Source organism: Haliotis asinina, chromosome 2 (assembly GCF_037392515.1).
Source record: "Haliotis asinina isolate JCU_RB_2024 chromosome 2, JCU_Hal_asi_v2, whole genome shotgun sequence".
NCBI lineage: Eukaryota > Metazoa > Mollusca > Gastropoda > Lepetellida > Haliotidae > Haliotis > Haliotis asinina.
The window spans coordinates 8874397-8985794 of NC_090281.1; the positions used below are offsets into that span (position 1 = coordinate 8874397).

At 38.9% G+C, this 111398-nt stretch overlaps 5 protein-coding genes across 5 annotated transcripts; 2 read left to right on the plus strand and 3 right to left on the minus strand.

The window, feature by feature from the left end:
* The first annotated feature begins 4508 nt into the window (after positions 1-4508).
* LOC137272248 (tubulin polyglutamylase TTLL11-like) lies at positions 4509-39914 on the plus strand. Its single transcript, XM_067804608.1, has 7 exons — positions 4509-5310; positions 13326-13425; positions 17242-17942; positions 37081-37292; positions 37873-38358; positions 38640-38743; positions 39452-39914. The coding sequence occupies exons 1-7, from the start codon at positions 4690-4692 to the stop codon at positions 39832-39834; spliced, it is 2607 nt and encodes an 868-aa protein (XP_067660709.1). The 5' UTR covers positions 4509-4689; the 3' UTR covers positions 39835-39914.
* Positions 21755-28652, minus strand: LOC137272247 (uncharacterized). Its single transcript, XM_067804607.1, has 2 exons — positions 28226-28652; positions 21755-25408 (listed from the first exon to the last, which is right to left on the minus strand). Exons 1-2 carry the CDS (start codon positions 28332-28334, stop codon positions 23040-23042), a joined length of 2478 nt encoding a protein of 825 aa, XP_067660708.1. The 5' UTR covers positions 28335-28652; the 3' UTR covers positions 21755-23039.
* Positions 39915-46279: 6365 nt separating the features above from the next.
* On the minus strand, positions 46280-70526 carry LOC137273200 (integrator complex subunit 5-like). Its single transcript, XM_067805698.1, has 22 exons — positions 70465-70526; positions 68186-68390; positions 67785-67888; positions 66872-67026; positions 66360-66452; positions 64759-64960; positions 64159-64276; positions 63388-63463; positions 60856-60956; positions 60046-60104; positions 58136-58275; positions 57568-57676; positions 56926-57116; positions 55971-56167; positions 55394-55512; positions 55082-55282; positions 52533-52780; positions 52116-52186; positions 51039-51187; positions 48842-48946; positions 48552-48594; positions 46280-47647 (listed from the first exon to the last, which is right to left on the minus strand). The coding sequence occupies exons 1-22, from the start codon at positions 70507-70509 to the stop codon at positions 47538-47540; spliced, it is 2841 nt and encodes a 946-aa protein (XP_067661799.1). The 5' UTR covers positions 70510-70526; the 3' UTR covers positions 46280-47537.
* Positions 70527-70705: 179 nt separating this feature from the next.
* On the plus strand, positions 70706-91680 carry LOC137273202 (mitoguardin-like). The gene is made up of 13 exons (XM_067805699.1): positions 70706-70915; positions 71290-71576; positions 73867-74040; positions 74963-75054; positions 76111-76329; positions 76897-77009; positions 78393-78465; positions 79516-79602; positions 80231-80329; positions 80955-81089; positions 81605-81658; positions 82157-82273; positions 84305-91680. Exons 2-13 carry the CDS (start codon positions 71327-71329, stop codon positions 84443-84445), a joined length of 1554 nt encoding a protein of 517 aa, XP_067661800.1. The 5' UTR covers positions 70706-70915; positions 71290-71326; the 3' UTR covers positions 84446-91680.
* Positions 91681-92613: 933 nt separating this feature from the next.
* LOC137273216 (uncharacterized) lies at positions 92614-103749 on the minus strand. Its single transcript, XM_067805719.1, has 7 exons — positions 103622-103749; positions 102129-102261; positions 100469-100737; positions 99633-99783; positions 99011-99249; positions 98538-98682; positions 92614-96709 (listed from the first exon to the last, which is right to left on the minus strand). The coding sequence occupies exons 2-7, from the start codon at positions 102211-102213 to the stop codon at positions 96537-96539; spliced, it is 1062 nt and encodes a 353-aa protein (XP_067661820.1). The 5' UTR covers positions 102214-102261; positions 103622-103749; the 3' UTR covers positions 92614-96536.
* Between the last annotated feature and the right edge of the window lie 7649 nt (positions 103750-111398).

A 111398-nucleotide genomic window follows, 5' to 3' on the forward strand; every position in this document is an offset into this window, starting at 1 on the left:
GGAATTTCATCTTCTCAGTAATTAAGGTACACGTTATAGTAGTTTTCTGAGTTGAGTCTCATCTGACATTCATACCCAAACTTTCAGGGTAGGGCTCCTAGCACGCCAGCACACAAAGTCGGTGATCTAACCCTCTGAGCCACCTCGGTTTCCACTAAAAATGGAAGTATGACAAGTGGTAATTTACATAACGAAGCACACAACTTTCTGGACAACAATCTTTTCAGCCGAAAATACAATAATTAAGAACGTGTTATCAGTAGAGTTGTATGTTTAATAATTGGCCAACCAGCCTCTAGAATGTCGATCAAGAAAATGGTAGTCCAGATGGCGTGTGGTCCTGTGCATAGAGCTCATGTCACTATCTGGTGAAGTTGAGCAACGATGGGCGCGGGCAGTTCTCTGATGGGTGACCAGCAGCTTGACTCCCGAGAGTTTCAAGGACTTACGTCCTGCCCCACAACGAAGCACAACTTTCGCATGTGGTCTCGCCTTAGGCAAGCGAGTTTGTTGCCCTTGTTCACCCAGTAGAAAACGGGTACCCGGTGAGATAAGTCATGTGACTATTAACCTTCTAGAACCCCACAGGCAGCATGGGATATCCGGGGTAACAATAATCAGATTGTACGCTGAGAGCATACCACGCTGTGATGTGGAATTCAGCGCATTACAAATGCCGTATTATCATTATCATTATTATTAGATTACTAATTTGTGTACCCTCCCGACATTCATTTGTCCCTACAGAAACCAAACGTATAACTCAATGCTCCATGTAATTGTTAAGTCGGTTTTATAATGCTGACAAACTGAGATAGCATGTGGCAATTCAACATGGATGTTCCATTCAGATACATATACATTGTATGACTTGGAATCATCCAGTCCTTGTTTATTGTCCCCTTTGTCCAGCTAGCCCTCGCAACAACAAAGACCAAATTTCCAAGCAATTTGGTGTGACACGTTCAGGGATCTTGCGTTCTCGGGACAAACGCTCTAAAATTGGAACAAGGCGGTAATAATTAATAACAAGGCTGACGTTTGTCTCTGGATCGCTAAACCCAGTCGCCCTCAAGTCGAGTCATGTTTCCTGTTGGTTGATGGCAATCCTATTACACATATTACGAGCGCTTCTAGGTAATGACGGTTTAGTCACGTTCGTGGGATGACGCTACGGTGCTACGGTTACCCTGGGAACCAGGCTGTGGATGACAATCTGTGAGAATGAACTTCTTTAAGACGCCAGTCTATACTATATACTTGCTAATGGATTTTGTATTGTTATTGTCGTAGTGAGATCTCAGCATTCTACACTGCGTAAAATATCTCAGCGTAGCGTAATATTTGTGAATGAGTGAGTTGGGTTTTACGCCGCACGATATTCCAGCTATATGGCGGCGGTCTGTAAATAATTGAGTCTGGACCAGACAATCCAGTGATCAACAGCATGAGCAACGATCTGCGCAATCGGGAACCGACGACATGTGTTACCTAAGTCAGCGAGCCTGACCACCCGATCCCTTTAGTCGCCTCTTACGACAAGCATAGAGGCCTTTTATGGCAAGCATGGGTTGCTGAACGCCTATTCTACCCCGGACCTTCACGGGTCGTAATATCATGTTGTGTTTAAACGCGGCTTGGGGCGTTATTCCAGTAATATGACAGCGTCCCAGAGAAGGGAAGTGATTGTTTTTTTTGTTTAACGCCGCCCAGATAACACACCACGTTTTCGCAACGTTTCGGGAAGGTTGTAGATTGGTAACGTCACCATACAACGTTAGTGTTATGTCATTTCATAACGCTATGTGACAGCGTACTAGCAACGTTGCAAATTTACGTTGTGGAAAAGTTACGCTTTGGGCTCCTCACAACGTTCTAACAACGTTTCTTATAATGTGGTGTCACGGAGTTTTCAGTAAAATATTTCAGAGATTCTTTCTTTACTTTTCAGCTACAGTTTTAGAAAACACGACCAAAACAGCATGCTAATTGACGAATATACATTGGAGTGAATTTCTGCTTTGTTTTATATGTTATTTTCACAACATTGAAAACTTCAACTATTGACATTAAATAGAACGTTAAGACAATGTATAAATTGTTCACATCAAATAACTTTAATCTTGTGCAACGTAAAAATGACGCATCACAACGTCAGGCGAAAACGTTGTGACAACGCAAATATGAGTCCACTGAATAACGTTGTAACAAGGAAAGCATAACGTCGAGACAACGTGACATAGTTAGCTGGGCAACTAGCTATGTCGTCAATCTGAAAATGATCGAGTCCTGATCAGGAGGATCGACGTGACGCAGGTCCCAGACCTGTACCACGTTGTTTTGACGACTAGAGACAGGCATGCAGACAGGCACAATATATTCCATATTTTAGAACCTTGGCTTGTGATACATATGCACCATGGAAAATGGGTTAAGCCACATACATGGTGAATACCGTATTTCCTCTAATAAGCACCCTGCGTTTATTTTTTTCAACGGACTTCCAGACCCGGTGCTTATTAGAATCCCGGTGCTTATTGGAATCCCTGTAATCCCTACTTACTTGGGGTAACTACCGTAAGTGTTGTTGAGCCCGTTTATCCCGGCGCTTATTTGAGGAAATTCGATAAGTAAGCAGGAGCACAATTCTCTGTATGTTACAGCGATAATGTGTTACTTCCCATTATGGACGATGGTTACCAAACGAATTTAGGTACAATGTATTCCTGGAGGAGTTGTCAACGGACATTAGTCAAACATTTTGTAATGGCTCTTGCCGACCGACCTTAGGCTTACAAAGGTGCCCGTTGTTGGATTGGTGAGCGATGGGAAACATTCTCTCCTCGGGTGGAAAACTTGTGGGTAACACCCGTCGTTCATCCTTGTCGATATAGGCATCCAGCATGGCAGAATAAACAGGGGCGTTCCTATATCGGGGTCTTTGTATGGCGGCCCTAATCAACAGCCAGTCGCAATTACTCTTAAGAAATTGGTTATTGTTATCTCTTTATGAAAGGGAGAAGGTCATACATGTATTTTGATTGGGCATCCACAACTAATTAAGATTGAAACCAAGAATAGTTATACATACGCGAATCGCCGATGGATTAACGCCAATTTCGACCTTAGCCAACATTGTTATTAATGTACCTTTTAACGATACACAACTGACCATAAAGAAGTGTAAGGTTGTGAGGATTTATTCAGTATAATATGGTCTATCCTACATAATGCTGGGCACCTTTCCAAAAACAGCAGCTAGTGCTATAGACGATATACTACTTTTAAGAAGGAATATGAGAATGAACACTGCCTCAACGAGACTATAACCAGAACACAGCGAACAGTTCGCACTATGTTCAGAGCTGCCTTGCACGCAGTCAGGTCGTTTTTGAACAATGTTCAGTTAGAGAAAGTGTTTGTTTTAACTGTAACAGCGTTATAGAGGATAAAGCGCATCCAATAACTGTCCCTTATCGACCAGTGTAAGTTCTTTAAACCGGTTCTAATCGTAAATCATCTGTTGACAAATTTGCTGTCAAACCCAGATATTTCAAAACCTAGTGCCAAAACCTGCATGGATGTTTTTAGAGATGAGATCGTTTATATCACAATTTAGGCTGTGGCCTTTCTGGACCATCTTTGTAAGCATGTTTTAACTGATATATGTAATTTATTTCTTAAAATAGCTAGTCGTAATTCCATAAGGGATAGCTAATCAAACGTATAATTTGTAGGAGTACGTATCTTAGAAATGCTGTACTTGGATACGGTGAGACTTCAACAAAACACCAGCTGCAGCTACCACTGTCGTAGATGAGTTACGATCACTTTGGGGAGACAATGGGTTATCGAGGTTGGTTTAGTTAACGGTTCCAGTCAAGGATAAAGACCTCTTATAAACTTTTATTATGTTCATAACATATTATTATCTTTATCTTTATATTATAATACACAATTGCACAATAAAACAAGAATGAGATTTAGAAGCTGTCATGACGTTTATTTTAAATGAAACTTGTCCTCCTTAGAATGGTTATGTAATAATTTTCAAATGTTACCGTTAGTCTTATATCATAACTTTAAACTTATGTTAGAAAGATAGAAGCAAAGAGTACGATCATTAAGTGCCCATAAAACACCCCATGAGGTTCAAATTGGATAAATCAGTCGAGCGAATCAAGCACCTTTTACGTGCGGCTCAAACAACTTTTCAAACTCTTTTAGAAACTTTTAATCACTGAAGCCGAGAAGAATATTTACATCGACAAAGACTGTTTATATCTGTTTAGATGCAGTAGTTACAATAGCGGCTATCGACCAGTGCTGGCCGCGACTCAACGTATTCCAATCAAGCACGGCCGAGCGGGAGGGGCTGTTGCCATGGGTGCAAGTACACAAAATGTCGAGAGCTTCCCCTATGTGAATGATTAATGAATAACAATGGATTCTATGGCGCGGCCGTCAAAAGCTATTTCGGGTGGAGGGGTATGATCCAGTACGGCATAGTGACATGATATATACAAACACATAGATTACGCAAACAATTTCTCTGTGTACTGGACTTGAATTCGCAGGAGTGATTTTTCTGTGTCGCTATCGCCAATATCGAGACCTTGACAGGTGCCCGTTTATCTGAAACAAAATGTGCCTCTTAACAATGTAATCAGATATGGCGTAAATTGAAACATGAGTGCCCCGTTGGAAAATAGGCTGGAAAACAGCCCATATAGCAAGCCCCAAGATCACAGTCGACGGGACTTGGCTTTGAAGAGAGCGGCACTGCTGCGACGGGAGAGGTTAGCGAATGAAGCGAAACAGCGAGACGAGAAGAAGTTCCGCGAAGATTCTGATATGAGACATCGCGAGGACAGAGAGAAGAGATACAGAGAGGACGTCGAAATGAGACATCGAGAAGAGAGAGAACTGAGACGACGAGAGGCACTGTACAGAGAAGAGAGTCAAAAGAATGAGAGAGACACGAGGGTGAGACAAGATAAAAGTTCAGGGGATCAAAAAGTTGATAGTCATGACGGCCGCCACCCCCGGGATGACAGTCGCCACCGTAAAGATGATACGCGCGTACCCCGAGACGACAGTCGCCACCGTAAGGATGACAGTCGACAGCCCAGGGAGGACCGACGTAATCCTACCGGTAATACATCAGCCACGGTAGTGGTACCCCCAGCCGTCCGTCCTCCCCCGGTGTTGAAGCCGATATACCGGGGACATGTGACAGTGGATACTTCAAAGGCACGGTCTAATATTGATGTGGTGCGAAGATGCATTCATGATCTTGGATGGAGAGAGGTAAGTTATTTTAAATCATATTGTAAAAATGTTAAATGAACAATGAAAGTTATTCTTAAGCAGTGATAATGTACACTGTTTGAAAGATGGTAGCAAATTAAATGTTTTTAATTATGTATCACACATATTCTATTTAATAAGTGTAAACAGTCAAGTAAATTAGGAACAGTTACAAACATTGTTTCATTAATTTCATGGTCATGTTGTTTTATACAAAATTGAATTCAAGGGTATTCTAAACTTCTTGAAGGTGGATATATTATGTGTATTATAAACACAAAAATATATTGAAAACATGTAAACCATATGTTTGTTGTGTGTATTATGTATAGTGAACAGATTGTTCTGACAGATGTGTTATGTAATGTTCATACCATAACTCAATATGCTACATTAAATTCCAAAGCAAATGTAAATGATCGTTTAACAGTCCAAATGTTGGGAAATATATTGATGATTTTGGGATTATATGATGAAATTAGTCTTTTTCTTGTAAGAGAGTTATTAAAAGAAATTTTGAAATATATAATATATATGTAACCCAAAAATTTATTACTTTTCATCACTGTCATTCTTAATAAGTAAATGCAACCTAAAACTGCTTAAATTTTATTATTGTTTACAACGAAAATGACACAATTATTAAGATGTATGAAATGATAAATATAATGAAATAAGTAATAATGAAATAATTTCAAGCTTCAAAATGGGTGTGATTGTAAATATAATGAGATGATTGCATCAATTACCCAGTGGCCTAATATATTTTTTCACATCATGAAATGAAAGCAGCATTTTTTTTTTTCATATTTCAAACAAAATATGATAAAATGATACAGGACCCTTTGTGGTCGACCATTTGAGCGCTGTTGCTGTGGCATGTTGAAGGTTGACTACCACCGCCTATATCAGTCAGTCCATTTCTACAGAAAACTGCATCATGTGCTGTCGTGATGGATCTGTCATGTACGTTAACTGCCACAACATTCCCTTAATTACACAACCCTGAAAGTTCAGGAGTCCACTTTGCTTGGAAACATGCACAAAACAGTATTAAGGAGATTGGCTGATCAAACTGCGTCCAAATTATACCTTGGTTACTGGATGCAAAAGGTCATCATGGATCATTTGATGTAATGAACCTTTTGGTGTGAAACAATGACTCAGCCACATGCTCACTCACTCACTGACTCAAACACTAACTCAAGCACCTACTGAACCACTCACTCAACCACTCACTGATTAAGTTAATGTTGATACACCTGTTTCTTTTCCTGACCACATGTCTAAAAGTCTTTGTTCATATTCACCTGTGATCAGAAGAAATATCTAAGCTTTCTAGACCAACATGAATGATCTGATATCTGAAATCCTGCATTGGTTCACTGTTACAAGGGTACAGAGATAATGTCATCACAGAGGAGTGGTGTACTCTGCTGTAAAAGCAATAATGATTACAAAACAGTGATGATGTCCTCTGTACCTTACTTCCCAATACCTCAGCTGCCAAACCATGCCCTTTGATTCTCTGATCAGTGTTCAGTAAGGTTGGAGAGTCAATAATAAAGCAAGCAAATTTGAGCATATAACTTTATGCAATAGACAACTGAGTAAGTTTAGGTTTACGTCACACTCAGCAATATTCCAACTATCTGATGGTGGTCTGTCAGTAATCAAGTCTGGGCCAGACAATCCAGCGATCAACAGCATAAGCATTCATCTGCACAACTGGAAACCAATGACACGTGTCAAACAAGTCAGCAAGCCTGTTCAGCCAATCGCATTAGTTGCCTCATAGGAGAGGACATGTGTCAAACAAGTCAGCAAGCCTGTTCACCCAATTGCATTAGTTGCCTCATAGGAGAGGCATAGTTGCCCTTTGTGGAAAGCATGGGTTGCTGAAGACCTGTTCTACCCTGGATCTTCACGTGTTGCAGCAAACAAGTTTTTATACATGAAGTTGTATGCTTTATCATGCCTTTTGAGCTCAACATCCAAAGACAAATTGTATATAGCATAGTGTTCATCCCTTTCTGTCTCCATATGTCAACAGTAAGATTCTGGGAAAGGTGCAAGATTACAGGTGTAAATCTGAAAAACAAACAAAACACCCTCTTTTTTCTACCAGTCTTCCACAACAAGATTAGTTTTGGGCCGTAGAATAATCTTGTCATACAGACCCTGAGACCATGACATGCAAGTCTAGATTAGTTAGCAAGTCTTGATTTCCAGTTTCTGAAAATGAAGAAAGTCTCAGGGGACCTTTGCATTACATATATTTATGTATTATGAACTATATTTCTGCAAAATATGTTTCAGAGACTAGTGAGTCTAACCAAAGAATGTGATGTTTCTGTATCTCAAATTGATAGCTGGATTTTGTTGAAAGGTGTAAAACTGTACTCACTCACTCACTCAGGACTGTGACATGTGAATTAACAACAATTCATGTGTAACTATGGAGATAATTATGTTTAGTGCCATACGGATGGCCAACATTTAAAAAATAATTGTTTTTCCTCTAGTATTAATGAAGTTTGTTCTTTTCCTTCTTGTTCTGAAAACATTCTCATTTCATTGTGTGTGTGTTCTAATACAAAAATAATAAGATACAACATATAATTTACATTTTAAAGTTTCTATTTTATAGAAATTACCCTATGAGAAATTATAAGCCTGTAATCTAAATATAATTTCTTTAAACCTATTAATCATGTAGATTTGGCAAGCTGCACACATCATATTTTGTTTTTCATACACCAGTATTTTGTTTTCTTTGTGTGTCTATTTTTAATATCATATTAACTGATATCACATAGTGAAAAAGTGTTTCTTAAAAAGAATATTACTGTTATGTTAAACAGCTGTAAAAAGATTTTTCATTAACTATACACAATTCTAGTGTGTGCGTCATCTAATTTATGTACTTGTACTTGTAGAAGTAGAGCTAGTTAATGTTTATTGAGGAATATAATAAATATAATGGAAGTGGTGATTGTCAAATAAATAAGTTGGACAAGCCACACCTAGTATATATGACTGTTAACATCATGCAGTGCTGTCAGATACTCACAGTAATTGACAAGTCAGTATATCAATGTTCCACAACTGTGCAAACATATTCATGAGATCAGTACAAATACATAACAATAGTCAAGCCACTCAAATATTTTTTTTTATCCCCAATCAATAATTACCCAGAATCACGTACATTAAACTTGCAAATATTCTGTCCTATGATTGTCTTGTCAGCAGCAGTGTCTTGTGATAATCCATACAGCTGGTCGATCAAGAATATAGATAGCGGGGTGTGCATTTCATATCGACACAAAGCATCGATCCATGGAATGGGGCTATTATTTGGTTGCTGCATTCGACAAGTGATTAAACTGATTGCTACTAACAGAGTTACTGTACAGTGTCTTGAGCGTTCTTATATATGTATTTGGAGAGTAGCTTAGTGGTTAGAGCAGTCGCTTATCAATCTAAAGTCCTGGGTTTCATTTCCCAGCTGAGGACAGTGTGTGAAGCTTATTTCTGTTATGTTCACTTTGATATTAAAAAAGCAGTCTATTCCCAAGCAGTTGATCAGCTAACATAGCAATATTGTTCTTGTTTATAACTCATAAACTATACAGAAATTAGGTCAAACTGTTTCCGTGTTTTGTTTTTCAAATTAACAATGTCTCATCAGTATAATTGTTTTCAGTTTTTTGGTGAGTCAGTGATTAGGAAGCCCTCTGTCAAATTATTATTGTTTACTTGTTCACTTCAATATATTTTTGCATTTAAGGAAAACTGTGAAGAATGTGTGTCCATATTGCTTTTAATCTACTTCATGAAGTCATCATGAATTGCTAGATGACACACTGTGCCCTCTGTTAACATTCAGCTGTTTTCCTACATGAAGCTAATTAATGTTGCATAGGAATAAAAATGAAATGATATGACTTTTCTGCTGTTAAAACCAGTATTGTGCAGGTTTATCATTTGTGCATGGTTGGATAAAAATCTGAAACAAACATATGATGAATTATTTTCAATCCATCAGCAATGTGTGATAAAACCCACCTGGCAGTTAGTAACAATGTTGATGCATGAGAAACTGGTGACTACATAATAGTTGGTATGTTCTATAGAGACCCTGACTGCTCATCCATGTGCAATTATGCCTACCAATCCTTAAGTTTTATATATCCCCAGAGATCGATGAAGCTTGATTCTTTGTGTTGTTTAATTCCACACCTGGCTTGCTGTGACCAGCCCTACATCAATAATAGAGGACAGCATACACAGGAGGAGTTAAACTGTGACAGCTCAGCGTGAGATAGGGGGCAACGGACATGAATGGTTAGACAGCATATCAGGCCATACTGGTTCATGTTTTCGATTTAGGAATCAATTGACCACAATTCTTTATTCAGTTTGGATTATGGATAGTCAGAGTAGAATAAAGAAGCAAGTATGTTTAGAAGACTCGAATTGAATTAATTTGCATGTCTGCTCATATTTTATGGATTGGATGAACAAAATGATGAAACTACTGACAGTAATTTGATAGTCTTAAGTGTAGTCTCACAGTCCCTGAACCAAAGTATTTTCCTTTCCAACCATCCCTTTCTGTAATACAAAAGCCCTGGATGAAGCATTCGTCTAGATTTTCCTCAGCCTCCGGCTCAGTGAAAGTAATATATGTTGAGTATTAACTTAGGGCATTTTTAAGATACTAATCATGAAAGAAATTATTTTAGAGATGATGATCATCAAAACCTACTCCATTAGACTGAAGTATCCCATGTTTAAAAACTGCATCTCACCTTGTCGGCAATGGTTCCAGCCAGGGACAACTTGCCCAGCCTATTCTTCAATGTCTTCTCCCCATCAATGTCTTGTGCTAAATCACCAGAACCATTCAGAAAATTGTCTGTGATTCATAGATCATGAGAACCACTTGTCCGATGTGTCCTGAATGTTTTAAGTAGTAAGATAATTTTTGTTTAAACAGAGGTACAGATAGGCTGTTTATCTGTCCAAATTATGCATACATTTATATGAAAACATGATTCATATTAAATCTGTTGTGTACTTGTATGCTTTAATTTTTCTTAAAAAATGTCAAATCTAAATGTGTCTAAAGGTTTATGTTTTAGAACCACCAGATATTACATTCTGTTTGACTTGTATATGATGCCTTAACACACAGCTTACAATTCACAATGACCATATACGAGTAGGACATTTTCCATGCCTTGAGTGATACAAACTTGACCAAATCTAATTTACAGATTAGCCTATATAATTTGGTCATCTTGAATGAAAGAATATGTAGTAAAAACTAGAACAAGACAATACTGAGTTTTAACTTCAAGTTTGTTTTTGTCTTGCATAGCCTAGTCAGGTTCATTTAACGCTTACATGTAACGCCAAACACAATTTTGCCTAGTCACAATTTTGCCATAGCCTAGTCAGGTTCATTTAACGCTTACATGTAATGCCGAACACAGTTTTTGCAGATTCTGATACCTTTCGTTGAGGACTTACAGCAACAAATTATATAAAATGTAAATTCAGCTCATAAAGTTGAAAAATAGCATGATAAACACTCACCCCATGTTGCAACATCAGAGTTCAAATGATTCACTAATTTCACCTGCTCTGACCAGGTTCTGTTCCCTAAATATAATTTTGTTGATTTGATTTTTCAAATTAGTAAAATGTGATTAGTAACTGTGTTGTAATTATGTGAATATGTTTGGTTACATCTAAACTTTAAACCATTTAATAGAAAGTTTGATTGTATTTAAAAGTCTGACCACACATTCTCAATTATATGAATAAATATATAATTGACGCTTGTTCCAACAAATTGCTTCAGAGTTGCTCAGCAAAGATGAGTTCACTGATATAGAGTCATTTGTGCAGGGACATTAACACGAAGTCAAGGGCCTTGAATATAATTCTTTGTCAAGGCAATAACCGTTTCTGTGGTTTCACCCTCCTGCGACAACTTAACACCTTTTTCGTTTTCAGTGATGACAGTTTCTTAAACAACTATTTTGGTGGAGTCCAGAAAGCTTTTGGGTATTAGTAAATGATAAACGTGTGTCCTGTTTATATTTATGTGGCAATTTTGTACAATGATAAAATTTGCAATTCATTGGTCCATTTCTGCCTCAAACAGACTGTAGCAGACTGTTACAGTAGTCAACATGAAAGGTGACAAAGTTATTAACAATAGTCTCTAGAGCTGATATGGGTGCCTTGATAGAGTTGCTTGAAACGAGTTGTGACCTGGATCTCCTCAGGTTTTATGTCTATACATGACTTTGTATGTTAGATGAGAGCCTCGCAGCAGCATATAGCATCTATTCACCATTTCTCTCACACTTTGATACTCATCATCTGATTTTACTGAGAACATGTCTGTCAACATTTCTTGTTTATGACTCCTACCTCTGAACACTCAACACCCCAGACTAATATGTTTGATCCAATCTACATAATGCAGTCACTGAATATTCACTGTGTTGACAAGCACTTAGTTGAATCAGTATGAAATCTGTGCTACAATTATATACACTTTCATAAAATACATTCATGTAATTCAATCTAACACTTTTAAGGGCCAGTGAAGGTCCAGGGTAGAACAGGCCTTCAGCAACCAATGCTTGCCATAAAAGGCGACTCTGCTTGTTGTAAGAGGCGACTAACAGGATTGGGTGGTCAGACTTGCTGACTTCATTGACACGTCATCGGTTCCCAGTTGCGCAGTCGATTCTCATGCTGTTGATCACTGGATTGTCTGGTCCAAACTCGATTATTTACAGACCTCTGCCATATAACTGAAATATTGCTGAGTGTGGCATAAAACTAAACTCACTTTCTCATTAAAACTGTTGAGATCCATTTAGAAATGTTAAACTTATAAAAGTTATTTTGACAGAAACCCCAAATGAAATGGAATGATGTTGTTTCATTATGTATAGCTAGTTGTGTCTGAGAGAAGCTATAAAGTCTGGGTGTGCTATTGATTAATGCTATATAAAGCCTGGATTAAGTGAGAGCACATGAACAACCTGTGACTATCAGCAGCACGCCCATGTGTGCAGGTGATTGTGGACTGCAGTAATGTAAACAATCTTGTAAATGTAAATTAAATCTAAATTCCAGGCTTTGGATAATGCTGTATTGAAATCTCCCAAAGGGTTTATTAGTATTCTTGAGTGGTTTGGGTATTTTGAAAAATGACAATGACTGGTTGATTGGGTAGATTGCCAGTTAATACAGGGAACATGCAACTCAAATTCTATGAGATATCCTTTTACCAAATTTGTCTCTTATTTTAATGATATTTGCATTAATGCGTACTTGTCAGAGAATTTTAAGAACATCCAGTTTCTTCATGTGAGTTTGACAGATAATCTGTAGTCAGCAAATGCTATGCGTATTAATTTGTCTGGAGTATTATATATTACAGGGTCAAATTTAATAGGTTTTAGTGAAGGAATCATTAAAACTGAGTTGAAGTAATTATTACTTCGTCATGTGAAAAGGGATACTTAAATTATTCCTCAAAAAGCCTTGATTTACAATATTATGAAACTTTTAATAATAAGCACGGAAAATTTTTAGCTTATTTTCAAAATATAGTTTGTTTGCTTGTTCTCAACTTATGAGAAATTTTAGGTTAGAGGACCATTGTGAAGGCTCTTGAAATGTGATGAATTAATTCTAGAAGCTTTGGGACCTGCCTCTGAAACATCAAATAATAAGCTTCTCAAATTGATACTTATATCATGGAGATAATGGACAAAATATGTCCAGTGAACACAATGCTCACATCATAGTCCACCATCCTTGGTCACTATGTTCATGTGGGAGACTGGACATTGTCATTATCTGTACATGTTCCACGAACCATTAATATGTATGAAACAGAATCTGTGAGTGCAAGACTCCCATGATACAGAAGGCTATGGAGTAGATCAATATTCACTCACTAACTCTACTTTCAGGTGATCGTGCCCCGCAGAGAACCATGTGACTTCTACTGGCACGCGATTGGCTTCCAAGACCACAGCGACCTCATATCAGGCAGAGTCAACAAGTTTCCAGGTCTGTTATTCTGCTGGCAATTATCTGATCTTAGATCAGAATTCAGTTTGAAATGGGAAAAAGAGAGAAAAAATATAGCTTCAGCTTTTAATGGTCCCTGATCTAGAATATCAGCATAAATAATAACACAGGCTGTACATGGTTATTGAATAAAAATGGAAGTATAATGGTCATAGACAATGCTCATAGAGCATTATCACTCATATTTCATGGTTTGGCCTAGTGGTTATGTTCTAACTCATCACACAGCAGACCCAGGTTTGATTCCATCAATGAGTGAAGCTCGTCATAGTTAGTATTAATACTGGTTTAAAAACTAAGTTGCCTGATGTTTTTGTTGTTTGTTTGGCCATATCATACTAAATGTGTAAAGCGTAGAGTTGCATTTCTTTGGTGTACAAGGATCCTCTTAAGGTTGGTTGAATCATGCTTATCTTCTTTGGTTTGTCTGCATGATATTCAGAAGTTTCACAAACGTCTATCTGACATCCCACAATTAGCTTGCAGGCTGGGATATTACTAAAATATGTCCACCATTAACACAGATGAATGTCAGAGATCTGAAAAATGGGACACATACCATGCCTTCTTAATAAACCTAACCAAAAGTCATCCCTCTGATCCTGTACATACCCAGTGTCCAGTTCCCGACACCCACATCCCACCCTACACTCGACCCTACACCCAGCAGCAGACTCCACATCCCACCCACACACCCCACCCTACACCCCACCCTACACCCAGCAACAGACTCCACATCCCACCCACACACCCCACCCTACACCCCACCCTACACCCAGCAACAGACTCCACATCCCACCCACACACCACACCCAACACGCAGCAACAGACTCCACATCCCACCCACACACCCTACCCAACACCCAGCAACAGACTCCACATCCCACTTCCCACATCAACCACACTTAATGGATTAATGCTGTCTCACCGACAGCGTGAAAGGGGAAATACCTGCGACAGCCTGGTAACTGAAGTAGTGAGTGTGGGTGTGTCATGTTATGTAACTGTATACACAATCAGGAAAACATATTTCTTCCCTTACCCCATGGAAACTAATGGAAACTTGTATGACATGTATTGATTCCTATCATAGAAATAGAGAATCATTTCTATGTTTCTATGTACATTGTAAAATGTGTGTTAACACAGACAAGTAATAATGGTATTTGCCATCACTACGTAACTGGCGTTTGAGTGTTGTTCCCGCAAGCCATTCCTACATATGTATTAAGATGTGTATTAAGTTAGATGGGTAATACAAATATTTACTCTAATTATGTACCGAGCATTATAGTGTTGTTCCAGTTGGCCATTTCACATGTTCATTCGAAGCCACTATATCTTCTTACATCATACGGACTATCGTTGTCTAACTTTACATAAAGGCTCATACTACTTACTGCCTTATCAGTTTCAATGTTTGTTTTTTAATTTCTAACACTTGAGTCTGTTTGACAGAAGTCATTGAATAATTGTCTCTCCATGATGTTAATGTGTGTTTGCTATATCTCCTTGACATTTTGGCTGAAGGTGTGTTTACATGTGCTGAAAAAATATGCGGTGCAAAGAATGACTGGCGTGTGCTATTATCAATTAGACATTGATAAGTACATTAAATATTAACTATCAACAATGGTGCCATGCTGGGTTGTGAATAGTACTGAGAGATGTGATAAAATGAAATATTTATGTTGTTAGCCTTTTCCAGACAGATTGATATATGGTCTCTGTTTAAACCAGGTGTGTCAATATTCCTGTAGAAAATGTTGAAGATAGTGACACAAAAACAGTATTCCTAGTTACACAACCAGGGTGTGCTGTATCCATTTAATCAGCAGGTTGTATTTTTGTTACTACCCTGCATCGGCACGTGAGGAAGTTGGATGATTTGATTTAGATAAGAGGGGAGTTTGATTTGCATCAGGTTTTGTCATTATAGTGTGAAGTGTTTTATGTTTGTACCCCATGTGGTATAATTAGTTTATATCCTCTACTCTCCACATGATATGAATTCACACTCAGAGCAGTTGCAAATGTATGCAATATTTGTTGAAGTTACCAACAACTTTGTGGATGTGATGCATGTTTGAAGTACCCATCATATTCAAATTATGATGTTTGAAAACAAATAATGTCAGAATATGTATGAATCAGTTTATACTAATTTGGACATAGCTAAGGACAAAATAAAGTATTTCATTTTTTAATTCATTTTTGCATGATCAGTGTTTAATTTATGCCTAGTTCACATGAACATGTAAACTGTTGAAAATAACACTTGGACAAATTCATGCAGGCAGAATATTATTAGACTTTGTATGCTGTCAGTTTGAAGATGATTAGAACAATGTTTGACTCAAGCATGAAAATATAGAATAGATTTGTATCATATACACCCTGGTACTACCTGAACAAAGTTAAAGATCACCCAATTACTTCATATTACTCCAGTTAATCAGTCAGACCAGAGGATCCTGCCTCCTCAAAGGGAAGCAATCTGACACTTGACTCATCAAGTGCCAGTGGTATTTGGTCTTTTATGTTATCTGTCAGGCAAGGCAAACTACACTAGTGTGAGAAAATCAGTGATGTTATATTTATTTTGAGTGTTATATATCTGTGTGGCTAATATCAGGATGGACTTAACACAGTGATGATTATTTTCAACCTGACAACTAACATGCAGCAGAAGAATGCCTCAGTCTTGAATGTCATGACTATCTGAAAACAAAGCTTTCATCATAAGTCTTTCTGTTGTTTTGTTGGTCAAGTTTTTAAATTGAAGACATTAACATGAATGCTTGAATTTAACATGAATTAATGAGATTTATTTTTTTCAAAACTTGTGTTTCTCTCGCTGTTCAGTACATGTATAATTTTTTTCATGTACTTATTTTCTTTAGATAAGCATATGAAAAATTTTTTGCATTTCTTTTGCGGTTCAGTATACTTGTAAGTCACACATTCACATTTTTCAGATTATGAATTGGGCAAATTAGGTCATAGATCTTACTTGCTTGAACAAAGAGTTAAGAAGATATTCATTCCAGGCGATACTCTGAAATATGTTTTGACAAAACTCTTGATATAAATCTGAAAACTGTGAGAAGATTCTGGAATGTCTAGTACATGACAGGGCTTGTCTAGCAGCACTTCCAAGGGCTATATATTTTTTCTTTATTTTTCAGATGTTTTCTTCTGATGGATAAATGATCATTTTGAAAAAATATGTTGTTACAATGTGTAACCGGTCCCTGAAATATCTCATGTTAATATTTTCAAAGTTGCATAATTAGAAAACATGTTCATGTTTTCAGTGTTCTGATCTGGTAAGTAAAGTGATTGGTTGGGTGAAAGATCTGATATAATGGAATGTCATTAGGCCTCTGTTTGGCAGCACTGAGCGTCATTATCTGACTTTTATGAGATAGTCCCTACAGTACTACGCAGACGTCTTCTGAATTGGGGCAAGCAGGTAGCCCAGTTGTTAAGGCATTTTCTCATCACACCAAAGACCTGGGTTCAATTCCCCACATGGGGAATCTTGTGTCCCCTGTCATGATATTCCTGGAATATTGTTAAAACCGCAGCAAAACAAAAACTCATTCACTCACGCTTGCTGAATAATCAGAATGAGCCATTTGGTGAAGAACATTTACTGATGAGCTATTTTTCTGCTTTCGAATTCCAGTTCTTGATTATGCAGAATGGCAGATTAGTAATCAAGCAATATTGGTTGCACTATGTTCCAAACCAGAAGGTCTTCCACAAAGATATTGCCTCTTTATGTTGTAGGTATACAAGAAATGTTAAGTAAAATAAATCTGTGCCGGACGCTGGACTTCATGAGGAATCTGTTCCCCAGTGATTATGACTTCTATCCCAGATCCTGGTTTTTACCCTACCAGTTTCACGAGTTCAGCAACGAAGTCCGACAGCTGCTGGAGAAAAAAGTGAAGCCAAAACCCACGTATATTGTCAAACCAAGTGAGGGCTCCCAGGGTGAGGGTATCTACCTCCTCCGAGAACCCACCCAGTACAACAGCCATAATGGCCGCTGTCATATAGTGCAGGAATATTTGTCCAATGTGTTTTTGTTGGAAAAATTTAAATTTGACCTCCGAGTGTATGTGACGGTGACAAATGTGGAGCCACTGGAGTTTTATATATGTAAAGAGGGCCTGGCCAGATTTTCTACCATTCCTTACGAAAATCCAACCAATAAAAACTTGCAAGAGGTGTTCATGCATTTGACAAATTATTCGTTGAATAAGAGAAGTAGTACTTTCAACCAATCAGAAAAGGATGAAGAAGGGAGCAAACGTAAGCTGACGTCAGTGTTCCAGCAGATGGATGCAATGGGTCATGATACAGACTGGATCTGGGAACAGATAGAACACATTGTGTGCAAGACGATGATTGCGATTGTTGGGGAGCTGAAGATTCACACACAGACCTCCATGCCGTCTGGAAAACCAGGCCCCACATGCTTCCAGGTGAGATACATATACTTGACAAAATATGTTAGGGATACTGGTATTTTTATGATTGATGTTTTATGTATGTCAATGAATAAATACATCATTATTCATAATTTCAAAATTTACATATATCCCTAACTATTTTGTCCAGTATATATAGAATGTCATACTAGTGTATTTGGATGTTTTGTATTGAATGAGAAGTTGTCATTGGAGCAGAGAAACAAGGGGTTCGAGGTCATAACACATCTGTGGCCATCTTTAGGTCATAGCAGATCTGTGGCCATCTTGAGAGCACAGATTTATGGCCATCTTGACGTCACAACAGTCTGTAGCCATCTTGAGGTCACAACACATCTGTGGCCATCTTTAGGTCACAGCAGATCTGTGGCCATCTTGAGAGCACAGATTTATGGCCATCTTGACGTCACAACAGTCTGTAGCCATCTTGAGGTCACAACACATCTGTGGCCATCTTGACGTCACAACAGATCTGTGGCCAGCTATATGACCTTATATTTTGAGAAAAAGGGTACATATGTGTTACACTCAGTACAAAGAATGTTTTTCCCACACACAAGTACTTTGTATTGATCCTTGGCGACCCCACTTCACATGCATGTATATTACACTATTACAGTAATTAGTCTTCCTGATCTGATTACAAGTCAGTCACAAAGTCTCTGATTGTTTCTGCTGTTCTGACGTTGTCTCTCCTAGAGTCAGTCATCTGATATGTTTGAATGCAGTATTTACCTACAGGAATGTCAAATGCCCACTTAGAAAGCCAGGTTGAGCAATACCTGCAGTGTTGCATACCAGGCAAGTCATGCCTGGCCTTTGTATACCATATTCATGACAAAAAACATCTACCACAAATGGCCACTAGGCTTAACCAGACATCTCATTTACCTGTTTGGTGTCATGGATAAATGGAGTGATGTGTTAATCCATATAAAGAGAAGTTTGAAGGTGATACTTGAAATTTCCATGCCTGGTACTCCAAGACAAAGCAAAGACCATTTAGCTTGGATTCAGTATTCTGTAGTGGCGTATATGTGTTCAAATAGCATGGTGGGTTAGGACTATAAACCTGGTGCATGTTTCCGCACTTTGATCAGCTACACACACACTCTCATGCATGTAGGTGATGTTTAACCCCTTTTCACTGTCCCTCATATTTTCTTGAACACATCAACCCGTCTTTCTATACTGCTTATATGTCCTTGAATACATTAATCCCCCTTTCTCCACCCCTCATATTTCCTTGAACACTTTTATTCCTCTTTCTTTCTCCACTCCTCATATTTCCTTGAACACTTTAATCCCTCTTTCTCCACGCCTCATATTTTCTTGAACATGTTGACCCACATTTTTCCACCTCCCATGTTCCTTAACCACATCCAATCCCTTTTTGATTCAACAAACACACTCTGCTACTTACGCCACTGACATCAGACTTGCAGGTGGTTAAATACGGTAATAAGGTTCACAATCTACTTGATCTCTCCCTTGTATTAATGCTTATCTTCAATACATCCTAAATCTCTTATGCCTAATTCTGTTAATTCAAGGAGTAGCAGAGGTCACAGTGAGGACTCTGGGCACAGCAAGCTATACCAGTACTTGATCTTACTTTAATCTTCTTTATATACCATTGTCGAAGCACTTAGCAGTTGCTCTTCACATGTTTCTGCTTTTTCTGACTTTGTGTGTTCACAGTCCTGCAGTAAAGCTCATGAGAGCCATGGAATTTCTTTAACATAGACTTACCTGAGTCACCTGCACGTACTATAAGATAGACTTGCCACTGTCATCATTCTAAGCTAAACATACCTCTTGTAATATAAGATAGAGTGGCCAAAGCTGGAGTGCTAAGTCGTCATACTTGAAGCTAAACTTATGAAAGTATACACCACCTAAAATAGGCAAAATATATATGTCAGTTAATAAATATCAGATTCACTTTTGACAAACAGAATGTACACATACCATTAAAAAAAGTAGGGAATATTCCATTTTGCAAACACACCACTATTCAATGCCAGAGCACATGAGAAACTGTGTCCATGTGTATCCATACAAATGAAATATTTCTAAAGGAATGGAATATATGGTCACATTTTCCCTTCATCTTCTCTTCATCATCTCTTTCCTCCTTGGCTTCATCATTTGCATTTTATCAGTCTTGTAATCCAGTATCACCTACTTTTTTTATGGTATATTTGAGATATATTCTGTGATCTGCAATGATTTGCAGGCAGTCAATGATATGGAAGGCCACACATTGCCTGAGGTAGTTATGTGGTTTTTTTTTTAATTATTTGAAAAATGAATAGGTACAATAACTGCAGATAAGATTAATGCTGTGAAGTTGACACCTGTCACATGAGACCTCTGATCAATCAAATCAATGAGAACAGTCGATGTACTGTGAATTATTCACCATCCTGTTTGATCAGCAAGTAAACGATTATTGCCTATTGATCTGTCTTGCATCAGTTGACTGTTATAATGACTGTTGATACTTGCTTATTCTTGAGGCAGTAATGCGACCCAGGTAACAACGATTGTCCCATGTCCGTAAGTGAAACCAAACTTATGTGTGTGTGTGACGAGTGATGTAACTTTATTGATTACTGACAAGGTTCTTGTACTGCATGACTAGAATATCGAAATTTGATTTCCCTCTGTATTCTTGATTTGATTGTGTACCAACGATATGGCTCACTGTTATAACATAAAGAAACAGAACCTTAAAGATACAATTGATAATTGATAATTCCGTTTCCATTGTCTATTAATATGATAATATTGTAAAATAGTCCTTGGTGCTTACACAATTGACATCTTGGAGGCTTAGTATATGAATAGAATTTAACAGACTTATGATATTACAAATTTTCTTAAACAGTTACTTGAGAAAAATATCTTTCACACTTCTTTCTTGTGGTTGAAAATGTTGTGAAAGAGTGTGACTTGTTTTATTTGCAACAACGTCTTGGTGAGATGACCAAACCCACATTGTCTGAGAACTGGGCGTTAATGCTGCAGAAAAACCTACTTGTTTGAGTCAGTATTCATCCCATGACTGAAAGAATTTGCACTTCCATCAAAGATCTTATTTATTCCTTTACAGTCCTGTGAAGAACATTGTAGTTGTAATAGAAATGTATGTTTAGTGAGTGAGTGAGTGAATGGGTATGATTTTATGCCACATTTAGCAATATTCCAGCAATATCAGGCCAAGGGATGCTGGAAATATGCTTAATACATTGTAGCAGGGAGGGAAATCGAAACTGGGTCTTTGGCATGATGAATGGACATTTTAACAACTAGCTTCTAGTATGTAGTGTGCACTAAAAATTTAGTCTGTCATATTTTTTGTTATAGTGGGGGGCATGTGTTTCGTAAAGAAGTGTCAGGTGAAAAATACTATAAATACTAGAATATGTGACCTTTGTGCACACAAACTTGACAAGAAGCAATTAAATCAAAATCATAAGCAAGTGAACTTATTGTCAGATACATGTGTCTCACAATCGTCCGGAAGGCGGGGATTCTGGATATGTGGGATCTGAATAAACAGGGTTTGACTGTATATGGATTTTCTCTTTCACAGTCAGAAGTGTATGTCCTGCAGTGTTCGCAAAAACAAAATTGATTCATATTCAATAAATGTTTGTCCCTCAGTGTCAGGTGATTCTTGAGGTCTTCCAGTCTTCAGCTACCTGTTGATGACTACCTCAATGGCAATGGCCATCCGGAAAAATTATTTGGTCTGATGACATGCAGGCACTGTCAAACATTCATTACAAATGTTTCACTTTGATATAGTTTAATGTTCAAGTCAAACTACATAGTGAATAATTTTATCATCACAATAAAAGTTACTGTTTTGTATGCAGCATTCTATCTGCATTGATTAGTGTTGTGTTATACACCCTGCAAACTGTAATAATAAATTAATTATAACACATGTCTTACTTTAGTAACACTTTACAATGACTAGAGATGTTACTTAAATAATACTGAAAGCAAATAATTCTTTGGTTGCTAAGAAACAGTGAAATATTTACAATGTTAGGATTTGTAAACAATACTTTGATGAGAAAACTAAAATTGACGAGACCCAGTAAAATATGTTCCAAAACATTTGCAAATGTTGAGAAACACTGTACTTTTAATCAGTCATGGCTTGTAGGAGTTGAAAACAGCCTTTCAGTTGTAGGTATTCTAAAGTGAGTGAGTTTAGTTTGACATCACATTCAGCAATGTTCCAGCTATATGGCAGCAGTCTGAAGATATTCAAGTCTAGACCAGACAATCCAGTGATTACCATCATGACATGTCATTGAACCTGACAACTTGATCCCATTAGTTGCTTCTTACGACAAGCATGGGTTACTTAAGATGAACTCTGACCCTGATCTTCATTTCCTGGAGTTCTTGAACTTTTTTTGAGTGGTATATGTATTCTTCTCTTGATGTAATGCACTTCAGTGGAGACAGTAGGTTCAGCTACCAAGTATGAGACTTGAACATATCTGTCTGTGTGTTGTGTTTGTAGCATGGGCAGAATAGGTGTAATGTTTTACTGCACTAGACGAGTCAAGTGATTGTCTAATACTTTGACACACTTGACTGGATTGTCAGTCATTCTCTTCACTTAAACTAATCTATGTGAAGTTAGCACTATACTGATTATATCTCAATACGCTAGAACAGATCAGTAGATCAGTTTGTGCAGGTGATACCTGCATACTGGGTCACAGATGATTCAAAACATGGATCCAAGAAAAATCTTGCCAACTCATGATGGCACTTACTTGGATCAAAAGTTAAACTGTCCTTAATGATACTTAACCAGTCCATGGAAATATGAATGGTTTTGCCATAACATCAACAATGAATATTACATGGATGGACATAGTTTGAGTGGCTCAAAGTTTTGGAAGAATGGCATTTGTTTCAGGCCTTGTAGCACCAAATACTAACTTTACAGAAAGATGTTCAACCAGGGCTATAAAATAATAACTGCTAGGTAGTTTTGGTGGAGAAGGGAATAGTTTAGACAGCATAATGTATTCCTTTCAAGAATGTCTTTTGTTGTCAATGGTGTGGATTTTCAGATTTGACCTTGACAATGTTTTCAATGTCTTGTATTGAACTAAGACTAGCCTGGGAATCTGACTCTGATTCCTGCTGGTTCAGGGATTCATTCATGATTCTTTGCTCTCGCTTTGTTGGCCTCTTGCCCAGGCTCCGATCTCGCACATACTTCCTTCGATTCTGAAGAGCTTCACCCAGCCTTCTCCACAACATATCCCGAAAAGGGACGAGGTTGGGTGCCAGAGTGAACGCGCACTGGTAGAACACCTTTTTCTGATGTTCACTGATGGCCCGTATGCTTTGAGGAACATCCTGCCAAAGTTTTGCCATCATGGCCGATTCACGGATCACCTGTTGCCCGAGCCTCTGTGGTTCAGAAGGCTTCCCTTGCTTAGATTTCTTAGTTAAGAGTTCTTCACCAGTGTACTGGGCTATGCCTCGGTCAATCGTACTGTAGATTCGCATCTCAGGAACCTCTTCCATCACAAAAGAGTCCCACATGGACGTGTTCTCCAGATCTTCATTTGAGACAGCATCATCAGATTCATGATCAGTCCTCATAATGAAGTTTGAGGACCGTTGATTCTCACAAGTCTGCAGAGAAGGTTCGTACAAGCTGACAGACGGCTTCCTGTCTATGTGATTGCCATATTGAACAGATCCAGTTCTGTTGTGGTGGTGTCTGGAATCAGACTTAGACATAAACAGCCTCTTGTGTAAGTTTACTTTCTCAATGTCAGTGGGAGGGTCGCATCTTGTATCCACCTGCCCATCTTCAAAGTCAACCATGGAGAACTCTTCCGAATATCTTTGCCGTTTGATTTCAGTTCCGTATCTCATCTCAGTTTCTTCCTTGAGAGCGGAACAGGCAGCAGAGGATAGGAGAGACAGGTTCTGGGAACTGGAAGAAGAACAGTCCAGAGCATTCCTCTTCCTCCGAAACACCTCTTCGTTCTCTTTTGCCATCTGGTGCTTGTGATCGCCCTCAGATTCTGCACCATACTGTGTGTCCATTGTGGAATCTGGATATGTCTGCCTGTCCTCATCTTCATTAGAGTTGTATAACATTGGGACCTGGCTCTCTGAAACGTCTGGTCGACTTACTGTGGAACTAGGGCCATTATACCAGCTGGGTGGTTTCCTGGATCTGTCACTGAGACTAGATGAAGTGGAAGTATCTGGCACCTGGTCCTCATAGTCTTCAGTAGGTTCAGGAGAGTCACAGTAGTCCAGATCAATGACATCTGCATCCGAAGAAGCTGACTGTTCATCGGGTCTCTTCCCACGTTTGCCAAGAACTTTATCTCTGAGGTACTTCCGACGGTTCAGCAAAGCTTCTCCAAGCCTCTTCCACAACAGGTCTTTGTGTTCTCTCAGATTGGGAGCCATGAAGAATGAATACTCAAAGAACATATCCTTCTGCATGGTGGTGAGAAGTTGCAGACAAGGAGGATCATCCCAAATACCTGCCCGTGATGATGCCTCACGGACAACCATCTGCCCAAGTCTCTGAGCCTCACTGGGCTTGCCCTGCTTGGCCTTCCTGCTCAGAAGATCCAAACCAGAAAATTGAGTCAGTCGATGAGTCAGCACTGATGGAATATATTTGGAATCAGTCAGTTCATGTTCTGACAGGGACCACGACTGAAGTCTGTTGGATTGGGAAAGATCAGTTGGGGACTCATTCTCAGCAGCTAGCCGTGACTTGCTTTGAATGAACTGTGACAGAGCCGCATGGGATGATTGTCTTGGGTATTCTCTGTTTTCAGTTGCAATATTACTTAGTTTGGTAGAAGCTTTTGTTGGCCCATCTCTGCTTAAATTTTGAGGTTTAAGATTGTGAGGTAGAGAATCTCTAGAAGAGCTGTTTTGAATAAATGAAAAATGTTTTGAGGGTTCTGACACAGATTTGCAATAAGGTAATGACATTGGAACATGACTGTTTCTTGTCTCAGTCTGGTTGTCAAGAATACTGACATCCTGAGGATTGTTACACAGCCCTTGGTAAGTGTTTGCATCTGCTCTATAACAAGCACCTGCTGAGTCTGACAGTTTCTCAAAGGATCGAATCAGATGAAACTGCTCCTCTGACAGGCCGTTATCTTTTGTTGCAGTAGCATAAGATCCGAATCCACTTCCTGTCCTAACATTTCTGATGGACTGAGAGACATGACTGCTGTCTCTTTTCTGATTTCTGATTGGCTCTGGGGTTGGAATATCCTTGGTTTTGATTGCATGTGTCTCAACTGGATTGTTGTCCTTTCCTTGAAGGATCTTCCTGACGAGGTGTCTATCTTTAAATATGCTGAACAAGTCCTTGATGTCATTGTCTGTCAGCTCAGTGAACACCTCACCATCCACCTGGTGCTCTGTAACAATTAGAAATTAGAATGAGTTGGATAAAACACTGCTTAAAGGTGAATGCAAGTTATATCACAACCTGTCATGTTGATATGGGAAGAAAGCCTACAGTGGTGTAGGTCCTCAGAAATTAACCAATTTGGTGAAACCCATATTGTGGGTATAATGGTGGAACATAATTAGACTGAAAGTAGAACAAACAATTCTAAGTTTCTGGCACTCCTAAGTCACACAACTCTGCATATCATGCACAGAGTAAGCCCATCATTATCAGACTATTTAGCGACATGATGTTATGTTATGTTTTTCTTGAACTGTAGGGTAACTTGACAGGTAAAACATTTACTTGACATACTTAAAGCTTCGGATTCAGTCCCAAACATTTGTTCAATGTGTGAAGCACATTTCTGGGTTCCTTGCCATGATAGTGCTGGAATATTGCTTACAGCAGAGAACAACCTAACACACTCGCCTCAGGCCCCTCCAAAGAGGTGCCTAATTGATAATGGCTGGGGGACTTAAGAACTCTTGAAAAATAACTGTGTAGAAGTAAATAGACAGGTACTTTCACTTAGACAATGCATGTTCATAATGCATGTTAGGGATAAATATGTTATTGACTTGTCATTCTACAAGAGAAACAATGAAAACTGAATGTGTGGCATTGACATCTGTGACTCAGAAAATGTATGACACCCAAGTGTTTTTTTAATTTTGTTTGTTGTCCTCTAGGTATAAGATGATGGTATGTAAATGAGTCTGGACCAGACAATCAAGTGATTGACATATGTGCTGCACTGCTGCATCCACAATACCACACAACAAGCCTTGGTCAGTGTACCATGAGGGGGCATGTATCCTCATGGGGAAAAAATGCATAGCCCTCAAATGTGTGTGACACACAAAATGAATGTGTTATCCTTATCCAGTTATGTTTCAATTAGGTATTTCAGAGTTGTGTCCCTTTGATGCCAGGATCTGCTGACTCTAATGTTGATTTGAATCTTGAATTCAGTGATTATTACAGTACTTGCTATTTTTGCTACATGTTTGAACCTAATATTTCAGAGTTCTGTTTAGGCTTGATGCTTTTAGACTAAATACTTGACCAACATGTTCAGACTTCGTATTTTAGCATCCTGTTCAGTCATGATATTTTTGCAAAATGTTCTAACTTAATATTTCAGCAAAATGGTCATACTTAATATATCAGCAAAATGTTAAGACTATATTTCAGCAAAATGTTCTGACTTAATATTCAGTGCAATATGTTCAGCCTTACTTTCACTTCATCTTCTTGATATTTTAGCAACATGTTGACCGAATTCATTATTGTAGTAAAGGCTGGAATTCCTATGTTCTCAACTGAAATTAGAAAACTATTTAAAGGTGTTAATCTCATTCACTCATTGTTCCAAAATATAAATACTCATTTCTTGACCTAATTAACTGAAACTTTCCTGGTTGTGCAGACAATACTGGCTTTTTGGGGGGGAATCTAGACCATGGCATTTTTTGTTCAAGCCTTGACAGTCAATGACTCGTTTTAAGTTTTTGAAGTCTGGATTCTGACAAATTTGAAGGCCTTGAGAAATGTTGTAGTAAAATTCTTGAAACTTAGAAATATGGTCTCAATGTTTTTCACTTGAGGTCCTGATAGATGGGAGTTAGTTTCCTCTGTGAAGGTGGAGACAAATGAGTGTGTAGGTTTTATGCTGCTTTAGCCATTTTCAAGCAATATCAGGGTGGGTGACACTAAAAATGGGTTTCACACATTGTACCCATGTGGGGAATCAAACCCTAGTCTTGAGCAGACACTTTAACCATTAGGCTACCACACCACCCCTGAAACAAATGAATATTTCAAGAGAGTAATCAGTATAAGAGAATTCCTTCAGTTAGCCAGTAAAGAAAAGCATTGCTTCAATGACAAAAAAATCACCTCGAACTACCACAGCAGTGTTTTTAGTCTAATAGCAGATTCATTGTAAGAAGCACAAAACACTAGTTCAGCTGATTAGTTTTTCATCTATTTTATCATTTTTTGAAAAAAAAATGTAAACAAGTAGTTCTGTGCAACAAACTTTATTTAGTTCGCTACTTATGTGTTTGAAAAAATCTAACAAAAGGTGAGTTGTTGTAATTTATGTGTCATAAGTATTTAGTGCCAGAAATAAAAATACATAATTATTTATTTTTTTGCCCAAACAACTGTACCAAAAGAAACAGGAGTGCTTTATATTGTGGTTGCGTTATTTCTAACTAACTCTAGATTTGTTTCTATATTTGTACATGCCATAAAAGCTGTCAAGTTGGGGTGAAAGTGCTTTACCACAGCAGGTTGCCTTGTTAAACTAAGTAGGGAAATATATAGGGATAATTAGTAGTTTTCTCAATAAAATCTATGAAATTATTGAAGTAGAACCAGATTTCATGTTTTTAATGTAGGGTGGCTGATACTTGGGATAATTAGGTCTTGCATTTCAAAATCAATATGTTTATGAAAATATACACGTGCGTGCGTGCGTGCGTGCATGCGTGGGTGCGTGCGTGCGTGGGTGGGTGCGTGCGTGCGTGCGTGCGTGCGTGCGTAGATGGACCATTAATTGTGAGGGGTTAGGGTGGAGAATGTAGAGGAGATTTTACTGTTAAGGATGAAGGGTGGGATAAGGTTGGAAAATATCTCAATCTCAGACCAGTCTCTCAGTTTAAAGTCATTCAAAGGCAAACAGTTTTTTTTCTTGATGAAATGTAACATATTATTCTACAAGCCGCAGATATTACTAAAGGTAAAGTTATAAAGAAAACACTTGGAAGATAATTACCTCGAACAGCATTCACTCCTGTGACACTGACGCCAAGTTTGGACAAATATTCAGCAATATTGTTGCAAGACATAAGCTTCAGCACCTCACGTCCAGTCATTGCGGACATCGGCTTAGATTACCGCTCAAATACCAAACTCTTGAAGATCCATGGTGTCCACTGATGGAATCAGCCAATATTCTCAGTTATTAATTGGATCCGCACCATCCCATTCACCAGAATGTTTGTTCCTTTGACAAACTTCATAAAACTGTCATTGTTTTGGGAAGCAGGGCAAGAACTGCTGCATAAACTGATCACTGCAACAAGCAATCACAGGATATTGATCAAGGGGTATCCTCCATGTTTTTTTTTGTTAGATAACGCAGGTGTGGAATACTTCCTGTAGCTATCGACCACAGATGACTTTTGGATAATCCCCGTCTGGCCACTGACGGGAGTAATGGTGCAGTTGTCTGTTATCAGAGTTCTTGATAACATTCAGACAGATAGACACATTCGCCTGATTATCACATCGGAGATGGAGCCCTATTATCCTTGAGTCAGACTGGCAGTGAAATTCATCATCAAATAATATGTCTACGCTGGCGATTGGTTAAAATAATGGACCTCACAGTGAATCCATTACTGCCTGGTCATGAAAACTAGGTCATCCCCATTATTCACCATGGCAACAGTCCATTAAATACCAGCTGTCAGAGAAGAAATGGAGTTCCCCTCTCTTTACATCCTCACTATAAAGCAGAAATGGTATACATATGTTTTTACACCTTTAGGGCTGTATCTCTAATAAATGGTTTTCTGTGAACCAATTTAAATCTAGCATAGTCCAAACTTAACCACTTGTTTTTATGACAATGCAGTCTAAGAGCTGCTTTATAATGAGGTTTCAGGTCTATTAATACCCTTAGATGTAGGTTATTTAGCTCTATCTGATGTAATTTATTGACTGTCTTTGGTAAAACTATAGAAATATCACTGAAAGCCAATTCATTAGTAGGTCAAAAAGATTAGTAAACTAAATGATTTCTGCTGACAGCACCTTGTGTGCTTGAGAAAACAAATCCTTGTGAATATGTCTTAAAAGATAGCATAAAAATTTAAGAAATAACACCCCATGCTTTCAACAGATTACCAAACTAGCTACATTTTGTAGTCACAAAAAATGATATAATCTGTACATATATATAATATATTAGAAGATGACATATTAAATTAGGAACATGATATGGTTCCTTCCCGAAGCAATAGGTACAGATTTTATCATGCAAAATTAAATACATGTGAACAGATGATATTGCAGTCTACATTTATTCTGACATGTGGAAATGGAAGTGCAATTGGTAGTGTTTAGCTTTGCAGTTATTTCATGGTTATCAATCTTATAATTTTTGACATTATCTGCAGTTGTAGTTGTTGAAATCATTATGATGTGCAGCAATGTATTTTTAAAAAATAATCATTTAAACTAATGATTATTATTCTTTTCTGTTTCCTTCAACAAATCCAATAGATTTGTATCAAGGAAGTGAACGAGTCAAAATTTAATGTCACATGTTCAATATTGCAGCCATAAGTGATGATGTATCAAGGAAGGATGACTCTATATTAATGACTGAGGCATAATAAGGCAGACATTTCAAACTCCAGGAAATGAAAAATCATGCATGAATTTATTTTATGTAGTTCCTAAGCAAAATTATTTCAGTATATCACAATAAAAATTGTTTGTACATTTTTAAAATTTGCGTCCTTTCATGGACAAAATTTACCCCCCAAAAAGATCAAGTTTATTTGAAATACATCACCTGAGACTTAATGGTAGCATGCTTGCTGCTGAGAGCATATATCTGCTGACATGTTAACCTCGAAGATACCAGTGACGTTATCTACGAACAGGTGGGTTGAGTGAGTGAGTTTAGTTTTATGCCACACTCAGTAGTCATATGGTGTCAGTCTGTAAATAATCAAGTCTGGACCAGACTATCCAGTGATCAAGAACATGAGCATCGATCAGTGCAATTGGGAACCAATGATATGTGTGCAAGCCTCACCACCCGATCCCATTAGTTGCCTCTTATGACAAGCATAGTTGCCTTTTATGGATGCTGAAGGCTGTTCTACCCTGGGTGTGTTGGATAGCCAAGAGGTAAAAGTGCTCATCACACTGAAGAACCGGGTACAATGTTTGAAGCCCATTTCTAGGCACCCTGACCAGGATGTTGATGGAATATTGATGGAAGTTTGCTAAAACCAAAGTTTCTCTCACTCACTCACTCACTCACTCACTCACTCACTCACTCACTCACTCACTCACTCACTCACTCACTCACTCAGGTGATCCCTAGTGCTGGGACACATGCTTGGGTCAGGATACAGGTTGCATGGTTCTGGTGGAATGTTTCTCAGGACCTAATGCTTACATTATAAAACATACAATCATAGAACAGTGCTGCAAACATTTGGTGACGGTTGGATTCTTCCATAATGGAATAAAGGCTTGTGCCAATGGCTTTAGGATTGAAGAATGTATGCCCTATATGTAGCCCTTGGTGTAATATACATATATATGGCACATCTACTTATACTTGTAACAATGTTTGTTGAATGGGTGGAGTCCAGTAGAAGGAGAATATCATCTTGATCTCTTATATTTACCAGTCTTAAGTCACATACATTCTAGAGGTCAAGAGAGTGCTTTCATAACTGTAGAATTTGTCCATAGGTCATTGGCCTATGATTAGATTTTGATTTTGTTTTAGATGTTTGCTTGTCATATATACATCATGTTTTGTTTTTTACCTACAGTGGTTCACTGAATGGTTTTTGGGAATGAATGCTTTACTTAGACATTATACATATCCACAGTCACTTGAATTAAGTGAGTAATTTGTTGCTGAGGAAAATGGATAAACTTTGGATAAAATGCTTTAAACCAAAACCATGTATAATGACAAGAGTGCGGATGTGGTAGCAATCAACTGGCTAATAACTGAGCATCAATTTATTGGGAATCTGTTAAACACACACCAAACACAATATGGCTAATGCTAATCTAGTTCTGTTTGAGGCTTATCCAGAAAGGTTCTTGCAACAATACGCCACTGTATATTAGGCCTCCTAACTAACTGAAGCAATTACAGCAAATTTGAAGGAATTGCATCTCAGATGTAAACAAATGCAGCCCACTCGAGGAACAATTGTAGGGATATTGGTAGTTTAGCGGAAATAACATAAAGACAACACCCCTATCAGAAGCAATGTCATTAATACTTGAAACATGCTTGGCCATCTTCGGAGATTTTTCATCTCTGTTCTGTGATTTGTCACTGATGTCTGGCAACTTGCACATCAAAACATGATGTCACTGGAAGAAGCACCCGTCTCAGTGAGTTTTGTTCTTAGTTCCTACTATTTCATTTTTATAATTATCCATTTTTAACCACCCCTGTTGAAAGCGTTCTGTATGAGATGTTGTCAGGACTATAGATTGCCTATTTAGGTAAAGATCGTCACTGCAGAAGATTGTCATAAGTCATACCCTTTGGGGTTGTTTACATCTGAACACTGGAAGTCATGCCAATGATTATGAACGTGTGCTAGACATAACATAAAATATTTTGTGCAAATGTGTCTGGAAATTGTTTAAATTTGTCCATTGCCCTTCATAGGAAGAATAATTTTGGCTCATATACCACTTCATGAATTTTTATATGGAGTATTATGGACTAGATCTGTGGTCAACAAATAATGGTTTTATTAGTAGATTCCGCGATTCCGCAAAATATCAGAAAAGTTTGCATGCGTATCTGCTATCAAATAGTTTTCCAAAATTCTTTGCATTTCGTAGAAAGAATCATTTCAGCGAATGTATTATTCTGTGAATTATGTGCTGAAGATCAACTCTCAACAAATATGGTTTCACTTGTCCATTCCAGAAGATGGCAGCTTCCGTTGCACCATTGTGGTCGTATCGTTTTTGTATGATAAACTGTGTGATGGTTCTCTTGTTACTAACTTGTCTTGATTAATTGATGTATGCTTCATCTACAAATGACATCTGTTGACAGAATGTGATAATTTTCAGATTGCACAGAGCGACATGGTTTTTCTTGCAAGTGTCTTATTCGGTCAGATGTAACCAACCTCAAGGTGCATGAATGACACTCTTCAGCAGTGATGATCTTTTCCTAAAAAAATAACCTACAGCCTAGACAACACCTCATACCTAAACACAACCAACAGGGATGGTCAAAGATGGATAATTATAAACAGGAAATAGTAGGAACTAAAAACAAAACTCATCGAGATGGGTGCCTCTTCCAGTGATGCCATGTTTTGGTGTGTGAGTTGCCGGATGTGAGTGACAAATCATAGAATGGAGCTGATTAAGTCTCCGAAAATGGCCAAGCATGTTTCCAGTATTACCGACATTGCTTCCAAAGGGGCTCTGTGTTTATGTTATTACCTCAAAACTGCCGATATGGCTGCAGTTGTTCCACGAGTAGGCTGAGTATGTTTACATTTGAGATGCAATTCCTTCAAATTTGCCGTAATTCCTTCAATTACTGACAGGGACCTGTATATGAAACCTAGGTTCCAGCCAGGTGAGTCCCAAACCAATGCATCTGGCATCATACCCACCAGAAAAGGCTCAGATTGTCCTATCAGATGGAACCTGGCATACATCTGACAGAAACAAACATTGAAAACATAGAATTACCCCGCACTCTGTAACATAACATGCATGAAAGATTTTTGTTATGATATATAGTTTAAGATTTTGTTGTTGGGCTTTCTTTGACAACTCTGTAAACTGTTCACTACAAATATAGGTAAGCAACTGTGCCATGGCACTGTTTCTTATTCTGTGAGTACATATACTACTCAAGAGACTCCAAGGAACACCAAGGTCTTTGATTATAAAGAAATCATTATTTTGCACCCAAACTCAGTACATACTGACTAAAGGCATGTGACCTCTAATTACCACTGTTTCTTGGATTCTTTTGAGTCGTATATATCCTATTCAGCAAAGGAAATGTTTGGTATGAGTAAGCTGACAATGAGAGCTAAACCAGATTAAAGAGTGAAGCCGAACATATGAATAGCTATTCAACAAGCCAATAACAGTCCAACAAAGTACTTCAATGGCCTCTGTCACTGACATATCCATTGACTTTCAATATTCATGATCTGTTCTGTTTGATTTGTATGTCACACTTCTAAATTTTGGAGTATCATAGTATCGCCGTTTCTGTAGCCTTAGTCCCTGGCAGAATAGCATGTCATGTCCATTGGGGAATAAATACACTACACCACAGGTTGCCATGAATAAATAACCATTATTGATGCTATTTGTGATATGATAATCAGTTCATGAAGTCCTCTGTGCAGGTTTCAGTTTGTGGACATGGCTTCCTTACTTGTAGCTCACCTGAAGTCAGAGTTCCAGGCTGTTTCATTATCCAGCTTCTTTACGAATTGTTCTGACTTTAGAGTGATATCTCACGGTGGGGGATCTTCATTAAAGGTCTTGTAGCTCACCTGAAGTCAGAGTTCCAGGCTGTTTCATTATCCAGCTTTATGAATTGTTCTGACTTTAGTGTGATATCTTACTCTGGGGCACCTTCATTAAAGGTCTTGTAGCTCACCTGAAGTCAGAGTTCCAGGCTGTTTCATTATCCAGCTTTATGAATTGTTCTGACTTTAGTGTGATATCGCGGTGGGGCACCTTCATTAAAGGTCTTGTAGTTCACCTGAAATCAGAGTTCCAGGCTGTTTCATTATCCAGCTTTATGAATTGTTCTGACTTTAGTGTGATATCTCACGGTGGGGCACCTTCATTAAAGGTCTGGGTGGTGAGGCAGCCTAGTGGATGAAGCATTTACTCATCACAGTGAAGATCTTGGTTTGATCCTCACATGGGTGCAATATGTGAAGGCCATTTCCGGTGTCCCCATGATATTGCTAATAGTGGCATAAAACTAGACTCACTCATTAGAAGTCTGGTCAGGTGATTTTTGTAATCAGCCAATCAGAATCAAAGCTTCTTGTTGGGACAAGGGTAAAAAGCATATAAATTGGCTCATCTCATTTCTGTCTTGAAAAGGAACTAAAACGACAAGTGAATTTCAGACAATGTTTCTAATTCTAGGCTAGAATATAAACAACCAGATGTTTCAGTGCTTTGACTGGTGCAGTTTGTGCTAGTTGTAAAGCTGAAAATGGCATTCTGTAGTGATGTCAAGCAATGAATGTTTAATGGATTTTACAAACTAAAGAAGCAGTTGCTAGAGAAGAATAAACCAATTCTTTTAACATTCTTACGTAAAAGAATAGTTTGTAAATGGACTGTGTGACAAGAGAAAGATTCTTCTACCTTGATTTTTTTATATATTTCATATATGATGCATTGTGGGTAAAGCAAGTGACTCTTCCACAAAGTTCAGGTCTGTGAATGGTATGTCAAATTTATTGGAAGTTCAGCAGTAAATTATACATATAAGCACAATGAGATCAGTTTGCATCCATTTCACAGACACAAACAATTGGCATCGCAACATCAGCCATTTTCTTTGTAGGACATGGACCGTGAAATCTAAGTGACTCAGGATATATGGTAATTTTTAGAAGATATTTATACATACCAGAGAGAAATTCTAGACTTTCTTCAAACTGTAGATATTTTGTGTCAATGCCTGTATGTGAAGGCTGTTTAAGCATGTTCACTTTGATATAAAATGACTTCCATTTTATGTGTCAGTTATTTTCGTATTTTGTAAAAACCTCAGTCTATAGGAAAACCCATTCTAATTGAAGTTAGATACAAAATTATGTTGAGTATTTAAAGTGTGTGCCAAATATTATGAGAGACAACAAAGTGTTGAGAAACAAAATGGTCAATCCCTACAGCCATTAAGCTGGAGAGCAGGTTTGTGCAAAAGTACATGGGCCAGGCAGACTCGTGACACAACCTGCCCACAGCAGGGAGATTTGATTAATATTTTATTTGTAGTCAGCAATGAGAAAGTCCTTTATTGTTGGGTGTGGATCCCAGTGGCTGTTTACTGATATTTACCACAGTAACCAAACTTAACTCAAAATGGTTACTTGTGTTGTATCTGTTGTTGCTTTGAGTGGAATATTTTATTGTGCTCTCTGAGTCTGAAGGGTCTGAACATTAATTTTATTTCTAGCAATGGAAACATCCAAATTGATTTCTTCAGTGTTACGTCAGTGTCAAAATATTGGGAAAGGTGATCTTCAATTTATTAAGCTCTCTTATCAATTTTTTTAAAGATACTGAAAACATCAATATTGATTTCTTCAATGTTACTTGGGTGTCAAAATATCGGGGTCTATTTATTAAGCTCTCTCATCTATTTTCTTTCAAGACACTGAAAACATCAATGTTTGATTTCATCAATTTACTTTTGCCTCCAGATATTTGGGTTCACCACATTCTGTTTATTAAGCATTGATCTAATCCACACCTATCAAATATTTTTAAACAATAGCTTGTGTGTCCGTTTGTAAAGAACTATTCTGAAAAGGGACTGGAATTTCAAGTTGCTTAAATCTGGTTAAGAAGGAGTTGGAACGACAAATGGAACCAGTCTATATGCCCTAGGTTTGTATGAACTGGAGTTGAACAAATGACCAAAATAAATATGAAATAAAACTGTGACCATGCATATCAGTGGCATTCCTAAGCTTTGTTATGACTGTCTTTGTGGACATTCAAACCAGTCCTAAACCAGATCTTCACGAAGTAATGAACAGCTGCACTTAACAATCAAAGAAAATGGCCTCCCAATCCTTGACTTGAGAAGTAAATGTTTTCTATCGTAACAAGTTCCCTTTTATTCATACCTCCAACCAAGCATGGCTTGTATGTACAGCAACCAGCAAAAACTGTAGGTGAAAATACTGCCTATTAGAGATTGCTGTATGTAAAGAAGAAAGATACCCTCTCTCCTCTCCCCCCCGACACACACGCACTGTTCCCCTTAGCAATTTCTCCCATTTTGAATGAACTGAAATAGGAAACGCTAGACTAACACATAGACTCTGCATTCTGCTTGTGTAATATTGATAGTAAAACATAAACCTGTTTATTTTGTAAAGGAGACCCAGCGAGACCACAGATGCTGAACCCGAGGAAATCTAGACTTGCTTCATTTAGGGCTAACGCATTGCAGAGAGAGCTTGGCAGTGGGGAAAATAATATTGTTCAGGCACTGTTAGACAGTCTAAGGAAACACATGCCAGTGGTGTAAACACATGCTAATGTGTTTCAGATTGTGAAAGGAACTAACCAGTTGTCGGAGTCACCTCTTGACAATGTTACCAGCCCTGAGACAGCAGGATAGCATATAATCTCTCTGTCTTAAAAAGAGTTAAGCATCATGGTTATGTAAATGTGAAGTCCATTTCTTGTGTCCCTGGCCATGACGATCCTGGAATATTGCCTAAAGTGGCGTAAAACCCAACTCACTCACTATTTAATTATGTGCTCTATCTCCACTTGAAACATATGTTTCAAAATACCGTTGATCCATATTTTTTATGGTCAGTATGTTATCTTTGAGAGGCATTTAGAAGTTGGGGCAGTAACAATGTATGGATGAACAACGTCTTTATTGCTGTGAAAGTGATGTTTCAGTATATTAACAACTAATGATGAATCCAACCTATGTGATCAAGCTATATGTTAATTATTTATTTATCATGTCCTAATGTATATCCGTACAACATGTATTGCAACTCTGTATGTAATTGTATATGTGTCAGTGGCCTAAAATACAATGCATGATTGTTTGTCTTGACTCTTGTTTTTCAATGACTTCAGATTCTCGGTTTTGACATCCTGCTGTTGAAGAGCCTGAAGCCGATCTTGCTGGAGGTGAACGCCAATCCCAGTCTCAGCATCTTCGGTGAGCAGGAGGTGGTGCCCGGGGTGTTTGAGTGTGTCGAGAGTCTCAAGGATGAAGAGGTCAAAGTTCCTCTTGTCAGGGACTCCCTACTCCTTGTTGTGCCCAAAAACAAATTCACACGTAAAAAGTAAGTCTTACCTAGGCTTGCAATTGGCTATTGATATCGATCACACAGATAACTGGTTAACTCAGTCGACTATCTATGAATATCTGAACAGCATCTCGGAGCAAATATGAAAAAAAATGTCTGAAAGAAAAATACTTCTGACAAAACAGTGTCTTAAACAATGATGGTATGAAGTGGTAGACCTCGGTATTAGTAGAACCGGGCTATTTTCTTTTCTGCAGCATAATATCTCAAGTAATGAACCAAAGGCCACACTGCACCTTGGTAATAGTGTACCGTTTAAACCCTACTCCTGAATATGGACATAACTTTGTTTGTTGTCTGTGTAAATAAAAACTATTTCCTAGCAATAGTTTATATATGATATTATCAATGACACAATATCATGTTGATTATTATCTCAAATTCTTTGTATGAAGGACATTTCCAATTATCAGTCTGTTCAGACAGCAGTATCTTCATTGACTTTCCATATTCATGACTGTCTAGGTCATTATCCTCATCATCAACATTTTAATTGTCTTCATCATTGTTGGGGTAACTCTCATGGACAAAACGTTAATGGCAACTTCATCATCAGCTGCAGACATCGCCGACAGAGAAATCTCAACAATGCCAACAACCAGCAGAGACAGGGAGAGACAGCCATCATTATCAAGATGGAGGAGATGACCGTTGTCAAGGAAACGGCCATCAGGATCATGGACCCCAGCATGGAGGTTGACAATGACGACAAGAAGGATGACAGCAATGACAAAAGTGGAGACGACAGCGATGGGAAAACCGATTCTGATGATCGAGCCACAGACTCTGACAACAAAATGGAGGAGGGTGACAGTGGGCGGGAAGATGATGACTCAGGTGGGGGAGAAGATGAAGAAGAGGAAGAGGAGGAAGAGAAGAAGGATGAAGAAGGGTCGTGTTTGAAGCAGATATTTCCTGATGTCTATGGGTCCCAGTTTGACCACCTGCGTCTGATGGAGAGACTTGCTACACTGTTTACAAAGTCACTAGGTGTGCGAGGAGCTCATCGGATTGGACCCACAGCTTTCAGAATGTTTGCAAGGTAAATTATTTTCCTGTGAATTGTCTGTCATAGATCATAGTCTGATTAATAAGTGGAGTTTTTAAGTGAAGGTTATTTATGATACTGAGTTAAAACCCTTATCATAGTCAATGTTGTTTTTAGACCTATCAGATATGGACAAAATTATTAAACAAGTTCACATTGTTTTGATAGATTTTTATTCTCTGTTCTGTTATTTCTTTGTGATGTATATGTTTGGATTTTGGTTGTATTAAGGTTTGAAAGGTTATCAGTAACCTTTTTATTATTTACGGTATCAGAAAATGTCGTCTGAATCGTAGAGGAGTAACCAATGCATCAGTGGACATCCTGTACATAGATTATCAAAGGAAATGGGAGTTCATGAACCCTGATCGTACATCAGGTAAGTCAAATGTCAAGGTCATTTATTTGTCTAAGTCATGAAAACTGTTAAATCATGCCTAACAGATCTGAATCTGCATATCATTTTTTCGTCAGTCCCAAATTTCAAAACATAACATACACGAAACCAATTCCTCCGGGCTGGTTTGATCAACATTCGAAAGAGAACTTAAGTTCAAATGCTTTTGTCCAAATTCTGCCAAACGGACACAGTTGCAGCCTTTATCACAGTGAGCGAGTGAGTGTAGGTTTGCGCCAATTTGAGCAATATACCAGCAATATCATGGCCGGGACACCAGAAATGTGTTTCCCACATTGTACCCATGTGGGGATCGAGCCCAGGTGTTTGGCATCATGAGCTAATGCTTTGATTACTAGGCTACCCAACTGCCCCCTTTATAACAGTAGAACATGATGTCCTTTGATTATGATCCAGTGATGCAAGAAGACCACATCAATTTCAGAAACTACTCCATATTTGTCGCAATCATACACAACTCATTTCTGGTGTTCCCACACCATGATATTGCTGGAATATTGCTGAAAGAGGCGTAAAACAATACATGTACTCACTCGATCAAAGATAAGCAGTGTTGATGAACAATAGCACGCCTAATAAGTTATAACTGCAAATGCGAAAGATTTACTGTGTATGTTGAATATGTCTTTGTCAGCTTGCATACAATGATATCTCTCTTTTTCATTTCAGGTTTGGGATTCCAGGGTTTTGTTGATGCCTGTTTTGAGATTTCCCGACGCAAGTTCTTCAAGACAAACCGTCGCGACATGCTGGAATCCTTCATCAGTTACTGTGAGGAGGGACTAAATGAACACAAACAGGAAGAAGAGGCACTCCGACGCAGGTTCTCGCGGCCTCCACGACGCCTCCTCCGGCGTCCTGTTCATTTGTTTCAGAGATCCACTGTTACCTCCCTTGAAGAAGAGCCAATTCACAGTGTGTACGAACACCCGCTTGTAAGGAGGAGTGCGACTTTTGCAAAATCCTCTGACTTTACCTTGTTGATGAGTCAGAAAAGAAAGCAGACGTACAAGCCCAAGCCATTGAATCTGTACTCTTCTGATGATGACTGACTAGGCAAAGTGTGATACTAATTCAAAGGAAATCTTAAAACACTGCTGGAATGGTTCCAATGTCTAAGGACTTGTTGTTTTGCTTCCTCCTAACCATATAGTGTCAAAATATTGTTGAACAGAACATTTTTTCAATGAAAATAGCAATACTTTTTAATGCATGGTCAGTAAAATGAACATTTATTCAAATTACTGATCTATTCCCCCTGTGTTGTCAAAGTAATGGGAACCAATGTAGCCCCAGTGGGATGCGCCAGCTCACATTTAGCTTTAGACCAAGAGACAGAAGACATGTTGGCATTCCTGAATCATCAAAACATTCCTGCCTTACAATGGTAGATATTTCCTTCACCCAAGGTCCTGACGTTATTCCAGCTCTTCCAAGAGTAATATCACCAGCCTTTTCTGCATCAATAGTCAGACCAGTGACCAGGACCAGTGACTCATTCCACAAACCATGTGTTGCGCTAAGGTGATCGTAACTCACATACATTAACATAAAGTTACGACTATCGTAACACTATGTCACTTTGTGGAATGAGATCATGGAGAAAGAAGCCAACCTACACCAATTATGTTGCAATTAATGTATATATCATTAGTACATGTATCCATGATAAGTCTCCACTTTCTTGGTACCAAACAACTGACAAAATGAACTATATGTTCCTCGCTTGCAGAATAACCTGGAAGTTCTTGGAGAGTTTGAAAATTTTGCCAAAGTAGACATAGATGCCATTGGATGGTATATGCAAATATTTTTCATTATATATTTTAGGGTCATATTGAATCATACTGAGATTGTGGTGTTTGAAATGGGAATTTATGTTTTATGAAATGAATCCTTTCCCAGTCGCCCCTTTATTCACTTTGAAAGTTTACCAAGGAAAGGTCTTCTGACAAATGGCTGAGCAGGACGATATTGTCAATATTGCAGCAGGACTTATGGATGAGGTAGCACCAGGTTTTTTGTATGTGCCAAATACATTCTCTTTGCAGACAAAGTAATATGTTCCAACATTGTCAAAAGATTCCCAAAAGATTAGAGTGCAGTCATTAGTACCAATGCTAGTGTCTCTTTGGACTGAAACTAAATAACAGTACTGTCAAATATCAGCTGATTCTTATATTTGAAATCCTCTTCCCTAAAGCATCTTTATGGTAACCATGGTAACCAGGGTTTCTTGGGAAGGATTAACGTGCAACTTTATTACGTTTACCACTAAACCTGTTTAACTATGTTGACACTGATGATGTCTGTTGTAGCAGTAAGGGTCAGTGTACTGTATATATTGATTTATACACTCCTTACATGGATATAACAACACATAACAACTGAAGCAATAATGTTGAGCAATAATGTCCCTGACTATTAGACTGGGTCTATCCTCTTACTGCTCTTCAACACATGGCCTGGACCTCTGACAGGTATGGATCCACAGATTTAAATAAATGAGGAGGGGTAGACAGATATATCAACATATCAAAGGTATAGATATTTTAAAGAAGGGGTAGGGGGGTGGGGTTAGACAGATCTGTGTTATTTTCATAAAAGGGATGCCAAGTTAAGTTTTCTCTTGAACAGATAAATGTTTTCCTTTCAGCCACCTGCTGAAAGAATAAAGGGTGACAGACATATTTCAGTAATAAAAATTTAGTCACTGTGTTATATCAAAATCATATATACATTCAGCCCTTAAGCTGTACACAGATAAAAATCATATCTTCTTATAGGACTGCAATATCTGCATGATCTGATGAAACTTGTTGGAACTGTAGGCACTTTCTTAAAAATGTATCCATGTATCCATTTTAATACTCCACTTTCAACATACACAGTTCTCAATTTTACAAACATATGTCTGTCATAAGGTGTTACCTGAAACATGTCTTTCTTGTATTGTTATGTGTAAAGTTAGTGGTTAGACCCATTAATAAACGTATTGTCTGGATAACTGAGATGGCAGTCCCAGCCAAATTGTCAGAGATGCGTCACCCTTTAACAGTGTAAATAGTTCACCCATATTTGCACAGTATTCTGTTGAATCGTATCACCAGTATTTTGATATATTTTACATCTGAGTGATTGCTATGCTCAATACTGTTCTACCTTTGCTCAACTGTTTCACCAGCTGTGATATTGTCAAGCTTATGTGTGATATGTGTCGGTGATCTCCTCAAGCCTTTTTTGGATGTGTTTATCTTGTCAAGCCTATGCGTGTTGAGTGTCTGTGGTGTTCTCATATATTTCCATGCAAATGTATCCTCACAGTGAGAAAAAATATACAACCTATTTTTCCAGTATATGAGGAGGAGCTTAACAAAGATACTATGCACAATTATTTCCCCTTACTGTAACCATGACAACTTTGAAATCTTATTTTCAGGAAGCATGTGGACAAATTTGAGTTGCTAAGACTTAAAACTGTCAATAAGGAAGTGTCAGTTGAAAATGTGGTCCAATTGTAACTTAAGAAAAAATGTTTCAATTTCTCGATATTATACAAATGCTTAAAAATAAACATTTTTGGTTGTGAATTACATCATTATTTCACCACCCCTTTATTTGTTTAGATCATTCAAGTGCCAGACCAAGATTGTTAACTTACATTGTAAAGATTCGATCAAGGCAACCTTGACTGAAAGGCTTTGCTTATAACAATTTAGTCTCAAGGACATATGAGAAGGCATTTGTAGAGTCTTTCACTTTATTTGAATTGTTTTAAAAATAATGTAAGGTTTGATTAAGTATTTTGCACGTTGAAGCTGTATGCTAAGAAATAACTGATGTGTTGATTTTCTGAGAATTTAAATGTTTTCTCATGATACTTGAAGCATATATTGATTTGGTGAATCAATGTATGAATGAGTAATGAGTGTGTTTTGTGATGATATTGAGCTTGTTATGAATGGCAATGAAAAGGCCTTAATGCATTAGAAAATTCAGCATTCATGGCCCAATGTATTTATTTATACTGGTTAGTGATAAGCTTTATTGATAATATTTACACCCTTTCACAGCATATCAACTTACATCTGAAGATTAATCTTGCAGATATAAATACATTCCTTGTTGATGTGTGCACATATTTACATATGATAACATTTCAGACATTCCCTGGTAAGAATATTTTTGCATTATCTGAGCTATAATTTTTTAATTATTGGATTTTTTTCTTCTTCTTCTCCCTCCATTCTCCCTCCACCTCACTACCATGCCATCCATCTTATAAAATGCAAGAACTTGATGAAGAAAATGTCTGTGATTGTTGCCTTCTTGCTTTGGTTGATCAAACACACAAAATATAGTTCCATCAAACAACCATATATCTGCCTATCCAGTCAAACATACAATAGTAGTAATGTTATATACTGGACAGCAAAAGAAGAAAAACTCTACATTTTTGTCAAGTTGTTAAATAGAAGACATAAACATGAATATTTACTTAATTTTTTTTTCAGAAATTGCGTTTCTTTTTCGTCACGTCAGAACCAACCACTGCTATGAATCATATTTTTTATTTTGAATGTTTTATTGTCCAGTTTGACAAGAAATAAAGAGAGCAAGTGTTCACTAAACATTCTCAAACCTGCTCTCCCTACACTGGGAATATGAAATGGTTAATTTTTAATACAGATCAAGGATTGGTATCCCCCCCCAAAAAAGGTTCAAATGGTCAAAAACACTCTTTTCAGCCTTTTGTCCTATTTTTTGTGACCAGCACCCTTTAAATAGATAAAATAGCCTGGATACCAAATGCTACTAATAAATGCCTCAACATTGTTTATTTGAGCCTTTTTCAAGAACTGAGTCTAGTCTGAGGTGTTTCTAATGAGTTATCTCCCTTTCCTAGTTGGGGTCGGTGTACAATGCATAGTTCTGTTCATCTATTGTATGAGAACTATTGGAGACTGTCAGGGGTGGGTGGGCAGAGTCAGTTTACATTAAACCACATTTTTGACTGTGATAAGTGATGTGTTTCATTATATTTATTTTATGTATCTTGTTTTGTTATTAGTTGTTCACAGTTGTTATAACTTTTGTTAGAGGTAGTGTTTTTCATGATACCTGCCTCCCAGCCATTTGTCTCATACATTACAGACACCCATACATTGTCGGAGGCCTCTACAGACACCCATACATAAAAGGTGGACCCCAGCAGACACCTGTGTATAACAAGAGGAGCTGACAGACACCTGTACATCGTAGATGGCCCCACAGACATCCATACATGACAAGGACCTGAAAGAAACCCAAACATTGGTGGCCCCAACAGACTCCCATACATTGTGGAAGGCCTCCAGAGACACTAGTTTATCACAAATATACCATGCTGACATGAATACATTACACATGGCCCCAACAGACATCCTACATCATAGTTGGCCCCTGCAGACACCCATACATTGCAGGAATCCCCTAGAGACATCCATACATTATGGATGGCTCCTACAGATACCTATACCAGAAAGAAAGCCCTTAATGGGATATAAGAGAGACCTCTACTGCTGAGGCCAGCTGATGCTCTGATAGTCAATTCTGTGTGTTCATTGTTCCTATTTCAAGTGAAAGAGCTTGTGTTAGGTTTCAAGTAATGAGGAAGATTGTCGCGACAGACATGTTTCACACTTTGTGAATCAGTGTAGGTAATCTCCACACAATTACATGATCTATGAATAATATGATCATTTTGAAATATTTTCAGCAAAGAAATCAACTGATCTAAACACAGATATTGATGGAGTTTTGTCTGTAATTACTATATCAAATGATCACAGTTGATAGTCATCTCTACTAGATACAATATCCCCATAATGAAACAACTTATTGCACCTACATTATGTCTCAGTCACATGTTTACTTTGTCTGTACATGGCATGTGTAAGTGCTGCCAACACTGTGATAATTTAGCAGACAGTCATACTTTTGCATTCTGTAAACAGTGCTGAAGCAGAATAAACTGAATTCCCCCTAAAAAGTAATGTTTCCACATGCAAAAAATAAACTAATAAACTAAAGATACATAATACAGATTGTCAGTGATTTTAATATCCTATGAGTCTCCAGGCTTTATCCATTTATTGTGGTCACAATAGAACACAACAGCAATAAAGGGGTCAGATGGCTGGGAGGCAACAGAAAGGAGTGATGTTTATTTCCCCAGTATCTTCAGTCAGTATTACACACCTGCTTCCATCAGATAGAAGCTTGTTATCATATGGGTTATACAAGGTAGAGGCTTGTTATCACATGGGTTATACAAGGGAATGGCTTGTTATCACATGGGTTATACAAGATAGAGGTTTGTTATCACATGGGTTATACAAGATAGAGGTTTGTTATCACATGTGTTATACAGGATAGATGCTTCCTATCACATGGGTTATGCAAGAGAGACACATGTTCTCTCATGGGTAATAACAGATCCATCGTATCACATGGGTTATACAAGAAGATATTTGTTATCAGATAGATGATAGCTGGCTTGTTATCACATTGGTTATACAAGATAAAGCTTTGTTATTACATGGTTAAACATCATTATTATGGTGCAATATTTGCAAATAAAGGCTTGCTGATACCTACCCCTGGTTTTTGTTTAAATAATATATGAGTGAGTCGTGTTTGCCACTACTTGGAACAATATTTCAGTTTAATCATGTCAGACTGGTGTGTGAAGAAGGTCCTGGGATGCAAGACCTAAAAATCTACCACTATGGTTAAACCAGCAAGGATTATTTGGTCCTCACAAAGCAATATTCAGGGAGAATTCCTGACAGACTTAAGAGACTTTGCTTGGAGAACCCTATGTAATGCAGGCCGCAGGTGAAGCAGAACTCAGGGTTTGAAGACACAACTTGCAGATGCAAGAACATGTATAGATTCAACAGTTGTTAGCAAACTGAAAGAGGTGACTGCATGCATCAAGGTTGACTGCACGTTATTGTACCCTGATGGTGTGGTTCATTCAGATCATCAGTTTCTGGACAGTCTGGTCCACACTCAGTTTACTGCAGGTCACCATTACATTGCTGGGATATTGATGAGTGCAATGTTAAACAAGAAAGGAACCTACAGACTGTAACCTTGACAACCTTATTCAATCAGTGAATATTGAAGTTGGCAAGTCTATCACAATGGCCTATACATATTCAAATCTGGACAAGACAAACAAGTCATACAAAACATGAAATATGAACAATACCACCAATACATGATGAAACACAAACCAAGCATCACCTGATGCTATTTCTTCTCTTTCTGTTATTACAAGAAACAGGTGCTAACATCTCTTCAAACGACAGCCCAAGCCAGCTCCTGACACAAATGCAGTACTTGTGATTTGTTATGCACAGCCATCAGAAATGTCAGGTCAAGGTCAAGGTGAAATTCTTTCACAATGAGGCCACTCCTTTCCTGTCATCATCAACAGTAAGCAACACAAATTCATCAATATTTGGTTTTATTTCATATTTTATACATCATTATACACATGTGCGCACATGTTTAGCACTTTTTCTTTGAAGTCTTCTGGTCTTGTGACCTATTAAAGACACGACCAATGACAACACTGCTGACGGAGTTGCTGGCCGCTGCTAGCATTTCGGGATTATCACTGCTGTGAACAGTATCTCAGTGTTATTACTGGTCATTATCTCATTGCATGAGGAAAGCCATGCGCGACACTAGTTGTACTAGCAAACAAAGATAAGTTCAACACTGTCAATTGACCCATATTACAGGGATGAGAAATTTCCGCGGATCCGCGGAAATCCGCGTTTTTTTACATCCCCAGGGTCATTTTTCTGAAACGTCTAAATATATATACAGTGTTAATATTGATTTTAGAAGCCATATTTAGTGTGTAAAATGCCAAAATCCCAGGAGCTTCCGGAGGCCTTCGCCCCCCTGGGCCCCCGACCAGGCTCCGCCCTGGACCCCCCAGACCCCCGACTAGTTTTCAGCTGTAAATGAAAATTTCCATTCTCATCCCTGATATTAGCATGTACGAGTGCCACCCACTGGGGCTTGCCATTGTAAGCATAGGGGCCCAAGGCCATCTGCAATCAAGTGTAATGTAATGGGTGAAATGTGTGGCAGAATTAATTTCATTGTCATGCACTGCACATGCGCTAGCCTTAATCTGCTCTCCTAATCACGAACCAAATGGGTTTGCACATTGCTGTGCATCGCCTACTTCGCATAAACATGTTGTGTGTGCCTGTCCAACTTATCCTTGTTTGGGAGTAAACATGCATCGCTGTGATGAAAACTTTGGACACAGGTATAGATTTGATGTGCCAAAGTCTGATACCAAGGTCTATCAAGGTGAAGCACACTACCAGCTGTTCCTGGTATGCTTTCCTGCAGTCATTATGTCAATATCCACCACTTTCTAACACACCTCCTTCCATATACTTCATGAACCATTCCAGCCCTTCTTTTCTATCGTCAAGCCATCTCTATCCATTGTTCAAACAAATGACTGACAGAAATTCCTGGCATAATCAGACAAATTCTTCTATGAGATCAAGTCATCAAGAGCTCTAATTTGTCCTTCGTGCTGTGACCACATCTGTTTTGCTTGAGTTTTTCTAACCCAATGCAGTGCAGAGACCTTTGGCCTTTGAGGTCATGTAAAGAGGTCGAATATATGTTGAAGCACAAAAGTCATACGACCTTTGACCAGACAGCTCAGGTTTCACTGTTGATTGGTGGACTGGTGGAAGAAGCGTTGGTGAAGGTGGCCCATCTTGTCGATGTTGGCGTGGATGATGGACTGGATGACTTCAGTGTATTTGGCATCACATACTGGCAATAGAAAACACACTAGGGTCACCAGTAGGGCAGGGCTTTGGAGTGGGGAAGACTATGGTGGGTAATATCAGAGGGGATGGTTGGGAGATATCAGGGGTGATAGTTGGATGCTATAATGGGGATGGTGGGGTGATATCAGAGGGGATGGTTGGGAGATATCAGAGGTGATGGTGAATGATATGAACGATGATGATGGATAATGTCAGAGGTGATAGTGGGGAATTGTCAGAGGTGGTGGTGGGTGATATCAAAGGGGATGGTAGGCTGATATCAGAGGTAACAGTGGCATGATATCAGAGGTGACTGTGGGTCATATATCAGAGGTGATGGTGGGTGATATCAAAGGGGATGGTAGGCTGATTTCAGAGGTAACGGTAGTGTGATATTAGAGGTGACTGTGGGGTCATATATCAGAGGTGATGGTGGGTGATATCAAATGTAATGGTGGGTAATATCAGAGGTGATGGTGAGGAGATGTCAGAGGTGATGGTAGGTGATATCAGAGGGGATGGTGGGTGATATGATAGGGGATGGTAGGCTGATATCAGAGGTAACAGTGGTGTGATATCAGAGGTGGCTGGGGTGATATATCAGAGGTGATGGTGGGTGATATCAAAGGTAACGGCGGGTAATATCAGAGGTGATAGTGGGGAGATATCAGATTTGATGGTGGGTGATATCAGAGGGGATGGTGCATGATATCTGGGTGATGGTGGGGTGATATCAGAGGTGAAGGTGGGTGATATCAGGGTGATGGTGGGGTGATATCAGAGGTTAAGGTGGGGTGGCACAACATGTGATGGTGTGGTGGTGATATATTACCATGTATCTGATGATGTGCTCATCAAAACATCAAAACATTGAGTGGACATTGTGTTTCCCATTATCACATCCTTACCTCTGCTCTCTAAATCTTTCCTTGTGATGGTTGGGGGATTCTCCTGCAATAAAACAAGACATGGTCATATTGCTGTTTGCAGGATTGGTTCTGGCATGGCGCTCACTGGGAAGTCACGTAAAACATAGACAGAAGTACACAAGAGAGGGACTACAAAACGAAAACTTTCCATACATTTCACAATAGCAACTTCTGATGTGCTATGTTGCAGTGATCACAAATATTTTGGCCCAGGGACCGTGATAATTCTCAGGAATGATCGTGATCATCAGTATGATGATACAACTCACCTTGATGTATCTCCATATAGCTATAAGCAGCAGATAGCCCTCATAAGGAGTGACAAAGTGGAACAAGTCCACCACGTGGCCGAGGGGGGATGGCAGCATCTTGCTCTGTGGAGTAGCAACATCAAGACATTGAAGTGCATTGTCCATAGTACACACATCTACCATCTATCATTCCATAATAAACACAACTACTTTCTATTAATCCATAATACACACATCTACCTTCTATCATTCGATAATAAACACATTTACCTTCTATCATCCATAATACACACATCTACCTTCTATCAATCCATAATACACACATTTACCCTCTACCATTCCATAATACACACATCTACCCTCTACCATTCCATAATACACACATCTACCATCTATCATTCCATAATACACACATTTACCTTCTACCAATCCATAATACACACATCTACCTTCTATCAATCCATAATACACACATCTACCCTCTACCATTCCATAATACACACATCTACCATCTATCAATCCATAATACACACATCTACCTTCTATCAATCCATAATACACACATCTACCCTCTACCATTCCATAATACACACATTTACCCTCTACCATTCCTTAATACACACATCTACCCTCTACCATTCCATAATACACACATCTACCCTCTACCATTCCATAATACAAACATCTACCATTCCATAATACACACATCTATCATTCCATAATAAACACATCTACCATCTACCATTCCATAATACACACATCTACCATCTATCAATCCATAATAAACACATTTACCCTCTACCATTCCATAATAAACACATTTACCATCTATCAATCCATAATAAACACATTTACCCTCTACCATTCCATAATACACACATCTACCCTCTATCATTCCATAATACACACATTTACCCTCTACCATTCCATAATACACACATCTACCCTCTATCATTCCATAATAAACACATCTACCATTCCATAATACACACATCTACCATCTATCAATCCATAATAAACACATTTACCCTCTACCATTCCATAATACACACATCTACCATCTATCATTCCATAATAAACACATTTACCCTCTACCATTCCATAATACACACATCTACCCTCTATCATTCCATAATACACACATCTACCCTCTACAATTCCATAATACAGACATCTACCATCTATCAATCCATAATGCACACATCTACCTTCTATCAATCCATAATAAACACATTTACCCTCTACCATTCCATAATACACACATCTACCCTCTACCATTCCACAATACACACATCTACCTTCGATCAATCCATAATACAAACATTTACCCTCTACCATTCCATAATACACACATCTACCCTCTACCATTCCATAATACACACATCTACCATTCCATAATACACACATCTACCATTCCATAATACACACATCTACCTTCTACCATTCCATAATAGGCATGTCTACCTTCTATCATTCCATTCTTCTGTCATTCACTGTAAAAATATCTGCACAACCAGAGGCACACAGATACGTCCTGGATAAATTCTGGAGTTTTAAGTAACAACCAAATCATTTGAGGACACAACTAGAGCTCATTCCATAATAAACACAACTACTTTCTATTAATCCATAATACACACATCTACCTTCTATCATTCGATAATAAACACATTTACCTTCTATCATCCATAATACACACATCTACCTTCTATCAATCCATAATACACACATTTACCCTCTACCATTCCATAATACACACATCTACCCTCTACCATTCCATAATACACACATCTACCATCTATCATTCCATAATACACACATTTACCTTCTACCAATCCATAATACACACATCTACCTTCTATCAATCCATAATACACACATCTACCCTCTACCATTCCATAATACACACATCTACCATTCCATAATACACACATCTACCATTCCATAATACACACATCTACCTTCTACCATTCCATAATAGGCATGTCTACCTTCTATCATTCCATTCTTCTGTCATTCACTGTAAAAATATCTGCACAACCAGAGGCACACAGATACGTCCTGGATAAATTCTGGAGTTTTAAGTAACAACCAAATCATTTGAGGACACAACTAGAGCTTACTTTGTACAATACAACATGACTAGTAACCCCTTCCTCCATTAAACAAAGAATATGAACCATATCAAAAATACTAATAAAGTGTGTAAACTAACCCTCCCAAGGCACTGGACCAGTCTGCAGGCTGCATCATAATACTGGGGTGAGTTCCTCATTGCCTTCTCACGACTATTGTCAAAGTGATTCAGGACTGTACCCATAATACATCTCAACACTGGTGACAGGAAGCAGATGACACTGGAACCTTGACAAGAAATATGACCTCATCAGTGGTCATCTCAGTACACAGGTCGTTATCACAAGGACACTGATAATGACTCAGAGACAAAACTAGAATACACGTCACCATAACAATTTATCGAAAATAAATCATTATTATTATTATTATTATTATTGTTGTTGCTGTGCTTTACACAACATTCGGTCCGAACATGGGACACAGTTGTATGCAGTGGTTTAGCTACAACTATGAAAAAGCCTGGTTTTACACATTATTGTTGCTAAAAATGCTAGGCAAGCCCTCAAACTATCTAAATATAAGCTTTTTACCCCATCAGCTTCCCACACTATGGACATACAACTTATTAATTACAACAAATGTCACACTTCCATGTAGATGCTAACACTGTTATCAAACAAGAAACCCGTGAAGGTCCCGGGGTAGAATAGGCCGTCAGCAACCCATGCTTGCCATAAAAGGCGACTATGCTTGTTGTAAGAGGCGACTAACGGGATCAGGTTGTCAGGCTCGCTGACTTGGTTGACACATGTCATCGGTTCCCAATTGCGCAGATCGATGCTCATGTTGTTGATCACTGGATTGTCTGGTCCAGACTTGATTATTCACAGACCGCCGCCATATAGCTGGAATATTGCTAAGTGCGGCGTAAAACTAAACTCACTTACTCACTCACTCACCCATCAAACAAGAGAGTTTACACTGTACAATTAATGGACTCTTTCGTTCACTATATAACATGGGGATTCTGAACACAAGAAGGATATCCAGTCTTAATGTAAGGAACTGGACAGTTTATTCTCTACCTACAGGAGAATTCAGGATTAAGTCCTGAGATGGTGGCCATTCTAGTTGGCAGACTTAAAGCTGCATCTAAATGTCTTAACGAGTACACCAACGCACATATGACAAATACACCACTCTGTGTACTCACTGTGTGAGAAGGCCAAAAAGATGTTCCACAGGACAGGGTGTTGCTCCATCTGGTGCCACACCAGCAGGTCCCTGTAGGAGGGGCAAGGGGAGATAAGCATGTATGTTAGCTACATCATAGCATCTGCTTCATGTAGGAGTGAAGCCTCCAGTTATGCAGGTCTAGTTACACCTTTAACAAATTAGTAAATCCCAGAGCACGGGCATGCAACTAACAAACCAGGATTTGAACCCAGGATTCAAATTGAAAAGTATTCTCAGGTTATACACACAAATACAAGAAATGTTTCCCAGGAAGTTAAGACTGCATTTAAAGACACCATAATCAGTTGTCAGGGTAACATGTATCTGTGCTACATAAGTGGTCAATGATTATATCATACTATGTGTATATCACTGAATGCTGCCTTCCACTTACCTCTCGAGTGAGATCCTGAGAAACTCCTCCTCTGGCCAGTGTGTATCATTGTACAACATGTCTGGAGTGGCCAGCTCAACCAACACACTACTGAGTGTCCGGGCAGCTACCTCGTCGATGTTCTGACTTCTTGTCTCCTTCATTTCAGTTTCCATGGAGTCATACAGACTGTCATCCCTAGCAACCATTTCTTGGCAACAGATAAGCAGGGCGTCAACAAGACTTTGAATGTTCCGAGAAATTTGCTCCTGAAAAAGATGACGTCTGCAGAATAACAGTGTAGGCTACCCTACCGTCCTAGCACAAGATCCCCCAGTATCCCAGTGCAGGATACCCTACTGTCCTAGAAGAGGATCCCCCAGTACCCCAGTGCAGGTTACCCTACTGTCTTAGAACATTATCCCCCAGTGCCCCAGTGCAGGATAATCTACTGTCCTAGAACAGAATTCCCCAGTACCCCACTGCAGGATACCCTACTGTCCTAGAACAGGATTCCCCAGTGCCCCAGTGCAGGATAATCTACTGTCCTAGAACAGGATTCCCCAGTACCCCAGTGCAGGTTACCCTACTGTCTTAGAACATTATCCCCCAGTGCCCCAGTGCAGGATAATCTACTGTCCTAGAACAGAATTCCCCAGTACCCCAGTGCAGGATACCCTACTGTCCTAGAACAGGATTCCCCAGTACCCCAGTGCAGGATACCCTACTGTCCTAGAACAGAATTCCCCAGTGCCCCAGTGCAGGTTACCCTACTGTCCTAGAACAGGATTCCCCAGTACCCCAGTGCAGGATACCCTACTGTCTTAGAACATTATCCCTCAGTGCCCCAGTACAGGACACCCTACTGTCCTAGAACAGGATCCCCCAGTACCCCAGTACAGGATACCCTGGGTACATCACTTACTTACTTTTAAAAGGTAAAAGTCTTTACCTGTTCTGATGACAGAATGAGTGAGTATTATTGTACACTGCTTACAGCAATATTCCAGCTAACATCATGCTGGGGTCTCCAGAAATGGGCATCATGCATTGTACCTATGCATGGAATCAAACCAAGTATGTACAATGACAAGCAAATGCTTTACCCACTTGACTATCCTACTGCCCCAGTACAGGCTACCCTACTGACCCAGTACAGGCTTCCCTACTGACCCACTACTGCCCCAGTCCAGGCTACTCTACTGCCCCAGTACAGGCTGCCCTTCTGACCCAGTACTGTCCCAGTACAGGCTACCCTACTGCCCCAGTACAGGCTACCCTACTGCACCAAGTACAGGCTACCCTACTGCCCCAGTACAGGATAAACTACTGCCCCAGTACTGCCCCAGTACAGGCTACCCTACTGACCAAGTACAGACTACCCTACTGCCCCAGTACAGGCTTCCCTACTGACCCACTACTGCCCCAGTACAGGCTACTCTACTGCCCCAGTACAGGCTACCCTACTGTCCAAGTACAGGCTACCCTTCTGCCCCAGTCCAGGCTACCCTACTGACCCAGTACAGGCTACCCTACTGACCCAGTACAGGCTACCCTACTGCCCCAGTACAGGCTTCCCTACTGACCCAGTACTGACCCAGTACAGGCTTCCCTACTGACCCAGTACAGGCTTCCCTACTGCACCAAGTACCGGCTACCCTACTGCCCCAGTACAGGCTGCCCTACTGCACCAAGTACAGGCTGCCCTACTGCCCCAGTACAGGCTACCCTACTGACCCAGTACAGGATTCCCTACTGGCTCAGTACAGTCTGCCCTACTGCCCCAGTACAGGCTACCCTACTGACCAAGTACAGACTACCCTACTGCCCCAGTCCAGGCTTCCCTACTGACCCACTACTGTCCAAGTACAGGCTACCCTTCTGCTCCAGTCCAGGCTACCCTACTGACCCAGTACAGGCTACCCTACTGACCCAGTACAGACTACCCTACTGCCCTAGTCCAGGCTTCCCTACTGACCCACTACTGCCCCAGTACATGCTACTCTACTGCCCCAGTACAGGCTACCCTACTGCCCCAGTCCAGGCTACTGTAATGCCCCAGTACAGGCTGCCCTACTGCCCCAGTATAGGCTACCCTACTGCCCCAGTACAGGCTACCCTACTGCACCAAGTACTGGCTTCCCTACTGCCCCAGTACAGGCTGCCCTACTGCACCAAGTACAGGCTACCCTACTGCCCCAGTACAGGCTACCCTACTGCCCCAGTACAGGCTACCCTACTGCCCCAGTACAGGCTACCCTACTGCCCCAGTACAGGCTGCCCTGCTGCACCAAGTACAGGCTGCCCTACTGCCCCAGTACAGGCTGCCCTACTGCACCAAGTACAGGCTACCCTACTGCCCCAGTACAGGCTACCCTACTGCCCCAGTACAGGCTACCCTACTGCCCCAGTACAGGCTACCCTACTGCCCCAGTACAGGCTGCCCTACTGGAACGAAAGAGGCAAAGATAATGAACTGGGTACATCACTTATCATCACTTGTAAAACTCTGGCTACCACACTGATAAGTCACTAATGACCACACAGATCACGACATCAAATTTTCTCACCTTTGAATAATTATTTTTGACTGGCTGTGGTTTTAAACCATGACCTATGACCCCAGCATGGAAGACACTGGATGAAGTCTTTGGCAAGGTCATGGACATGGCTCGCTGCTGGTTCTCCCTGAACAAGGAGACGGTATCTTGAGACTGTAAACTCTTTCTTGACCTGGAATCAAACTTCCCTCCAAACAAAAAGCAGTTCTCCTGCAAAACCAAAAGAACACATATGTTTTAATACAAGCAGAGCTGATTTCAAGCAAAGCTGTGGATAACAGCACATATATCTGAAGTCAGAAGAAATGGATAAATGGTTACCTGAGAAGTTGCACCTTCTGTCAGGAACTGTATTAGCATACACTGTGCTGAAGAATGGCGATGCAGCTGGCGAAAACAGCTCTTACAGAGCCGGACATTCCGCAAAGTTTTGGCATCATCTGGCAAGGAGAGGATAACATATCCCATAAAGAGGTCAGTGCTTGAGTCTTACATTTACTTGTATATTTCAGCATGGTGAAGGTGAGTTTGGTATTTACCTGTATATTTCATCATGGAAAACATGAGTCTAGTATTTACCTACGTTTCCAGCATGGCGATGATGAGTCTAGTATTTACCTGTATACTTCAGCATGGTACAGGACAGTCTAGTATTTACCTGTATACTTCAGCATGGTACAGGACAGTCTAGTATTTACCTGTATACTTCAGCATGGTACAGGACAGTCTAGTATTTACCTGTATACTTCAGCATGGTACAGGACAGTCTAGTATTTACCTGTATACTTCAGCATGGTACAGGACAGTCTAGTATTTACCTGTATACTTCAGCATGGTACAGGACAGTCTAGTATTTACCTGTATACTTCAGCATGGTACAGGACAGTCTAGTATTTACCTGTATACTTCAGCATGGTGAAGAAAGTATAGGTGAGGTTGGAGCACAGACAGATGAGTACGGAGGTCTGGAGTGTTGCAGGGATCTGGATGTGGCTGAGGATCTGCAGCACGGTGGAGGAGATGTCACGGCTGGGGTGAAGCAGCAGCTCCGACAGTGACAACAGGTGCTTCTCCAGACACTTCCTAAGCTGGGAACTACAACAACGAAGACAGACCAGTCACTCTCAGTATGACAGACACTTTATCAAGATTAAACAAGTCTGTATAACATACTCTGTATAACAGACACTGTATCTAGATTAAACAAATGATGTACACTTGCTGTATAACAGACACTGTATCAAGATTAAACAAGTGATGTATGCTTACTGTATCACAGACACTGTGTCAAACAAGTGATGTATGCTTACGGTATAACAGACTCTGTATCTAGATTAAACAAATGATGTAAACTTACTGTATAACAGACACTGTATCAAGATTTAACAAGTGATGTATGCTTACTGTATCACAGACACTGTCAAACAAGTGATGTATGCTTACTGTATAACAGACCCTGTATCATCATTAAACAAGTGATGTATGCTTACATTATAACAGACTCTGTATCTAGATTAAACAAGTGATGTATACTTACTGTATCACAGACACTGTCAAACAAGTGATGTAAACTTACTGTTTAACGGACTCTGTATCTAGATTAAACAAGTGATGTATGCTCACTGTATCACAAACACAGTATCAACACTTACTGTATAACAGACTCTGTATCAAGAGTTAACAAATGATGTAAGCTTACTGAATAACTTCTATATATCATAGAATATGATATAGAATATATATATTCTATATATCTTTGACCAGCTCACAGCTTAGGTGTCCATCGGCACTGTAACACATTCTTCAGAAGGCTGACTGGATCAACAGTGTAAACAGGTTTTCCATGCCATTACCTGGTTGTCTTAGTTTTGAATGACGTTGTCTTTTTCTCCCATTGGATGAGGAACAGCAGGTTTTTCAGGAGTCGGTGCTGATTGGTTGATGTGTGAGGTTGTAGCAGGTCAAACACGTATCGCATGGTTGTTGTAATGAGGTTAGGGATGCCTATCTCTATTCCCTTCTGGAGTCTCAGAAACACTGTTGACTATAAGCAATACAGTGTCACATGTCATAAGGTATAACATAATGGGATATCAAAGTCAGATGTGTTATTTTATTACTTTGTATAGAAATGACCCAGTATCCTAAATGTGTCATCAAATACACATTTTGATATTCCTTCAGAGGCATTGTAGTGGTTGCTAAAATGAAGGAAAACCGAGTTCTATGGACAGTCAGCTTCTTTATTGCAATGAGTGTGGTGTTTTAGCATAGGACTTACACCTACGGTGATAACGGTGTTAGTATCAACACCAAAATCTCATTGCAATAAATAAATTGACTATCCATAGAATTTGGTTTTCCTTTACATTTTGAAAACGTTTCTTTCCCCTCCAAACTCAAACTTAAAACAACTGCAAGGAGGAAACAATGCATGATATAGCTATACAGTTAATGATGATATTTCTCAATGTGGAAGTGGACAGGCATGGTACCTGCATTGGTCGGACTGACTGAGCAATGACTCCTGACAAGATGGTGGCCGCACAGGACTGACCAGAGTACAGAGCCACAAACGTCAAAATCTGCTGCGCCCACAGGTGGCTGGAACCAGAGAATGGGAGGATGTTATGACTCAGACATGTTGTGATATGTTCAGCCGACATGGAACTAAACAACACTCCGTCACTGCATATTATCAGAAACAACATGACGCAATCTGCTGATGTTATTGCTTGTCAGGAGAATAACTAGATACATGCAGCCACAACGTTGTGTCTCTTACCTGATATTAACCACGTACATGCAGAAGTTGGTCAAATGTTATCCTGACAATAGAACTACCATGGGAATCAAATTCCCACTTCATAAACACATAGAATTTCATTTCATCCACACTAATATGGCTGAAAGGAATTAATAAATGTCTGCAACTTTTGATTTGTGGTTTCAGAGAAGATATGAAACATCATAGCATGGAACTGTCATTATGTCACAATGGATGTTTGAATATTTTCTCCATAAATAACAACTTATGCTAAAAAATTCTGAATCAATCCTCACCTCTGTCCCTCACTCTCGATAAGGAGCTTGAGAAGTCGGTGGACTTCAGCAGCCAGCCCAGCAAGGAGTGGCAGGTCCTGGTTGGGCATATTCTTCTTCCGGGAGTGAATTGTGTGTTGGATTTCATAGATCAGCTTATCCTTGAACATAGCAGGACAGCATAATGAGTTCACATATGTTTTGTCTTTTTATCTGTTGTTTAGCATCAGGTTAGCTATACCAAAAAGGACGTAATTCTGACTAGATGAACAAGTGATTGATGTAATGAGCAACATCCTATCTGTGCATGAATCTGGATGTAATTTATGGTCAGTCTAATTCACACTTAGAAGCTCTTATATCTTTAGACATAATTCACTTGTGAGTGCATGATTTTGGTTTTATACTGCTTGGTTGTAGGTCCTGGACCCAAGCTCACTCACACCCCAGAAACCCTAGAAATCAACTTTATCCAGTACTCAAACCAGTTATCAAAGCAGAGACTAATTTAGACCATGCCCTTGCACCACTGGTACATGAGTTAAAAATTATGCACTGTCCCTTAATCTCATGGGTCTGATTGGTGCACAATAAAAATACTTTGACTCATATCACTCATGTAGAAACATACCTCTGCAAGCTCTTTAACATTCACAACATATTTTCACAGTTCCGGGCAACAAATCAGCATTCATAATCCCTGCGGTGCTGTACACGATTTCCCCACATCTAATGTGATGCCTAAATCAATGCATGGAACTTATAGTATGTAGCTTATTCATGTCACGATGTTTCGTTATACATTATGAGTTATACGTCCCCTGCCCCTGCTGTATTTCCCAGGTCTATATCAAAGGGCAGTAACTGAAGTTGAAAAGAGAGTGTGCAGTTAACAAAATAACATGTAGCTGAAAAGTCGTTTGCTGCTGTGTTTTTCGAAACAAAAATGAAGGAAAGCAGATACAGAAAATGCCCAAACCGTTGCAAGGTCAAGTGATGACAGTTCTAATTTAATAATTGAGATGAAAGCCAGTGATAAGCTGACTGATGTTAAAACTGAGAACAAAACATCAACCCGTTCATTCCAAATAAAATGGTAAGGTTTGTATCCGTGGGTTCCATTGCAACGAGTGTAACTGATAATTTCCATACTTCCACACTCAACAGACTTTGATAGTGCCAGTTATAGTGCTTGCTGTCCAAGCTAAATGGTTGAAAGGACAAATGAAAATGGCAGTGAAACATATGCTTCATGGTAAAGAAACGGCAGCAAATACAATTTAAAGTAACACTTTAATTGATACAAATAAACAGCTATTTGCATGACAAATTCATAAAAATTGCAGAGTGAATGCATTGTTGTCTGGTCTTTACTGATGGCACCTATAGTGGCAAGTGTCCCACAAATTAACCATGGGCCAAGGGCCCACTTCTTCTGAAAAGTAAATTAGACACTGTCAAAGTTTTGTGTCACACACCACTTTCCATCAGTTCAATGATCTACTCATATTAGCTCATGACACAACCGACCACCAGTTCATGACACAACTCACCACCAGTTCATAACACAACTCACCACCAGTTCATAACACAGCTCATGAGACAACTCATGAGACAACTGACCACCAGTTTGACACAACTCACCACCAGTTCATGACACAACTGACCACCAGTTCATAACACAACTCACCACCAGTTCATGACACAACTGACCACCAGTTCATAACACAACTCACCACCAGTTCATGACATAAATCATCACTAGTTCATGACACAACCCACCACCAATTCATGACACAGCTCATGAGACAACTCATGAGACAACTCTTGACACAACTCACCACCAGTTCATGACACAACTGACCACCAGGTCATGACACAACTGACCACCAGTTCATGACAACGTATCACCTGTTCATGACACAACTCACCATCAGTTCATGGCATGCATCCTGGACTTCCTTCACTGGACAAGTGACCTCCATTCCATCTGACAGAACAACATTTTGAGTAATCACTAACTCCACAAGGTTGCCAGTAGAATACATGTATAATCTTACAACTGTGATCTCTTAAAGTTAAACATAGCACATAAACATGTAAAGTTGATGAGACAGATATCATCACTTAGAAAAGGCAAACCTTTTATACATTACTTAAAAGAAGGGAAAGAAGTTACATTTTATATTTCCTTTCCTAGAAATAAGCCGGAATTAGGTGTCATTTACCTTCTTTTGATTACAAGATTTGTACTGAAGAAACAGGGTATATGGTCAGAGAGAGATTCTGTAACACTCATTATGACAACTGAACTTACCTCACACATGCATGTTGCTTTCTGATTGATTGAGCGCGTTTCTATTATTTTCAATGTACCCCACTGGGATTTGGTACTTCATGGTAGTAATTCCTTTTCACGAATATTACTGAATCACTTAAGATGAACAGAGAGCACCGATGTTTTGCAAATGCAAATCAATGGAAGGGAGATAACTCTAAATCTGTTTTTCTTGTCTACCACCTAGTGATGGCTACAAAAAGGTTTGTACCCATGTTTCAAACAATTAAAAATTAACATGTGGTGTTTGGTAAGATAAATTTGTTTTTCACGGGTCTGTCGGGGGCCCACGTGTTGATACACCCTTAATGTCTGTACACAAACATCAAACGTATATCAACTTATGTACCCTTGTGACCAGTGAACAACATATAATATCTATGTTTCCATTGATCATACTGACCCTGCTGGGGTTTGGGAGCAGCAGCTGTAATGAAGAACTCTACAACATCGTAACCACCAACATCACTCTTCACTGCCAAGTGGACCACTAGACTGAGCAGGCTGCAACACACAGTGTGTGAATGAAAGTATGTTTGACTTTGACATCAATGTCATGGTGCATGCAATGTACCAATATAGCAATAAAGTTTTGAAAGTGTATGAAGATGAAGCTTGGCGTCAAATACAAAGAAAGTCCACTGAAAGGTTCTTGAGATAACTCAATGACAAACTAAACATGCAACTTAACATGCTTAAAATTTCACAGCGTCACTACGGTCTTGAAATCTACGCGTAGGCCACCCAAAATTGACTGGGCCCTGTGCCTTCTCTAGATAAAGCTTGATGTCGAATATGAAGAAAGTTCAGTGAATGCTTCTTGAGATACCTCACTGGCAAGCTTGTCATGCAAGTTAACATGCTGAAATCTTCATAGCATGCTTAATCGTCAAAGTGTCGCTGTGACCTTGAAAATTAAGTGAAGGTCACCAAACTCGTCAGGACCCTGTGGCTTTCCTAGGTTCAGTTTGGTGTCAGATATAAAGAAAGTTTAGTGAATGGCTCTTGAGATATCTCACTGACAAGCTTAACATACAAGTTAAAGGTCACATGCAACCAAAAAATCAAACATAATTAAAACACATTTATCACTTATTCATGACATATAATATACATTGTTGCTTTTAAAAAAACAAAGAAACAAAATTATAAGCGTACAATTGCGATTCAAAAGTAAAATATTTTGTACTTGGGCTTACTTCCCCCGAAACGAAGCTCTCGGGAAACCGAACCCAGTCATAGCGGACGGGATATGCACTCATGTGTAACGATGGCTTCCAATTGGCTGTTTCATTTGCTGATGTGCTGAGGGTTCATTGTGTTGTACAGAAAGATGATCTGTTTGATGGGCATTTTAGAAGTATAGCCAGTCACCAGAAAGTAAGATTCTTTATGGATAACAACTTCTTTTTGTGTACTTGATGTGTCGTTTCAGTATGGATTTATATACTGTTGTGAAACAAAATCATATACACTAAAAGAAGTCGTTATCCATGAAGAATGTATATAGAGATGTTGGGTTAGGAAAATACATGTTCTCTGAATTTGCGCTCGATCCAATCAAAAATCATGTCATGAGAGATGGCAAACTACTGCGTAGCTGGAATCTGTCATTCGTCCAAGTACAAAGCAGGACTTGAAACTGACAACAGTTTGCACCAGTTTCTGTCAGATCCAGTCATCCGAAAAAAGTGAATGTAGTTTGTTTGCAACCCACAGACATAAAAACATGTCATGTGTATCACACGTGCCTAATGACATAATGTGACAGAAACGGGACTCGGGTGCACGAGTCATAAATCAACTTATTTTCTTTATGTCGTAGAGTCTGATAGGTGTTAAGTTCAAATTGCACGTGGTCAATGATTGAAGCTGTGTATTGCATGTTGTCTTTAGCAGACAGGCAGACAGACATATAGGTGTGAATAAACCTATGACACTGAACTGTGACAGAGACTGCTTACCACAATCAACAAGTTTTTTTACGTAACGAGTAGATTATTTACTTGTTTGTGTACACAACCAAGATTAGACTACTGCTCACGACCTCAGCATGCATACTGTTTCAAGCTCCCCGAACCTATTCACTGCGCATGCGTTATGGACGCAGCGCAGCACAGCTGTTGAAACCAGTTTTCCCCCCAGCGGTGGGGGAAATTTAGTGAAACGTTTGAACTCTGATTTTGCGGGCTTTTTTTCATCGCGTTTTTTTCAACTTTATAGGTTGAATGGGCATTTTTTATTTGTTTTGGTAAGTGCATACCGAAAGGTACCAGAATCTGCAAAGTTGTGTTTTACGTTGCATGTGACCTTTAACATGCTGAAATCTTCAAAGTGTCATTGTGACCTTGAAATTTATGTGAAGGTCACAAAAGTCGACTGGGCCCTGCATCTTCTCTTGATAAGGCTTGGTGTCAAATATGAAGTATGTCCAGAGAATGGTTCTTGAGATATCTCACTGACAAGGGTAAAACATTTGACCTTGAAATGAAGGTCAAGGTCACCAAACCTGACTGGGACCTTTCTTATACTGTGATGAACTTAGGTACCAGATATGAAAAGAATCTAGTCAACTATTCACAAGGCTCCAGATAGTAGAGCGGAGAGTAGTGGAGAGATGCAGAGTCACATCGAGTGGGGAGGAGTGGAATAGAGTGGAACATAGAGTAGTGAGGCAGAGTGATAGACAGCCACATCATGGAGTGGAGACTAGTGCTCAGGATGTCAGTGATGAAGAGTCACATTGTGTGGAGTGGGGTGTCAAATGGGCAGGAAGCAATCACATCAAGTGAAGGTGAAGGGAATTGAGTTAAAAGGGTAAATATACATAACTACCAAAAAAAATAACAGTGACAGATGTGAGCATAAGTTTTTGGCAAAAGTAACATAACTTATATTAATGTATGTTTGTTTTAGTTGCATAGTCAGTACATACCTCTCATATTCTTTAATGTTTGCCATCTTCCACTTGGAGAACTGGCCGTGAAGTTTGTTGAGAACATCAGGAGTCACTATCAAGAGGATAATTCAGATGGATCACAGCAGACTTGGTAGCAACACAAATGAAGAAACTGGAAAATCTAGCTTCAAAGGTTACACTATTCTCATCCGTGCCTCAATGACAGGGAGGCAAACAAGGATAAGTGGGATCGGTGCAGAGAACATGAGAGGTACTCAGTGCATGGCAAAGAGCAAACCCATTTGTTTTGTGAAAGGGAGAGCAGACAGAGGCTAGTGCATGTGTAATGCATAATGATGAAACTGATTTCACGCGTAGCTGCACATGTCTTGCTAATAAGTTTCTTATGTGTTTGGTATGGCAAGTTGGTAGAACAGTACACTTGACTGCAGACTATCTGGGGCCCTTTCAATCACAATGGCAAGCGCCAGTGGGCAGCACTCATATGTGCTAAGTTTACTGTTTCCCAGTAGTTTAGAACACTGGTACTGGTCCAAACTTTCACATAGAATATCTGCACAAACATTTACATTGTCACCTTCAGAGCCCCTAAATTCGAACAAACCTGTAGAGGTTGCATATTCTTTGAATAGAGTCCTCCCTGGGGTACTTATAAGCATTTAAATGTTCTTGAAATTCTTGCGACAGTTGTAACTGTATTTTTAAAATAAAAATATGTAGGAATGTATAAGTACCCCAAGGAGGATCTCGTACCCCAGCCTAAGCCAAATCTACAAGGAGACTCACAGGCTTTGATCATGTCTGTAGTGAGCACTTGCAGCAACATCTGTGACATGGACGCCAGCTGCAGCAGGAATGGCACTGTCTTCACCTTCATCACATCACTCTCACCACATAAACTCTCCTGAAATATGAGGAGCGAGACAGTTACTTTGGTGGGGAAGCTTAGTGGGTAAAACATTGGCTCAATCAGGGTTTGATTCACCACTTTTTCCATTACTACACTATTTACAGCTATCTTATGGAGTTATCACTAACTTACAGCACTTCAATATTTGTTTACTAAAGGATATTACACAATTACATCACTGAGCCTCTACACAATTACATCACTGAGCAGAGGCTTCTGGGTAGCCCAGTAGATAAATTGTTAGCTTGTCACCCCAAAGGTCAGGGTTTGATTCCCCATGTTGAGAAACTGTGTGAAGCCCATTTCAGGTGTTTTCCTTCATGATGTTGCTGGAATACTGCTAAAAGTGGTGCAAAATCCAACTCACTCACTCAGCATTGAGTAATACTAGTATATTATCACAGCAGGTTCTGCGATACCAGTGACAGATCATGGTGCCTGCAGACTGACTGTTACTGTCCGGTGGTCATGCTCACCTCGAATAGTTTCATCAGAGCACGTCTAATATCTTGTCCATGCTTGGAGGCAAGATGTCCGAGAATTCCTACAACTGAAGCCATTTTGGGCAGCTTTTGTCGTGATGACATGTCTCTCTCTGACAGATCAGTTCCCAGGTTACAGAAATCCTTCAGACCACAGTTCAACACTCGAGTGATGATCATCTTCGGGAAGCACGATCTGAAGTAGATGGACTCAGTATGAGGATAAGTTTATCTTGAACCATTACATGAGTTCCTAAGTTCTTGCTTGACAATGGTATTAGAATCTGTCCCACAAATATCACCACATAACTATGTGATCCTCACAGATAGTTAACCAACACATATTTTTATTCCTACTTGATTTTCATTTACTGAAAACACAGAATGATGCAACAGAAAGGTGAAACATGTGTACACACGATTAACAAAAATTAAACATGCAAGGCATGTTGTCAACTTGCTAGCTTTGTCAAGTAGATTGTTTTGTAACTGGTCCTCTACAACCAATGCTTGTTGTACCAGGTGACCAGTGAGGTTAAGGTGTCAATCTAACTGACCTGATTGATCCAGTTGAGTAGATCATTACTCTACTGGTTTGTCCATTTCAATCTTTACCCATGAAGATCTTGGTTTAATTGGTCTTCAGTAACCCATGCTTGTTGTAAGAGGAGACTAACATATGTCATCATATACCCATAGACTGATGCTCTTTATGTTGATCTCTGGATTGTGTGGTCCGAACTCGATTATTTACAGACCGTTGCCATATAACAAGAATTTTGCTGAGGTCATCATGCAACAACAAGCAAACCGAACCCACTGTTCCAATCTTAGTTATTTAAAATGCCTGGAATAGCTGAGTGTGACTTCAGTGATTAAGCAACAGACGAACAACGCAAACCAATATTTACTTGTAGTGTCCACTCTTCACATATGCACCCAGATCGGTGTAAACCTAGCTGTAATTATTCCTCCTGTACAACAAGTGGGTCCTAAATTCACATTTATGGATGAGAATGCCTGAGAGAGAGATGTTGTTTAGATCAGCAACATCACACATATGGACTGACCTGAAAGGTCACCTGGTCTGAATCCTATTGAACATGCTTGGGGCATTATTGGAAATCGTGTTTACACTTTCTGTGTAGGCTTTACGGAGAGAATGGCAGAACATTCCACAACTGCTATTTTGAAGGCTCATTTGGTCAATGCAAAGACATGTAGAAGCATGCATTTGTGCTCATGGTGGTCATGTGCGTTACTGAATACTACTTCACTGCCCAAAACTGACTTGAACTTTAATGATATTTGCTCCATCAATGCAGCTCTTTTTGTGTGACTGTTTAACTGGTACATGCTTTTTTTGATGATTTGTAAGTCTATTATTGCTGAATACCATTTCATTTATTACTGGGCTTGACAAATGATTACTTAGATGCAATGAGGTAAGTATCAGTCAGTCACCTAATGGATATGGAGAATGTCTTTTAAGACACAGACTGTCCACTGGAAAATATACATGTAAAGTAGAAACAAATATGTGAAAAACATACAACTTATATCTGTGATAAATACATGAGCTACATACAGCTTACCCAATGTGAGCTACAACCCAGTCAAAGTGTGGGCTGTACTTGACTGAAGCTTCCAGGAGAGCATCTACACACATGTCAGGAGCTCCTCCAACCCTGGAACAGGAATGAGTGGATATATCACCTACATCAGTTGCTACGATCAGCGCTCTCAACAGTCTTTGGTTACAGTGGCTGGAAAACTTAATGTTGTGCATGTATTACTTCATGTACTAACTGGGTGAAAGCTATAAGCACAGATATGGTGCTGCTGGACCAAGCATCACGATCCTGGAAAACTTGGGATTCAAACCAATAATCAACAGCAAGTGGTGCAACTCTGTACAGCAAAAAACAGTGCTGTGCTACTGTACACTGGGTGCACTGTGGAATTAGATGTAGAAACTATGTGGTAATAAAGACACTGAAACAGATAGGAAACACGGACAAATATCCAAGGAAAGAAAACTCTTGATATTCTAAATCAGTAGTGACAAATCTGGCAAGATGAGGTGAATTTGGATGGTGAGACTCACATGGCTGCGAAGCACTCGGAGGCAAGTTCCATGAGAAGTTTGGTGGGGAAGCAGGTCATCCATAGCTGCAGCACCTCATTCAGGGAGCTGGAGTGAGTCATCCCTCGCTTCTCTGCATACTTACAGCTGATGTGTCCCAACAGCTCCAGGGACCACTGGCAAACAGGATCAAAGAATACTACTTTGATTTTGTGTTAAGTTCAGATGTCATACATGTTTAGCACTGTCACAGTGGGTAACACCAGATAAGAATGAATGAGAGAGCTGTGTTTAATGCCATTTTTAGCAATTTCACAGTGGTGGACACCAGAAATGGGTTTCACACATTGTACCCATGTGGAGAATCAAACTCTGGTCTTCAGCGAGAAGACTGAATACTTTAACCACTAGGCTACCTCACTGCCCCTCCAGATAAAATATAAGGAAGAGTTCTATTTCTATTCAAATCATATTGGCTATTTTTAGAAAATCTTTTTTTCTAAAGGAAATTCAGATTTTATGTTTGTAACTCTTAACCTGCTTGTTTAATCTGAACAGTATCTTAACTATCGAAAACTGTGTGTTTACGATCTAACAAACTCTAATCTTGAATACTGTTTCTAATGTTTGACTGTAAGTAATAATTGAAGTAAGCAAACATGGACAAAAACATGTGGTATATAACAAACACATCTGCTGAAAAATTACTATGTGAAGACGTATAGACATCTAATAGTGACATATGTACTGAAGTGTATCGTGTAGTTCCTGCTTTATAACAATATTTACACATATCTTGGTCAAGTATTCCTTCAAGGAATTTATGTTTATCATGAGGAACACAATGTTTCCATATTTTAACTGAAAAACTGTGTCTTTTCTTTTCATGTATGCTGTTGAAGGTATTATTATCATCACACTAGCACCAGCTTACAGCGGAGATGATGGGAGCCCAGGCTTCTGGGTTGACTTGGATGAAGCTGAGCAGTACCCCTGAGATGTCCTGCAGGATTCCCTCCTTTGTCTTCACAGTCTCATCTGAAACAGCAGGCCTTCGATTCATGGGCATGCTTCCCATAGTTACACTTACAGTTTTCTTGTTGGATTGTGGCCTGTAATTGATCAACTTAGGACCAAACAAACAAGATTTGAATGCAATGAGCAGCATTCCACCCTGTGTAGGTATGACATGAAACACAGTGAGACTGACAGCCAGATGATCATTGCTAGGGCCTACATGAACCCAGAATCTTATGATCACAGAGCATAATGAAAGTACAGACTTCAGACTTAGGCCAGTAAGGACAGACAATGCTGTTGACTGTTTCAACCCACCTGTAACACTTTGTCCAAGTTCCATCTGCAATAGATGGTTGTTGACTGCTTCATCAAAGACATTGCAGAAGTGTTCCAACACTGCATGTCTGGCTGCAGGCATCGTCCGCAACAAGAACAGCGCTGACTGGGCAAGACTTTCTTCTCCAATTTTGCTGTCATAGCTTGCTCCACGTAAAAAGCGATTTACTTCATTCAAAATATCCTTAAATAGAAGTTGGGAATATTTCACATTTTTCAGGTGTCAGCAACCACCATGTGGGGGTCAACTCACATTACCAAATGGAAGTCAAGCTGAGATACTGAGTGAATCCAATTTGCCAACACCTTACCATGAGAAGAAATAATTTCCACTTGTTTAGAAAGAGTCAGCATCGAAGTACTTAATTAGTTGCTGGTTGATTTATTTTTATGGCACATCAAAATCACAAAATTGATCAGGTTAAATTGGATTGCCAAATTTATTTTTGAACAGTAAACATAAACTAGTGCTGTTTTAATTATTTTGTTTACTGGTTAGTTCAAGTGTTTTGAATTTGATACAACAGGCCTACTCTACTATAACAACATCTCTAAAAATACACAGCCAACAAAATGATGAAAAACATATGACATCACATCCAGCGAGAGTTTTGAGATCGCTACAACTGGAACGGCCATTTAATGATAAAAACACTTGACATGGGAATGCAACAGTTTGTGAAACAAATGATCTAGTCTGAAGGTAGGCTGAATGATATTGAAAGATTGTATTCATTTTCCGCGCCTGAAATATTTTACAGTTATCCAGTTGAAAACCCATTTTGTCAGGAGGCAGGATATATAAGGAAACCAACCCTAAACCTGAACCTAAGCATCCTTCCGATACTGCACACAATATATGTACAAGTACATCTATCAAGCAAAACCTGATAAAGACAGTGCAGTGTTTCCACGAATTAATATGATTACACTGGATTCATTCACTGAACTTTCATTAAAGGTCACATGCAACCAAAAAATCAAACTTAATTCAAACAGTTATCACTTGTTCATGATACATAAAATGCATTGGTGATTGTGAAAAAACAAATCAACCAAATTATAAGCATACAATCGCAAATCAAAAGTGCAATAGTTTGTACTTGGGTTTACCTCCCTTGAAACAAAGTAGCCGTGATACCGAAACCAGTCAGAGCCAGAGAGTGTCTACTCATGTGTAACGACATCTTGCCATTGGCTACAGGTTCATATACTTAGCCGTGTCTTTGTTTAAGGCTTATCAGCCTGATAGGTGTTAATTTCAAACTGCATGTGCTCAGTGATTAAACTTGTGTATTGCATATTGTCATTAGCAGACAGACAGGCAGATATATAGGTGCTAATAAACACTGAGTTTTCTCTGTGATAGACTGTGCTATCACGAACAACAAGATTTTATATGTAACGATTATTACTTGTTTGTGTACAAAACAGATTAACTATTGCTCTCGACCTCATACTCCGGGCAGGCATACTGCTTCAAGCTCTGCGAACCTACTCACTATGCATGCATTATGAGCACAGCACAGTATAGTTGTTGAAAGCACTTTTTCCCCCCAGTGCTGGTGGAATTTAATGAATCATTTGAACTCTGATTTCGCGGGCTTTTTTTCATTACGTTTTTTCTTTCAAATTTATAGGTTGAATTGTCATTTTTGAGGATTTGTTTCAGTAAGTGAATACCAAAAGATATTGGTTAGAGTGCAGTTTAATAGGCGCGCTACCTGGGGACTGCTGAGCCCTTGCTAATGAGCATGCTGCTGTATCCTTAGCCCTTGGGCACCCCCCTTCTAGATCCTTAGCCGTTGGGCACCCCACTTCTAGATCCTTAGCCCTTGGGCACCCCCCTTCTAGATCCTTAGCTCTTGGCCCTTGGGTACACCCCAACCCACCCATCTAGATCCTTAGGGTTAGTGACTAAAGGTTAGGGTTGGCTTACCTTTGGTGCGAGGATATCCATCCGAAAAAAAAAAAATCGGAAAAATTGCGTCCGGTAAAGTGCACTACTCCCCTGTTTTGTATTAAGAGATGGCTAAACATGGAGAAATACGTACGCGCTGACACCAACGAAAACGGGTGTCAATGCATCACGAAAACCGAAGGCGTAAACGGTAGTCATTTAAAATTACAGAAAAGTCATATGAAACAAAAACAATATTAATTTTGAAAATGAGAAGCAATGGGCTTATCAACTCATAGGTTGTCATGTCGACGTGCTCATCATTGAATGAATACATAACAAAATAAACAATCAAAACCTGTGGTGCTGTTGATACTCCGTGAGATTCTGTGGCCGCGGCCATTTTCACAGTACATTCAGAGCTGTGTTAGAAAAAAGATTCGAAGCAAACTCATCAATTAATGTGACAGATATTCAAAGATATCGAACATATAAAATAGACTAAATTTCATAAATTTCTAAGTGTTTGAAATGTAAAGTTGAAACCATTGGATTTTTTACTGGTTCGTTTAAATACGAATATTATGCTGTACTGAACCATGCAAAGCTAATACCGACCCAAGGGCATGATTCTGTCAAGAGCACATAGCGGCTTCACTAGAACTGAGATAACGTGATTTATAACGGGACAGATATCATGCATAGTTACAGCTTGTCTTAGCTTACAGTTAGTTTTGAAGGCTACTTGCCAATAGTTGTACCTAAGATCTTCATTACAGTGCTGGTATCAACAATAAATATCTATCATGGTAGGCATAATTCTGTTTTTGTGTCATTATCATCGAATCAACGGGAGAAACGTGATTACTGTTCATTTTCGGTTTAAAAAACAAATATTTCATTTGTAATGTCAGTGTACCATTGTATGAAACCTTTGTATCAATGTATTGAAACTGTTTATGTTCACATATTCGTGAATTTTATATGTAATAGAATGCAATATTCATTTCTTTGTTCAAATGTATCAGCATCAATCAAAACTGATGGAATCATTGACATGATCCAAATGTTTGGTAACCCTGTCTGATATTTTATTTTGTATTATGTATTACAGTAGCTGAGTAGACAGTTAGTTCTTATATTTGGAATTGTCATAAATTTATTCAGTAAAAATTCATTTCAGACTTGTTGAGGTTGAAAGAAGAACTATCCTCTCCAAGATGTTCAAGAATCTCGCCCAAATTCAGCAACGGTTACCAGCGCTGCCACAGCTGTCCCGACAGTTCAAGTATACCGCCTTTAGTGTATCTCTAGGCATTGCTTTGATTGGTTTGATAGCTGCAATGCTGCGACGAAGGAGGGGTCGGCGACCTCCCACACAGAAAAAAGGAAACAAACACAAACAAGGGTTGGCTGAATTACAGAGGAAATATGGTCGAATAAGGAAACAAGCAGCAACCCCAAACGGAGGTAACTTAATACACCGCCACCTTGATAGGATGGAATGGCAAAGTTTCTTGTTCGTATTGTTTCTATTGAATGTCAGACAAATTTACTCTCATAATAGTAATGTTTGAAAATGTTCATGACTACCCATCATGCCTTTGAAAGTGACTTGGTGATGATAAGTAAGCAAGTAGACATTCATGGATGACATTCTTATGGCAAATTTAATATAGCCATGTTTACAATACACACTGAAAAGTTTTTGACTATTGGGAAATCATAGACCATTTCAACTTATTAGTCAAGGACAGAATGTGTAGGTGAGACGGCCTACCATCTCTTGTAAGTGAGATGGGTGCGATCCGCGGTACTAACTGACATGCTTCACCGAAATAATTGAGTCACTGTGGAACCAACTCGAGTGATTGTGAACATGGTGCGGGGGGATTAAAGCGTCCTGTAAAATCCCCAAGCGCAGTTGTTACTTGAAAGTTGTGAATAAAGCAGTTAAATAATTATCATCAATAACACTTTAACTAGTTTTAGACATGTTTTTGTGTGACACGCAGAACTCCTTCTCAAGGTAATCACATGTATGCATAACGAGTCGCTGTCTCGCATACACATCTACTGCTTATGGCAAGATTTTCATCAGTGTGCTTATACTGCTACCTTTATGGAGGTAATGAGATATTTTTCCTGGAGGGTAGGTTAAAAAAGTGTATGACCTGTGAAAATCCAGGCTAGAACTAGACTTAAAAATTCCATGCTTGTTGTAAGAGAAAATTTAAAAAAGGATGGTGGTTAGGCTCAGTGATTTATGATGTATGTCATCATATCTCAGTTTCATACATTGATACTCATGCTGTTGATCACTGTATCATGTATGTCTGGCCCAGGCATTGATCATTGTATGATGTATGTCTGGCCCAGGCATTGATCACTGTATGTCTGGCCCAGGCATTGATCACTGTACCATGCATGTCTGGCCCAGGCATGATCACTGTATCATGCATGTCTAGCCCAGGCATTGATCACTGTATCATGCATGTCTGGCCCAGGCATTGATCACTGTATCATGCATGTCTGGCCCAGGCATGATCACTGTATCATGTATGTCTGGCCCAGGCATTGATCACTGTATGTCTAGCCCAGGCATTGATCACTGTATCATGCATGTCTGGCCCAGGCATGATCACTGTATCATGTATGTCTGGCCCAGGCATTGATCACTGTATGTCTGGCCCAGACATTGATCACTGTATCATGCATGTCTGGCCCAGGCATGATCACTGTATCATGTATGTCTGGCCCAGGCATTGATCACTGTATGTCTGGCCCAGGCATTGATCACTGTACCATGCATGTCTGGCCCAGGCATGATCACTGTATCATGCATGTCTGGCCCAGGCATTGATCACTGTATCATGTGTGTCGAGCCCAGGCATGATCACTGCATCATGTATGTCGGGCCCAGGCGTGATCACTGCCACAAAGTTGGAATATTGCTGAATACAAAGTTAAACAAACAAATATTAACTGTGTATTTTTGTTTAATCAACTTAAAATGACATTGATAATGTAACCACTCTGTAGCAGTATGGAAAAAAGACAGTAATACTATTGTCAACAGTTTATGAAATATTGCAGCAATATCCAAATGGACACTCCTTGTATCCTCCATATCAAATGTTTGAGTTCTAATACTGCTGTATCAGACATGGTATACAGTAAGAAGAGTATTGTGTATCAGGAAGAAGTTGCCATGACAGGAGTTTCCGGTTCCCTCTTACTGTTACATCTTCCTTCTATTACGATCTGGTTACCAAATACACATGGAGAGAATATACTTGATTACTCGTAAGTTATAGTCACATAATTTTCAAAATATACTGTGTAGTTTGGTGAAAAAAAAAATAGTATAAAACAGGCTCACTCTAGAATGACATTGGCATGTTGATTTGAACAATACGGCATTATTAGATAACCTTGGCAATGACTGTAGTAGATGTGACATGCATTGCAGTGATGACAGGACCAGTAGCTAAACATTATTGCATTGTTGAAATACCACTAAATTTTGGAAGATGGGAATTTAAGAAAGTACATTCCAAAGTTGACTGCCATGGGCACAAGATAAATCTGTGTTTGTGAAATACAGACTGTACTGAATGTTGGAATTAAAGCCGAGGGTTCATCTGCAAGAGAAAAGAGAACTTTAACATTAGGCTGATATTGTATTTTCAAGCTCACACTGAATCAACATCCTTCGTGTGACTGTATTTATTGTAGTAAGTACTTTATTGTTATTCAGATGTGCCCTCTAGGTTGCGAGATAGTGTCAGTCCAAGTGGGTCGATGCGCTCTCTCGTCCACCAGAGGTCTCTCTCCAGCTCTCTCTCCAGCCTTGGAGGGGCATCATCGTCAACAGTCACACACCCCGGTGTAGACCCGGACAACATGTCTCCTCTACAACTGTGTCAGCTCGGTGAGTCCAGTAGTTAGTCCTTCAGAAAATATGTAGTTATAAAGTGACTGAGTGAGTGAGTTTTACTCTGCTTTTATCAATATTCAAGCAATGTCACGGCAAGAGGCACCAGAAATTAGCATGATACATTGTACAATTTTGGAAATCAAGCCTGGGTCTTTGGCATGATGAGTGAACACTTTAACCAATGGGCTGCCCCACTGAGGTTACACCTTACAGTTGTGATTTTGTTTCACTATTGTGAACATTCTAAGAGTGGTATTGCTGACCATGTTGCTAAAAATAGCAATGATGAAGTTAGAGAAGTCATTTCAGCTGTGGTGGTGAATAGGTTGAGGACCTTTATTGTGACAAACAGTTATGTATTACTGTACACTTATGTGTGATACACTGTATGGATGATGAAAGCTTAGCACATGCTATGTTTGCAGGAGGCATATTCCAGCATCAAAATGATTCGTTGGAAATACAGTCAAAACATACTGTGTTATAAAAATTGGCCTTTCCATTTTACTTGGTTTATAGGTCTGATGAACATTTTTTATGTTATGTAAACAAGGAAATCATTTAACATGACTTCTGACACACTGGGCAACTGGTCTTTTTTCTTAAGGTGAAAATGTAAAAATCCTCAAGATTTTCATTCATTAGTCACAATATTAATCTGAAATTTGTAAATTAAATGTTTTCAACCACTTACATTCCATTTTTGGGCCAATCACTTTTACATCCACGAAGTAGAAACTATACATGCAATTTCTGACACTTTTGTCTGTTGGCCATGTTGTGTCACATGGTAGGGATACTTGACATGGTTTTTGGACAAGGTACCATGATGTGCCAAACATATAGTGAATTGTTAAAGTTAACACACAAGCTGTGCCTTGTTTTGTAACTTTGTTACATTGTAAATGTTATACAGGTATGGAGAACCTGGGAGATGCTGTTGCATACTGGGAAGATGCTGTAATGAAGCTGTCCTATGTGGATGACCAGCCATACCCTGCTATACCAGTATGTTGGAAGTTAACTCTCAGTCGAGTCAATTTGCTTTCACTGATTATACAAAAAACTCACGTACATGCAATGAACATTTAGCTCATAGAGAGTAGTGAGATTAGATTTATGCTGCACTCAGCAATATTCCGTCTATATGGTGGTGGTCAGTAATTAATCGAGTCTGGATCAGACAATCCAGTGATCAACAGCATGAGCAGTGGTCTATGCAATTGGGACAAAAGGACGTGTCAATCAAGTGAGCAAGCCTGACCCCCCTGATCCCGTTATCTGCCTCTTACGACAGGTATGGGTTACTGAAGATCAATTCCAACCTTGATACTACTCAAAGAACAACCACAATTAGAAGGTTATGTAAGAAGTTATTTCAAAAGTTATGAAAAGATTTGACTTCTATTACCAGACTGGTTGTCATAGTATAACATAGTATCCGTGTCTAAACGCAGGATGGTATATGGGCTTGTTCAAACAATCATTTTCACACATGATAAGTGCAGTCACTACAAGAACTATGTTAGACCCATCTCATTTTGCTTCTTCTCATCTTACAACATATGACTGATGAGAGTGTAGGGTAGTAGTATGTGGTCCTGTATATAAAGCTGAGGTCACTAGTCAGCTGAAGTTAAGCAATGTCGGTCATGGAGATTGTTTGGCAGCTCGAAAGTTTGAAGGGTTTCGATCCTGCCCCACAGGGAAGGACATGATATAGGCACGTGAGTTCATTTAAAATTGCCTCTGTTCACCCAGCAGAAAATAGGTATGGTGGGATAAGTTATGTGACTATTAACCATCTAGCTCCTCACTGGCATCTAGATTGTCTGGACTACTAATGAACTGTGAGCATAGAGCATGTCCCTCAGTCATGTGGATGAGGTGCTATAAAAGTACTTGTGTTACTGTTATTAGTATTTGTTGATTATGCTTAAGCAAGATGTTAGAAGCTTGTAACGCAGGGCTGTTGGAAGTAGTGTTGTTGTTTGTTGGTACTTTTATAAGTGTAAAATGACCATAAAGCCAGTATGTTGGCTGACTTAGTGAAGGTGTTTGCAGGACCCTGACACTGCGGCACTGCAGCATCGTCTGGAGCACCTCCTGGACCTGGCGTACCGTATGCAGGACAACTATGAGCGCCAGTGTGAACGCCATGCAGACCAGGTGGCGCTGGAGTCTGCCTTGTCGGCCTTTGCAGAGATTGACCGTCTCCAGGAGAGGCAGCGTAGTCTTGATGAGTCATCTAGCGATCAAGACTCTTTCGTGTCAGCAACAGATGTGAGCATCTTATATTTTTAGTCATTTAATCAGAAATTATTCATTTTTGTATTGTCAAATTACATGTCATGTATGAGTAACGATACACTTTGCTATATGGTGATGAGTGAGTGAGGGAGTATGGATTTACACCACTTTTGTCAATATTCCAGCAATATCACAGCAGGAGTCACCCAAAATGAGCTTCACACAATGAACACATGTGGGAAATCAAAGGGGCTACCCCATCACCCCTTTTTACATGCAATTCCTTTTGAATTTGATTCAAAAGACTATCTGATCAAATGATTCTCTTTAGTGTGATGCAGTCTGTGGAAAGAGGGATTGAACTGGGTACTTCACTTCTTAATGAAGCTATTTTACAAGGGACTCCTATGTATAAAGCTTAATAAAATGGAGATATCATTCTCAGGATAACTAATGATGCGGTATCCAGCGTGGCCAATATTTATGAGGTGATTTGATGTGCAGAGTTGTTATTGAAAGAGTTACTGCTTGGTGTTTTGTTCTTTTCTTCAACTGAGCCTGATTTTATGGCAGTTTGTTACAGACTTTGCTTGCTTTCAGATGGCCAACTTGTCTGACCTTGAGAAACATCGAGAACTGTTCCGCTACCTGCCATTATATGAGGCAGGTCTACTCGAGCTCAAGTATGGGAACGTCTCCTGCAGATCTCTCAGGTGAGCATGGTAACATGCATCAAGAAATACTCCCCAATATTTAATTTATCCTTGAAAATAAAACATTCCTCTCGGTATTCAAGGTCATGGAACAAAAATTACACCATATTTTCATTTTGGTTTCCATGGTTTCTCGACAATATTCATTCAGTATCACTTACCTGAAATTGTCTTGGTGCGAAGAACTGAATACAGGTCAAATGAAAATGACGTTTTACGAGTGAAATAACCTACAAAAAATATGACTTGCAAGATGCTGACATTAGCCTATCAGAAAGCGTTCTTGGGCTTACAGTACAAATGGCCAAAATTTTAGAATGTTTTAAGAGAGGTTTAGAACTTGTGTTGTGCTTCTGTCAGACTATAGAAAATTTCTTCCAGTTCTAATGTTTATCCCTTTGGAGTGATGAATAGATGGTGTATTGTTTTCAGAATCAGATGTGCAGCCTTGGGTGAAATTGTTCATTTGGAACGCTCCCTATTAACCTATTCATGGTTGCATAATTTGTGATCTTGTAAAGAGGTGTTCTCACAGTGCAACCGTTAGTAACAGCAATATTGTTATTTGTGTACATTTAGTCATGTAGTCATGTATCTTGTGTGTGTCTCACGTATGACTCAGCAACTTGGATTTGTCAAGTGAAGAGGAAACACAAGCGTTAATGCCAATCTACATATCGTAGTTACTAAAAAAGAAAAAGAGAAATCCTACCAAGCTGTGGTTCTGCAACTAATTCTTAAGATGAATATTGTTTGAGCAAATAATTCACTTCTTTGAGAGCTTGAACATGAAGATCCAAGTTTCTCCAACATGCTGTTAATATAAACAAAGTGAACATCACTCTGAAGTGGACACAGATATAAAGGATTGGTTGAGAGCTTGTGATTTGAAGTAGAAATTATTCAGCTGCAACTAGCTGTATGAGATTTCAAATTGTTGCAATTTGGGTGTTCTCACATTGCAGTTGTGTTGCACGATACAAGTTACTAGTACATGCTGCACTGTGAGAACACACCTAAAGCATCTTTCTGATTGGTTGGTTGATGGGTCAGATAATGGAATCTGATTTTAATAAGATTGATGAGTTTGTCTGTACCCAGCTGACAGAATGGATCTATCATGCCTGCTGTTGATTATGAATGCTACTCCTGGCTTGCACAATACAAGTTACTAGTACATGCTGCACTGTGAGAACACACCTAAAGCATCTTTCTGATTGGTTGGTTGATGGGTCAGATATTGGAATCTGATTTTAATAAGATTGATGAGTTTGTCTGTACCCAGCTGACAGAATGGATCTATCATGCCTGCTGTTGATTATGAATGCTACTCCTGGCTTGTTTTTGTTGTGTAGTATAACTATGTCTTTTTTCTTCTTCCAGAACCGAGATGGCAGAATGTCTTTCTGATACTGAATTTCTAGCAAAGTTATTTGGCCTCAGGCTAGCATTTGAGGTATGTACTGTATTGTTTGTATATTTCTAACACTAAGTGCTAGTATTGCCATACCCGTATGCTGTGATGCAGTATGTGATGGGATCTAATGGTCAGTATCTTGAGAAAATCTAAGTTGGTTTGTTTTAAAGTATAATGAATTAAAATCTTCCTTGTGCAGCTTATTGTAGGTGAAATATACTTCTGGTATGCACTACTATTTGTCACAGTTACCTCCCTTGGTTAAGTTACCTTGTGTACAGATTCACAGAAAATGTTGACGAGGCTCTGTACCATCAGTATGGGATAAGCTTATGTATTGTACTATTTTGTTGAAATGAAGGGCAGTGTGAAAGTCTGAGGAGGGCAGTATATCAATGACAATATGGCAACATATATCACAGCACAGACCAAGGTTATGTATACACCCCAGATATTAACAAATTCACTGTCAGTGTTATCTAATATAGTGTTAATTTATCACATGGGACCACTATACTGATATGTATATCTTGTGTCATATTTTGTGTAGTTGAAAACGATTGTTTTGTCCCACTCTGACAAATTTAATCTTTTGCAGTGGTGGCAGCCATTTTTTAATATGGGAGTCACAAATCTGTTTAAATTAACCACTAGAGCTTGTGCCTCATAATACATACTTTGCATCAAAAGTCATTAGAGTTTTCAATATGTTGCAGATTATCTGACAAATGTGACATATCTTTTCAACACTATGTTCACTTTTGAATCTGAAATGACCAGCCTGATCAGGTTTATATGATGATATATGGTAATGAAGATGTATATTACGCCCCTTCTCCAGCCTAGATATCCTGCTCAAGACTCACAATCTCATATTATTACCCAGGATTGCCCAAGATGTGTGTTAGAAAGTTAAGTCTCACAACTTATTTCACCAAGTCATTTGTCTGTAATTGCAGGTCAAAAGAAAAGCGGACCATTGAACAGTCATTGTTATACGAATCTTTACCTCTTCAGAGTCTGTAATGAAAAGAGTATTTAGAAATATATAGACTTAAGTGATTAAGATAATGATATTTTGTTTTCCAGCATATCTTCAAAGATGGTGAGAAGCGCGAATGGTGGCGGGTGACGGGCAGAAGGCTTATTGGGGACATGCTTGTGCAGGCTGATAAGGTGAAGGTCACATCTAGATGATAGTCGAGCAGCTGGGTGGTCAGATCTTGTCTGCATCTAGAGAGTTCCGACTGTGCTTTGGGTGAAATTGTCTTCCTAAAATCAGGAATGCATTTGTTTGTGTTTGTATATTTTGAGTAGATAACTTTCCTGAAATAACCAGGAGAATCCATGATAGAAATAGTCAGCAACAACAAAGTCTTGTCTTAACAGAACAGTTGTGGTTACCTGGTGGATTGCATGCCATTTATCATCAATTTATCAATCAATCTGTCTCAAACTTTAAACAATGCATCATATAGGGCTTCTGGAATCTTGGTTACAAGAGACCCCAGTAGGACTGGGTTGTCAGACTTGATAATTTAAGTGATTGTGTATTACATACCTTAACATGGTGAAACATTGGTCCTAATATGGTCACTGGATTTACTGGTTGTGATTTACAGTCTTCTGACCTACAGTTGTAATTTTGCGGAGAGTGAAATAATTTAAGAGACAATGATGGAAAATAAAGTATGAAAGGAGATAGTCCAGAAAGGGTTCTTAAGCCCAGGACTCAAGTTTTCTCATCTGCCATCCTTCAGGGTGGTGATACTCATATTAGACTCTGATTTGTATTGTACTGCAGGACCCTGAGGAGTTTTATGTCGCTTATGACAAGATGGTGTCCTTCGTGGAGATCATGGACAGCTGGGACAAGATTGAGGAAGAGCTTAAAGGCAGAGGGGTGAGTTCTTGCATGAGTGTGAGTGATTGAGGGATAAGTTGACTGGCATGTGTGCATGTGTTTTCTGGCATTGAAAGGTGAGCACTTAAAAAGTGAGTGGGTGAGTTTAGTTTCACACCACTTTTAGCAATATTCTAGTAATATCACGAAGCAGGACATCAGAAATGCACTTAAAACGGCAAGCCAGTAGTTAGTCTGCTCATTGTAGCAATGTACAAATGAAAGCCAGGAGTAAATCTACATGCAAATCAGTACTGATAGATATTAATCATATGATCTCGTTTCACATGAGCAAGTTTCATATTGCTAGGGGACAGGGCACTAGGAACAATCAGCCCTTCAATTCTGTGCTGGGATAGCCTAGTGGCTAGTGAAACATACCTACTCGCTCCCCACCATGTAGTAATGAAACTTGTGACTTTAAGGATAAAAACATTTTCTTTGAAATATGCAAGAAATTGTCACTCATAAAGTTGCATGCTTCGTTATTGACCCACCAACTTCTGTAATGCCGATCAGAAAATTACCCTCACCACATATTTCCACCGGACTACTATACTTCTGTGCTCAGATTGATTGCTCTTGGTTCTCCTTTGTGTGATGTATCATTTTTTTCCAATTTCAGGTGAAGACCATGTCGTTTTATGACATTGTGTTAGAGTTTATAATGATGGATGCCTTCGATGATTTAGACAATCCACCAGCTTCAGTAGTAGCTGTTGTACAGAATCGATGGTTGTCTAATGGGTTTAAGGAAACTGTAAGTGTTATCTACAGATAGATTGTCCATATCATTAATATGCTGAGGGAAGAAAATGAGGGATCACATGAAAGCACAAGTGTTTCTTTACTTTTTTTTATTCACAAGCTATGCAATACGAAATGTGGACAAACCTTGGAAAGAAGTAAAGGAACACTTGTGTTTTCATGTGATCCCTTATTTTCTTCCCTCAGTATATGTAAGTTAAATCATTTGTATTAATAAAAAAGAGGCAAGAGGGTAAAACTGTCTTTATGATGTAATGTCACTCTTTGAAATAATTAAGACCATGGATAAATGGAGATTGTAAGGAAGTGATCACTGACGTTGGCCAAGGTTGAATAATTTAGAAACCTGAATGATTTAGCTGGGATATTGCTGTGTTTGCACCTTCAGTTTTTGCCAACATTCACTGACTACATACTTGATATATTATATTTCAATTTATCATGTTGAAAACAAGGTTCTGGCCTCATGTGTTGTTGGAGTTATGTGCCCTTGATTGTCTATTTCAGGCTTTAGCCACTGCTGTCTGGTCTGTGTTGAAAGCCAAGAGAAGAATGTTGAAGGTGAGTACATGAAGACCTGTATCTATACAGAGTTATGTCCCTTAGCCATGCCAGGATCTGCTCACTGTTGGGCATTTATTCATTATTGTAAGCATTGTCAGACTTACTGTTAAATTTGCTTTGTCATTCTGCTTGTTCTGACCCTTTGGAGTGTTGACATTCAACAGTTGTGTCAGCCTGCCACATGACTTGTGTACTCATTGTGTCAAAGTTCAAAGAGTACTTAACTTCACCTGATTTGTGGTCTGTGGTCTGTGCACTGTAGTGGAGACTGATGATGATTATAGAAGCATGAAAATGCTCTTTAGATATAATGTTTAATATTTTGTCAGTGTTATAGTGCAGCTAGTGCTATAGTCATTTACACAATGTTATATTATGATTCTGTTGATCATGTTTATGCATTAGATAGCAAATGCTTCGACCATTTTAAGTGACATAGTTCTTTTGTGAAGGGGGAAATTGCACCTTAATCATGTTGTGTTCTTGTAATTACAGTTTTCTGATGGTTTTATATCTCATTTCTATGGAGTAACGGAACACGTTAGTCCTGTGTTAGCATGGGGTTTCCTAGGACCCGAGTCGGATCTCAAACACATGTGCAATTTTTTCAGGGTAAGATTCACATGTATTGTCTTAGACATTGAATAATGTGTTGCATGGTTTCATCATACTGAATTCTGACATGATTGTCTCATTATGTATCTCAAAAATATCCTGATATTGATCTGTTCAGTTCATGAGTGCTACAGTCCTGCCTGTCACTGTATGTGGGCAGCCATGAGAGGTTGGGTAGCCTAGTGGTTAAAGTGTTCGCTCATCACTCTAATATCCCAGGTTCAGTTGCCCATGTGGGTACAGTGTTTGAAGGCCATTTATGGTGTGCACCCACCATGATATTGATGGATTATTGATAAAACAGCATAAACCACACTTACTCTCTCTGTGCTGCTGTGACAGGACTGAAATCTGTTCCTTGCTGCATTAAGGCAGATGTACTCACTTCACTGTATCTCTTTGATGTTGAAGCAAGTTACTGTTAAACACCACCAAATGAGCACTGTTATAGCTCTGTGTGTGAGTGACTTGACTGACTGATACTGCGAGATTGAATTCAGGGGACAGTGACCAAATTACTGTGTCTGTCCACCTGATATCCTGTCGATCACCAGATAGCTTGGGGAAAAATGACGTATTTATTAACTGATTTTATATAGCTGGAATATTGCTGATTTTGTCAATTATGAGATTCTCTAGTCCAAACTTATATACAGTCGAACCCCGTTTACCTGGACGTTTTGGTTTCACTCGCAAAATCGTCCGGATAGCGAGATGTCCGGTTAACTGGATCAAACATCCAAAACGTGAAAATTAGGTGAAAGCAAAAAATATTCACCTACGTCTATCAATAAATCAACAGTCAGTAGTAATAGCAGTGAATCATCATAACATATAAGTGTACCGATAATACATGGAGGTAGAACGTAGGTTACCATTTGTCAAGATGTCTGGGACGTAATCGTGTAGCATGTGGAGCTTCAGATGGTAAGTTAGATGAAAAACAAAAATTGATGGCAAAAAGTTTCTATTTTGCCAATTGCATATTCTTTTGTTAATTTTAAATGCCCTAAAAACATACAACATTGTATCGAATTTATGGTGTCTGCAGAAAGTAAACTTCCAGATGGGATCACATGACTTGATCATGTGGCAGGCTATTTTTAACTTGTATCGTGACCGATATCAGGGGTCGATTTATAAGTTTTATATACAGTAGAATTACAGTGTAGTTTCCCTTAATCCTACTTAACATGTGTTTTCGTTACTGATGAGATGTTCTCACATGTGCCAAATCCTAATGAACAAGCCGAGTGACGCGCGTCACTAGTGTTTTGATGGCTGATTAATCAATTCACACCAAATGCCTTTGTGATAGATTAAGAAATCACATAGTCGTGTGGTAAACGTTATTGACGTGACACATACACATGCACGTTGCACAGATCTCTCCGTCTGGATAACTGGATAATTTTTCAATGGAAATGTATGTTAATGGTTTGAAAATTCGCCGTCCGGAAGTGCGGGGTCCAGTTAAGCAAGTACATTTAATGAATGTAAGTTTCGTTTCACATAAAAATCGTCTGGAAGGCGGGGTTTCCGGATATGTGGGGTCCGGGTAAACGGGGTTCGACTGTATTTACACAACCATCATTTTATTGCCAAAATATCGTTGATTGCAGCATATAACAGTAGCTGTTTGGTAGCCTAGTGGATACTGCTGTGACTTGTCACAATAAGGCCTTTGTTTCATTCCAAACAAGGGTATAAACCCCTTTCCTGGAAGTCTAATATATACTCATGTAAACAAATAAGGGAACACATGAAGGTACAAGTATTCCTTTATCATTTTCCAGAATTTCACTCACAGTGAGCAAACCTTGTGAAGAACCTGGAAAAGAATAAAGCAACACTTGAACTCACAGATGTTCCCTTATTTGTTTCCATGAGTACATATTGATGAAACACATCGCCCCTACATCTATATTTATCGTATCCTGAATGCACATGATGTGTATGTTATGTTGTAAATACTGATGACCAGATGACAAGTACTGGTACTTTCAATTGTCATCATTTTCCTTCCAGGAACTTATTCTTGGATTCATCTGTGATATCTTCAGTTTCGATAAGGTTCGGTACACAACTGTGGAAGAGCTGGCAGCTGATATCATGAAGTTGGCAGTACAGCGGAGTCAACAGGCAGAGGACCGTTTGTCTGTGTCATAGGCAGGGAGGATAACTCTGCATCTTCACCTAAAATGGCATCACAGCCTGGGATAACTCCCATATCTACACCTCGTCAGGTTGTCACCATTAAACATCACACAGATATCTGATGGAAAAGACAGGAGTACATATGTTGTATATCTGCTCGTGTGAGATATATCTGGATATAACATCATGACACCAGAATTAGGAGAATCATTAGCATCAGACCAAGTTATATTGTTAAAGTCATGGATAGTCGATAGTGCAGTGTTTCAAGCCTTAATGGATTCTCTCATTGTTGATTTGTTATGCACATCAGCTGACGTGATTAGACACTGTGCTGTCACAGGTTATACAAGCAATGTAACCATGGCAACAGGAAGTTCTTCTTCACAGAGTGAAGAAACTATTATAGTGTTCAGAAAATGGTTACTAATGCTGATATTGTCACATATCTCATTGCATTGTCTGTCATTTGTTATTTGTAAATAGTCCATTAGGCATGTTGCTATGAGGATGTATGTTTATCTTGTTGATCACTGTATGTGGGTAGTTACATAAGACTCATTTGTGGTCAGGCTTGGTAGTGTTGAGGTATTTTGTAACCATGGCAACAGCTAAGGTATCACAGGTATGTGACTTGATACCTTAGTTTATGCATGATGCCATTTATTAACATAGTAACAGCTACAATGTCAATTGCATGCTAGCTGTAACCATGGTAACAGATTTAATCCATTGATAAATAATTGTATCTAGGACGTGTGTACAGTTAAACTTACATGATTACTGTTGGCATGGTAACATGCATGAGAATCATCTTGTGACAGTTTTTTCATATGAATCATTTTCAGTTCGATATGTTCTCAGTCATTATATTATTCACTCATCATGATAATATGTATTGTGAACATTTATAATCATGTAACTCTCAAAGGGAATTTTCAGCTGGTTCAGATGCCAGTGTTTTTGTGTCTGCCACAAGCATGTAGTGTTGTGTCAGAGCAGTTCAAGGCTTACAGTGTGGCTCTCATAGTGTGACTTACACAGAGAAGCTTATACAGAGTGGCTTTCATCGTGTGGCTTACACAGTAGGGGTTACACAGTGTGTATCAGAGCAGTTCAAGGCTTACAGTGTGGCTCTCACAGTGTGACTTACACAGAGAAGCTTATACAGAGTGGCTTTCATCATGTGGCTTACACAGTAGGGGTTACACAGTGTGGCTTACATCGTGTGGCTTACACAGTGTGGCTTACATCGTGTGGCTTACACAGTGTGGCTTACACAGTGTGGCTTACACAGTGTGGCTTACACAGTAGGGGTTACACAGTAGGGGTTACACAGTAGGGGTTACACAGTGTGGCTTACACAGTGTGACTTACATCGTGTGGCTTACACAGTGTGGCTTTCATAATGTAGCTTACATATTGTGGCTTACACATTGTGGCTTACACAGTAGGGCTTACATAGTGCAGTTTACACAGTGGTACTTGCACAGTGTGGGAGCCGTGAAGGACCAGGGTAGAATAGGCCTTCAGCAACCCATGCGTGCCATAAAAGGCGACTATGTTTGTCATAAGAGGCGACTAACAGGATTGGGTGGTCAGGTTTGCTGACCTGTTTGACACATGTCATTGGTTCCCAATTCCCCAATGTCAGTTCCCCATTGATGTTCATGTTGTTGATCACTAGATTGTCTGGTCCAGACCGCTTTCATATAGCTAGAAAATTGCTGAATGCTGTGCAAAACTCAACTCACTCTCTCGTTCACTCACTTAGTGTGACTTACACTGTGTACAGCATGGTAGTGGTATTTCAGTGATACTGTTCATATTTCAGTTGCAGATATATGTAGACATGCTCAAATGGAGTAAATTATAACCCAGTTAATTTTGATATGAACCATTCAAAACATGTACGGGATATTGGATTGAGAACACTGATAAAAGGGAAATGATGAAGCCCAGGAGGAAACAGGAAATAAGGGAAAATGTGACAATTTATTCCTTTGGAAATGTTTCATCTGTATGGATATATATTACTTTTTGTCACATGCATTGGGTCTGGCTAGTAGTCTGCTTGCAAAATGGAATATCCCCTACTTTGGAATGATATGGTTGCATGTGGCTTGGCTGATCTGACAGTATTCGACTAATGACTGGACCAAGACTATTAGGATTTAACCATATTTCACACTATTCCATTGAATTCAATACCAATATTCCATGAGAAGTAAGAAAATAGTATTATGCCAACATGTGTCAGTTGTAATATTAGTTGGTGATTAATTTGGAATCCTGCATAAATCCTGGAAAATCCTGGCTTCATATATCCCAGGTCTGGTATAAAGTGTTTAGGGTGGGGATGAAATGTCCTATTGCCCTGACTACTATTTATGGAGGATATCAAAACTTGGAGGTACACGCTGTAGATATTTGTTGATTCATATTAGATGTGAGGATGGTATTACAATCATAACTTGACCTAGTCAATGATGCGGTATACCAAGTATGTTTGATATTGTCAAGTTATTTCATGCACCTAAACCAGATCTCTATCTAAGAGATTCTTAATCCATTAAAAACTCAATACCTTTTTATTTCATAATCCCCAGATGATTTCAATCAGCAAGACTTAATAAGGTCTCTGTGTTGTCTCGAATATGGCAACATGGATGATGGCTGCTTCAACTCTCATTTATTCCTGTTTTCGTTTTGATTTTAGTTCAAAATTTTTATTTTTGTATCTGATGTTCTAAACATGTTGTAAATATAACTGAGTTATTGTTTTGTTTTTAGTATTGTAGACATTGATTAAAGGTGACATGCTCAACAAAAAATCAAAGATAATTGAAACACAGTTAACACTTGTTCGTGATATATAAAATGTAGTGGTGATCGTGAAAAAAAAAATTAGAAGCATATAGTTGCAAATCAAAAGTACAATATTTTGTACTTGGGTTACCTCCTTCAAAAGGAGCCGCTATACCAAACCCAGTCAGAGTTGGTGGATGTGCTCTCAAGTGTAGCAAAGCTTTTTCATTGGCCATAAGTTCCTTTGCGGATTCGCTTAGCCATCTCTTTCTTTGTGGCTTATAAGCCTGAAAGTGTTAATTTCAAATTGCACGTGGTCAATGATTGAAGTTTACATTGCAAATTGTCATTAGCAGATAGGCAGGCAGACATATAGGTGTCAATAAACCAGACATTGGGTTTTCTTTATGACAGAGTCTGCTTATCACAATCAACATTTTTTAATGTAACAAGTAGAGTATTTAATTGTGTTTTACGTTGCATGTGACTTTTAATTGGAAAGATACCTTTTTAGATATTTGATACCTGAGATTCTGACTTTTCAAAATAGACCACTCAAAAGATGTTAAAGAACATCCAACTTTTGAAAATGCAACTAAGGTTTATCTATTATATCATGAGAGATTTACTGTAATGATCTGAACAAAATGCATGGTCCTTAACTTTTATATAAATGTATACAATTTAATTTTATCTTGTATTTAGTTGCAGATAGCATTTACAAATTTTTGGAAATATAAAACACTCTCTACCCTTAATTGTTACAAGAGCAATGAAATATGGGGATCAGGATTTCATTGCTTATATTTTCAATCACGAATTTGTCTGACCTGAACTTGATGTTCTCTTTGATTTAGCCAGAGTGTTACTGATTCTGGCGTTAAACAACATGCACTTGCTTGCCACAATTTGTTAAGTTAAAAGTCTCACTGTGTGTCATTGTTCACTATTTGCAGTTGTTGTGTTGTCAGCTGATAACAAGCATGCAGTGTGTAACCGTGGCAACACATATGAAACATGTCATACCATATACCCTTTACTGCTGTGATATGCAAGTGCAATTGATTTGACCAAATCTGCTTCCTGCCTTTCCTCTGCTGCAAGTATATTACCCATTCATTTGTGTTCTACACATGACTTGCCAAGGTATGCGGCAGTCTACATTATCCAGCATATAATGTCTACTTCCTGTTATGATAGATACCCCTGATCCAATCATTATGGTAGCTTTGTTTAGGAAATGACATCAATGTTTGATGAGATGACATGGACATTTAATGTGCGCTTTCTGACGAGCATATTCCGCACATGGACCATTTGATAAATAACTTTACTTTTTCAGTGTCATTTGATTGGATGGCTATATTTAGTCATGCATATTTTATGTGAGTGACATTAGTGGACAGGTGCAGGGTATTTATCTCAATAGCATGGAGATATTTTTGTGCTGGATTATTAATGACATGAGTGAAGGTGTTACCTGGGTTTTTCATTATGTTATTGTGGACAATATGTATGTTGTGAGTCTCTTTCAAAGAGATGTAAAGTGTATTTCGTAGTGGCTTCATTAATATAGTAAGAATATTTCCTGGTCTTTCTGTGTTTCTCAAACATTTGTGGGGGGAAAGGACTAAATATAATTTTATGGACTGAATATAACTCCAAGTTTCAGTGAGGCAGGGAATTTGAATTATTGGTTGATATCAGAAGAAAAGTAAATGCCCCAATAGATCTGTTAAAAGGATTATGTTGTTCAGACAAAAATATTTTAAGAGTTATGTTGATTGATTGACAGACCTGTTGTCTAGTTTTACTGTATTTGCATTATTAGGTGCCCTCACCTTAATACACCCTCTACCTTTGGACTTCTTGTCAGGTAGTCTTTATAAACAGCCCTACTGAGACCAAAACATCTGTTTACCATCTGACCATTGTTATTTGGAATGATTTTGTTTTCAAACACAATTTGTGTCAATATGTCCCTATTTTGTTCACTAAACCGGTGCATAATAATTCTTGCTTAAAGGTGAGCTCTATGAGTGTCTGAATGCTACAAAGCATTTGTTTAAATTCCTAATGGGAATTCCTAATGATAGAACTGATCCCCACTAGGCTGTAAGAATGTGTGGTGCAATGCTTGATTAGTTGATTGTGATTGTAGAGTAGGTTGAAACCTGTTATCATACTAGACATATTTTATTGTGTTCATAACGTCAGTCACTTGAAAGGCTGGTGGAGTTTGGTTTTAGACAACATACATCTCCTGTAATCACAGATAACAAACCACTAGTACAGTGTATATTAAAAGTGAAAACATTGTGGTCCATGCAGGAGACTGTTGTCATGACAATTCCCTTCCTATGGCAAGGGATAGGGGACCAGCAATATTGGGTGATTCACTAAGGGTAAGTACATAATCTGGGTTCCTGGGCCAGAATGTGAACAATGTTGACTAGATTTAGATGTCATGATATTAATGAAATACTGTACTGACCATGTGACTTAAAATAATAACTCACTCACTCACTACAGAGGCTGCTGTCTATGTAAGCATTCTGAACATAATCAAGAAAGATTGCCTCTGGAACCGACCATATCAAATTCTGATAGGGACATTTTAGGAATGTTTAATATAAGAATGTTTGTTTAAAAGAAATGTTACTTAAAAAATTATGTTGTGACCTTTCTATGATATGGATGTAATGATGAAGCATTAGTTGATAAAACGAGAACTTTTCAGATGCAATTAATATAGAATGTCTGAAAGCAGTGACAGAATACAAATAAGAACAAGAATCCAAACTACATGTGTCCATATTTCTCTACCTTCAGTGTATTCAGTTTTCTAACCAATGTTCAGTGCGATGGATGCTGTTACATTTCAAGTTTGATGGATGTTTTCAAGCAGTGCTGTTCTAACATGGAGGCTACGAGAATTAGGATACATTAAGTGCAGAGAAGTCCACTTTACACTTGTTATGAATCTGGGTTTATTTTGTAGAGTTTCTTTTATGTATTGATTTTATGTGTTTTGACAGTGTGTTGTGATGTTTTTAGGCTTTTAGTTTTGTTAGAGTATTTTTTATAAACCGACTGTTGAGCTATCTTTAGGAGTAGTTGTGTTTCTGTCATGATATTTTCATGTTAGTTCTTGAGGCAGCTGATTTTTATATCAAGGCTGTAATGAATCAGAATACAAAGCATGTCCGTAAGTAATTACATAGTAATTATAACTACAAATAATTGAAGAAAGTCTGTTTGGATTAAGACTGGTATCAAGTTTCAGCATAAATTACCACAACAATTTTGTTTTGACCATGTTTGACCATACAGACCGTTGTTTACATGACTTCTTATTGTGTCACATACAATATAATTCCTTCAAGTACTCTTTGATGGAACTATAAAATGTCCTATGATTCACTGCAGGTTTCTTAGACCCCAAAAGGGTGAATATTATGAAAGGAATATGAATCAGAAAAAAACACAATGGTTTGATAGTGCCACATGCAGTCTACACCATGTACTTGAACACCACACATAACACCGCAAGATGGACAAGGCAAGATTAACAAGACAAGATTAACAAACACTGCTTTCTTGACAACATATACATATAAGCTTTCAAAAAGAAGAACAAAGTAGTCACAAATGTCTGATATTTCTTGACATGTCACGGATGAAAGTCGTTTTAAAGAAAGGCCAAATAAGTATAAATAAGTTTATTACTTTTAGCTGTATATTTTCATCATTTTGAGTTTAAATGTGTAGGTGAAAGGGGAAATTGGTCAATCAATTCATTACATACACCTCGAGATGTCACTGAACATCAACACTGTCCAGTCTTTCTTGCTGATAATTAACAATGTAGTGTGCGATACTTTGTAGGTCATGTAAACAATAAGCAACATTTTTTAGCTGTTTTTGTCGAGGACACAGGGTTATCCCAGCAAACTCTCTCAGTTCGTACCACCTTAACCCTCATGGCCCAACACCTCCCTATTACAATTTTTATACTCAAGATTTACATACATTCATGTTTATATTTAAAGGTTGTTGTTGAATTTATTTATCCATGCTTTTGATGTGAAGTAATATGACATCATCTGCTTGTCAGTGCTCAACTAGGTGTTCATGTACTGGAAGCCCTTGGTCTTTACAAGAAGAAATACAAGCTCCTAAAATGTTTGATGTTACAAGAAGAACTGTACTCCAATATGTCTGTCACTACAAGAAGAAACAGTCTGATGTGATGATATTAGTATGACTGATCCCAGGATAATGTTTGTTTTATCAACATTGTATTATATGTGTCTACGTCTTCAGGTGTGTGAGTGACAGGGGAAGAAATAGTCAATGTTCTGTTATTCTTACCCCGTAACCATGGTAACCAGATACTGGTAACTGTTACTTGAAACAATGATAAAGTGAGAAAGAAAGATTGTGTTTTTTGTTGTTTCTGAAGATGGAAGGATGAGCATGAGGAATAAAATGTGAATGTTGCTTTGGTAGACAAATAGAAGTCTACAATCTCAATGGCAACCCGGATTCCAAAAGATCCCTTGCAATATGTGCTGGTTGTATCAGGCAATCTTGTGGTTGTCTGTCTTCGTGACTTTGTAGAGTGTCATACCTGCATTGGGCTCGTTGCTTACAATCACTGGTCTGTCTGATATAGACTTGATTATTTACAGTTCACTTTCACATAGCTGAGTGATATCAGAACAATGAATGAACATGTAAACAAAAGGATTCATTCACCAGTTTGACTCAATGATGGCTGTCCTTCAGCAGGATTACTGCCTCGTACTCTGCTGCATTGCATCGTACTCAGCTCAATACTTCATGACAATGTAAGTCTGTGAACATGACATCCATAACCACAGGATCCGGTGGTCAGATTCACTGACAAGGTTGATGCATGTCATCGTATTCCATTTGTGTAGATGGATGATCATGCTGTTGATCACTGCATTGTCAGACTCTATTATTGACACCATGTAAGTGGAATGTTGCTGAGTGTGTGTTCCCAACTTTTGGGAAAAATCAAATTTATTGCATTAACTGCTGTCATGGTGAGAATATCACAAATTGGTACCCATGGTGAACAACATGTAGATCAATCTGTAAGAGACCTTTCATAATTTATCACTGTGCGTGCGTGCTTGGGTGGGTGAGTGCGTGCGTGCGTACATGCCTAGTTGCTGCTGTACGTCTTCAAAAGTGATGACCCACCCCCACCTCCCCCAGATCAAATGAAATGGGTGACTCTCCCTTACAATCATTATCACTCTCCCAGCCATAAATTATGAAGGATCTGCAAATGAACATTTTAAGAACCCTCATATATTGTTCTGAAATGAGTATCACAGTCCATGTACATGTATCTTTATTACACATATCTTCCAGATTACAACACAGAAAGGGCATTTATTTGTAAAGTGAGAAACATTGTGGTTTCATTCCTACCTGTACAACATTCACAACCAAATTTATCAAAGGTCTGCCCAGGCCATCCTTGGTCAGGATCCTATGTGCCCAGGATGCTTATTACAGCAAAGACAGTGTTTGTCAATGTTTAGCAATAAGGCCTCACTGGTCAAGGCACCATAGTCTCTGTGCTAACTACATACTAGTCCTAAAATCTCATTAACAACAAACATGTTATTCCTATGTTCAACCATTGTTGTGAGAACCCCTTGAATGTTCAACCACGTTGTGAGAACCCCTTGAATGTGTGAGAAACTCCCTTGATATTGTGAGAACCACTTGAATGTGTGAGAACCCCTTGAAGTTGTGAGAACCCCTTGAATGTGAGAACTTCTTGAAGTTGTGAGAACCCCTTGAAAGTGTGAGAACCCCTTGAATGTGTGAGAACCGCTTGAATGTGTGAGAACCCCTTGAATGTGTGAGAACCCCTTAAATGTGTGAGAACCGCTTGAATGTGTGAGAACCCCTTGAATGAGGGGAAACTGAGCAAAGTTACATGGGTTCAAATTGTTTTTAAAAGCCTCTTGAAACAGGGCAGTGACTTTCAGAAAATAACTTGTCCTGGCTAATTTTCCACATGCCTTGATTTTTATAACATAATCACCATGATGTAATTGTGAAAGAGTAAATCAACATGGTATTTGATGCTAATGTTTAGTGGACTATATATTGAGAAGTGATAAATAGCAAAGAAAGACAACTGTCACAGTGAAATGTAATACCTACATTTTGAGCAGATATGAAATCCAAGTCTATTTGCAGTGTGAAACTGTAAGCAGAAACAATCTAGTAGCCCTGGGACAAGTATGATACCATTGTTCGATTGCCTGAAATGAACACTGACTTGACCGGGGTGTTGGGAGATGGGATTTTTTAACCCTGAGTTAGACCATACAGTCTAAATGATGGATGTGTGATATATTGAAGGAATCAGATGTCAACCTTCTTAAGCTGTTTTGTTTCTAACCCACCTTTATTCAGACGTTTAAATTTTAGCTTCTGAACATCCATGCTGACCACAGAAATGACCACACTAGTAGACAGCAGGATGTCATGGCAGTCTGATGTGATAACATCAAATACCAAAAACAGTATATTGGAGAGGCATATATTGTTTTCATTCAGAATCATCCAGCTGACGTATTGTTTGAGATTCAGATATCAGATCAGAATGGTGCACTCATTTAAGAGATTTTAGAAGTCTTGATGCTGCTTGTCTAATGAGAGTCTACAAGACATGACCTCTGATGGAGCAAACTGGTGTAAAAGATCTCCATTACAAAAAGACCACAAAACTGTAAAAATTGAAGTAAATAAAGTGAAAAACATGTAAATGTCCAAATATACAATAATACAAAGTATATATAATGATATATGTATACATTCAAACATGTCATAAATACTGAAGGAAACACTAGGGCACCTTGCAAAGTATATATGTCAGCAAGTGCAATAACCATCATTCTCACAGCAGTCAGTACACGTCAGTGAATACCTTGTACCCACCAATATCTGTTGCTTGTTATTTTAATACCCAAATCTGGAAATAGCTGCCCACCATTTGGTGACGAATATCTTATAATGACATAGATTATATATTTTGTATTCATAATGAATGATATATCTTCAGAGAATGTCATTTCCTTCAGGATCACACAGTATACACTCCTTGCCATTTTGTTCACATAAACAACCACAAGTCCTCAAACAACCACAAGTCCTCAAACAACCACAAGTCCTCAAACAACCACAAGACTTAGAAGACCTCTCTGTTCTATGTTTGGTGTGGAGTAGCCTAGCATCACTGAGTGAGTTTAGTTTTACGCTGCACTCAGTAATATTCCAGCTATATGGCGGCCAGTCTAAGTAAACTTATCCTCAGTACTTTTCGTTACACTCCACTACTGAGTCTAACAAAACCTTATGGGAGGTCGCGTCAGGTAACCTTTGAGACTGACCAATAAGACCAACAGTTTACCAAATCGTGAAAGTGGACATTCGCACATACCTTTTGAACTTGTTATCTCGGAAAGGTTTGTGCCCGAACGATTCTGAATGCTATTTAGTGTACGATCCCTTCAGGGTGATGCACACGGCGCATGTTACAACCATGACAACGGTGAGTAAACAGTCCCTGAAAATAGTGTTTTTGGCAATATTCAAGGATGTCATATTGCGGAAATATTGGCTAATGGTAACCATGTCAACAGAACCCCCAAAGTATATACAGCTGGTCAAATAACTGTGTTACATACAGATTTTTGTTTGTGGAGAGATCTGTGTTGGTAACATGAATATTTTGAAAATCCCTCTGATCCCTAAATAGTAGCCGTTGTTTGATTGGTTAAATTTATTTAACCGTCTTGCATTTGATTGGACGGTTATATGTAGCTCAAAGGTTACCAGACGCAACCTTCTACTAGGTTTTGTTAGACTCAGTGGTGGAGTGTAACGAAATGCACTGAGACTAAGTTTACTTAGACTGTATGCAGGCGGTCTGTTAATAATCGAGACAATCCAGTGATCAACAACATGAGCATCGATCTGTGCAATTGGGAACCGATGACATGTGTCAACCAAATCAGCAAGCCTGACCACCCGATCCCGTTAGTTGCCTCTTACAACAAGCACAGTTGCCTTTTACGGCAAACATGGGTTGCTGAAGGCCTATTCTACGCCGGGACCTTCACGGGTTAGAGTAGCCTAGAGGCTAAAGCAGTCACTCATCACACTGCAGACCAGGTTTGATTCTCCAAATGGGCACAATGTGTAAAGCCCATTTCTGGTGTCCCCTGCCATGATATTGCTGGAATATTGCTAAAAGCAGCGTAAATTTTAACTCACTCACTGTACTATATGATAATATCAATAAAACCTGGCATGCAATCACAAACATTAGTAAACAAGCTCCCTTTCTCTTTCACATGAGAATACATTTATATGTAATACAAACTATCAAGTAATGATTCATCACACAACTGATTGTCCATTTATATATTTTCTCATACTTTTGCCATGATGACACATGCTTTTTAAGAGGTAATATGTCAGCTAATGTACACGTGAATAGGAAAGTGAGTATTACAATATCACAACCTGTACAATATGTGGACAGATTTCATAAAGGTTAAATGCAAATGTATAAGAATATGGGCAGAGCATCATGTAAACAACCAACAATAACACTATAAAAGTACATGTACATAACAATGATAAAAGTTTAAAATAAATGGTAGAAACACAATCTGCAGACTGATATAGTGACAAAAGTCGTCCAGACCACAGGGGCTTGTAATGCTAAAAGTTACCAGTCAAAACAGGATTTAACCAGACAAATCTGTTGAATCTGATGAGATGAATAAAAAATCTAAAATATTTTCCAGACTATTGGACTGGCTGGCTAGCTGTAAATACAGTAAATTTAGACCACCCTCAGAAATCTAGCCCATCTTGGGCAGTTTGACATACCTTGGTGTGGTGTAAAATTAAACTCCTCATTCACACACTTTGTACCTTGATGTCAGTTTTCAGTGTTACAAGCCCCTGTGGTCCTGTAAGTATTTCACTCTTGTGATCTATTTCACATACAGATTTATCAGTCACTGACATCCACTCACCATGCTATCCTAGCATGTACTGTCATTCAATACACAAAAGTCTACTCCTTGTTGACATTCAGTCCCTATACTAATCTGACCAATCAACATACTCTTCTGGCCTCCTGGAAATGATGTAGCTTGTTATTGTTGCAACCGGGAGAAAGGTCATGGTCACATTGCTAGTCATCACTGGGAAGTGACATCGTCTAGTCGTCATCATCAAAACTCGGGAGAGACGGCATGGACCAAGACCTCGTACCTCCCCCACTTCCCTTACACTTTCCAAGCCTGCACATGATGATGAGACCAATGAGGACAATGACGATGACCACACCCAGAACAATCAGTACAATGTTTCCTGCACTCAGACCTGGTGAACCTGAAATAAACAATGGAAGAATAAATACACAGGGATAAAACAATCCATGACATATCTGAGTACATATTCCAGGTCTGTGACTTCATCATCATCTAGTGTATGTTCAACTACAGTCTAAACAATGTTTCCGTTCAGTCATGCTTGTGAAAAGCCTGAAGCTGGGTTACTGGTGAGTTACTGGTGAAACCAACACATCCATGGGGCTGACAATCCCAGAAACAACTTCTGGGACAAGTGTTACATGGCCAGAATAAGGTGAAAACACTTTCTTGTCCTTTAACTGCTAACAATCCCACATTTAAGAGTATCATATCATGTGAAACAAAGTTTTAGTGACTGAAAGAAATCAGTTTGCATGGTTCATTTAAAGGTCACAAGCAACCAAAAATCAAACATAATTAAAACACAGTTATCACTTGTTCATGACATATAAAATGCACTGGTGATTGTGAAGAAACACATAAACAAAATTATAAGCATATAATCGCAAATCAAAAGTGCAATATTTTGTACTTGGGTTTACTGCCCTCAAAACAAAGCAGCCACAATACCAAACCCAGTCAGGGCTGATGGGTGTGCACTCATGTGTAACAACGTTTTGTCATGTAACTCTATAGGCTGAATTGGCATTTTTGATGATTTGTTTCAGTAAGTGAATACAGAAAGGAATCAGAATCAGCAAAGTTTTATGTTGCATGTGACCTTTAAAGATGAAGATTTGGGTTAAAGTTAGAACAAAGGTCAGGGTCAGGATCAGTCAAGTTCAAGCCAAGGCTCAGAATCAGTCAGGTTCACGGCAACATGTAGGTCTTTTAGCTTTTGTTAGTTGTACAAAATGCATTTGTAAACTTGACATCTTTAAGGATAGCTTGTATGTTGGGACCATAAATGTTTAAAATATATTCAATCATGACTTGGAACATGCTCATAGAATGTAACAGTCAAAACCAACCTTGTAAAGAATATTGCTAGTACAAACCAGTGTTCCAGGATTGTTTGGGTTGAATTACATAATCGATTGTTTGGTTGTTTAGTCACTACGACCAATCTTCAATTATTACAATAAATCGTACCACCAATAGTTGGAACAGATACTCTTTAATACCATGTATACCATTCAAGGCATGTTCACACCTATCACATCTATCCATACTATGCTGCCTATCCTGAATCTAAATGGTCTCAATTTATGGCCATCTTATGGCAAACAACTTGATAGTGAGGGAGGTGAAAGAATTTAGAATTTGGTCCTGGCAAAATCCAGTTGCTTTATATTAATTTACAAGTCCTCCTATCCAGCATCAGTCTATTCTGTATTTTGACACAAAACAGACTGCCCTAACTGACTGTTGGCTCAGTAATCAACACTCTCTAAACTGGCATCCTGTATCTTGGCTCTCCTGTTGATTGGCTGAACATGTAATAATAAACAATGGATTACATCGGCATTATGCTGATAAAAGGAGCATGGATAAGGATTACAAAGTAGGGAAGGTAAATCTTTGAGACACATGTCACTTGTATTAAAAATTAATTGATGTGTCACCATTTGTCAGTCGCTCACCATGTCAATATGGCAAGAAAAGTCAAGCAGATGGATAGGTAAAGTTCTCTAAACTGACACACCCTCTATACAAGCGTTTTATGTTGGTCCCAGCAAACGCCGATTTAGAGGGCTTCCACAATACTTGTTAGCCTGCCTGCCACTTGCCACTGGACTACAGCTGTAGAACTATACACCTGGTATATCAGTTTGAACCAGTGCAAGCAGTCCACACAATCCTAAATCCCATCAAGTAGCACATACTCATGGTTACTGTGAACTCACCACCACTGAGGTCATGATTGTCCCATATCTTGAGGTGGAAGTCATACTTTTTAGTGTCCACTGAGCCTGTTCGGATGGCCTTGAAGGATATCTCCTCTCCATCAGTACAGAAATTTTCTGGAGATGCCTCAGAACATTTCACACTCTGCAAACAGGAACACATATGACTCAGTCCCCTCCCTTGGACATACATACCTATATCAACTGTCTTGGGATATACATTATATCAACTGTCCCGCTGGACATACATATCTATATCAACTGTCCCTGTGACATAAGTACCTGTGCCTTTACGTACAGCATATAATGAACTCACAGCATAATTGTGTTTATCACCTCTGCAAACATTATGCCAGATACTTCATAGCATCATTAATTGAAGATAGTAACCAAAAAGGGGTGGGCAAACAGCCACAACATAACCTCTCTAGACCGTGGGTAAACTGCCCTATGACCAGCAGTCATGGCATCACCTTTATGAGATCACCTCCATCCGGAGACCCATGGTACATAAACAGTTCGAATGACGAGCATGAGTTCTCCCTGGGCCACTCCTCAAACTTCACACAGATCTCGGCCTTCTTGCTGTCATCCACATCACGATATCTGAAGGTTTTCACGCAGCTGGAGGCATCATCGGTATCTAGTAGCTTCATGTGCAGCCGGCTGTTCTTCAGGTAGTGTTTGGTGCCACAGTTATTAAACATGAAGACTGTAAAATTATAGTAAGATAAGTATTTAAGGTAAAAGCTGCAAACATTTACAAGACAGAGAGGAAATACCTTGAAATCAAACCTGTGAGTTCAGTGAATCCTGGTACGACTAAGGGACAAAACTCTACATGTAGAGCAGTACAAATGAGACATTAAAGAAATATCATTTACAGTGGTGTCATTCCTTAGAAGCAGCCATCATGGCCACAAACTGTACAAAGTTATAATAATGTTGATGTTCACAACAAGCAATCTAGACAACAGAAACATCCAAGACAAGACTTTATTATTATTAGAACCAGATAGTTCTGTCCAGTTTCTGATGTCCCTGTAAAATATTTTAAGCAAACATGTTGACAACAATGAGAGAACTATGCCATACCAAATCTGTTCTGACTAGTAATCCTGGAGACATCCATGAGGAATGAAACATCCCTTATACTGGCATCTGGCTGGGTGGCCTCCAGAACAATCTTCACATTCCTAGCCTCCCTGGAACACCACTCAGTTGTGTCCATGTTACAGTCTAGGATCTAGAACAAGTGTTAAACAAATCTAAAGGAAATGCTTTCATCAAAGTTGTTGCTTCAGCAATGGTTGCATAACTTATGACATTGAGTATATAATCAATTCAACTCTCTTCCTCTCTAGAATAGTCTGTTGTTATGGTTGCAATGATCATTCATTTGAGCATAAAATTAACCCCAATACAACCTGCTCCTGACTACGGACTTATCTGACAATAGTTGCATAGTGTATGACACTGAGTATATAACTAATCCAAGCCTTACATTTTCCACATTGCAGTCTCCTGAGACAAAGTTGCACAACTTATGACACTGAGTATACATGCTATCCATACTTAGGTGTGGTGAGGTAGCCTAGTGGTTAAAGTGTTCACTCATCACGCCGAAGACCCACGTTCAATTCCCCATGCGGGCACAATGTGTGAAGCCATACCTCCAATATGGGGCTTTGCAATGACATTGGTTGTACAACGTTTTACACTGAGGATAAATTCTATCCATAGCTAGGGGTGGTGGGGTAGCCTAGTGGTTAAAGTGTTCGCTTGTCATGCCAAAGACCCACATTAGATTCCCCACATGGGCACAGTGTGTGAAGCCCATTTTCTGCTGTCCCCCTGCTGTGATGCTGCTGGAATATTGCTGAAAGCGGCGTAAAACTAAACTCACTCACTCACTCACTATCCATACTTACCCGGTCTGCAGTGTAGTCTGTTGTGATCGGGACATATGTCAGAGAGGTATCGAATGTGTAATACTTAAGATGCAGTGAGCACCGATGAAAGTGGACAATATGTTCGTTGATACAGACAACTTGTGAGCCTGATACAAAAGCTTGGAAACAAGGGAAGTAACCAGTCAAATTCCTGTTAGGTTTGCTGCGGTCAAGATTCTCCACGTGGAATACATCTTCATCATTCAGATGTACTTTGTAGCTGCAGGAGTCTTCCGAGTCCATGTACACTGGAAGGAAACAATGCAACACTGAACTCATCCTCTGGAATACAGGGTACCATATCACCTTTACAGAGCAAGTACTCTGGACCTTTCCATTAACAAAGCTTCTGAAGTGATCTCACCTTCTAAATCACGTTTTTTTTATTTCGAGTGCAGAATCCTAAATTTAGCACTATCACAGTTCTGCATAAGCTGCACACTTACATATTATACAACACATATTCACCATCTCCAAATATACTGCATGATGCCTGTTTACAAACATAAAATTAATAAATGAATAACTTAAAAACATCAGTAGTATAGCAACCCCCTATATGAATATCCAGTAAATGCATTCCATCTGAATATCAATCTAGTAACTATCTATTTAAATACTCTTCATTATTATTTACGGAATGCAAATTTCACATAAACATGTACATAAATCCTACATTCAGTGACAAATGTGTAAAAGTTCTATCAGGGATTGAAGTTTTTTCCAAGCGTGCCTCATGGGCTCTGTCATGATAATGTAAGTGTGTCATTTCAGTTTCAGGTGTTCCATACATTCATGGTCTATTAAACTGAACTTCAAAACATTATACGACTTGAAGTGAATGTAAAAGTTGCATTCACTATTAAATCATGAGTAATAAAACAATGGTAGGTAGGTATTTTTGTTTGTTTACTGACCTCAAACTTTGAAAAGGCACTGGTCATTAGCTGACTGTCTGACGTGTAAATATGTCATTAGTTATTGTTCCTAATGTCACTTTAAACCATGAAAAGACAATATGGTGATGAAAACATGCTTTAATGCACTTTCAAAAACATCAAGTGTGCCATAAAGGCACATTGGTAACAATTTAACTGTGCCATTTCAATTTTAGATGGGCCATCAGTGGGATGGCACTAATAATTTCGATCCCTGACTATGTTTATTGGAACTTAGGCAGGAACACAAGATGTGTTATACACTGGGGGCATCATGATACATGATACATGGTACAAGTATGGTGTCACAGAAAAACAAACAAACATCTAACCTCTGATATTACATATTTCACAGAAAAAAAGAGTTCTTAAATCATGTGCAGAAAAAAAAATATAAAAGAGCCCAGAGGTGTCAAAAACTGAGGTAATCTAGTAGAATGTTTTGTGTGCATTTGCTTCAGACTTAAAAATATCCTGCACATTGGCGTACAGAAACCCAAACAGACCGGTTCCAAGGGAATAAAGTGAAAGAAATATACCCAATGCAGCCCATGCAAGTCTAGAATGAGTTGCACAACTAGATTTGACTTATTTTATTATTTGTTTTACAGATTTCTTGTCGTATTTTGTCAAAAGGAAGAAAAAAGAGAGTTAATTTTACAGTAAAATGTCTTCCTACAAAAACAAGACAAGCAACACACCTGTTGTTGTCTTGCCATGAACGCGGTCCGACTGCAGAAACACTACACACACAACAAACACCCACAGAGTCCCGCTGCAAGCCATCTTGTACTGTTGTACAAGAAAGTCAACATGCGTCACTTGCAAGGTCACCTGGAAATAAATGACACCATCATGAAACTTGTGGATACAAGAGCCTGCCTCTTAGATGATCCTGTCCTGAAATACTACTCTAAGACCTTGAATTTTTTCTGTGCATAAATTTGTTCCTATTTATTAGTGAGTGAATACTTTTTAATAATGCCTTAGCCAAATTCATTCATTGGGGGCATGGATTAGCCTTGGGGTTAAAGTGTTCACCTGTCACGCTGAAGACACGGGTTCGATTCCCCACGTGTACAATGTATGAAGCCCATTTATGGTGTCCCCTGCCATGATATTGCTAAAACATACTTACGTACTCACTCCAACATCATGACAGCAGGAAATATCATACATGGACCCAACATCACACATTATTCTCACACATATCATCAAATAATACCATAAATCCAACTTAAAACCTCTGCAATAGGAATTTGATGTGTACACAAAGTTTCACAATTAAATATGAAACAGATAATGACTAGTGAGCCTACCAACACTCTTTTAACACTCTTGATTCAAGGTCTGCTAAGTGGACATCAAGGGCTCCATACTTTGGTATGTGGAATGCGTACCATAATGGATTTGGTAGGCACAAGCAATATTTTACAAGGATGATAACAGTGGAAATAAATGAAAACCTGTAGATATTTCATTTTATTTACATCTTTGGGGTATATTAAGACATTTAAGATTCACATGTATGTACTGCTGCAAAAACATTACTACAAATATTCTCCTCTTACCTCAAACTTGTTGCCTTGTAAATGAAACACATGCTTCCCCCTCCCTACCCTCAGCCACCCACCCCTACCAAAAGCAACAATTTCAACAAGGCCGAAATGCCACCAGTTAATACATGGAAAGGGATGAGGTTTTATACACTGTGTATTGTTGATTTTTTTAACTGTTTATGAATTCTCGGGGAACTGTGCATTTAGATACAATTATGTGGCTGTCTCTATATCCACGTGAAAAACTGGTTCTTCTGCGACGTAATAACAAATCAACACACATCTTCCAAAACATACACTTTCTTAAAACATTTAATACGGTACATGTCCCGCCTTCCTTGAATTCCTGTCATAGTTGCAGCTTATTTGTATCAATCTTGCTTTCGCGAGTGGACACTTGACAAAAAGAATGCAAACCCACTGATTACATACACCAATAGAGTTCACAAGTTTCTATACATTAGGCCATTTTCACGTTGTTTCGAGGAACGTCGGCAGAGCGTACCGGACACAGAAGCAGCCTCAGCGATGGAAACCGTAAAGACTGTTGAATAAGGAAAAGTGTTAATGATCTTCTCATGGACAACTATTATAGAAAGGCATCGGTTAGTTCTCAAACAGTCAAACTGGCCTACCTTTCTACTCTCGACTCTATTACTCCCCGCCCACTCTCGGGGTTCATCAGGTTTGTTAATGACGGTTCAGCTGGCAGTCAGACATGACTGGTGTATAAGGTTCTTTGCGCTATAGGTACACTTGAACCCTATAAGTAGACGGGACCCGACCTTGAGGCTATTTTTAACCTGTATAGGAGGTGTGGAGTTGGGGTCTGGGTGGGAGAGTGTACAAGCTGGACGGACATTGTTCAAGATAACTTTTATCAAGTCTACTTTTTGCGAGACATTTGTACAATACTGCGTGTAAAATCGCCAACAAATGTACACATATTTCTTTCCCTAGAACAAGTTAAAGATATTGTTTAAAAAATATGAAGATATTGTTTTCAGTTCATTGCAGATTTCGCATCTGTATATGCCTACACCCTTTACAAACTGTTGAATACTGTACTCCCACACTAAGTGTGCAGACTAAAAGTGTGCATTATAGTGTTACATAATTATGGTAAACCAGAGACTATATATGATAGATTATTACATGGTCTCTGGGAAAACTTTACAACAAAAGCGTAAAAAGACAAAAGCGTAGAACCGATAAACTACAAGTTTCGCCCCCAAATGAGATATATTTCGAACAATTGTTTAACAAGAACCACAAATGTATGTACTTTGAGAACTGTTGGGTCACACTGGTGCTCCTTTTCAAATTAAATGGGCTTATTTGTTATAGTAAAATATATAGATATTCAGAGACTATAAGCGTTAGTCTGGGACAGTACGCATATCCAGAGCACCTGAAGCGAACTTTAGATGACAAGTATTTATTATTATATCCCCAAACACTCTCCCACGTGTCTGAAAGCAGGGATATAGGCTCCCTGCTTAAAGGAATCTCCCGATTACCTTGAGCCGTTAGGGAAAGGCCCACTGTTTCCACAGAGATGTTTAACAAGTAATAATAATGCAGTTATCCATGTTTCCTTATTATCAGTAACTAACCTAACTTAACCAACAGGATTCGGGGTCTATTAAGAGGGCTCCGTGGTGTTGTATGAGGGGCGCATACTGCAATGAATTTGGTAGGCACAATCAACATTTCAGAAGAACGATGGCAGTGAAAATAATATTACATCATCTTATGTCGTGCTGCCATTCAATGACAAACAATCTTATTCAGAATGTAGATCTACATGAACACAAACACGTTCAGAAGAAATGATTATATACTTGTCATGACCAAAGCGTACCTGTCGTTGATGAACCCGTAAAGATCTGGGTCAGAACTGGTGTTTCAGCAATCCATACTTGTCGTAAGTGTCGACTAACTGGATCGGGAGGTCGCTGATTTGGTTGACATATGCTGTGTCTCAAGTGTGCAGATCGACGTCCATACTGTTCATCACTGACTTGTTTGGCCCAGGCTTGATTATTTGCAGACCGTCACCATAAAACTTCACTATTGCTGAGTGCGGCGTCAATAAAACCAAACATGCAAACCTTGATATCGATATAATTTATGTTTCACATACAAAACACACTCCATCTGGGTGTAAATGACGCAGTTCTACTCCAGATAGCATTCACAGTTTGCCCAAAATTGGCGCAAAGTTTGGCAACGTTGGGCCAACTGTGAATGCTATCTGGGACCAAGCCTGACTGACATAGTTGCACCCGAAATGCATCAATCTTGATTCCGCGAGTTCGACACTTGACAAAAAGATAATGTCGTTTAGAATGTAAACATCACCTAAAGATTCCTTTACAGCAATAGCGTTCATTTAAGTTTCTACACAAGATTCACGTGGTTTCGAGGAACGTCCGTATACCTTACCGTACACTGCGATGGAAACAGTAAAGACTGTTGAATAAGGAAAGGTGTTTATGACAACTATTTTGGAAAGGCATTGGTTAGATACAGTTCTCAAACAGTCAAACTGGCCTATCTTTCTACCATCGACTCTTTTCCCCCTGCCCACACTTAAAAAACACAAACATACAAACCTTGGTATAAATTATGTTTCACGTACGAAACACACTCCATCTGTGAGGCAATGACCCCCTTACGCACTTCATACAAGCCAACCTGACGTCAAGAGTCGCGCCCCCACAGAGATTCAGTGCTTCTGGGTCGACATACATGGTCAGTTCATCTGTGAGGTAATGGCAAGTTATGCAATATACCAACTTACTTGATTGCCCGTCATGTAACGCAGACTTAATCATACATGGTTAGCCACGATAAACCACAGCACCTCGAATGTTCTGAAAATAAAGGCGTTTGCATGTAATCTGTGTAGGGCGGTAGTCTGTGAGGTTAAAGCTTTCGTTGGTCACGCTAAAGGCTGCTTCAATGGCCTCTGTGTATGAAGAGACCAATGTATGAAGCCCTTTCCTGGAGTTCCTGGAGTCATAATGCAAACAGCGCCGTAAATCCTAACCCATTCACTCACTCTTAATCTTTATAGTTTTGTAAGTACAGGAAGGGCCTTCACCAACTGGTGAATGTGCTACTTCTGTACAATTTTTGATGTTCTGTCATTTTTAATGCAAAGAGATAATAACATAATTTGTGGTGTTTTCATTCATCACTGTTCACCTGTTGATAGGATAATATCGAAATCTGGGAATGTAATGCCATATCTGAACCAATGCTTGTCCTAAACCTTTAACCAACAAACGTCAATGGCCGATTCTGGGCTTGCCCGACACGGTACAGGCCCGGGAAGACAGCGGGCCAAGGGAATTCCTGAATGTTCTGCCGTCTCAAGAAATATATCACCACATGAGCGACACGTGGGCAGGCATTATTTTGCTGAAACATGACGTTGTCTTTGTCCTTGAATGAACGTCTGCCCATGAGGCCCAATGACCTAATCCCTGCATCAGAGACGTGACACATTGCCATTGACAATGACACTTTGCCATTGACATGAGATATGAATCATTCCCATATCATAACGCTTATACCACCAAACTGTCGACGTTGAACGCCATTGTGCACAAAGTACATGTACACATGCCACGTGACACCAAATTTCATGACACATTTTTATTTAGGGTTATTTCTAGAATTTTTGAAATACCTTTTATTTTACGCAATTTTATGTTATGTTCAGTTAAAGTTTTTCCATAAGTATATATGGCTATTGCCGGAGGCTACCTCATATCTCAGCCAGTTGAAGGTAATTCAGCAACCATCTTTTATGTCCGCTCTTTATATATTTCGTGGAGATTTATTGAAATGTATATGCTGGAGATATCCACGATGACCATATTAACATTGAATAGTCTGTCCTCTAGTTTAATGCAGTCTGAAAACTCTTTTGGAAAAAATTACTCCATTTTAACTGAAAGGAACTCCAATAATATGGAGACTCCAAATCCATAACCTGAAGAAAACCTGAAATTGCTTCATTGATCCCTTTTGACTGACAGACTGGGTGGATGGCATAAGGTTCAGGGATCTTGAGACAGATAAGCCCTTGGGTTGGAATAGGTTGCTGGACCATACCTGGCAGCAGCAAATGACCACTTATTTAGAGAGGTGTTCCGGCTTACTAAATTGTTTGACTGCCTTGTCATGGTTCTTGTTAGTGATTGTCTCTTCGTACGATAACAAGTATCATACAGTGGAGAGTTTAATGACACCCTCTCCAGCAAATGAACCCTTTGCACTGGGGACATCTTGGATTCTGTCTTCAGAACTCAGCTGCTGTGAAACTATTGAGCAACACACTCCCTTTCAGCTCAAATACAACATAACAAAGTATTATTACAATATTTAATAGAAGGTGAAAACTGTACAATAAAAGACAATTCATGGAATATTGTAGGCTCTTCAGAAACTGTAAATGTTGTCCTATCAAACAATGATTAAACAAGTATAACAAGCAATACTGGCAATACAAGGGAAACAACTCAGGCCGGAGATTAGTGTACTTCATCTCAAAAGTATTCATGCAAAGAAAGCTAAAGGCATAAAACATCAGTTGGGAATAATGGCATGAGAAACGCAAGCTAAAAGTGCTTAGGTGCTCAATGTCATATAATGCACATAAACATTGCAAATTGCAAGAGCAATCTCACATGGTATTAGTTTCTGGTTTTTCTGTTTGGTTGAAAACAGGAATTTGTGTGTGCTTATGTGTGCATGCATGTGTGCATGAGTGTGTCTAGGTGACTCTATACTTTTATTAAACAATATCTTGATTACACTCACAATGCACCCATATCCCCTTCCATGGAAAATCAGAACAGAGATGGGTCGCATTTTTTCAGATTTTGAGATATCCACGATGACCATATTAACATTGAATAGTCTGTCCTCTAGTTTAATGCAGTCTGAAAACTCTTTTGGAAAAAAATTAACTCCATTTTAACTGAAAGGAACTCCAATAATATGGAGACTCCAAATCCATAACCTGAAGAAAACCTGAAATTGCACAAGTTCGAGTTACCTTCCCGTTATATAGAAATCATAAAAAAACTATAACCCTGTTGCAGGGGGTTGGGGGTTGTAAATGAAACAGATATACACTGGAAATATAATATTTATTGTAGAGGCGGAATATTCATAACTAAACAAAATTTGATTCTGATATGTTTCTGTAATAAATTCCCCTCCTATCCCCACAAAATCGTTTTTGCCAAATATATGACAGACAGTCAAATGACACATATGTATATGGTTAGAATTCAATTTACTGAAACCAAGTTTAACACCATGTCACACCCTAAAAGTAGTAAAAAAAAGGACAAGGAAGTTATCTGCAAACAAGGCTGGAACCATTACAAGGAAATTAATATCTGACCTTTAACAAAGGACATCTGAACTTCCTGGTAGTTATACCATATGTGCCAGGACAAAATGATGGAAACATGATATGTCATGTATATTTGTCACCTCAGGAGGTGCATAGGCAGTACATGTATATAATATCATGAAGAGCTCTTTAATATGAGGCACAAACTTCCAGCAACGAATTCTTGTTTTAAGTGTAGAATGAAGATAGACATAAGTTCATACACATTACACGAGTCTAAACATACACACTATCACAATGAGTGATGCCTTGACATTTTGACACATTAACTACATCACTCCACCATCTGTGAATATACAATTACGTCTTTTCTCAGTGTAGTCAGTATTACTATCCAGGGACCTGCTTCACAAAACTCTCATAAGCCCAAGATATCATATCTTTTCTCAAAGCTTTTCTATATTTATGTTACAGGAAAATTTCTAGATCATAGACTTATGAGAGCTTTGTAAAATGGGCTCCTGATCAAGACACAGTCAGGTTCCATGAGAAATCCAGCAGGTTCTCAGATCCAAGAAATTGAAATTTACGTCAAGAAAAACATTATTTCTCTCCTTTCATGTTGTTAGTTTACTGGTGTCTGTAAACACTGTCCCACACTCAACACGATATCAGACCAATACTAGTATATTCATGATTTGTAAGCAACACAGTATGTAAATAGTTTTAAAGTAAGTCACTATACTGACGAGGGAAATGTGTTTCTAGTAGCTGTTTCTTGTAACCCAGTTTGACACATAAGGTACCAAAGGAAGCATCATTTGCTGCAGACTTTTGGGACTACAAAAAATAAAAATATGTAATATATATTGATTCATACACACTGTCTCCAATGCTGATTTTTCAGTTATTCAGATAGCATTAATTTCTTCCGTTGCATGAGAAATAATATATTCTCAGTGGTTTGTACCTTTGATAGTCAAAGGTTATGCCCCTTTGAAGCTTGTAATTGGTTATCGAATACTGCATGGTGTGATAATATTATACTGTGCTTATATAATTTTCTGCTAAAGATTCGGTTGTTTAATAATGCACTGAGCAATATTTCAGCTATAGCCATGCTAAAGGATTGAGAAAGAAAAATTAAGCACAAATTCCCAATTCATTTAAGTCTATAAATATGTCACAAAATTAACAGTGTTGTGTGATTGCATGACTGTTTAATCTTTAATGTAGAATCAACAATTAGAGGCTGTGGTTAGAAACAGTTTTGTGAAACCCCAGCTAGGGGTTGACAGGTCAAAGGTCATAATCACTCATCTCATGCAAATGCAACAAGGGGACATAACTCTGTTAAATATTAAAGGGAGATCACTGAAACATGCACTGGTGGAGTCTGCCAAAGGATCTCCACAAACAAACAACTTTATGTCAATATAACAATGTTAATAAACAAGATCACAAGAGCAACATACAATTGTACATAGGCAAAAGGTGACTTCAATACATTCTTGTCAACTGTTTCAACAGATGTTAAACGTGGCATTATATTCATCAACATGATCACTCACAGCTTCAGGATCAGTTCTTACAATCTTCCCCATTCATTCATGTTCACATATTACCTCCTCCTTGGCATATTATCTGAGCAGAAACATATAATATTTATTACATGGTCTCTGATCTCAGCAAACACTATACTCACTAATCTGAAAATCACACTCGAAACTCAGTTTGACCATTAATAGTTTCAAGATTGTTTTTATACATTTTAATTAAAAAAAACCCCAGCATATTGATAAACATAAAAATACATCAAATAATTACCACCTGCCCCAAACCTACTTACCCTTTTCCTGATTGGGAAGACCTACACAAATAATGTCCTAATTTGTAATTACATGCAGAGAACATGTTTGTCTCATGACATCTGCATCTTTGTGAATCAGAGTGAGTAAAACAAAGCAACATTCCAGCACTGTGACAACTGACACCAGAAATTGACCTTCACACATTGTACCCATGTTGTGAACTGAACCTTTTTTTCTAGCATGAGAAATAAATGCCTTAATCACTCGGCTATCTAAACTTCAAATGTGAATCAGAATGCATATGTTTTGCTGAAGACAGGAAGTAAGACCAGGAAGTGAACTTAATCCAGGTACAACAACCAGCTCTTCATGTGTCAAAATCTGCATGCAGACAGAGTGAATGCTTGAGCATGGTTTTCTGCCGGAAATCGAACCTGGATCTTTAACCTTTAGGCTACACCACCCTCCCCTTGCAGACAGGTGAGAGTTGACTATATATAATATAAATGTAATATGTGCCAGTGGACGTTCTCATCTACCCAGACTGAATAAACATGTACAGTGTCCCAATGATCTTGTACATAAACAGATTGTGGAAGGTTAGTTTACAATTCTTCCCTGTGCACACAGACCCAAAACTCATTCTTCAGACCAGAGACAGGCCAGTCTTCCAGGAAAATCCAACACTAACTACTTGAGCCTTGAGGAAGTGACCACATTATTGGGATAACATTAGCTACATAGTAAACCAGATGAGAGTTCACCTTTCCAGGTAAACATTTCATTGGACACTTCCAGCTAACAGTGACTAGAGAGGTTCTAGATACTGACAGTACACAATCACTGCAGCAGCTGTACAGCCAACATGTCAGTTATGTAAATAAATCCTCATCAGTACTTTACAGGCTTGTATACAGTTTCCTCCATTACCTGTGAATCTTCATGTGCAGTCACAATTGTAACCAGTGGAGAAGAGAACCTTGCTCCTCTTAGTGAGGTCACCTTAGTTGTACACCACTGCTGCAGGTTAAAGTGTTTGCTCATCATGCCAAAGACCATGGTTCGATTTTCCACATGGGTACAATGTGTGAAGCTGCATTTCTGTGAGATTGCCGCAATATTTGTAAAAGTGCCATAACAATAAACTCACTCACTCACTCACGGGAAATGGATGAAGAGAATTAGGTTTTCTGTTGCTTTTAGGAACGTTCAAGTACCAGT

Bases quoted from the DNA above. Each gene is read 5' to 3' on its own strand.
- LOC137272248 (XM_067804608.1), top strand. From the start codon at position 4,690: ATGAGTGCCCCGTTGGAAAATAGGCTGGAAAACAGCCCATATAGCAAG. The intron at 17,943-37,080 runs GTGAGATACATA...CAATGACTTCAG, and splicing joins CAGGCCCCACATGCTTCCAG to ATTCTCGGTTTTGACATCCT. The intron at 38,359-38,639 runs GTAAATTATTTT...TTACGGTATCAG, and splicing joins GCTTTCAGAATGTTTGCAAG to AAAATGTCGTCTGAATCGTA.
- LOC137273200 (XM_067805698.1), bottom strand. From the start codon at position 70,509: ATGGCCGCGGCCACAGAATCTCACGGAGTATCAACAGCACCACAG. The intron at 55,513-55,970 runs GTAAATACTAGA...TCTCCTTGCCAG, and splicing joins CACCATGCTGAAGTATACAG to ATGATGCCAAAACTTTGCGG. The intron at 47,648-48,551 runs GTAAGGATGTGA...TTCTATTGCCAG, and splicing joins GAAAGATTTAGAGAGCAGAG to TATGTGATGCCAAATACACT.
- LOC137273216 (XM_067805719.1), bottom strand. From the start codon at position 102,213: ATGGCTTGCAGCGGGACTCTGTGGGTGTTTGTTGTGTGTGTAGTGTTT. The intron at 99,784-100,468 runs GTAAGTATGGAT...CACTTGTTCTAG, and splicing joins CAGACTACACTGCAGACCGG to ATCCTAGACTGTAACATGGA. The intron at 96,710-98,537 runs GTGAGTTCACAG...TGTTTATTTCAG, and splicing joins CAATCATGACCTCAGTGGTG to GTTCACCAGGTCTGAGTGCA.
- LOC137273202 (XM_067805699.1), top strand. From the start codon at position 71,327: ATGTTCAAGAATCTCGCCCAAATTCAGCAACGGTTACCAGCGCTGCCA. The intron at 74,041-74,962 runs GTGAGTCCAGTA...AATGTTATACAG, and splicing joins TCTACAACTGTGTCAGCTCG to GTATGGAGAACCTGGGAGAT. The intron at 76,330-76,896 runs GTGAGCATCTTA...GCTTGCTTTCAG, and splicing joins CTTTCGTGTCAGCAACAGAT to ATGGCCAACTTGTCTGACCT.
- LOC137272247 (XM_067804607.1), bottom strand. From the start codon at position 28,334: ATGTCCGCAATGACTGGACGTGAGGTGCTGAAGCTTATGTCTTGCAAC. The intron at 25,409-28,225 runs GTAATTATCTTC...TAATTGTTACAG, and splicing joins AGGAGTGAATGCTGTTCGAG to AGCACCAGGTGGATGGTGAG.